The sequence below is a fragment of the Palaemon carinicauda genome, chromosome 13 (assembly GCF_036898095.1).
Source record: "Palaemon carinicauda isolate YSFRI2023 chromosome 13, ASM3689809v2, whole genome shotgun sequence".
NCBI lineage: Eukaryota > Metazoa > Arthropoda > Malacostraca > Decapoda > Palaemonidae > Palaemon > Palaemon carinicauda.
The window spans coordinates 16,894,522-16,996,757 of NC_090737.1; the positions used below are offsets into that span (position 1 = coordinate 16,894,522).

General features: G+C 40.2%; 1 protein-coding gene across 3 annotated transcripts; it reads right to left on the reverse strand.

The window, feature by feature from the left end:
• Positions 1-4,696: 4,696 nt before the first annotated feature.
• LOC137652190 (SWI/SNF-related matrix-associated actin-dependent regulator of chromatin subfamily A containing DEAD/H box 1 homolog) lies at positions 4,697-101,150 on the reverse strand. 3 transcript variants are annotated; one of them, XM_068385406.1, is made up of 23 exons: positions 101,114-101,150; positions 96,374-96,508; positions 76,169-76,267; positions 75,208-75,480; positions 74,423-74,775; positions 73,742-73,924; positions 61,319-61,613; positions 50,481-50,565; positions 43,233-43,404; positions 37,777-37,979; positions 36,576-36,769; positions 35,822-35,963; positions 26,442-26,577; positions 21,828-21,965; positions 21,481-21,588; positions 20,363-20,473; positions 19,706-19,875; positions 18,582-18,726; positions 17,686-17,779; positions 10,956-11,073; positions 10,561-10,743; positions 8,295-8,401; positions 4,697-8,177 (listed from the first exon to the last, which is right to left on the reverse strand). In XM_068385406.1, exons 2-23 carry the CDS (start codon positions 96,495-96,497, stop codon positions 8,002-8,004), a joined length of 3,609 nt encoding a protein of 1,202 aa, XP_068241507.1. In that variant the 5' UTR covers positions 96,498-96,508; positions 101,114-101,150; the 3' UTR covers positions 4,697-8,001. The 3 variants fall into 3 exon arrangements, with proteins under 3 accessions (XP_068241507.1, XP_068241505.1, XP_068241506.1); XM_068385404.1 differs by lacking the exon at positions 101,114-101,150 and adding an exon at positions 100,894-101,020; XM_068385405.1 differs by lacking the exon at positions 101,114-101,150 and adding an exon at positions 100,551-100,768.
• Between the last annotated feature and the right edge of the window lie 1,086 nt (positions 101,151-102,236).

A 102,236-nucleotide genomic window follows, 5' to 3' on the forward strand; every position in this document is an offset into this window, starting at 1 on the left:
CACGGGTGTATGTGTGAGAGAGAGAGAGAGAGAGAGAGAGAGAGAGAGAGAGAGAGAGAGAGAGAGAGAGAGAGAGAGAGAGATCCATAAAAAAAGAATGTTCATACATGCTTTTAACTAAATTCCATGCAAGCATATTTTCATATAAATAATTGAATGGTTTACTAAGAAATTTCTATGAATTTCCGATTAAATTTCAATTCAACACAGAAAACGGTTAAAAATCCAAATGAAACTGACAAAAGAAAACGTAAAAGGTGTTCTATTAAATGGTAAACTTAGCCAATATTATGTAATGTAAACTTTTCTATAATTTTCTTCTTTTTTATATTTTTCCATGTGGTGCACTTGGCACAACCACATAAATAAGAGAGAGAGAGAGAGAGAGAGAGAGAGAGAGAGAGAGAGAGAGAGAGAGAGAGAGAGAGAGAGATCATAAATAGATTCACCAAGCTTACCTGAAGGCAAAATTAAGGTGAAAATTGCCGGCAGCCTGATGCTTAACCGAGCTTTTCGTGGAAATAAACTTTACACACAAAATAATGAAATATATATCGTAAAAGTTTAAAAACCTCCGAGAATAAAAGCAAACGCCTTTGTATAGGAGTTCAGTTTGCTCATTGACACTATTTACATAGCAACAAAGTAATAAGTTATCTGTAGAGATTTCAATCTTTGTCAACTCATGATACACCAGCCTTATCGAACAGTTAGAATCATACAAATTAGTTGACAATGTTGCTTGTGCAACAATTTTGATAAGGCATACATTGGACATAGTTTTATCTTAAGTGATGGAATGAATAACATTGTATCGGGTATTAATGTGTGCAATATTTCTCTGGTGCAAAATCTTATAACTTTTAAATTATTTTACGAAAACAAGCATTTCTAAAGAAAATAAGAATAGGAAAGCAATAACATTTCTCTCATTGGGTAATTATTGATGACATTACAAAGAAATGATGTTCTCAATATTTGCTGTGGTCATGGCAATCAACGTTTATTAGACTGTGTTTGTTGATTGCCTTGTAAATCTATAAAATAGGATGCACGTAAACATCAATATCATAATGTGCTCATTGATTGAAAATACTATAATCATTAAGGATGAATCTCCTTGGTTGATAGGGAGACGACGACGACAAAAAAAAAAAAAGTAATAAAAAAGTAAAAGAAAATGCAGTCTGTTAAAAGCAAAGTACATGGGTGAAACACAAAACTGAAAGTGTCAATATAGGTCTACTCATTAAAGAAGAAAAAGATTGACTAGGCCTACTATAAATACATCCAGGAATCAGCAACTGACATGGTATAGTTATATCATATAACAAATGGTGTAATGGCAAATGTAAATGAAAAAAAAAATGCTCCTGGATGGCTAGTAAATTTCCCGAATTCTTTCAAAACAAAATAGTAAATATAACTGGGTCATTTACTGATATTCCATACCAGTGCTGTACCAGATATATAGAAATGATTAATGAAATTTAGGCATAACTCATAACTAACACTCAAGTCATTAGGATTATTAAAGGAGCCAAGAAAATTGATCCATTGCCAATATCCAAAGTTATTGAAATAGAAAACTTCTTCAGGCTTACCATCATAATTACAACAGTTAATACTAGTATTGACAATTTTAAGCTTACTAAATTTGGGAAAGTGAAAAGTTACAACAGTTTTGAGAAATGATCTAGATCATCAGATGTTAAGTTCATACAGACCTTTTTCATACCTATCCTTTACTTCGAATGTTAAAAAGTAATTCTTGAACAACTTTATTTAGAAAGGATCGAAACATTACCAGACTGCCAGTTAGCACACACATAATTATATTTTACGAGACTGGTATATGCTAGAAATGAATGTCGAGAAATGGGGTATCTTATTATCACTGAATTTTAGTGCAGCTTTTGATGCAGTTGTGCATAAACTGCTATTTAATGATTTACAGTTGGATGGTACTGAAGATCAAGTTTATGGATATCTAAAAGATTAAGTGGTTGACAGAAACTGCCCTGTACAAACTGGAAACTTCCTCATCATATGAACCATTAAGCAGAAGGGTACCCCCAGGGGAAATGTCAAGGCCCAATCTTATTTCGTAGGTAGTAGGTTGGCCAAGGCACCAGCCACCCATTGAGATACTACCGCTAGACAGTTTAATTGGCCAGATAGTACTACATTGGATCCCTCTCTCGTTTTGGCCATTTTCCCTTTGCCTAGATACACAGAACAGTCTGGCCTACTCTTCACACATTACCTTTCCTTTGCACCTAAAAGGAAAAGTTAAGACAATTGAAAAATTCCTTCTCACTCAAGGAGTTAACTACTGCTCTATAATTGTTCAGTGGCTACTTTCTGCATGATAAGGGTAGAAAACTCTTTAGCTATGGTAGCCAGCTCTTATAGGACACTCCAAAATCAAACCACTGGTTTCTAGTCTTGGGTAACACCATAGCTATGTACAATGGTCTTCCACTGTCTTGTGACAGTTCACTTGTTTGAGGGTATACTTAGGCACACTATTCACTTTCCTTTCCTCACTGGGCTATTTTCCATTGGGAGTCCTTGTTCAAGGTTTGCAGCTTAGCTAGAAATAATAATAACAACATGAACTGTCTTTCAGAATTACTGCAGACATAATGTAAAGTTTAAAATATTTGCAGATACAGAAATTTACCGCTGAAACTTTAAATCACGTTCTTACTAGTGTTAGAGATTTGGAACAGTTGCACAACTACCATTAAATCAAAATAAAACTTCGAGTTTATGGTAGCAAGAAGGAAAAACAGCTTCAGAAACTTTGTGGACATCCTAACAAATATTAATATAACCTGGTCCCAGTATCTAGTGGAGTTCATGACCTTAGTGTATCACTTGACTAATGTCTATCAATGCTCAAATAATGTAGCAAGCATCGTTGGATATCACCTTAGAAACATTTCTTTTGTATACCTCTGCCATTGCCTGGTCATCCTTGGTCCTACCTTGGGTGGAGAGGGGGCTTGGGCACTGATCATACACATACACGGTCAGTCTTTAGGCCACTGTCCTACTCGATAGGGCAATGTCACTTTCCCTTGCCCCTGCTAATCATGAACAGCCTTTAAACAGAATGCTAGGCTGTCGGTGTTTGTTCCAGATGGGAGACGTGAAGAAGAAAGTAGTTTATATGTATATAATAAACAGGATGGTAAAGAGAAGCAACTACTGTACGTAAATGGTGGACCCACCCAATAATAATACTGTAATAATAATCATTATTATTTCAATAACAATCACCATCCTTTCTTTTAACATGACAGTATCATCACAAAACACTGATCGATTCTCTCTCTCTCTCTTGGTCACTATTAATGATTGGTTAGAGTTTACCTTACGCAACATATAAAAAAAGAAAACCACTTTTATAATCATGATCTTATTTCATTTAGTGTACCTTTAGTACAGTGTATGATGATGATAAAAATAATAATAATAATGAAACAATTCATATTAATCATATAGATTAGCAGTGCATGCGGTTTTGAAATTACTACCGTCCGGTTATTCTGCCACACGGTTACCTTCCGTAGCGTGTGAAGGGTCTCATTGAGCTACACTGATTTCTAAACCGCACGGTTTCAAACTGTACAAGGGCACACTTACCAAATAAATAAGAAAATATGCACTTGAAACAGCTAAGTTGCCAAGATAAAAAAAAAAAAAAAAAAAAAAAAAAACACCAACAACCACCAGGTATCTTTAGAAATACATGCTATTGGAACTAGGACAGGATATAGCTACATTATTGACAAAAAATTTCTTCTGAGACCCCATTTGGAAAGGATTTACTTCATACTGTAGCCTGTTCCCAGGGTTAATATTGGAACTAGGGACTACTGTTCTAGAATTGGAATGAAGGTATCTTACTGTTACAAACAGCTTACCTTGTACTGTAGATGAATTTGTCTCAGGTGATAAATAAAATTCCTAATGGTTAGCAGTCATGGGTTCCCAGAAGGATTGTCCTAGGAAAGGAGAGAATTGGCAGCACTACAATTCACTGCAGTAACTCTAAGTTTTCCACCACTATGAGGAATACCTAACCGACCCTGGCAAAAATGAAAGCGAGACATCTCAGGATAACACTCCAAGGGCTATAGAAATCTTCTTTGGACGGGAAATTAATCTTAAAATCTTATAGAAACTTCTCACTCTTTACTCACGTATGGTGAATAGACGTTTAGTACCCTAGGGAGGTTTACTCGAATTGCAATACTTCTCGTATTGGTGGGAAAGTCTGATGAATGCTGTTGCTTGAAGGTGGGGAAAGAAGAGGGATAAGATACCACTTCTCATGAAGAATCAGCAACTCATGATTAATGGATTTGTGCATGAAAAAAAAAAAAAAATTTCCTTAAGTAAAAATTGGCTCATCAAATTTATTAAATTTGGATTTGTAGAGGCTTTCTCTGTCCCAAACATTAGCACATCCTAGACTATGCCTAAATACTTTTCTTGATACTCGTTACCGGAAACCAAAAAGCTCAGAAGAATCTGCAAATTTCTGCTGCAGTCAGTTCTGAAGCCTCCAACATGCAAAAATGGAAAAGCTTAATCGTGTATTCTGAATATTTAGATTTTTCCAGTACAGTACTCTATTGGTAGAAGATATTGTATTCAAAGAGAGCTAGAGCAATACATTGACTGGGATTACTTATTTTATTAAAAATAAAATTTCATTGGCTTACATCACACATACTGATACAAGTGAAGATACACATTTTATGAGTATATATTTATATTGAATAAAAAACAATGTGTACAGTATTTGGTTTAAATGATCACCCTACACTTCTAAATGGAAACTCCCTGACCAGAAACTGGCTACAGTGAAATATTTACAACTTTTAGCATCCACATAAATTTTGCTCATAATTTCATTCAATTCTAATCTAAGCTTCCTCCCATGACCATTTTACTGTAAATTTTCATATGGATAGATACTGTACTCAAAAACATAACAAAATTGTGATAATGAAGACAAAAGATACAACGCAGCTTACATAACACTTTCTTATTTTTCATTACAATAACTAAAGCAACATAGATTTATTGTTGTTTTTCCTGGCCAATAAATAAATATATCACATAAAAATGATTTGTACTTCATATTTCAAGTTATGTACATTACCTCAAGTCTATGTATCCAAATTACCTATTTCTTTTTCTCAATTCATTTAAGATAAACCAAAAAAAGTGGCGAGCTTTGCCATACGCAAAAATAGATGAGATTAAAAAAAAGTAGTATATCAACCTATGCTTCAGTAAAAATGTAAATTTCCTTTAATACAAACCAAGTTCCAAAGAATGAGAACCTCATGTAAGAGTTCCAAGGTTAAGTTCCTGACTCTGAAGGAAACTTGGCATGCAATGAGGCAATACCTTAGGACCAACCCTTTGCCTAATGCCGTAAAAATAACTATGAAAATACCTGTGAACAAACATCCCGTGCATTGTGCTCTGTTCTTTCCAACTAATGGTTACGTAACACTAATAATCTTAATCTTGCCGCAAAACCAATGCTTGGCAAGAAGTACATTTTGTTTTTATATTAAAACATATTTGTTATTTACAAAACATCAACTTGCCATACAGTATAATACAGTAATGTACAAAAACTAACATAATGCTCTGGTTGCTAGCAGAAAAAAACTGAACTTTAGATGAGAGAAATTGACATTTAAGTGAAACTTGAGCATTCGTCATGAGAGATCAGCAGATATTGATGACATAAAAGGCATATTATTCTTGTAAATGTTATCAATATAAAATATCTGTAGCCTCCATAATAATTATCAATTCCAATATGCTTAATTGTGAATAATCTAAAAAAAAAAAAAGAGTATATGATTTGGTCTAAGAATTTACATACTAAGTGCTTTAATTGTGCAGCATTATAAACAAATAAATACCTTCTGCAGACTTTACTTCAGTAACAGAAACAATGAAATCCATAAATTTAAAAACAGTTTTTCAATGTAAAATTCAAATACAAAATTAAAAGGGAAAACTTATCTCATTAACACCTGTTCTGGAATTTGTAATTATGTGGAAAACCACTGACAAAAGAAAGCTTAATTAATCAATTAATACTTGTAGGGCAAATTGCAAAGATATAGCAAAACATAAATTTCCAAAATAATCCAGGTCCCTTTCATCATTGAATAATAAATTAGTTAAAATTAGAGAATTGGATAAATATTGTGGAATATTTTCATAACACTGTAAAAATTTAAATTTTGGCAAACAAATCATTAATACAACCAAAACAATATATACAGTAAAGCCTCCTTATCCGCTGACATTATGTTCCAAATGGCCGCCCATCCTTTAAGGTTGCATTCTTCTGTGGATAATATTACCTCTTAAGAATGTTTCCTCCCCTCACTTGCAATTAATTTGTAAGAAATGTTATTGTAATTTGCAAGAAATATTTTACTTTAAAAGTATAATACACTACAGATATTGATATACTGTACTGAAATTATATAATACAGTACTATAAACTTAAATCTCTTATTGGCAATACTATATTAATAGCCACACCTCTATCTCTCTCAAATTAAGTACTGTACTACGAGACTTTTGATATGCTGTACTACACTGAATTGCAGAGTATAACAATTATAAATGCTGCATACTATATATTACTGTAGCAATAACATGATACTGTCCTATATGATAATAATAATAGTATAACAGTGATAAAAAACATATGCAATTACTTCATCACCAACACATGCTAACTATTTGGCGTTCATGTCATATAATATCCATTCTATAAACATTTTACTTTTCAAAAATCCTAATACGGCTTTAAAACATATTATAGCTCTGTGTAAAATTATTTAATATTTTATGGTATGAATTGCATGAGAGAAATTATTTTAATATATGATCAGTGATATGAAAAGATTCAGATATTCTGAGGGTGAAACTAATTTTCACTTTTTTAAGGTAAAAGAAATCTAAATATAAGTACACAGAAAATTCATCTACTTAAAATATACAATAAATCAAAATAATGTAGAGAATATAGTTGGAAATACTGAATAAAATGGAAAAAGGATAATAGGGTATAAGAAATGGAATAAGGGTAAGGATAATATGGAATGTGAATAATGTAGAATAAGGAACAAACCATATTGAAATTAAAAGTAAAAATGCAAGAATAACAAAATTGAAAATATAATACAAAAGCGGTAAGAATAGTAGGAACCTTTTAGCTTTTATTTGAAACAACTTTATAGCAGCTTTCTCTGAGTGGTGATGCAATGGTGTACGATTTAAAAGTTTTGTCAGGTGTTTCCAGTTTAGCGGATGTGGTTAAGTGAATTTTCAGAATTTTTTACAATTGTATCAGTCGTTCAACAGTGGATAGTCAAAACCAGGGTATGGGGAATCAGCAGATAAGGAGGTTTTACAATATATCTCATTTCTACCTGATGGTGCGTCAAGCTTAAAATATTACCAATAATACTAAGGAATCGATAAACAGTCAAGTTCTTGTTTCCACTAGATAAACCAAAGGATTCGTGATAAATTATTGTCCTCTTAAAATAAAAATCACCCTTTCTGCTGTTTTTGAGGAATACAAGTGACAAAATACTGTACACCACTATTGCTTTATATCATATTCCTGTTTTAAAATCTTTTTAACTACAAAATAGTAGCACCTCTCTCTCTTTTGCAAATGCAAAGTAACAATAATCCAGGTGACATATACTACTGACATAAAACAAATATAATTTCTTAAAACATCATTAAATACCTAGCACATAAACACAGTATTAGTCCACACTGATGTTGAGACCAAAAAGTAACTCATATTTCATCTATAAAGAATTCTGGACCTGAAGTGATGTACATAACTAACATCAAAGCTGAAGACATACTATACATCCATTTTTTACCATTCATGATCAATACAATGAGTAAAATTAAGGCACTTCACTCTCCACTTTCGGGTTCGTCCTGTTCGCTATCCTCCACACACTCCTTTGCACTGTTTCCAGACTGATTGTGTTCATCATCTTCATTCTTTGTACTCCCAGAAGCTTCAACCTTTCCTATACCTAATGCAGCCTTTAAAAGAGATACCAGATCGCCTTTCTTTTGTTGCTCCTCTGGAAAACAAGGAAATTGAAACATAAATCAGAACATAATAGGAGTGTATAATTTGTAAGAAATATATCATTCAAAATCATATAAAAAATGCACATAATAAATAAATACACCCTTACCTCCCTGACCCGTAACATCTCGTTCCAACTGCAATTTATCTTGAGCAATCTGCAACATTCCTTCTTCTATAGTACCTTTACTCACCAATCTAATAACTTCAACTGGCCTGAAAAGTTCAACTAGCTTTAGTAAAGGAGCCTCTTCATGAACAACATTTAATTATCATCAAATAAAACAATATCTACTGCCACAAACCATTAATCAGTGCAATACCCTGCTGCATATTATTAACTATCCTAAATTTCAGCTTATGCTATTCCATGTATCATCGATATGTGGTGGTTAATGCTTATGTCTGGTTTAGCAAATCATATAAACAGGCCCCCTTAACAAAGAGAAATGTTCAATATAATCACTTATCAAAAGAAATTCCAAATCTGATACAAGAAATATTTCCTCCTCTTTGGGTAAAGCATATCGGTCTTACTATCTAATTATGAGATAATTAAGTGTTTGACTGTTGGTTTTCTTCCTTCAAATTACCATCTTAATACATTCCCCACAATCTTTGCTTTTTAGCTCAAGGGATAAATACAGTACGGCTTATAAAGAAACAAATCATACATAACTAGGGTAAAGAAAGCCAACATAAACTTCTCCCTTCATTCTTAAAGGAATTAGCTACTTATACAGGCATACATGATTAGCAAAAAATTCTGCCCGGATGTGGGTCTGCATATCTGTGGCCTTTGTTTGTTATGTAATAATTACTTATCGTTTACAAACAATTAAAACTACATAAAAATGCAAAGTTGTTTATTGAAACCTTCCAATACTAAGATAAGAAAATACATTCGTATATTACATCAATTCTGGCCCTCAAAGATGGGTTAGGAAATGTAAAATTAATACATGTCCCTGAAATTTTGGTGAATTATAGAGATCTAAGTGAGGCAAGGATTCAACAGACTAGGTAAGGTTAGGTTTTCAATTTAAATAAAAGAGCACTATTGATATTGAATTCAGGTTCTAGGGAATGTGTTAGTAAGCAAGGAGGCATTTACTCATAATTTCAAGAGCTAGCCAGATAAATTTCTAAGACACCAGTCTAAGAGATGGTCTTGGATGAAAAAATGGCAAGCATGTCTCAATAAAGTGCAATCTACAAAGACTCAAGATATTGCCCACCTTCCTCAACTGCTACAACTGGTGCTAAAGTATACCCCAAAAGAAAATTGTATTCTCATTCATACTGGAATGGTATGAGCTCTCTGAAGCCACCCATCCAATTTTTTGTCTCCAACAGAATTGGGAACATTCTTAAAATGCTCAACAAGGAAACCAATTTTAGTCCTACAGTCAGTGCTATAACTGATCCCAAGATCTTTCTTTTTTATTTTCATCCATTTGCTGGATGCTCTCTCTTGACCGGAGAGATATCAAAAGCTTAAGGGCTTGAATTAGGATCGTATTGCTCTTTACTCGACTTAGATGGTTCCATACATAAGACCTTCATCCTTAGGAATACAAATGGTCATTGCCCTTGGATAAGTATTTGGAGATTTCTTCTTTTAACCTAACTGCAAGCCAATCCTTAAATAAAGAGGAATTAACCAGTCAGGTTTTGGAATGACACTCGTGTATAACTATTGGTTTAAAGCTTTGCAGATTAAAGCTAGACATTTTTGGAGACATCAAAAAAGGTCTAACTTGTCTTTTCAAACAAAGCCCAGCTTAAATAGAACAGCATTTTCCCTCAGAAATAGCTACTTGTCCCAGGTCTTCATCCTTACCCTTTGGCAGAAATAGTCATTGGTCAAGAAGTGCTGCAACTATTCTTCAGCAATACAAGCATATCCAAGGTTTTTAAAGATTCCCTCTTCACAGAGATAGTCATGGCAGGTCATAACAAAAATTAGTCTCCTGGGCAAAGAGAGCAGACAATGTAGATACCTAGTAAATGTATTTTGAGGGGTTAAGATGATCATAACCTGTTACTTCCAAAATGTAGGAAGAACCATAGACTTCAGACTAATAAAATCCTAAGATTTGAAAGTTGATTGGATCTGCCATTATTTTCACAGAAGACCTTGTGGGTTAAGCCTCCCCAGATTACATAATACAGCTCTTCTGATGTTGCTAGATAATGATTATTTCCTCTGTCTAGTACCTCTGGCAAAATACACATATACTTAGATTTCTTGTAGATGAGAGATTGACTGGCACCGAGAGATATCAACATTCATTCTTACCAACCTAATTTTTAAAAGATATATATATTCAATTTAAGCACGGACAGAAGAAAATAGCTACAATATAACTTACTTTGTTTGACCAACCCTGTGACAACGATCCTCTGCTTGTTTGTCATTGTACGGATTGAAGTCTATGTCATGGAGGATAACAGTGTTCGCGGCAGTTAAGTTGATGCCGAGACCACCCGCACGTGTTGACAGAAGAAATACGAAGAGATGATCATTGTCAGAGAATAAATCAATGAGCATTTGCCTGGTGAAAATGGAGAAAGTGAATTAGCACTGTAGCACCTCAATAATGCAAGCTATTTCAGATATTAATCAGAATTCTTCCTAAATATCTTTTAGGTAAAAATACCTCTCAGTAACTATCACTATGGCTTCATGCTTTAAGAAAGAAAAACATTCATTCAAATGCTAAAGATGTTTACAAATACATCATCCAATTATTATTAAATATCTTACCTGTCCGACACCTGTGTAGAACCATCTATTCTCACAAATTTATGTCCACGAATTTTGAGATATAGCTCTAAAATATCCAGAACTATCACAAATTGAGAAAATATTAAAACACGGCTACCTGCAATAGATTAAACCTACTATTAAATTGACTTGAAACGACAAACAACATTTAAATAAAAAATTACAAAAAATGTTATTTTTATTAATAAAATAAATTTTTGAATATACTTACCCGGTGATTATATAAGCTGCAGCTCTGCTGCCCGACAGAAAAACTCTACGTTCAAAATACGCCAGCGATCGCTATGCAGGTAGGGGGTGTACATCAACAGCGCCATCTGTCGAGCAGGTACTCAGTACTCAATGTAAACACAGAACCAATTTTCTCCTCGGTCCACTGGGTCTCTATTGGGGAGGAAGGGAGGGTCCTTTAATATATAATCACCGGGTAAGTATATTCAAAAATTTATTTTATTAATAAAAATAAAATTTTTCAATATTAAACTTAGCCGGTGATTATATAACCTGATTCACACCCAGGGGGGTGGGTAGAGAACAGCATTACTTGTTTACATTATTATGAGCTAAGTATTTTGTATTTCATTTTAGCAGTTATTCAAAATAACAAACATAAAATAAATAAGTACCTGGTAAGGAAGTCGACTTGAACAATTACTCTGCCTTTTTAAGTACGTCTTCCTTACGGAGCCTCGCGATCCTCTTAGGATGCTGAGCGACCCCTAGGATCTGAAGTATCAAGGGTTGCAACCCATACAACAGGACCTCATCAAAACCTCTAATCTAGGCGCTTCTCAAGAAATGACTTTGACCACCCGCCAAATCAAGTAGGATGCGAAAGGCTTCTTAGCCTTCCGGACAACCCAAAAATAATAATAAAACATTTCAAGAGAAAGATTAAAAAGGTTATGGAATTAGGGAATTGTAGTGGTTGAGCCCTCACCCACTACTGCACTCGTTGCTACGAATGGTCCCAGAGTGTAGCAGTTCTCGTAAAGAGACTGGACATTCTTAAGATAAAAAGACGCGAACACTGACTTGCTTTTCCAATAGGTTGCGTCGATTATACTTTGCAGAGATCTATTTTGTTTGAAGGCCACGGAAGTTGCGACAGCTCTAACTTCGTGTGTCCTTACCTTCAGCAAAGCTTGGTCTTCCTCATTCAGATGGGAATGAGCTTCTCGTATTAACAGTCTGATAAAATAGGATAAAGCATTCTTTGACATAGGCAAAGATGGTTTCTTAACTGAACACCATAAAGCTTCAGACGGGCCTCGTAAAGGTTTAGTTCGTTTTAAATAGAACTTAAGAGCTCTTACAGGGCATAAGACTCTTTCTAGTTCATTTCCAACCATACGATAAGTTTGGAATATCGAACGATATTGGCCAAGGCCGAGAAGGCAGCTCGTTTTTGGCTAGAAAGCCAAGTTGTAGAACATGTAGCCGTTTCGGATGAGAATCCGATGTTCTTGCTGAAGGCATGAATCTCACTGACTCTTTTAGCTGTGGCTAAGCATACCAGGAAAAGAGTCTTTAAGGTGAGATCTTTCAGGGAGGCTGATTGTAGCGGTTCGAACCTGTCTGACATAAGGAATCTTAGTACCACGTCTAAATTCCAACCAGGTGTAACCAAACGACGCTCCTTCGTGGTCTCAAAAGACTTAAGGAGGTCCTGTAGATCTTTATTGTTGGAAAGATCTAAGCCTCTGTGACGGAAGACTGATGCCAACATGCTTCTGTAACCCTTGATAGTGGGAGCTGAAAGAGATCGTTCTTTCCTCAGATAAAAGAGGAAGTCAGCTATTTGAGTTACAGAGGTACTGGTCGAGGATACGGATACTGACTTGCACCAGTTTCGGAAGATTTCCCACTTCGATTGGTAGACTCTAAGGGTGGATGTTCTCCTTGCTCTAGCAATCGCTCTGGCTGCCTCCTTCGAAAAGCCTCTAGCTCTCGAGAGTCTTCCGATAGTCTGAAGGCAGTCAGACGAAGAGCGTGGAGGCCTTGGTGTACCTTCTTTACGCGTGGCTGACGTAGAAGGTCCACCCTTAGGGGAAGTGTTCTGGGAACGTCTACTAGCCATCGAAGTACCTCGGTGAACCATTCTCTCGCGGGCCAGAGGGAAGCAACTAGCGTCAACCTTGTCCCTTCGTGAGAGGCGAACTTCTGCAGTACCTTGTTGACAATCTTGAACGGAGGGAATGCATATAGATCTAGGTGTGACCAATCTAGTAGAAAGGCATCTATATGAACTGCTGCTGGGTCCGGGATTGGTGAGCAAAATATTGGGAGCCTCTTGGTCATCGAGGTTGCGAAGAGATCTATGGTTGGCTGGCCCCAGGTGGCCCAAAGTCTCTTGCATACATCCTTGTGGAGGGTCCATTCTGTTGGAATTATTTGTCCCTTCCGACTGAGACAATCTGCCATGACATTCAAGTTGCCTTGGATGAACCTCGTTACTAGTGATATGTCTAGACCTTTTGACCAGGTGAGGAGGTCCCTTGCGATCTCGTACAACGTCAGAGAGTAGGTCCCTCCTTGCTTGGAGATGTACGCCAAAGCCGTGGTGTTGTCCGAGTTCGCCTCCACCACTTTGCCTTGAAGGAGAGACCTGAAGCTTTTCCAGGCCAGACGTACTGCCAGTAGCTCCTTGCAGTTGAAATGCATTGTCCTTTGACTCGAGTTCCATAATCCCGAGCATTCCCGACCGTCTAATGTCGCACCCCAGCCTACGTCCGATGCGTCCGAGAAGAGAACGTGGTTGGGAGTCTGAACAGTCAGGGGAAGACCCTCTCTAAGGTTGATATAGTCCTTTCACTAAGTCAGACAAGACTTTATCTTTCCGGAAACCGGGATCGAGACCGCTTCTAGCGTCTTGTCCTTTTTCCAGTGAAAAGCTAGATGGTATAGAAGAGGACGGAGGTGTAGTCTTCCTAGTGACACAAATTGATCCACGGATGACAGTGTCCCTACCAGACTCATCCACAACCTGACTGAGCAGCGTTCCTTCTTCAGCATCTTCTGAATGGATAGCAGGGCTGGGGGCTGATCGTCTTGTTCAGCAACGTCCTCAACAGAGGGTTCCTCATCCGAAACTGATGAGGAAACGGCAACGGAGTGGGCAACGTCTGACTCGCTGAATCCGGTCGCACTGGTGGATGCGTGACGGAGCCGGACGCAAAATCATGGAACTGCTGCACAGTCTGTGAACTGTCAACAACCATGGGTGCGCGAGGAAGTACAGCGTCAACCCGAAACTGTCTAGACCGTCTGGGTTGTGCAGTCAACACCCTACCGGGTTGCTGAGGTTGACGCACTGCGTCACAACAAGTCACCTCTGCTGGTTGTTGAACGTCCTGAACGTCAACAACCACCTCCGAGCGTCGCTTAACGTCAACGTGCGACTGGCAACCAACACTGGGTCGCATCGGTGGAGGAACCACCTCAACTGGCAGACGCGAGTAGGTTACCTCAGCGTCAACAGGGCGCACAACCGACCGGTTGGAAGGTTGTTGGCCAGAAGAAGGAACCACCTCAACTGGCAGACGCGAGTAGGTTACCTCAGCGTCAACAGGGCGCACAACCGACCGGTTGGAAGGTTGTTGGCCAGAAGGTTCTTCTCCGCATTTAAGTCCTCTATCAAGGACGCAAGCTTGGACTGCATGGCTTGCAGCAAAGCCCATTTAGGGTCTACGGGAGCAGGTGTGGCAACAGACGGGGTTAGCGACTGAGGCGGAACCGTTTACCATCCCTGAAAGCCTTGTTATGTGTTAATAGTACAGCAAAACTTCAAAGGCTTGACAAAAGCTGAGAAGTTGACCTGTAAACAACTTGGAGCGTCTCCTGGCTAGGCGCCAGGGAGAGTCTACCAGAATTGAGAAGTCTATCTGGGCAGAGGCATGAACTCCCAAGCCGAGAACTTCTCTCGTGTCATATCAGACTCTCGCTCTATAAGCCAGTTTAAAAGAAGGGAAATCAAAGGCTGTATCCCTAAAAATTCCTCCTGGTGCAAAAACCAGTCACCTAGCCAACGTAGCGCTCTCTAGGAGAGCGAGAGAGCACTAGCTTAAAAACAACGGCTTCGAAGTAGCTAGGCCTAGTGTAAGTTCTGACGTTTAGGCGAACGAGGAGCAGCAGTTACAAGATCCGGACGAAGATCCTTAAAAAAAATCATCATGATTTAATTAAAGTCCATAGGAGGCTAAGCAGCTTAAGGCTCCTCTCCATCTGACAGAGTCCTCAAGGGAATATCAGTAGGAGGGAGAACAGCAACTTCCTCATCTACAGGAACCTTGTCCGATAAAAGCTAGGTTACCTCAGTGAGTCTCTCACTGGAGCATTAGTAGCAGACCAGAAGGCAACGTCATGTAACTGCTTGACAGTCTGTGAACTGTCAACAACTGAACTGTCAACCACAACAGGTGCGTGAGGACGTACAGTGTCCACTCGAGACTGCTTTGACTGTCTAGACTGAGCAGTCAAAACAACTCTAGAATGCGGAGGTTGACGCACCGCGTCAAAACAAAACAACTTAGACTGTTGTTGTACCTCGCGAACGTCAACGGAAGGTTCCGTGCGTTGCTGAACGTCAACATGCGGCTGGCAGGGTACACTGGAACGCATGGGTGGCGGGACTCTCTCAGCTGGAGTGCGGCAGAAGGTCGCCTCAGCGTCCACAGGATGCACAACCGTGGTTGGTTGTAGGCTAGAGGTTGGTGTCAACCTTCTCCGCACGAAAGTCCTGCATCAATGACGTTAACTGAGACTGCATGGTCTGCAGCAAAGACCACTTAGGGTCTACAAGAGCAGGTGCGGCAACAGACGGTGTGACTGCCTGATGCGGTACCGCTTTGCCTCTCTTAGGAGGTGAGCAGTCGTCGGAAGACTGCAGCGAGTCCGAACTGACCCAGTGGCTACAACTGGGCCGTTGGACTTGCGAGGAAGGGACCGACTTGCGCTTAATAAGCCGCGAGACCTAGGTCCATGGTTTCTTACGAGAAACCTCTTCCGCAGACGAGAAATAAATGGGCTCTCTCGTCTTTGTGTGGGTGGGGCGATCTTGGGTAGATACGCCCGAAACCACGGAGGGAAACGTCTGTTCGTTGATCAAGGCCTCTCGAACCCATAAGTCGTTCGACATTACTTCTCCCCTGGGCTTGGGAGCTTGCAAGAGGTCCCGGACTAGGTGAACGACAGGCACGAACAGACGAACCCTCGGACGCAACACTGTAACACTTTGCGCATATCACTTTATCGATTTTCTGTTTTGCACTTATTTCACTGAAATCGAAACTTTTACTGATTTCGACCTGAAACACGCAATTCTACCCTTCATTAAAAGGTAGTAATTGCGAAATCAGTCGTATAATGCAGCTCATTAATACTAGCAAAAAACAGAAAACATATATAAAGATAAAAAATTCAGTGGCTGGGAAAGAGACTAAACACTAGTTCAAATAAACTACGTTTACAATCTCTCACCGCACATAGCCTGGGGACAAGAATAAAACCCTAGAAACGTTTTACCTTCTTCCCCGTACAGAGACTAGGGACGAGAGTAACACGAGAACAACGTTACCCGCTTGAACGGAACGTTTTCTCTCCTCTCTCTCCCTCCGTCTCTATCTCTCTCTCTCTTTCTCTCTTGATTTCGCACCTAAGAGAAGAGCCCAATTATATATCGTAAAAAAAAAACATGTTATTTGACTAAAGGAAAAAACTGAAAGGTTTTTCAAATAAAAAGTTCCTTTAAATTAGAATTTAAAACATTTAAGCTAAGAAAGAATGAACAAAACGTCAGAATCGATTTACTCTTACTGCAAAGTGAAACCGTGATACACTCTCTCTCTATCGTAACGATAGAGCGCATGTTGAACGTCCTGAACGTCAACAACTGCGTAGTCTAAAAAACTAAACGTTAGTTCATCTTTGAAAACAGTACGAAGACTATCAAAGAAATTCTTTCATAAAACATTAAATTTAAAAAGTTTTAAATTCTTTAAAGGCTAAATACGATATAACGGGCTCAACGTTGATTAACTTCGGTTCCAAGTTAGGACCGCCTACTATCAGGAAAGGTCGCATATAACAAAACATAAAAATTTATTTTTATATGTTTATAATAAATGGAAAGTTAATCGAAGAGGCCTAATAAAGGCGGAGAGATATAAAATATATAGATCTATAACGTGTTAAGCAAAATTACTAAAAACCTAAACACACTTCCGTCTAAGGGAAGGGTCGGCCATTTAAAAGTGAAAGAGAGTCCATACTCTCCTTGTCACCATAATTAAATCTATCCAAAACGAGTTCAAGTTTTGAGATGAAGATAAAACACCTGCATAGCGAAAGCTCAAAACTAGAAATGTGTACTTCACCAAAATATGTGAAAACCAATCCAGTAAGCAATAGCGAATTTAGTAGGTCTTGCCGGTGGCACGACAGAGAGAAAATTGTTTCTGTGTTTACATTGAGTACTGAGTACCTGCTCGACAGATGGCGCTGTTGATGTACACCCCCTACCTGCATAGCGATCGCTGGCGTATTTTGAACGTAGAGTTTTTCTGTCGGGCAGCAGAGCTGCAGCTTATACAATCACCGGCTAAGTTTAATATTGAAAATTATAGTTATATTCCCAATCAAAAAATATTTTCAAAACCTATTCTATATATGGGCAGTATTGAAGTTCAACATATAAGCTGTACAGTCTTACCCTTTTCTTTAAGTTTGGGTAATTGGACGTCAAGCTCTTCAAACTTCCCTGAATGAAGGATCTGCTCATCCTTTAAACTGTAGTCCTTGATTGGCTATTAAAAGATATTTAAAAATGATTAAATTCTCCAAGCATCAAATCGAGGAGACATAAACTAAACAGTAAAATTATTCAAGTCCAAGGATAAAATCAAATATTATAGATTTATTGCAATAAAAACGAACAGAAAAATGCATGCGGAACAAAAAATTAAGAGCAAAGAGGATAACAATTATTACAAAATAATGAGAAGTAGAGTATAGAAACTGGTATTGGTTCAAGGCCTCCATTCAGCTCCCCCTCACTACACACAGAATTCCAACACATTTGTCATCCTTTACGTAGGCAAAAATGAGCAAAATAGTAAATGCAGGCAATGATAAATTTAAAGGTGAGAGACAGATGTATCAACATTTCTCTAGAATATACTGAAAATAAGGCAAAATCTACACTTTGCAGGATGCCCTATATGATGAAATGAGAAAAATAAAACTCTTAATTCATAAGTGCCTAAAAAAATTCCCATTTCCAGAACAACAGAAGAGAACTAGAACTCAATATATATTTTGTAATTTCTATAACAGAAACAGAATTCTTAACAAAATTTGCAGTCTCTATTAAATCATATCAGAAAGAGACCTACAAAATTTGCAATTTCTATTAAGTCATAATAGAAACAGAAATCTACAAAATTTGCAACTGTCAACAAGTCAATAAGGGAATACAACTACCAGCATATAAAATCTGACAATTCCAAACCTAAACAGAAATAAAATAGTTACAAAATTTGCCAAATCTACAAAAGCAGACGTTTAAAAAAAAAAAAAGTACAAATCGATATCTGCAATCATACTTACATAATACATTAAGCAGGTTTTATGAATTTGGAAGTCTGACATCACACTTAAATCTTCAACAATGTACTCTTCAACAGAGTCTCTATGAGTGGACTTTTTCAATATTTTAGCTATTGCTTTTATCTTTTTCATATCATAGTGAGATCTGTAAATACAAAAATCATATCAATCACAAAATGTCAAAAGCAAATTAATGATGATTTAAGTAAATACATAAGAGATAACAATAAACTATCACTCAGAATTATATATGAGAGAGAGAGAGAGAGAGAGAGAGAGAGAGAGAGAGAGAGAGAGAGAGAGAGAGAGAGAGAGAGAGAGAGAGAGAGAGAGAGAGAGAGAGAGAGAGAGAGAGAGAGAGAGAGAGAGAGAGAGAGAGAGAGAGAGAGGAGAGAGAGAGGAGAGAGAGAGAGAGAGAGAGAGAGAGAGAGAGAGAGAGAGAGAGAGAGAGAGAGAGAGAGAGAGAGAGAGAGAGAGAGAGGAGAGAGAGAGAGAGAGAGAGAGAGAGAGAGAGAGGAGAGAGAGAGAGAGAGAGAGAGAGGAGAGAGAGAGAGAGAGAGAGAGAGAGAGAGAGAGAGAGAGAGAGAGAGAGAGAGAGAGAGAGAGTGTGTTTCCAGTCTTTCTTATTTCATAGGACCGTTAACTAATTAGCCTTTGAAGACAGTCTCTCGCACTTTTATAAAACATGAACAGCAGCACTTTTCTGTAAATGAACAAATGCTTTTATCTATTTTTAACAATTACCCAAGTCTTTTTAAAAATATTTTTAGTATAGTTTAGCCTTAATACTTAGCCTATGGAATCTATAGCAACAAATCTTATATTGCAAATTTTGTTAAAAGGGTTTCATACATTGGTTTATTACCTTAATCTTTTGATTTTGAGAAACACCCGAAAAATTTTCAAAAGGGTTTCCTATGCATCAAAATTTTATCAAATACTGTACATGTTTAAGTTTATTATCAGTAGCTGAATCTATTTTCTAAATATTTACAAATGAATTGACATACAAACTTTATTAAAAAGGCAATACAAAAATATTTCAGAAGTCTATTCTATCAAAATCTATTATCATTTAGGTAAAGAAATTACAAAGGTTTTCAAGATAGCCAGGGCAAACAGACCTTACAAGTAAAGGATGGTTTGCAATCTTACGAAGTGTCATGACCATGTTACTACTGGTATCGGATTCAACTTGTTTGCCATCTTTCTTTCCTTTCCCTGAGAAATTGGCTGTGGCTTCCAGCTCTTCAATTTCCGTCAGTTTTTGTAGGTTTATTTCTTCTAGGTTTATCTAAAAAGATATATTGAATTAGCATAATAAAAAAGTAAAAGGTGGAAAACTTAAACAAAAAAAGATATATTGAATTAGCATAATAAAAAAGTAAAAGGTGGAAAAAAACAAAAATATGTCAAAATGACATTCTTAATTTAAATCTTTTTATAGTCGATCACATTATTTACAATTGTCAGAACCTTTGCAAGAATTGAAAAATGACTTGACTAAATTTACCAACGATTCAGGTGCAAATGAATTAGTATCCTCCCCCCAAAAATCAGGAAGCTTGGAGCTAGATAGATATTACATAAAATTTAGAAATATAAGGCGAGTGTTGTTACACTCCAAAAATATTCTTTGAAAAAGAGACAAGGAAAAGTAATGTTGCAAACATGGATAACTACCTCTACAGTACTTCATGAATGTCCCTTATCCATATTTTCAAGTTTAAAAAATCTACTTTCATGTATAATCAGTATTGAAAAAGCTATTGCATACCCACCTTATTTTGCTGAGCTTTCCTACTTAGAATATCCACTGTCTCAGAGTAAAGCTTCTGTTGCCTTTCCGCCATTGGAGCATTAATGATTCTATCGTGTTTCGGAGGGAGATCCTATTTAAGAAATTTAATTTGCATTAAGTTATATAAAAGATTCAAGTCATAAAAGGGAATTTTCTTTTATTTCAGGCAAAAAGCCTGGGAAGACTAGGCTACATGATTAATGTAGACATGAGGTTGCTGATGCCACCAAATGAATAAGGATACTCGTATATAAAGATTATGATTCATAAACCTGGCAAGACTATTAGGCGATTATAGTGTAAAGAAGAAGGAAAATTGCTGCTCGGGGGTCCACACCAGTTCCAAGGAAACTCTATTTAAATCTATTTTTTCTGAACAGACAAGAAAGTCTGATCTCGATGTAAGGCAATCTACACCAGCATACCATTTAACTATGGCCCAGTAAAAACTCTAGTAAACAAATGAAAATAAAAGTTGTACTTCTATTTCCGGCTAAGATAACACGGAGATTGACAACAACATGAAACCTAATGATAGTATAATTTTCTTACTTCTACAGACCTTAAGAGCAATAACTATAACAAAGTACATAGCCTTACATACAACAATAGAATGAACGATAAAAGAAAAATATATTAAGGTATTGTGTAAACATTAAATATGTACACAATGTTGCCACGTGATCAAAGTAAAACTATACATAAAATAAGTAAAATCCAATCATCAAAAAAACCACATTCCAAATATTAAGTTGAAGAATATCAGAGGAAACAGAGAAATCTATTATATGACTAGTATGATTAAATACAACTAAACACATGATCAAAGAAAATAAACATTAGTCTTCTCAAAGAGAAAGAAGGAATCAAGCATTGCAAGACGTCTTATCTATTATTAACTATCACTATGATTATTTGTGATTGATGATTCCTCTCCAAGTAACATGTAATTGATCAGGTGTAACGGCAGTAGTAAAACTAATATAAATGAAACCATACGCAGTAAATAAAAAAAAAATACACGAGAAAGCATTTACATTCATTAACTTTACTATTTCATAAATATACCAATTCATAATAAAATAACATAACTATTACCTTTAAGACATCATTCTTCAATCGTCGTAAGAAGAATGGTTTCATAATCCTCTTGGCCTGCTCAATCCTCTCACGCTCAAATTTGTTTTTAGACGATTCTTCTCCTTTCTGATAATTAAAGAAACTTTCATTGTCAGATTCTAAAATAAATATCATTTGCTCAACAGCATTTCTGGATCAAACTATCTTTTGACACGTATGAAAAGTTCTCAAAAGAGTATTCCTTCAAAATAAGGTCTGTATTCATAGATAAGTACAAGGAATGACAAGCATAAATCCCTTGATTTTCCTAAGTGAAACAAGTTTTGCAATACTGTACAGGCTATTTCCAATTTTGTCAAACTTACCGGGAACATGGCAAACACTCTTTTCAGCTCATCTCGTTTGCTGTCAAAGAGCTGGGGCATGACAAATATCAATAGGGACATCAACTCTACCAAGTTATTCTGAAGCGGAGTTCCAGTTAATAGGACACGTCTTTCTCCCTGTTGAGTAAGAGCTCAAATTAACAAAGAAAGATTCCTATGCCTCTAACAATAAAAAGAATACTGTACATCAAAATCTACAATATGGAAAATTTCAAAGATATCCCATGAAATTTTCACAAGCCATATAGCATATGAAAAAACCAAAAATTTTAGTCATTTGTATTACAGTACTTCTGTGAATCTCTCCTTATGTTCTCATTGCTTCTCCAGAATTCAAAACTTTTCCTATAATCTTTCACTTCGACATAATTCATGCCCTTAACCTCTTCATTACAATGACATACGCTGAACATTAAAAATACTCCAGGTACAATAGTGTATGATGTACTGGACACATTTACAAATATATATATCATATGATAGTTAAACACTTTCATTTATCTTAACAACGAGTACAATACATGGTCGTATATCACATCTACGGATATTTTACTAAAAAAAAACCTCCTTTCTTCAGCCAACCAATGAAGACTTTGGGATTCCACCCTTTATTCCTGATTGTGTAAAGGTTATTTTGGTTGCATTTATGTTCCCATGCAGAATCACACCTACGCGAGGCATTACTCCCCCTATAGACACCGGTCAGCTTAAGAGATGTAGCTTTCCTAACATCTCACCACATCACACTTACGATTCTAGTCTTTATTCACGATTATGTAAGGGCTATTTTAGCGTATTTCTATGTTGGCATACATGATCAAATTGTCCCCCCAAAGGCTATCCCTTTTGCCACCCAGAACACTACGCCAGCACTGCAAATTGCCGAGAGCTGCTGTTTTAGTCAAATCCATTAAAAAATGATATATAAAATCTTATACTCTTGAATAATTACTCAAAACATGTCTCAATATATGTAAAGCTTCCATTTATTTTGTTACAGTTTTCTGAATTCCACCATCATCTACTTGCATTTCACATATCTTGTGAAATTTCCTCAATATCTATAACATTGATCACATTTGTAACCCTGATAGCTGTAAACACAATGACAAACAAAAAGATTTACTTTTTTGTTTCCTTCCTTATCATATCTACATAATAATACTTTCATTTCTAATATATATATATATATATATATATATATATATATATATATATATATATATATATATATTATATATATATATATATATATATATATATATATATATATATATATATATATATATATTTCAAGTTAGTACTGTATTGTCTTTTTTGAGTGAAAATAAGTTAGCCCACTATTCAATTCCATTTAGGTATACTGTACTGTATTGGCATTAGAAATAGCTGTTCCTTTTCTCATCTGAAGATCAGATGAGAAAATTATACAGAATACAGTAGTAGACTTCTTGTGTCAAAGGAAACAACAATATTTTCTTTTACATTTCTGTATAACAGCCATCTATGGAGGAATTATTACACAATCGCATAATCACTTCAATTTGAATAGAAAGCCGTTTTACTCATAGAATCACAGTGCTTTATTGAACTATTATTTAGAGTAAAACACTAGAAAATAAATTTCTTAAAAAAAATTATATAATCAATTTACAATGAATAGAAAGATTTTTTGAAGGTAGATTGTCTTTTCTACACCACTGCCTTCAACACCTGGCCCAAGGCACCAGTCACCTGTTGAGATACTACCGCTAGTGTGTTATTGGGTCCTTTGATTGGCCAGACAATACTAGATATATAGTAGGTAAATTAACAGACAGATAGATTTTGTTTTCTAATAGTGGTTTTAAGATTGTTTGAATAATTTAAGAAACAAATTAGCTTCTAGAGTTGAGTACCATTTGATGAAAATTTCAGTAAGTACGCAACGACAAAAGTGCTATTATCCACACAAACAAAGTTGAAATTACTTAGCCTTCATTTTTCCTGCTTTCTTTCCGTTTGTCTCAATCACAAATTCACAAGTTAACCGTTCTTCTTTGTGACTAATGGTGATTCAAGTTTCCAAAAATATCCGTATTTAGCCCATTATGGTTACGGGAATTTTACGTAAAACAGGAAGAGAGAAATTTGTACATTATGGCTACGTTCACGTATTTGACAGATGTAGTAATTTATTTATTTACTGCATATAACCATAAATAATTTCTTTCATTTCGAAGAATAAGGTATTTATGTGTAAAGTTTGATGGAGAAATAAATTGGAATTTTAAAAATTTTCTTGTTATTTATTTACTTTATATAAGCATAAATAATTTCTTTGATTTAAAACATCCGTGCCAAAAAGTCCCATTCCCGTAATTGTTCAGTGGCTACTTTCCTTCTAATAAGGGTAGAAGAGACTCTCGCTATGATATACAGCTCTTCCGGGAGAAAGACACTGCTCTCAAGTCTTAAGTAGTGCCTTAGCCTTTGTAGCAGGGTCTTCCACTGTCTTGGGGTAGAATTGTCTTGCCTGAGCACTCGGGCACATTATTCTATCTTATTTCTTTTCCTCTTGTTTTTTCAAGATTTTATAGTTAAAATATGAAAGATTTATTTCAATGTTGTTACCATTTTTAAAATATTTTATTTCAATTGTTCATTACATCTCTTGCAGTTTATTTAATTCCTCGTTTCCTCTCCCCACTGGGCTGTTATTCCCTGTTGGAGCTCTTGGGCTAATAGAATACTGAAGCATTCTTCCTAAACGCTAAAGTTAACCCAACCCTACGTATTTTGTGAGTTCTAATACTGGGAGGGGCGCTCTGCCCCACTCATGTACGCTTTTACCGATTTTTCGTAGAAATCTTTCTTTGAAAAGTTTCTAGAAGCAGCTCAATGGCATACAAAATATGTGTGCAAAACATTATCTTAACAACCTAATCTACAGTACACTACTGTATTTTTACTTACCCTAGTAAACAATCTGGAATTCCGTACTTCATACTGAAGTTAAAACAGTTTATCAAAGTATTCTAGACAAGTAAATAGACCAGGTTAGTAACCCATAACCTAGTTGCATTACTTGTACTTGAAATTATCTCTCACTTTCCTTCAGTTGCACCCCACCTACAATAGCGTGTAGGAGTTAGAAATACAAACATCACTGAAGATTTATAGAAATAAAAATAAAATTTAATAAAAAAAATTCTCATCTCTATACTTACCTCATGTTCATATACATGCTCAAACTCCTCCCCCACTGACTGATTTCACAAAGAGGATGGATAACACCGACTTTGAGACAGAAGACTGGATTAACAGCAGCTTTCCACCCTTACCACTAGACAGTTCCATTCATGTGTTAAAGGCATGTATTCGTTGAAACTTTAAAATTTTCCAAACAAATATTGATTAAACAACGCTTCTGGAGAAGCAATATAAACATCAGGTGGGTATAAAAATAAGAAATTTTATTAAAATTAAGTTTTTATGATAAAACAGTTTTATGAATACTTACCTGGCAGTTATATATATATATATATATATATTATATATATATATATATATATATATATATATATATATATATATATATATATATATATGTATATATACATATATATATATATATATATATATATATATATATATAATATATATATATATTTAAAGCTATATATATATAACTGCCAGGTAAGTTCTATTCGTAAAAATTCTGTTTTTTCCTAAATATAAAAACCTGGGTCCTTTTAAATATGAGCTCCGTTAACCAAGCTGGGAGTAAAACAATGCAGGGGGATTAGCCAATTCTCCAACAGCTCAAATTGCAATTCTGAAGGACCCAGGTAAGTTGAGGTAGGCAGTAAACCTTACAAGGACTAAGGTTTGCATATTAAGAAAAATAAAAATTGCTAAAATTTACGATATGTTCCAATACGAATACAAACCCTTGTCGTTTTAAAAAGGAAACTCACGCTTTAGGAGGGGGGAAGACCCTACCACAAACAGGACTCAAGAAGGAACACTTCTTGAATCATACGATGGAAGCGAAAATCAGATGTCTCATCATACATACACTTTCCCTCGTAGGGGAAAACCTGACAAGAGGGTACCATCCCTAAGAGGAGTCGACAAATCCACAGAAAAACTCTCCAATTCTCTATGCAATGCCCCTGGTAAACTTCCTACATTCTGGCCACATGGAAAAGAAAGAACACTGTTGGCCTTTGCAAGGAGAGCAGGTCGAGTGGGGGTCAACGTCATTGCGTCTCATATAAGTGCCACAACCTTGGTTGTTATAGCCCGGGCACTTCCAAATCTCGCGGGATAGCTCCGTGATAGAACTTCAAAGTTAAAACTGCAAAAAAGCAAACATGAACACAAAAAGAGAAAGCGCAGAAGAAAACATCACAAAAGTCAACTTGAAATGCTGGTAGTGGCCTGACCAGTCAAGGCCACGGCTGGGACTAGAAAGGGGTTTTGGGCCTTGCTCTCCCACACATTATAAGCTGTTTTGCCCCCAGCCGGGTCAGCAGAGCTGATCGTACAGCTATTGAGTTTATAATCGAATTGGAACAAGATCTGTATTCACTAAAGGGTTATCCATACCTTAATTTTCATTAGTTGCTCGTAGCGCTGTGAAGCCATGTTTTTCAACATGTGAGCCTCATCTAAAATTACTATATTAAATCGAAGCTTCTTGAAGAGCCCTCGGTCTTCAGCACTACTTGTAACCATATTGTACCTGAAAACATTAAATTCAAAATTAACATCATACAATGCATCTCCACTTAAAACTAGGATAAATCAAACCATTACGTTAAAATAAAGAACAAAGAGTAATAATGATGACGATGATAGACAATTTGTTAAGGTCTTCAACACTAAGAAGTTGAGCTGGGTTAGATTTTAGTTTAAGGGAAGGTCTGTATATCATATTTTTTTTAAGTAAATGTATTTTTCCAAGCTATACAAACTTGAGTCCATTAAGTAGGGAACATGTTTTCAGTGTGAGCTGGACGGCCGTTGAATCGTTTAAAGAATAGTTAGGCAACAAGTGGGAGAGAGTGCGAGGAGCCCCGCCTCTGTTCCTGCCGAAATCGCTTCACCTATGACCTTTTGCCTCAGGACTGAGAGGGGTGGTTGAGAAAGGTGTTGAGGAGGGAATTTTGACCTAAATGACTCGGGTTTGAATAGCTAGGAAAAAATCAAAATTCTTTAAAAGTAATTTGTATTTTTCCTAACTATGTAAAGGTAAAGAGAATGTAATGGGTGTTGAGGGTCTTGGCAAAGTTGCAAATGAAAATTGGGCACACTTTATAAGATTTTATTTAACAAATAATCTAGTTATTGGAGGTACTCTTTTCCAGCACAAGGACATCCACAAAAATATGTGGACTTCACCTTTATTCATAGCCATGAATAAAGAGAGAAGGAAGACTCTGAGAAATGTAAGAAGCTATAGAGGTGGAGATATTGGCAGTGATCATCAGCTCCTCATTGCCAGACTGGAATTAAAACTGAAAACCGCCAACAGAAATGTAGATACTGTAAAATACCTAGGTTTGATACAACTACGCTTCTAAAAGATGAGCATAGAGAAACCTTTGCTATTGAATGTAGGAATTGATTTGCAGTCAAAGACTAAGAGATGAAGACCAGACCAATAATGAAGAACGGTGTGATATTAAGAACATATATCAGTCAGTTGGTGGTGAAGTTTCCTGATATGAAGTTACAAAGAGAAAACCATGGATATCAAATGATACTTAGGATACTATAAAAAGGAGACAAAGACAGAAATTGATTGTTGAAAGTTGTAATGAAAATTACAAGGTAGAGCAGGCTAGGTATTCCAGTATTGATAGAGAAGTCAAAAGAAAGGCCAAGAATGACTGGAGAGAATAATAGACCATAAGTTCCTGTCCAACAAATTAAGAGAATCAGCAGCTGAATACCAGACAGGAGAACAATACTCGAAACAAGGTAGAATGAAAGAATCAAAACACTTCTTCAGAATAGAATGATCACTAAAAATCTAAAAAGAATTTCCAAATAAGCCAATTATTTGTGCAATTAAAGAAGATACAGACCTATTGTGCTCCTCAAAAGTAAATTTGCTGTCAAGAATCCCACCTAATATTTTAAAATAGTCATGCAAAGTTAAAAAAACATCATCAATGCTGAGGTCCGGATGTTGAGGAGCCACTGTCCTTGACCTAATTACAACCATACTTTGAGTTTTGTAAGGATTCAACTTCATACCCCATTATTTGCACCATGCACTAATTTTAGCTAGATCTCTATTAAGAGATTCAGCAACCCCAGATCTTCATTCAGGAGATGGAATTGATGCAAAGAATATAGCATCATCTACATATGCAACAAGCTTGTTTTTTAGGCCAAACCACATGTCATGTGTATATAGTATGAAAAGTAATGGGCCATAACACTACCCTGAGGAACACCAGATATCACATTCCTATACTCACAATGGTGTCCACCAACAACAACTCTTAGTGATCTATTAATTAAAAATTCAATAATGATGCGAAGAAACGACCCACCCACTCCCAACTGCTTGAGTTTGAAAATAAGGGCCTCAGGATTAACAAGGTCATAGGCAGCACTAAAATCAAGGCCACTCATACAAACTTCCTGACCACAATCAAGAGATTTCTGTACAGCATTGGAGAATGTAAAGCTGAAGCAAACGTCTCCAGAAACTTCTGAGCTGAAGAAGCACCATTTATAACCAGGCCCGGCCATAACACACAACAATCCAGTCCCTTGCGAGTCATCAAAGGTTACGTCAGCGAGAGAACCTTGGGCGAGAGCTGGACAGGGGAGGGGGCTATTACCTTTGCTAGAGGAAAGTAATACTGCTGTGATAATCAAACAACTCCCTAAGGGAAGGGCAGGGGTTTCCTCCTTTTTCCCTCCACTGAAGAACACTGCTCCGGATGGAGAAAACAAAGAGCGTGCTGCAGCCTTCAAACCTGAAGAAGGGAGAAAGAAGCCTCAGAGCTTCTTGGGGATCAGTTTGTGGGTACCCAGAACTGATTCCAAAGAATCCCTCTTCAACTTCTAAGGTTCTTCGTGAACTCAGCCCATTGCACCAAAAGACACTCCCCTATACTCAGGACAGGGGAATTTCTACAAACAGGAATGTCCCCAGCAGCAGCTATACAGATCATGTACTAGGCCTAGCCTTAACCAGGTTTGCCAGAACACAGCTGCATGTCTAACCACGGAGCCGACATCACGATGACAATCATAAACACACAAACAAGAAGAAAAATGTTATTTTTATAATAAAATAAATTTTTGAATATACTTACCCGGTGATTATATAAGCTGCAACTCTGTTGCTCGACAGAAAACTCTACGTAAAAAATCCGCCAGCGATCGCTATGCAGGTAGGGGGTGTACTTCAACAGCGCCATCTGTCGTGCAGGTACTCAGTACTCAATGTAAACACAGAACTCAATTTTCTCCTCGGTCCACTGGGTCTCTATTGGGGAGGAAGGGAGGGTCCTTTAATACATAATCACCGGGTAAGTATATTCAAAAATTTATTTTATTATAAAAATAACATTTTTCAATATTAAACTTAGCCGGTGATTATATAAGCTGAATCACACCCAGGGGGGTGGGTAGAGACCAGCAATAATTGTTTACATTATTATGAGCTAAGGATTTTTTATTTCATTTTAGCAGTTATTCAAAATAACAAACATAAAATAAATAAGTACCTGGTAAGGAAGTCGACTTAAACAATTACTCTGCCTTTTTAAGTACGTCTTCCTTACGGAACCTCGCGATCCTCTTAGGATGCTGAGCGACCCCTAGGAGCTGAAGTATCAAGGGTTGCAACCCATACAACAGGACCTCATCAAAACCTCTAATCTAGGCGCTTCTCAAGAAATGACTTTGACCACCCGCCAAATCAAGTAGGATGCGAAAGGCTTCTTAGCCTTCCGGACAACCCAAAAACAATAATAAAACATTTCAAGAGAAAGATTAAAAAGGTTATGGAATTAGGGAATTGTAGTGGTTGAGCCCTCACCCACTACTGCACTCGTTGCTACGAATGGTCCCAGAGTGTAGCAGTTCTCGTAAAGAGACTGGACATTCTTAAGATAAAAAAGACGCGAACACTGACTTGCTTTTCCAATAGGTTGCGTCGATTATACTTTGCAGAGATCTATTTTGTTTAAAGGCCACGGAAGTTGCGACAGCTCTAACTTCGTGTGTCCTTACCTTCAGCAAAGCTTGGTCTTCCTCATTCAGATGGGAATGAGCTTCTCGTATTAACAGTCTGATAAAATAGGATAAAGCATTCTTTGACATAGGCAAAGATGGTTTCTTAACTGAACACCATAAAGCTTCAGACGGGCCTCGTAAAGGTTTAGTTCGTTTTAAATAGAACTTAAGAGCTCTTACAGGGCATAAGACTCTTTCTAGTTCATTTCCAACCATACGATAAGTTTGGAATACCGAACGATATTGGCCAAGGCCGAGAAGGCAGCTCGTTTTTGGCTAGAAAACTAAGTTGTAGAACATGTAGCCGTTTCGGATGAGAATCCGATGTTCTTGCTGAAGGCATGAATCTCACTGACTCTTTTAGCTGTGGCTAAGCATACCAGGAAAAGTGTCTTTAAAGTGAGATCTTTCAGGGAGGCTGATTGTAGCGGTTCGAACCTGTCTGACATAAGGAATCTTAGTACCACGTCTAAATTCCAACCAGGTGTAACCAAACGACGCTCCTTCGTGGTCTCAAAAGACTTAAGGAGGTCCTGTAGATCTTTATTGTTGGAAAGATCTAAGCCTCTGTGACGGAAGACTGATGCCAACATGCTTCTGTAACCCTTGATAGTGGGAGCTGAAAGAGATCGTTCTTTCCTCAGATATAAGAGGAAGTCAGCTATTTGAGTTACAGAGGTACTGGTCGAGGAAACGGATACTGACTTGCACCAGTTTCGGAAGATTTCCCACTTCGATTGGTAGACTCTAAGGGTGGATGTTCTCCTTGCTCTAGCAATCGCTCTGGCTGCCTCCTTCGAAAAGCCTCTAGCTCTCGAGAGTCTTTCGATAGTCTGAAGGCAGTCAGACGAAGAGCGTGGAGGCCTTGGTGTACCTTCTTTACGTGTGGCTGACGTAGAAGGTCCACCCTTAGGGGAAGTGTTCTGGGAACGTCTACTAGCCATCGAAGTACCTCGGTGAACCATTCTCTCGCGGGCCAGAGGGAAGCAACTAGCGTCAACCTTGTCCCTTCGTGAGAGGCGAACTTCTGCAGTACCTTGTTGACAATCTTGAACGGAGGGAATGCATATAGATCTAGATGTGACCAATCTAGGAGAAAGGCATCTATATGAACTGCTGCTGGGTCCGGGATTGGTGAGCAAAATATTGGGAGCCTCTTGGTCATCGAGGTTGCGAAGAGATCTAAGGTTGGCTGGCCTCAGGTGGCCCAAAGTCTCTTGCATACATCCTTGTGGAGGGTCCATTCTGTTGGAATTATTTGTCCCTTCCGACTGAGACAATCTGCCATGACATTCAAGTTGCCTTGGATGAACCTCGTTACTAGTGATATGTCTAGACCTTTTGACCAGGTGAGGAGGTCCCTTGCGATCTCGTACAACGTCAGAGAGTAGGTCCCTCCTTGCTTGGAGATGTACGCCAAAGCCGTGGTGTTGTCCAAGTTCACCTCCACCACTTTGCCTTGAAGGAGAGACCTGAAGCTTTTCCAGGTCAGACGTACTGCCAGTAGCTCCTTGCAGTTGAAATGCATTGTCCTTTGACTCGAGTTCCATAATCCCGAGCATTCCCGACCGTCTAATGTCGCACCCCAGCCTACATCCGATGCGTCCGAGAAGAGAACGTGGTTGGGAGTCTGAACAGTCAGGGGAAGACCCTCTCTTTGGTTGATATAGTCCTTTCACCAAGTCAGACAAGACTTTATCTTTTCGGAAACCGGGATCGAGACCGCTTCTAGCGTCTTGTCCTTTTCCAGTGAAAAGCTAGATGGTATAGAAGAGGACGGAGGTGTAGTCTTCCTAGTGACACAAATTGATCCACGGATGACAGCGTCCCTACCAGACTCATCCACAGCCTGACTGAGCAGCGTTCCTTCTTCAGCATCTTCTGGATGGATAGCAGGGCTGGGGGCTGATCGTCTTGTTCAGCAACGTCCTCATCAGAGGGTTCCTCATCCGAAACTGATGAGGAAACGGCAACGGAGTGGGCAACGTCTGACTCGCTGAATCCCATCGCACTGGTGGATGCGTGACGGAGCCGGACGCAATATCATGGAACTGCTGCACAGTCTGTGAACTGTCAACAACCATGGGTGCGCGAGGAAGTACAGCGTCAACCCGAAACTGTCTAGACCGTCTGGGTTGTGCAGTCAACACCCTACCGGGTTGCTGAGGTTGACGCACTGCGTCACAACAAGTCACCTCTGCTGGTTGTTGAACGTCCTGAACGTCAACAACCACCTCCGAGCGTCGCTTAACGTCAACGTGCGGCTGGCAACCCACACTGGGTCGCATCGGTGGAGGAACCACCTCAACTGGCAGACGCGAGTAGGTTACCTCAGCGTCAACAGGGCGCACAACCGACCGGTTGGAAGGTTGTTGGCCAGAAGGAGGAACCACCTCAACTGGCAGACGCGAGTAGGTTACCTCAGCGTCAACAGGGCGCACAACCGACCGGTTGGAAGGTTGTTGGCCAGAAGGTTCTTCTCCGCATTTAAGTCCTCTATCAAGGACGCAAGCTTGGACTGCATGTCTTGCAGCAAAGCCCATTTAGGGTCTACGGGAGCAGGTGTGGCAACAGACGGGGTTAGCGACTGAGGCGGAACCGTTTACCATCCCTGAAAGCCTTGTTATGTGTGACATAATAGTACAGCAAAACTTCAAAGGCTCGACAAAAGCTGAGAAGTTGACCTGTAAACAACTTGGAGCGTCTCCTGGCTAGGCGCCAGGGAGAGTCTACCAGAATTGAGAAGTCTATCTGGGCAGAGGCATGAACTCCCAAGCCGAGAACTTCTCTTGTGTCATATCAGACTCTCGCTCTATAAGCCAGTTTAAAAGAAGGGAAATCAAAGGCTGTATCCCCAAAACTCCTCCTGGTGAAAAAACCAGTCGCCTAGCCAACGTAACGCTCTCTAGGAGAGCGAGAGAGCACTAGCTTAAAAACAACGGCTTCGAAGTAGCTAGGCCTAGTGTAAGTTCTGACGTTTAGGCGAACGAGGAGCAGCAGTTACAAGATCCGGACGAAGATCCTTAAAAAAATCATCATGATTTAATTAAAGTCCATAGGAGGCTAAGCAGCTTAAGGCTCCTCTCCATCTGACAGAGTCCTCAAGGGAATATCAGTAGGAGGGAGAACAGCAACTTCCTCATCTACAGGAACCTTGTCCGATAAAAGCTGAGTCTCTCACTGGTGCATTAGTAGCGGACCAGAACGCAACGTCATGTAACTGCTTGACAGTCTGTGAACTGTCAACAACTGAACTGTCAACCACAACAGGTGCGTGAGGACGTACAGTGTCCACTCGAGACTGCTTTGACTGTCTAGACTGAGCAGTCAAAACAACTCTAGAATGCGGAGGTTGACGCACCGCGTCAAAACAAAACAACTTAGACTGTTGTTGTACCTCGCGAACGTCAACGGAAGGTTCCGTGCGTCGCTGAACGTCAACATGCGGCTGGCAGGGTACACTGGAACGCATGGGTGGCGGGACTCTCTCAGCTGGAGTGCGGCAGAAGGTCGCCTCAGCGTCCACAGGACGCACAACCGTGGTTGGTTGTAGGCTAGAGGTTGGTGCAGTGTCAACCTTCTCCGCACGAAAGTCCTGCATCAATGACGTTAACTGAGACTGCATGGTCTGCAGCAAAGACCACTTAGGGTCTACAGGAGCAGGTGCGGCAACAGACGGTGTGACTGCCTGATGCGGTACCGCTTTGCCTCTCTTAGGAGGTGAGCAGTCGTTGGAAGACTGCAGCGAGTCCGAACTGACCCAGTGGCTACAACTGGGCCGTTGGACTTGCGCGGAAGGGACCGACTTGCGCTTAATAAGCCGCGAGACCTTGGTCCATGGTTTCTTACGAGAAACCTCTTCCGCAGACGAGGAATAAATGGGCTCTCTCGTCTTTGTGTGGGTGGGGCGATCTTGGGTAGATACGCCCGAAACCACGGAGGGAAACGTCTGTTCGTTGATCAAGGCCTCTCGAACCCATAAGTCGTTCGACATTACTTCTCCCCTGGGCTTGGGAGCTTGCAAGAGGTCCCGGACTAGGTGAACGACAGGCACGAACAGACGAACCCTCGGACGCAACACTGTAACACTTTGCGCATATCACTTTATCGATTTTCTGTTTTGCACTTATTTCACTGAAATCGAAACTTTTACTGATTTCTACCTGAAACACGCAATTCTACCCTTCATTAAAAGGTAGTAATTGCGAAATCAGTCGTATAATGCAGCTCATTAATACCAGCAAAAAACAGAAAACATATATTAAGATAAAAAATTCAGTGGCTGGGAAAGAGACTAAACACTAGTTCATATAAACTACGTTTTCAATCTCTCACCGCACATAGCCTGGGGACGAGGATAAAAACCTAAAAACATTTTACCTTCCTCCCCGTACAGAGACTAGGGACGAGAGTAACACGAGAACAACGTTACCCGCTTGAACGGAACGTTTTCTCTCCTCTCTCTCCCTCCGTCTCTATCTCTCTCTCTCTTTCTCTCTTGATTTCGCACCTAAGAGAAGAGCCCAATTATATATCGTCAAAAAAACATGTTATTTGACTAAAGGAAAAAACTGAAAGGTTTTTCAAATAAAAAGTTCCTTTAAATTAGAATTTAAAACATTTAAGCTAAGAAAGAATGAACCAAACGTCAGAATCGATTTACTCTTACTGCAAAGTGAAACCGTGATACACTCTCTCTCTATCGTAACGATAGAGCGCATGTTGAACGTCCTGAACGTCAACTGCGTAGCCTAAAAAACTAAACGTTAGTTCATCTTTGAAAACAGTACGAAGACTATCAAAGAAATTCTTTCATAAAACATTACATTTAAAAAGTTTTAAATTCTTTAAAGGCTAAATACGATATAACGGGCTCAACGTTGATTAACTTCGGTTCCAAGTTAGGACCGCCTACTATCAGGAAAGGTCGCATATAAACAAAACATTAAAATTTATTCTTATATGTTTATAATAAATGGAAAGTTAATCGAAGAGGCCTAATAAAGGCGGAGAGATATAAAATATATAGATCTATAACGTGATAAGAAAAATTACTAAAAACCTAAACACACTTCCGTCTAAGGGAAGGGTCGGCCATTTAAAAGTGAAAGAGAGTCCATACTCTCTTTGTCACCATAATTAAATCTATCCAAAACGAGTTCAAGTTTTGAGATGAAGATAAAACACCTGCATAGCGAAAGCTCAAAACTAGAATAGTGTACTTCACCAAATAGTTGTGAAAACAAATCCGGTTAGTAACAGCGAATTAGTAGGTCTTGCCGGTAGCCCGACAGAGAGAAAATTGAGTTCTGTGTTTACATTGAGTACTGAGTACCTGCACGACAGATGGCGCTGTTGAAGTACACCCCCTACCTGCATAGCGATCGCTGGCGGATTTTTTACGTAGAGTTTTCTGTCGAGCAACAGAGTTGCAGCTTATATAATCACCGGCTAAGTTTAATATTGAAAAAGAAGAATTTTTAGAAATTTCAGCCAAGGGTCAAAAATTACATCTATGCAGCAGCCAAAGTCAAAGAGGTGAGCAATACCTGTTGGGTGGGCGGGACCTCCCCACCTCCCGAAAGCCAGTTGTATCTACCCCATTAAAAGATCTACAGCCCATTCCATCTACACTGAAATTTTACTCCCATTAAAGATCAAAGGTTTGCTTTTCATTTAAGAACAAACAATTTCTAATTACAGTAACCAGTAAAATTCCTTACGTAGTGAGAATCACATCTGGTACTTCTTCCAGGTCGTCATTGACTATGGCAATACGCATGCATCTTCTTTCTTCCTGAGATCCGTGGTACTGAAGTACAACTAGTGATGGACACCACAATTCCAATTCCCTGGCCCAGTTCTCTGTGAAAGTTGTGAATTTATACTGAAGTAACTGACAAAATATCAACATATTTGTATAACGAATATTTACTTAATCAGATTCTTCCAGGGTTCTGCTTTTCTGTAATTTAATAATAAATAGCTATAATGTTTCCCTAAGGTGAATGTTTAAAGAAGTACTACATGTATCATTACAATTTAAAAATCATGAAAGAAAAGCAGAATTTTAATAAAATTCACCATTTCAATACTTACCTTGTAATCACCATGCTTAGATTATGGATTTTAACATGATGAATACAAGGTAAAATTCAATGAAATAATGAATAGATACAAAATAAAAGAAATGTTCTCTCTCTCTCTGTCTCTCTTTAAATGAATAGAATATGAATGATTATTAATTTAGGAAATATCAAAATACAACAATGATTAATGAAGAGCTCTCTAATTTTTTAATGAACAGTTCTCTCTATCTCTCTCTCTAATTACTTAATAAACAGTTCTCTCTCTCTCGCTAATTTCTTAAGGAACAGTTCTCTCTACTCTAATTTATTAATGAACAGTTTTCTCTCTCTATATATATATAATTTATTCATGAACACCTCTCTCGCTCTGAATCATGATAAAACTCACCTAAGGTAGAGGAAGGAACAATAATGAGGCTAAGTTTTTCTGGCTCCTCAGTTTCCTTTATGTATGAAAGGAAGGATATCGCTTGCACGGTCTTCCCAAGGCCCATCTCGTCTGCTAGCACTCCATTCAAACCTTGTTCATGCATCAAGACTAGCCAATTCAGACCTATCAACTGATAACTCTTTAGCTTCATCCTGGGAAAACAGAATTCAATTGTGAATTCACTTACACAAAAATGAGAGGATATAGAGCAATAAGGTTTGAAGAAAATTTCAAATCTATCACTACTGTACACATATCTGTTGATTGTTAAGACAATTTATTTGATTAAAATTATGAAAAAATATATTTGAAGCACGTAAATAACCAAAAGAGAGTAACAATCCTCCAAGAAGTTAGTATAGAAATATAAGTCTAGAGATTTTCTAATGCAAGAAGCCTGAACTTAGTGCAGACACTAAACTTTTTATTACTTAGATTTAAATAAAAAAGGCAAAAAAAAAAAAAAAACCAAGTATTGTAGTCTATAATGCAATCAAATTTGGCTACCAATACCTTTGAAATTGGAAATTTTTGAGATTTTCCTTTTCTTTGTAGATATATTATACTAAACTACTATTTCTAGATGTGCAAGATATTTGTGCCCCAAAAACTTCAGAACATATCAGTAACAGAGCTTACAATTTTTACATTAGAATAAAACCCCTATGCTCAGGACTTATCAAAATACTACATAATAGTAAATCATGGCAAGGAGTAGCATTAAAGAATTGCACAGTTAGGAAGGAGTTAGACTTACTATTTCAAAAGGTTTTAACACAGTAAAAAAAAAAAAATTAGAAATGAAAGATTACTTGAGTGCCATATGTGGATGAGATCATGGTGAGGGGTATGCTCTTCGCACTCCCCAAGAAGGACTAGTTCACCAAACTTTTACTGGGCTCCACAGGCCACTAGAAGAGTTGGAAGACCCATGCCTACATAGCTGAGGACTATGAAGCGTAAGGTAGGATATGACGAATAGAGAAGTATTGATTTAAAAGCTCAAGACAGATGACTGGTGAAATCTAATCGAGGCCCTTTGTATCAATAAGCGTAAGAGATGATGATGATGATGAAAAAAAAAGGACATATTCAAACATCTTAAAATTAAATAACTAATGTAATTTACTGCATAGAAAAATGATAATGAATGACTTACTCAGGATTTAGAGATTCTGGTTGTTCACTGATTCCTGCATCTTCTTCACCACTAACTATTCTGGAAACTATACTCTGCATATCTTTGGCAATCTTCTCACACTTTTTCATTAACTGCTGAACAGTTCTTCTTACATGTAATACACTTTTAGCCTGATTTAAAAGATCAGTAGATACAGACTTCATGCACTGAAACTTGTAGACCTATAAAGAAATAAGTTTTATAGAGTGCAACAATATTTACAATCATGTATGCATTCAAAAGCAAAGTAGTACCTTCAATTACAAAATGGACTATTGCAACAGTAATTTGGAATCATAGTTCAATTACACTCATTAAGATGGTATGAAAAAAATACATAACTGCATTTATATATCAAATCATTCTAATGTGAACCAACAATGCAGATGTGAAATTAGCCTGTATTCTTGTTATTGCAACAAAAATTTCACATTCTAACAATCAACCAACTTCCTCAATTCAAACTTCAGTATACCAAAACTAAGGAAACCTGTCAATCATTGAAATTTAAACTTTACAGAACTAACAAGTTATTATCATTATTATTATTACTAGCTAAGCTACAACCCTTCATAATAGAACAAAAGCACTATTTATTAGGAAAATGCTTTCATCTTTCTCATGTCACTTAGGATTTCAATCTCTTACATAATCATTGAAATGACTTCAGTGCAACCTTGTTTAATTTTTCTTTGAAATAATGGACTTTTAGTAACAATGCAAATAAAAACCATCATAAATGGATATGGGTAAGGGTAGAAATTAGAACTCATGAGGTTTTATAATAACAAGCTAAGCTATAACCCTAGTTGGAAAAGCAGAATGCAATAAAATCTGAAAATATAAAAAAAACCAAGAGGAAAAGAAATAAGATAGATTTGTGTGCCCCAGTGTACCCTCAATCAAGAGAACTCTACCCCAAGACAGTGGAAGACCATGTTACAGAGGCTATGGCTCCCCAAGACTTGGAAAAAATGGTTTGATTTTGGCATATCCGTCTCCTAGAAGAGCTGCTTACCATAGCTAGTCTCTCTTCTTCCCTTACTAAGAAATAAGTAGCCACTGAACAATTACAGTGCGGTAGTTAATCCTTGAGCGCAGAATTTTTTTTTTTTTGGTAATGTCAGTGTTGTCAAGTGTATGAAGACAGGGGAGAATGTGGAAAGAATAGGCCAGACTATGTGGTATATGTGTAGACAAAGAAATATGAGCCATAACCAGAGAGAGGGATTCAATGTAGTACTGTTTGGCCGGTCAAAGAACCCAATAACTCTTTAGCGGAAGTATCTCAATGGGTCGCTGGTGCTTGGCCAACCTACTCCCCATCAGATAATCTATATTAAAAAATCCAAGGACCAGTATATACTGTTGTCCCAAATTGAAAAAATAGAACTTTTGTCCTAACCGACAGTAGCTGTCAATATGAATCAAAGTATTCCTTTCCCTACCAAAACAATAACTTCCATTAACAATTAGTTATTAAAGGTAATGGTAAGGGTGTCTGGTTTCAGTTACAGGATCATCAAAATAGATTCTCACCAGAACGTCGGCCGGGGAAGCCCAACTGTGTTGCCCAACCACTGAAGTGGCCTCCCCAATAAACAATAAACAACCACCCTAACATTTCAGTATCAAACTATTACTGTATTTTGGTGGCAATTTTATATATTCTAATTCCTAATACAACCCTTCACCATACGAACTTCCACCAATACGAATGCGTGCAAATTAATAATAAAAACTTTAAAATAAAATATTCCCAAATTTTCAAATGATTTATATTTCATCTATACAAATCCTAATAAATTCAATATTTTTACCTTTACCTTCTTTATCTGATGTCAGCTTGCCAATACAAAAAACTATTATAACACTAGATACATACAAATCAATATAGACAAGAGAGCGCACCCATCATCAATATAGTTCAAACACCATTAATCCAATGAGCTGACTACTCCTCTGACAATCTCCCTCACTAAAATCATGTGACCTGATGTCAATGTGACGTCACATAAACAACTCATTTCTTCACTATTTATCACTATATTGCCTATTTAGTTATTATAAACAATGTTTTTCTCACAATCTTCATTATAGATCTACATATCAACCTTTTCTAATAATACTGTACTTCTTCACTTAATACCCTTTAAACTATCATAATGTACTATTTTAAATTCTCTTACTTAGAATAAAGCATCAAAATAAATCCTCTAACTAATTAAACCTGAGTCCTTTTAATTAATATTATTAATATCATTATTATTAGCTGTGATGTGATGTGGGTGATAGGAGGATAGATGTGAGAGAGGCAAGAGAGCTCGCTAGACATAGGAATGAATGGCGAGCGATTGTGATGCAGTTCTGGTAGGCTCTGCTGCTTCCTCTGGTGCCTTGGAAGACCGCGGAGGTAGAAACAGTAGGGGATTCAGCGTTATGAAGCTTCATCTGTGGTGGATAACGGAGGAGGGTGGGATGTGGCACTCCTAGCAGTACCAGACGAACTTGGTTGAGTCCCTTGTCAGGCTGGGAGGACGTAGAGAGGAGAGGTCCCCTTTTCTGTTTCATTTGTTTGATGTTGGCTAACCCCCAAAATTGGGGGAAGTGCCTAGGTATATGTATATATGTATTATTAGCTAGGCAGGTGGAGAGTAAGCCCCAGCCACTTGACAGTTAGCTGGTTGAGGCAAGAAATGTTAACTTAAATGACTCAGATTTGTTTACAGTAGTCAGAAAAAATACAGATTACTTTTCAAATTTGTGATTTTTCCTAGACGAATGCAAACCATCATCCTTTAATTAGACTTTTATCTTTAGGAGGGAGGGAACTCCCTGTAAACTAAACTATCTGGTTTAGCTTTCCCAGAAAATGTCAAGAGCCCCTGACCCTGTATAGGAGTGGAGATGATAACTCTCCACAACCTCTTGACAGCCTGAGCATGATGTTACAGGTGTTCGGGTAGGCCCTTACCCATTAACTGGTAGACGGTCATAGAAGAACCTATATCTGTGTGATGGATATATACACAGTATACTGCTTAACCAAACTTGTCTGGAAAGAAAAGTTGCTCAATTATGAGGCTTACCTGCATCTGATGTCCAGTCTAGCACTTAATTGAACAACTATTGCACCACCAATGGAGGCAAAAAATTAAAGGGGAAGGCCAGGCAACCTATCTCTCATTCTCAACTTATGTAGGGACCACTACTTTGGACGACATATTTCTTGTACCATGCGCAAGTTAGGTTTGATACAAAATCTGTTGAGCAGCTACCACCGGAAAAAGGGTAAAGTATCCAAGGACCTGTTAGTAGGCTACACTCCCGAAGGTAGAGGCCGATAAAGGTTTCCTGGCACTTCCAGACTCCTACCTTCAAGATTTTCAATACTGACAGGTTCCTCCTGAATGCTAAGGTACAATTAATACCATTAACTTCATAAGCCCATGCCCAGGAGTAGACATGTCTGATGGTCTAACAAAGCCATAAGAAAACAGTGCTCTTGGGTACCTTTTCTTCACCCTTCAAGTGCTGAAACGTCTCTCTGGTGCACCAGCCCAAAGTTCCGAGTTCTCTTTATGCAGCGCCATATTGCCCTCACATGGCAGAGAAGCAAGTCATCCAAATACTCTCTAGTTACTTCTTGTAGAAAAGAGATGGAGGAGGATTCTAAAATAGAGTCATGGGCAACTGAATTCTGGTTCTTGGCCATAAACTCCAGAACAAAGGTGGAGGAGAATTTAAGATAACTCATGGCATATGAAATGCCATGAAGTTCACCTTCTCATCACTTGGCTGTGAGAGAAGACTGATTGCTTCGTGACCAGATACACTGAGACTGCTCAAGCAGTGATGGACCATCATGTGAGTGGTTCCTTATGTAGATGATCATGTTCATGGAGTTCATGCACGTGGAAGCTCATGTGCGTGGGCTATTGTGGGATTATAAGATCGTGCGAGTGGATGGAATATCACATTTGTGAAGCTCGTGCATATGGAAAATTGTGCGCATAACCACAGTGGATGATGATGGTCTCAAAGACAATCATGTGTGGGGATGATAGTGTTTGTGAAGCCTGAAGCAGCAAAGATTATACAACTGAAAAGGGAATTCGTGGAAAGCTGTCTCATGGGATAAGCATTTTCAGATGTTACCGATGTGACATCCAAATGACCAAGTGAAGGAGGGGAACAAGGGCGGCAGTCCATGTCCCAAACAGTAAAGGTCGTGCACAGTCCTGTCTGAATGAGTCGAGGATGTACTAAGTTTGCCTTCCCAAGTAAACATATTCCTAATACGTAACGTTCCTCCCACATGTAGGAAGGGAGAGGTCTGGGGAGGTTCTCGTCGCTAGTTGAGCAATTGAAACAATCCAAAGACTTCTTAACATCTGGTAGATTCCTTAAGCGGTAGCTTCGTTCATCATGTGCAAAGTGGATAAAATATTAGGAGTGTATACTGAAATCTCTTAGGCACACACCGCTTCTCTCTTTCTCCCAAAAGGCACGAGACCGAGCAGAAGTGACTCCTTCGTGTCAGCTTAGACAGGAAGCCAACCCAGGCAGAAACAAAATCACTCTCCTGATATGCCCCACAAACCAAAACCTCCAAGAGTCAGTCCTTCGAAGGGAAACCCAAAAATTCCAAGGACCTCCACAAAAGACACAGTGTGTCTTGAGTTACAGACTCCCCAAAGGAAGAAGACTTCGCTATCTCAATAGGGGAAATGGTTAGACTTTCCTGGCCCGAAGGTTGTCAGAGGGTTACGCAGCCAACGCTCTTGCTTGATTGCCCCCTCGAGGTGGCAGAGCAAGAAGAGGCAGAGGGGAGGGTACCATAAGAGAAAGAGAGAAGTTGGGACCTCTTTGACTTCAAAAAAAGACCCCAAAGGCGAAGAATCCCTTTTGGATTTCTTCTTCTTTCTCCTGTCATATCGCTCCCTCTGTGGAGAGGGCCACTCCCTAAACTTGTCCCATGGAGAAGCCTGCATGTAGAGTGTCCTTTGCACATAGGGGAAGGTCAGTGAGGATCCGTCTCTCACTTAGACGTGAACGTGCCGCAAGAGAGGCCCGGCATGCACGGATAACACAGCATGCTGCGCATTCCTCAAAGCACGCACACCGAACACATCTGAAAAGGAAACATGCAAAAAGTTTAAATTTTTGACAATTCCAGTAAAGAGCATGGAACAGATAAGTTCACTCTCAACCAAGGCTAAAATAAAAATGGAGTTGGGGTGAGTGAGGGGGGGAGAGGGGGTGCTTCCCCTTACCCACTGGTAACATCCAATGCAGTTGTTCACACTTCATTAAAAGTTTTTTTAGACGTTTTCCAGCTTATGCTGTTGTCTCCTATGTAAAGAACGAGGGTTTGTATTTGTGTAGGAACAAATAAATTTATAACTAAGTACAGTACTGTACATTGTACTTACTATGTCTTGCCAATCATCAAATGGGCGATTCTGTACAATGAGTTCTGCTTTCTTCTTGTTACATCCACTGATGGCAGACAGCTCCCCAACAGTGGCATCATTAAAGAAGCTCATTACAAGAGCCCGGTCCGGAGTTAAAGTCATGTCAGGCTCGGTATCCGAATCTTCTTCACTATTAAATACAAAATAAAACATTCATGCACAAACACGTAGTTCATTTTGGTCACTTAAACAGACAGTCAAAAATTCATGCACATACACGTAGTTCATTTTGGTCATTTCAACAGACAGTCAAACATTCACGCACATACATGTAGTTCATTTTTGTCATTTTCAAGACAGTCAAAATGATCTTAGACTGGCAAACTCTTAAAAGCTCCCATGTATCTTAAATTCACACAACACCCAAAGAGATATCCAAAACTCTTGTAAATATTATAATATAAATAGGAAAGATTATCATAGTCTTATAATAATCTAATCAGAGAACCAAATTTCTACCTTCATGGGGCTGACCAAAAGGATTCATTCTAGAAAATGTGTATAGAATATTTTGATAAATGACAATAAAAATGATATTTTAATTATAAAATAAATTTTTGAATATACTTACCCGGTGAATATATAATAGCTGCAACTCTGCGGCTCGACAGACAACATACTTAAAAAACTCGCGAGCGATCGCTATGCAGGTTGCGGGTGTGCCCACCAGCGCCAACTGTCGGCCAGATACCACTCTCGGATGTAAACAAAACCTTCAATTCTTCACGTCCCGCTGCGTCTCTATTGGGGAGGAAGGGAGGGTCATTTAATTTATATATTCACCGGGTAAGTATATTCAAAAATTTATTTTATAATTAAAATATTATTTTTAAATATTAAACTTAGCCGGTGAATATATAATAGCTGATTCACACCCAAGGAGGTGGGTAGAGACCAGAGTTAATATGTTTACAGCGTATAAGCTAAGAGTTTTTTCATTTTGACAGTTATCAATATAACAAAACCAAAATAAATAGGTACCTGGTAAGGAAGTCGACTTAGACGATTACTCTGCCTTTTAAGTCTGTCTTCCTCACGGAGCCCAGCGATCCTCTTAGGATGCTGACAGACTCCCAGGAGCTGAAGTATCAAGGGCTGAAACCCATACAACAGGACCTCATCAAACCCCTAATCTGGGCGCTCTCAAGAAATGACTTTGACCACCCGCCAAATCAACCAGGATGCGAAAGGCTTCTTAGCCTTCCGTACAACCCAAAAAAAAAAATTAAAAACATTTCAAGAGACAGATTAAAAGGATATGGAATTAGGGAAGTGTAGTGGTTGAGCCCTCACCCACTACTGCATTTGCTGCTACGAATGGACCCAGTGTGTAGCAGTCCTCGTAAAGAGTCTGGACATCTTTCAAGTAAAATGACGCGAACACTGACTTGCTTCTCCAAAAGGTTGCGTCCATGATACTTTGCAGAGATCTATTTTGCTTAAAGGCCACGGAAGTTGCTATAGCTCTAATCTCGTGCGTCTTAACCTTAAGCAAAGATCGGTCTTCCTCACTCAAGTGTGAATGAGCTTCTTGTATTAACAATCTGATAAAATATGACAAAGCATTCTTTGACATAGGTAAGGATGGTTTCTTAACCGAACACCATAACGCTCCAGATTTACCTCTTAAAGGCTTAGTATGAGCTAAATAGAACTTAAGAGCTCTAACGGGGCATAATGCTCTCTCTAACTCGTTGCCCACGATCTTTGATAAGCTAGGAATATCAAAAGATTTAGGCCAAGGACGAGAAGGCAGTTCATTCTTGGCTAGGAAACCAAGTTGAAGAGAACAAGAGGCTTTTTCTGTCGAAAAACCGATGTTCTTGCTGAAGGCATGAATCTCACTGACTCTTTTAGCTGAGGCCAAGCACACCAGGAAAAGAGTCTTAAGAGTGAGATCCTTCAGGGAGGCTGAATGTAAAGGCTCGAACCTGTCTGACATGAGGAATCTTAGGACCACGTCTACATTCCATCCAGGTGTAGCCAAACGACGTTCCTTAGAGGTCTCAAAAGACTTAAGGAGATCTTGTAGATCTTTATTGTTGGAAAGATCTAAGCCTCTATGCCGGAAGACCGAAGCCAACATGCTCCTGTAGCCCTTGATCGTGGGAGCTGAAAGGGAGCGAACTCTTCTCAGGTATAAGAGAAAGTCCGCGATTTGGGCTACAGAGGTACTGAACGAGGATACAGATACTGACTTGCACCAGTCTCGGAAGATTTCCCACTTCGATTGGTAAACTCTAATGGTAGAAGCTCTCCTCGCTCTTGCAATCGCACTGGCTGCCTCCTTCGAAAAGCCTCTAGCTCTCGAGAGTCTTTCGATAGTCTGAAGGCAGTCAGACGAAGAGCGTGGAGGCTTTGGTGTACCTTCTTTACGTGTGGCTGACGTAATAGGTCTACTCTTAGAGGAAGACTTCTTGGGAAGTCTACCAGCCATCGAAGTACCTCGGTGAACCATTCTCTCGCAGGCCAGAGGGGAGCAACTAACGTCAACCTTGTCCCTTCGTGAGAAGCGAACTTCTGCAGTACCTTGTTGACAATCTTGAATGGTGGGAATGCGTAAAGGTCTAGGTGAGACCAGTCTAGGAGAAAGGCATCTATATGTATTGCTGCTGGGTCTGGGACTTGAGAGCAATAGATTGGAAGCCTCTTAGTCATCGAGGTTGCAAAGAGATCTATGGTGGGTTGACCCCAAGTCGCCCAAAGTCTCTTGCACACATCCTTGTGGAGGGTCCATTCGGTTGGAATTACTTGACCTTTCCGACTGAGACAATCTGCTAGAACGTTCAAGTCGCCCTGGATGAATCTCGTAACTAGGGATATGCCTCGATCTCTTGACCAGATGAGCAGGTCCCTTGCGATCTCGTACAGAGTCAGTGAGTGGGTACCTCCCTGTTTGGAAATGTACGCCAAGGCCGTGGTGTTGTCCGAGTTGACCTCCACCACCTTGCCTCGAAGGAGACTCTCGAAGCTCATCAAGGCCAGGTGAACTGCCAAAAGCTCCTTGCTGTTGATATGCATGCTCCTCTGACTCGAGTTCCACAGACCTGAGCATTCCCGACCGTCCAGCGTCGCGCCCCAGCCCAAGCCCGATGCGTCTGAGAAGAGAACGTGGTTGGGTTTCTGAACTGCTAGGGGAAGACCTTCTCGAAGACTGATATTGTCTTTCCACCAAGTCAGACAAGTCTTTATCTTTTCGGAAATCGGGATCGAGACCGCCTCTAGCGTCTTGTCCTTTTTCCAGTGAAAAGCTAGATGGAATTGTAGAGGTCGGAGGTGTAGCCTTCCTAGCGAGACAAATTGCTCCAGGGATGATAGCGTTCCTACCAGGCTCATCCAATTCCTGACTGAGCAATGTTCTCTCTTCAACATCTTCTGGATGACGAGCAGGGCTTGATCTATTCTGGGAGCCGACGGAAAAGCCCGAAAAACTGGACTGCGAATCTCCATCCCTAAATACAGAATAGTTTGGGATGGGATCAGCTGGGACTTTTCCAAGTTGACTAGGAGTCCCAATTCCTTGGTCAGATCTAGAGTCCAATTGAGATCCTTCAGACAGCGATGACTGGAAGAGGCTCTGAGAAGCCAGTCGTCCAAATAAAGGGAGGCTCGGATGTCCGATAAATGGAGGAATTTTGCCACATTCCTCATAAGCCTCGTAAATACGAGAGGAGCCCTGCTTAGGCCAAAGCACAGGGCCCGAAACTGGTACACCACATCGTCGAAGACGAATCTCAGAAAAGGTTGGGAATCTGAGTGAATGGGGATGTGGAAGTAGGCGTCCCTTAGGTCGAGAGAGACCATCCAGTCTCCCTTTCTGACCGCTGCTAAGACTGACTTTGTGGTCTCCATAGTGAACTTCGTCTTTGTGACAAAGACATTCAGAGCACTGACGTCTAGCACCGGTCTCCAACCTCCTGTCTTCTTTGGTACTAGGAAGAGACGGTTGTAAAACCCCGGTGATTGAAGGTCCGAGACTTTGACCACCGCTCCCTTCTCTAGTAAAAGAGACACTTCCAGTTTCAGGGCTTGTCTCTTTGCTTCCTCTCGGTACCTGGGAGAGAGATCGATGGGGGACGTCGCTAGAGGAGGTCTGCGTACAAAAGGGATTTTGTACCCCTCTCTGAGCAACCTCACAGATTGTTGATCTGCGCCTCTCTTCTCCCAGGCTTGCCAGAAGTTCTTGAGTCTGGCACCTACTGCTGTCTGAAGTTGCGGGCAGTCAGACTCTGCCCCGCGAGGACTTGGATCCTTTCCTCTTTCCTCTCTTCCCTTCGGCACGAGCACCTCCCCTGCTGGGGGCTCTGCCATGAAAGGGCGGAATAAACCTGGACGCTGGAGTGTCTATCCTAGGTCTAGCAGACAAGGCAGGCAAAGGGGGAACTTTGCGAGCCGAGGACGCAACCAAATCGTGGGTGTCCTTCTGCACTAAAGACAAGGCTATTTCCTTAACTAAGAGTTCAGGAAACAAGAACTTAGACAAAGGCGCAAAGAGTAGCTCAGATCTTTGACAGGGCGTCACTCCTGCTGATAGAAAAGAGCACAGAGACTCTCGTTTCTTTAGGACTCCTGACGTGAATGAGGCGGCAAGCTCGTTGGATCCATCGCGGACGGCCTTGTCCATGCAGGACATGATGAGTAAGGAGACATCCCTATCGGCTGATGAGATTTTCATACTCAGGGCTCCCAAACACCAGTCTAGGAAGTTAAAAACTTCAAAAGCCCTAAAGATGCCTTTAAGTAGATGGTCCAGGTCTGAGGATGACCAACTAATCTTCGAGCGTCTCATGGCAAGGCGACGGGGAGAGTCTACAAGACTTGAGAAGTCGCCCTGGGCAGAGGCAGGAACTCCCAAGCCGAGAACTTCTCCCGTGGCATACCAGACGCTCGATCTAGACAAGAGTTTAGATGGGGGGAAGGCAAAGGCCGTCTTCCCTAAACTCCTTTTGGTTACCAACCAATCGCCTAACAGCCGTAAAGCTCTCTTGGATGAGCGAGAGAGAACGAGTTTTGTAAAGGCTGGTGTGGCAGCAGGAACGCCTAAAATAGACGGCGGCGAACGAGGAGCTACAGAGATAAAGTGTTCAGGGAACAACTCTTTAAAAACAAGCATGACTTTTTTAAAGTCCATAGATGGTGGAACTGCTCTAGGCTCATCTAAATCTGAAGGCTGATCCGCGTCAAAACAAGTCAACTTTGATGGTTGGTGAACGTCCTGAACGTCACCAGTCGCATCAGTGAGTTGCCTAACGTCAACGTGCGGCTGGAAATCCACCCGGGACCGCATCGTGGGAGGTACAACCCCAACTGGTTGACGCGAGAAAGCTACATCAACGTCAACAGGACGCACAACAGAACGCTTGGATGGCTGACGGCCAGGGTCTCCATGAGAAAAACGGCTAGGTTCAATGGAAACCTTCTCTGCGTTGTAGTCTTCCATAAGGGACGCAAGCTTAGACTGCATGTCCTGCAGTATACTGTAACCCATTTAGGGTCTACGGAAACGGGTGCGGTAACAGACGGGGTTAGCGACTGAGACGGCACAACTTTGCCTTTCTTAGGCGGCGAGCAGTCATCAGATGACGGCAACGGGTCCGAACTGTCCCAGTGACTACATCCGGGACGTTGGACTTGTCCTGAAGGGACCGACTTGCGTTTCAAAGGTCTAGAGACCTTGCTCCATGGTTTCTTACGTGAAACGGCTTCGGACGACGAGGTAAAAATGGGCTCTCTCGTCTTATGGTAGGGGCGATCTTGACGAGATACGCCTGATACCAAAGAGGGAACGTCTGTTCGCTGATCAAGGCCTCTCGAACCCATAAGTCGTACGACATTGCTTCTCCCCTGGGCTTGGGAGCTTGCAAGAGGTCCCGGACTAGGTGAACGACAGGCACGAACAGATGAACCCTCGGTCGCAACACTGTTCACAACACTTTGCGTAACACTAAGCACTTTCCCACTTTCCGCCGTGGCACTTTGGCACTTGAGTTCCTTTATGTCAGCCATGAGTTGATTACGGTCACTTGCTAAAGCCTCAACTCTCTCCCCCAAGGCATGAATAGCACGCAACATGTCTTGCATAGACGGCTCCTGAGTGCTAGGAGGGGGGTTAGGAACAACCACTACAGGGGAAGGATTAGGTTCAGGGGCATGTGGAGAGGAAAAATCTACGGACCTAGATGAACTTCTCCTTACCCTATCTCTCTCTAGTCTGCGTGTATATTTATCAAATTCGATCCAATCGAATTCCGAAAGGCCCACGCATTCCTCACACCGATCTCCCAATTGACAGGTTTTACCCCGACAATTGGAACAAACAGTATGAGGGTCGAGAGAAGCCTTTGGAAGACGCCTATTACAGTCCCTAGCATTACACTTTCGAAACTTAGGAACTTGAGAAGGGTCAGCCATTTTGAATTAGTCAAAGAAAATTCCAAAAACGATCTAAGTCATCAACAAATAATCCGATTCAAAAAAGAGTTCAAGAGTTTACGTTGAAGAAAACACCTGTACTGCGAAAGCTCAAACCAAATTAAAGTACTTCACCAAATATGATGGGAAAACTCCAGGTTCTACAGCGAGTAAAAGTACGTCTTGTCGTCAACGTCGACAGAGAAGAATTGAAGGTTTTGTTTACATCCGAGAGTGGTATCTGGCCGACAGTTGGCGCTGGTGGGCACACCCGCAACCTGCATAGCGATCGCTCGCGAGTTTTTTAAGTATGTTGTCTGTCGAGCCGCAGAGTTGCAGCTATTATATATTCACCGGCTAAGTTTAATATTTAAAAACTAAATTTAAAATATTAAAGTACCTGACCTAATTTGATTTCATAATTTTTCATTTATCAATAGTTAATACCTTGAGTTACCTTAAAGCTTACCTGGACATTTTGCTTTGTTTTCTACATTACTATATTTACAACGTATTTTTCAGATAAGTTCATGCAGTAATGTATATAATAAATTCTTCTACAATTCTTTCATTTCTTCTGTCTGGCCAGTTGCAGTTCTTACAACTTTCAATTTCAATCAATTTCTACTAGCATCTTCTAAATTAGTTGTTCAAATTCTTTAATTTTTTACCACTCATTTATGAAAAACAATTTTTTGGAAAAATTTTAAAAGGCTATAAATGTGACTCAGCAGTCTAAAACCACTTATGTTAATCAAGAGTACAAGTGATAAATAAATCCCACTTCAGTCTCACCTCTCATAAACCTTGGAAGAGCCAAAATTGTATTCGTCTTCATCTTCTTCAACATCCTGAACTTCACGTTTCATTAGAGCTTTGGCTGCAAGAAAAATGAAACAAAAAATGATAATAGCAATGTCTAGTCTTAAATGAATATCCATATTTTCATTTACCTCTAATAAAATAAAATATACAGTTAACAATAAAATTCAATAATAAATATTACCCAGATAATAAAAACAGCTCAATGCATTAACACATACCAGAAACTTGAGAAAAATTTTATCAACTACTATACAGTACAGTAAACACTTAAAATAATTTTCAATAAAAGATCATGATATAAAAAAAATAAAAAACAGCCAAATTCAAGTCTTCAAAGTCTAGAAATTGGATAGCATTTTGAAAACTTTCACCAATCAAACGACAGGGTACTACTGAATAGAAGTTGAAAATGTATTGAAACTTATCATAAAAACAATACCTTAAAAATCTTTCCTACCTATTAAAAGTTCTTCTTTCAAGCTCAAACTTACATACAAACAAACTCAATCAAGGGATACTTGACCCTAGGGTAAACGAGACCCTCAGATGGACAATTATAGAAACCACAATTCCAAAGCTTGGAAATGAAAATACCAAATCACCAGTTCAAGAAAGTAGGATAGAATATTTCAACATTTCTATTTATCATGAGCTTAGGTCTAGCATTCATTATACTTGAGAGTGAAAGGTATGTACAGACCTAACTCAGAGTGCTCATCATCAAAGGGAATCTGTGAACAGTTGTAATGAATTTGAATTCACGAATGAAGCAAAATATTATATGGTAAAAACTATAAAAATCAGCAGTAATATGAGTCTACATAAGTCTGAGAATGGTGAGGATACTTGACATTATCAATGGACAGGTATCCTTTTTATTTTTATTATTATTATCATTACTTGCTAAGCTACAACCCTAGTTAGAAAAGCATGATGCTATAAGCCCAGGGGCCCCAACAGGGAAAAAATAGCACAGTGAGAAGAGGAAACCAAGGAAAAATAAAATATTTTAAGAATAATAACATTACTAAAATAAATATTTCCTATATAAACTATAAAAACTTTAACAAAACAAGAAGAAGAAAAATTAGAATAGTGTGCTCGAGAGTACCCTCAAGCAAGAGAACTCTACCCCAAGACAGTGGGAGACCATGGCACATAGGCTATGGCACTACCCAAGACTAAAGAACAATGGTTTGATTTTGGAATGTCCTTTTCCTAGAAGTGCTGCTTACCACAGCTAAAGAGTCTCTTCTACACTTACCAAGAGGAAGTAACCACTGAACAATTACAGTGCAATTGTTAACCCCTTGGGTGAAGAAGAACTGTTTGGTAAGCTCAGTGTTATCAGGTGTATGAGGACAGAGGAGAATCTGTAGAGAATAGGCCTGACTATTAGGTGTATGTGTAGGCAAAGGGAAAGTGAACTGTAACCAGAGAGAAGGATCAAATGTAGTACTGTCTGGCCAGTCAAAGGGCCCCATAACTCTTTGGTGGTAGTATTTCAACAGGTGGCTGGTGCCTTGGCCAACCTACTACTATATTCAATTGCAACGAACCAAACATTATCATTTATGTCACAAATGTAACCAAGTACATCGGGTTTAACATACCCCTCGGCTGCACAGTGTCATTGTTTCATAATTTCTAAGAATATATATAGTACACAGGATTATGTAATGTATTACATATCTGACTAAGATGCTTACATTGCATAATCATCAAACTTATTATATATATAAAAAAAAAAGCTAATTTGCATAACTATTCCAATCTATTCAGTAAAGGTCATTGCAATGGGCAGTGGTTTAACAATACAACTACCCAACAGAGAATAGTCTTTAGGATTTAAATAATTAAAGTATAAAAAAATTCCCAATGGTAATAGCAAAATATGGAGGAACAACAAACTTTCTTGCATTAATAGAGATTATGGATGATGGACAAACAGTAATATCTACAATGATGTAAATCATAATCATCACTTGCTAGGAAAGTTATGACTGTGGGTTGATGCTGAATTCCAAATAATCAAACAACACAGCAATACCATTATCTAATAAATAATCAATTTTGCACTAAAACTCTAACATGAACTATAAGAGGTGAGGATGCATAAAAAGTTGGACTATAGCTCAATGGAGGCGATAGATCTTACTGAAAGATTAGACTACAGTCAGCCCTCCTTATTTGCGGGGATTAGGTTGGAGACCTTGGTGCCCTAGGGTGGGTTAACCCTGGATAGGTACGGTCCTCGGACACCCCTTTAAGGGTATACTCGGACGCGAACGACCCCGACGCCAAAAAAAATTCTTGAAAAATCAGTTTTTGCAGTAACCTCCTTTTTTCTTTTGCCAAAAAAAACTTAAATGAATGCTTAAAACAACTGTATAGATAAATACTACTCATCTGCAGAAAAACTATTTATTATAAATATTTTAAAAAATTAAGTAGAAAAAAAAAAAGACCTGACATAAAAATTCATAAAAAAAAAGTTTATACATATATACACAAATCCTTTTAGGAATTGATTCTTGAATGTTTAGGACACATCTTGATGTATTTTGGATGAAGTCAGACCCATGGAGGTGAACATCTGAAATGAGAAAAAAAGGGTAACTTTTTTTGGCCAAAAAAATTTGTCCAAATTTCATGAATTTTTTTGGGTACCCAAATGAAATAGGAAGTGGCTAATTTTTTTAGGGAATAAACATATGTTATCCTAAAATAGAAATATGTAAAAAAATCTTCATTATTTTGTAAATTACATTTATATCAGGGGCCATATCTAAAGGTAATTTTTTGAGTACTTAGAAATTCCGTAAAAAAACACATATATTTAATATATAATATGATATTTATGCAGGTAAAAATATACCAAAATATCACAAATTCTATAGGGAACAAGAATATATATAGATAGGGCAGCTTACGCTTCGGATATGTCCACAAAATGGCCGCCAACCACACTGACTCAGACTCCCTAATCTGCCACTTGAAATGTAGGAAGGGTATGTCAATTTCAAGGTGTTATTTACTAATCTAATTATTATTGGATATGCATAAAAATTGTATGGTGGGTTGCTGGATAATTGTCGATTATTTTACGACTATAAAATTAAAATTCTGACCCAAAAAAATTTTTTTGAATGGAAATATAATCGAAAAAAAAAATGTAAAACAATATTTTAGCTAAAAAAATTTGATGATATTCAATCAAAAAAAAAGTAAACAAAATTTTCCGACAAATAAACATCTAGAGGAATCATTACTCTGTGATAGTTCCTTAGTACGTAGTAATTTTGAAAGAATTGGGAAAAAACGAAAAAATGGCAATCACCGGAAAATCGAACACATACCTATATATACGCCATATCTGGCTAAAAAAAAGATAGGCATGGGTAGCCAGATCATCTAGAAACACTTTCCAACACTATAAAAATATAAGTTTTGCGACACTACTTGCCAATTCCTTACGGTAACATGACTAAGCAAAAAAATGCAAAACAAATAAAAAGGGGCACTCGAGGAAAAATGGCTAACATTCTAATATACGGCATTTCAGAAAAAAAAAATTCAGCCACGTGCTAGGCAAACCATCAAGGCACATTTTCCGACAAATAAACATCTAAATGAATAATTACTCTGTGATAGTTCCTTAGTACGTAGTAATTTTGAAAGAAATGGGAAAAAACGAAAAAATGGCAATCACAGGAAAATCGAACACATACCTATATATACGCCATATCTGGCTAAAAAAAGAAGATAGGCATGGGTAGCCAGATCATCTAGAAACACTTTCCAACACTATAAAATTATAAGTTTTGCGACACTACTTGCCAATTCCTTACAGTAACATGACTAAGCAAAAAAATGCAAAACAAATAAAAAGGGGCACTCGTGGAAAAATGGCCATTCTAATATACGGCATTTCAGAAAAAAAAATTTCAGCCACGTGCTAGGCAAACCATCAAGGCATATTTTCCGACAAATAAACATATAAATGAAATATTACTCTGTGATAGTTCCTTAGTACGTAGTAATTTTGAAAGAAAAGGGAAAAAACGAAAAAATGGCAATCACAGGAAAATCGAACACATACTTATATATACGCCATATCTGGCTAAAAAAAAAATAGGCATGGGTAGCCAGATCATCTAGAAACACTTTCCAACACTATAAAAATATAAGTTTTGCGACACTACTTGCCAATTCCTTACGGTAACATGACTAAGCAAAAAAATGCAAAACAAATAATAAGGGGCACTCGCGGAAAAATGCCCAACATTCTAATATACGGCATCTCAGATAAAAAAAAAGACATGCACGTGTTAGCCCAACCATCAAGGCACACTTTCTAACACATAAACATGAAAAAAAAATCAATAATATACGGCAATTCCTTACTACGTAGTAAATTTTTACAAATATTGAAAAAAAACAGAAATTGGCAACCGCAGTTAAATACCCAATATACCAATAACTACGTCGTATCTGACAAAAACAAAATCACGCATGGGTAGCCAGATCATCTAGACACACTTTCCAACACTAAAAAAGCAAAAGTTTTACGACACTATTTCGCAATATCTTACGGAAAAATGACTTGGCAAAAAAATGAAAAAAAATGAAAAAGGGACACTCGCGGTAAAATGCCCGACATTCTAATATACGACATCTCAGATAAAAAAAAAGACATGCACGTGTTAGCCCAACCATCAAGGCACACTTTCTAACACATAAACATGAAAAAAAAATGAATAATATACGGCAATTCCTTACTACGTAGTAATTTTTACAAATATTGAAAAAAAACAGAAATTGGTAACCGCAGTTAAATACCCAATATACCAATAACTACGTCGATTCTGACAAAAACAAAGTCATGCATGGGTAGCCAGATCATCTAGACACACTTTCCAACACTAAACAAGCAAAAGTTTTACGACACTATTTGGCAATATCTTACGGAAAAATGACTTGGCAAAAAAATGAAAAAAAATGAAAAAGGGGCACTCGCGGTAAAATGGTCCTCGTGGTGATGAACGACATTTTAACTAAAAAAAAAAACATGCACATGGTAGCCAAACAATCCACCAAGACTTTCCACAACTGATAACCTATACAAGTTGCACCATTCTACGACAATTTCATAATACGTAATAACTTTGATAATTATGCAAACTACCCTAGAAGGGTAAACTCGGACGCGAACGACCCCGACGCGTCTCAGAAATCGGGGAAGGAGTACAGCTACAGCAATGCACATCTGGACACTACTAGAGCGTGTAGGGGAGACACCTCCTGCAGGTCGATCACCCACAAATTCAGTCACGGGGGTGAGTCACGTGAGAAAAACCTGTTTTTTTTTGACGCTCGGGGTCGCAAACGACCCACCGTACCTATCCAGGGTTAACTTCTAACCTAACAACTCCCAGACCATTGGCTTTGCACGGTCGAATAATATACAAAGTAACCCACTGTACTACCTGATAACTAGTTTCTATCACAGTATAAGTACCATAATACAGTATGAACACATTTCAGAAAGACTAGAGTACATGTACACTCGTGTATGTAAGACTGCGGTACAAATAACACTAGTCATCACCATAATTATAGGTAAATAATGTAGTGACAACAAAACACTGTTAATCCGGTAAAATTATAGAATGGTGCAATAACCAGTTTGTAGAAATTATATAAGACTGGTTTTAAAGGTATTTTGCGGTGGTTCGAATGTTTTTGATAATGATTCCTTGAGGAAATCCATAGGTATGGAGTTATGGGGGTTGACTACTACAACTGAAAAGCTATGGCTTTGTGCTAGGTATCGTTATCAATTAAGTTCAAAACACCTTAAGATAAAGTGGACTTGTTTAATTACGTTATTTAAAGGTTTGTTTGCCGTGATTTCCGGATGCATATTTTCTATGGGGTTGTTCGTAGCAGTGTTGTGATCAATATCAGAAATACCTCGTTACTTCACTGAGCTAATGATTTATTGGTTTTTGCTCTGCCATATGCTCGCGAATAAACGTTATCTCACTGCTCCTATGTTCTACGCACTTTAACCCCGCGAGCTGGTATTTTGCCGTTAATTATCATTTATACAAACTTAAAGGAGTGAATAAAAACATGTAAAATAGGCGAGGTGTTGCTTTGCGCTCCAGCCTTTGTTCAAACATGGACTTGGGTTCCTAACGATCAGACTAAATATATCAAACACAAGTTTCTACCCTAACTTTTTATTATTAACATGATCATTAAAATAAGAGCTATGATTATATTGCCTATTCTGCAAATAAATAACAAAGAGGTTTAAAATTTAAAACATTGGGCCCTTTCTTCTGTTCGAACAAGTAACTTATGGCAGAAGCACCACCTACCAGTGTTTTTCTGAACTGCCGGCTGGAAGGAGACTTCTATGATGTGCTATGACTAAAGGAGCAACACAGTTACTTTTTATTAAAATCTGTAATTTTGTTAACAAAGGTTTCCGCCAGTAGTATTTGGTATTCAAAATAGAGTATTTGCAAAGATCTATTCATTCATATGAGTTTTCGATGCCCTAACTAATATTGCACCATTCTATAATTGAACTTTATTCCTAACATAACACTTGCCGATACTTTAGTGTACAGTATATAACTGTAACATATGTACAATATTATCTCTATACAGCACTGTACAGTAATTAATATAACAGTAACCCTATAGTATTAAACAATGCATACACTAATAAAATAAAAATTAAAAGAAAAGTAGCAGTACAACCACACTGACTGTTTATGTATGATGTTCTGCATATACAGTTTATAGCATGATGTAACTTTTTGAGCCCTCGACTGTTTGGCACATGGGGTAGCATATCATATGTATATCACTATAAGCACACTGGATATGTACAGATTTTTTACATTAAAACATGACCCTGCACAAGAATGACTGAAGTGGAAGATGCACTCACGAGGAGAGACAATGAAAGAGTGAGGCCAAGTGAGCGAGAGATGGGGTGTTGTGCTGTGGGGAGAGGGAAATTGCGGATGCAAAGGAGCGCAGTCAGTCCGAAATCATTGGGCTATGAGAGTACCTATTGCGAAACCACAAGTACATAATTATTTATTTAATAGGTTATACGTTCTCTGCATTACGAATGACCGAAAATTCACAGAGCCAGTGAAGACCGATGCCTGACAGTATAACTATCATCATATCAAGATGAATATTTTAAACTTGACAGTAAAAGGAAAAACACAAAAATAAAAAACAAGAAAAGTAAAGTATTCCTGATATAGGATCAATATGGCATGAGGCTTCATCAGAAGTCAGCAAACTGAGATGGATGAATAAGTATGCTACCCAAAAGTAGCTGCTTTTTCACGTTATAAATCTTACTTTCTTAAAAGCCCATTATAATCAACTAAACAATGACATCTCTCTCCCTTTCCACATTTTTTTTACATAAAACATTCATGGTCAACAACAATAAAATCAGTTTTAAAAACATTATTAAATACGATACAGTAATCTAATTCACATGGAAGCTTAATAATGAAGGTATCTACTGTGCAGTATTTTAATTCTCATGAAAGCTTAATAATGTAGGTATCTACTGTACAGTAATTTAATTCACACGGAAGCTTAATAATGAAGGTACAGTAGGGTCCCGAATTATGCGAGAATTTGGTCGATTAATGACCTCGTATAAATGGAAAATCGCATATTTCGAAACACACAACTAACAGAAATAATTCCATTGTGGCCATGGCAACCAGCAATTTGCCTATTCAAATGTGTTTACTACCCATTTCCAATACTTTCTTTGTACTATACTGTATTTCTTTATAATATCAAATTGTTCTTGTAAATAAATCAAACATTTAATATACTTTAAAGTTCTAATAACTTGAAAAATGGTTAAAATTACAACCAGGATAGGTGTAAACACCATATATTTCCCGTTATAACACGACCCAAAATACAGACAAATTTTAATGTTTGTCATATCTATTGCATAAGACAACTGGTGAATAGCAAAACCATCACTCTATAGACTAGCTTTTGTTGTATGATTGAAAATCCAGAATTATCAAAATAAAGGCGATTTTATATCATGCGTTTCCTAAACACGCCAAAAAGCACAATAAAAAACAACCAATGTTTTGTTTCCGTTTATCTCTGATCATAACGAAGAAAGAGACGCACTTACTCATCTGTTAGTTTTTGCATCGACAGCAATCTTATCAGTATTGATTATATGTTGAATTTGTTATTACCAATGTTCTAATTATTTTTTATTTGAACTTTCAAATAAATGAAATGAATGTCATTTATGTAATGTTTTTCTTTATGATGCCGCCTGAAACGGAAACCTTCCATTTGTTTACGCTCCATCTTCGATCATAATAAACAAACGAATGCATTAAACACACATGATCTAAGTCATAACTAATGATATTACAAACATTTAGTAAACATTATGTTATTACAAATATTTTACTTACCGTATCCATATAAATTCCTAAATTCGTAGCAAAGCTGGAAATTTTTTTTCCTTATGCGTTTAATCCACAATAGCAAACTGCCGCTAATGACAGAGTGATAACTTACGATAATTCTAAACTGTTACGAAAGATAATTGTCCTTTCCACATCCAAAATACTTTTCCTAACTTCAGTTATAAGTCAACTTGTACCCACCTCAATTATGGATCCATATGCAAAAAAAGGTAAAAGAAGAAAGTACTAGGCCTATTTTTAAAGTCATCGAACAATTAGGTTACCGCTATAACGTTCGATGTGACAGAGAGAGAGAGAGAGAGAGAGAGAGAGAGAGAGAGAGAGAGAGAGAGAGAGAGGAGAGAGAGAGAGAGAGAGAGATGGTTTTAAAGTACTAAACAATAAGTATGATAGGTTATAACACATTGGTGTTTATGTAATATTAACTGTATAGATGGTTTGAATAAGTTAAGAAATGGTGTAAACAATTCTTTGTTATTGTATTCGCGCGGAAGCTAGACATCAGCTGATGTGATCACAGCCAAAAGTAAAACAAAAATAAGTTAGCAATACTCGATTTTTAAAACACAACCGAAATTTAACAGCATAAGTACGTTTTATTATAGCGCAATTGACATTTAAAGAGTAAAAATTTTCTGGAATAGAATGGTGTTTCCTAAAAAATAGTGGTTTGCGGACGAAATCAGTTACCGTATTTTAAGCTATGATTGAAATGGATGTATACACGGTATAATTTTTTCGTTTTGTATTTAATTGACACTTCAAGAAAACCGATTTTGGTTTCTTCATCTATTTGTAAGTAAGTACAGTATTGTATAACGAGAGAGAGAGAGAGAGAGAGAGAGAGAGAGAGAGAGAGAATCAGCTGTTGTAATTGAATGCCGTGTTTTTGTTTCGTGTACCCCCTGAAGCGAGGAATTGATCGCCACAACTAACAATATTCATGTAAATTTCATTCTTAAACTCAAGTTGCCATATGTGAACTATGGTTTTATTTCTTACGGAGAGAGAGAGAGAGAGAGAGAGAGAGAGAGAGAGAGAGAGAGAGAGAGAGAGAGAGAGAGATTTCTGCCATCAAATCTCTCTCTCTCTCTCTCTCTCTCTCTCTCTCTCTCTCTCTCTCTCTCTCTCTCTCTCTCTCTCTCTAGATTTTATTTTACCGTCTACTCTACTCAAATCTCTCTCTCTCTCTCTCTCTCTCTCTCTCTCTCTCTCTCTCTCTCTCTCTCTCTCTCTCTCTCTCTCTAGATTTTATTTTACTGTCTACTCTACAAAACCAATGTTTGCAAATCAAATATATACTGTTTAAAATATGACAAAATATTGACGACTCGTTACCGAAGTTTAGGCTATTCACTGCCGATAAACACAAAATATTGACGACTCGTTACCGAAGTTTAGGCTATTCACTGCCGATAAACGAACCCAGTCTACTCGTGAAAACCTTGAACGCCCAGAGGGAAAAATAAGGCTTTTAAATATACTGTACTAAACAAAAATAGTGCTTTAATATACCATCATTAACACTACCATTACAATTATCGTAAGGTTGGAGAAAGATAAAGATTGCCGAGAACGTAACCACATTTTTGTTTACATTTTGTCAGCTGGACTCGCACAGTTAACAGTTGATTTCATTGTTGATGTGGAATTTTATCCTTAAATAGGCTATTCATTATGAAATTATGTTAATGAAATGTAATGTTAATATTGTTTTGTAACATTATAAATCACCATATTTAGGGCTACCAATATACTTAAAAAGACAATAGATTTGATACATTTTGTAGTGCTTGACTCGCGAACTTTGAACAGCCTTGCAGATACAAAAAATTTATTTTTGAAAAATAGCGATCGCGGAAAAGGGGAATCGTGTAATTCGAACACGCATAATTCGGGACCCTACTGTATCTACTGTGCAATAATTTAATTCTCATGAAAGCTTAATAATGTAGGTATCTACTGTACAGTAATTTAATTTCCATGGAAGCTTACTGATGCAGGTATCTTGTTTTACAAAATGATATCAGGTTGTGATTACTTTATCATGTTCAGTACATGTATAGGGACCCTATAAGTTAAAATATGGATCGAAACACTGACCTACGTAAAAAATAGAGTTACGACAGGTCTCTTGGAACCAATTAACTATATAGGGCAGGGTCATATTGTACCCAAAATACTTCAAACAGAATTATGGGCTCAACCAATAAAATATAAACTTCTCATACTAAAAATAATTCATAAACTTCGCAAACAAAAAAACATTCAACACGGAAAACCTACCTTTAAGTATTGCTTTCTGAGTCCTTAGCTTCTCCCTTTGGGCTGCTCGCTCTGCGGACTCCATTTGCTTTACCGCCTCTCTCTGTTTCTTAAGTTCTTCTTTCTTCTCTGTGAGTTCCCGTTTCCTCATCAATCTCTCTTCTTTCTTCTTTTCTGCAATTTCTCTCTTTCTAGAAAGCATTTCTTCTAAGTTCTTTAATTTGCTCTGAGTTTTTCTTTGGGTATTAAGTTTGCCTAAAGCCAACATTGTTTCCTTAACTTCCCAGTTGTGATTCTTAAAAGTATCCATCGCTTCCTAAAGAAAAAACAAGATAATTATAAAAATACATTGACAATGAAGAATGATGTTAGTAATAGTAAATTCTAAAATCAAAATATTTTTTTTCTAACTATAGAAACAAACCTACCTTTTAAAATATGGATATGTCTTAAGCTATGCTGGAGGGACCATTGTACTAATAACAAGACAGTTGGTTATCAACAGGTGGCTTAAAGGGAAAGGCCAATCCATTTGCATGTCACAGAATAGCCAATTTGGTCCTTAGGTCTAGGACTGCAAGGGGGTGATTGACATGAAAAATTTAATTTAAAGGACTGAGGTTTGTACTGCATAACTTAGGAAAAATACAAATTATGGTTTTAATAGAAATATAAATATTTCAACCTTTAAAACAACACTTATTGGTGGGAGAAAGTCCCCTAAAACCAAACTGGTGTAACAGTGGTAACTGTTACACCCATACATTCACACTCGCTGGACTGACCACGAAGGTACCAGTTAGCAGGTAGGTATAGACACTCTCTCGCGAAGGAGGACAGCGATCACTGTAAGTCCCAAGACAGTTTTCATGGACGGCCTTACTATACAACTATCTGCTTTGTTGACATATCCTCGTGGAAGAAATATCTCCTACGGGAATGGAGGAGAGAGAAGAAATTGCTAAAGGAGGAAGAGAGGGGTGAGTTCTCCTTCACCTTGACAACAATTCTTCCATGCTGTCAGAGATGAGTCATGGTTTGACCAACCAATAATGACTGCTCTCCATCTGAGGAGGAAGCAAAAAGATATTCCTCCAATACAAAATAAACCTCTATGCTGGGATTTTTGTCATGAAATGAGCACTGGGAACACTCACTGACACCTGCAGTGTAATGTCAGTACTGTGTGTGTACCTATCGGTCACGTAGGTATAACCAATGCTCAGTCTCAATTGGGTAACTTCCTTCCAATGTAGAGTAACCATTATGAACCGAGATGAATTACACTCTGAGTTCAGTATCTTCCTGATCGGAGGATCAATAACAACTCTCCACAGGAGGAAGGGGTGGGGCTGCTTAAAGTCACCCTTTCACAAAGGTAGACAGTACATGGAGTTTCAAAGGTTGTTATCCCCAGGATAAAAATCCCTTTACCCTCATGTTTTCCATTCAGTACACCTGCTTAAAAGCAAGTGTGTTCACAATAACAATTATAAACTAATCCACCTGTCATGGTCCAACTACCTTGTTCACAATTCAATTGTAGTTTTGCAGCATTGAAGACATATCGTTATTTTAAAGATGATAGGTTTGTATGTGCAGGAAAAAGCCACATACATATACCAAGGCACTTCCCCCAATTTTGGGGGGTAGCCGACATCAAACAAATGAAACAAAAAAGGGAACCTCTCCTCTCTACGTTCCTCCCAGCCTGACAAGGGACTCAACCGAGTTCGACTGGTACTGCTAGGGTGCCACAGCCCATCCTCTCCCGTTATCCACCACAGATGAAGCTTCATAACACTGAATCCCCTACTGCTGCTACCCCCGCAGTCATCTAAGGCACCGGAGGAAGCAGCAGGGCCTACCGGAACTGCGTCACAATCGCTCGCCATTCATTCCTATTTCTAGCACGCTCTCCTACCTCTCTCACATCTATCCCCCTATCACCCAGAGCTTTCTTTACTCCATCCATCCACCCAAACCTTGGCCTTCCTCTTGTACTTCTCCCACCAACTCTTGCATTCATCACCTTCTTTAGCAGACAGCCATTTTCCATTCTCTCAACATGGCCAAACCACCTCAACACATTCATATCCACTCTAGCTGCTAACTCATTTCTTACACCCGTTCTCACCCTCACTACTTCGTTCCTAACCCTATCCACTCGAGATACATCAGCCATACTCCTTAGACACTTCATCTCAAACACATTCAATTTCTGTCTCTCCATCACTTTCATTCCCCACAACTCCGATCCATATATCACAGTTGGTACAATCACTTTCTCATACAGAACTCTCTTTACACTCATGCCCAACCCTCTATTATTTACTACCCCCTTAACTGCCCCCAACACTTTGCAGCCTTCATTCAGTCTCTGACGTACATCTGCTTCCACTCCACCATTTGCTACAACAACAGACCCCAAGTACTTAAACTGATCCACCTCCTCATGTAACTCTCCATTCAACATGACATTCAACCTCGCACCACCTTCCCTTCTCGTACATCTCATAACCTTACTCTTACCCACATTAACTCTCAACTTCCTTCTCTCACACACTCTTCCAAATTCTGTAACTAATCAGCCAAGCTTCTCTTCCACGTCTGCAACCAGTACAGTATCATCCGCAAACAACAACTGATTTACCTCCCATTCATGGTCATTCTTGTCTACCAGTTTCAATCCTCATCCAAGAACTCGAGCATTCACCTCTCTCACCACTCTATCAACATACAAGTTAAACAACCACGGCGACATCACACATCCGTGTCTCAGCCCCACTCTCACCGGAAACCAATCGCTCACTTCATTTCCTATCCTAACACATGCTTTACTACCTTTGTAGAAACTTTTCACTGCTTGCAACAACCTTCCACCAACTCCATATAACCTCATCACATTCCACATTACTTCCCTATCAACTCTATCATACGCTTTCTCCAGATCCATAAACGCAACATACACCTCCTTACCTTTGGCTAAATATGTCTCACATATCTGCCTAACTGTAAAAATCTGATTCATACAACCCCTACCTCTTCTAAAACCACCCTGTACTTCTAACATAGCATTCTCTGTTTTATCCTTAATCCTATTAATCAATACTCTACCATACACTTTTCCAACTACACTCAACAAACTAATACCCCTTGAATTACAACACTCAGCATATCTCCCTTACCCTTATATAGCGGTACAATACATGCACAAACCCAATCTACTGGTACCATTGACAACACAAAACACATATTAAACAATCTCACCAAACATTCAAGTACAGTCACAACCCCTTCCTTCAACATCTCAGCTCTCACACCATCCATACCAGATGCTTTTCCTACTCTCGTTTCATCTAGTGCTCTCCTCACTTCCTCTATGGTAATCTCTCTCTCATTCTCATCTCCCATCACCAGCACCTCAACACCTGCAACAGCAATTATATCTGCCTCCCTATTTTCCTCAACATTCAGTAAACTTTCAAAATATTCGGCCCACCTTTTGCTTGCAAGAGCACCTGGTCATGTATAGGAGCAAAAAGATGACTAATGTCAACAGTCTGTGCACGGGGATGCTACAAACATTACGATAGAGCCATACTCAGAATAAATAGAACTTGGTCACGAGAGAACCCCTATATCCTCATACAGAATATAATGCCGGAATGTATCCATAGGAACAAGTACTCACCATAAAAGGTTTAATTCTATCTTAAGTCACGTAATCTTTACTCTTATTCCATAAACATGATATTTTGATTATAAAATAAATTTTTGAATATACTTACCCGGTGAATATATAATAGCTGACGTCTCAGACGGCTCGACAGAATTCAAAAACTCGCGAGCGATCGCCATGAAGGTAGCGGGTGTGCCCACCAGCGCCAACTATCGGCCAGATACCGCATATACATGTAAACAGCTCCAGTTCTTCTCATCCCACTGTGTCTCTATCGGGGAGGAAGGGGGGGCCTTTAATTTATATATTCACCGGGTAAGTATATTCAAAAATTTATTTTATAATCAAAATATCATTTTTAAATATTAAACTTAGCCGGTGAATATATAATAGCTGATTCACACCCATGGTGGTGGGTAGAGACCAGTATTAATACAGTTTACGGCGTATATGCTTAGAGTTTTTGACAGTTATATCATAACAAAACACAAATAAATATAGGTACCTGGTAAGGAAGCTGACTCTAACAATTACTCTGCCTTGTTAGTCCGCTTTCCTCACGAAGCCCAGCCATCCTCTTAGGATGCTGAAAGACTCCCAGGAGCTGAAGTATCTAGGGCGACAAACCATACAACAGGACCTCATCAAAACCCTTAATCTGGGCGCTCTCAAGAAATGACATTTGACCCCCCGCCAAATCAAAAAGGATGCGAAAGGCTTCTTAGCCTTCCGTACAACCCAATTAAAAACATTTCAAGAGAAGATTAAAAGGATATTTGAATTAAGGGAATATAGTGGTAGAACCCTTACCCACTACTGCACTCGCTGCAACGAATGGACCCAGTGTGTAGCAGTCCTCATAAAGAGTCTGGACATCTTTTAAGTAAAATGAAGCGAATACCGACTTGCTTCTCCAAACGGTCGCGTCCACAATACTTTGCAGAGATCTGTTTTGCTTAAAGGCCACAGAAGTTGCTATAGCTCTTACTTCGTGCGTCTTAACCTTAAGCAAGCAACGATCTTTTTCACTCAAGTGAGAATGAGCCTCTCGGATTAAAAATCTAATAAAATATGACAAATCAATCTTTGACATAGGCAATGAAGGCTTCTTAACTGAGCACCACAAAGCCTCAGATCCACCTCGTAAGGATTTAGTCCGAGCTAAATAAAACTTCAGAGCTCTAACTGGACACAGCACTCTTTCAAGCTCGTTGCCTACGATCTCTGACAGGCAAGGTATATCAAATGACTTAGGCCAAGGACAAGAAGGCAGTTCATTTTTGGCCAAGAAAACCAAGCTGAAGTGAACATGTGGCTTTATCTGTAGAAAAGCCGATGTTCCTACTGAAGGCATGGATCTCACTGACCCTTTTAGCCGAAGCCAAGCACACTAAGAAAAGCGTCTTGAGGGTGAGATCCTTCAGGGAGGCTGAATGTAATGGCTCAAACCTGTCGGACATTAGGAACCTTAGGACCACGTCTAAGTTCCATCCAGGAGTTGCCATACGACGCTCCTTAGAGGTCTCGAAGGACTTAAGGAGATCTTGGAGATCTTTATTATTGGACAGATCTAAGCCTCTATGTCTGAACACAGACGCCAACATGCTCCTGTAGCCCTTAATAGTGGGCGCTGAGAGGGAGCGAACATTTCTCAGATGTAGGAGAAAGTCTGCAATTTGGGCTACAGAGGTACTGGAAGAGGAAATGGATGATGACTTGCACCAGTCTCTAAAGACTTCCCACTTCGACTGATAGACCTTGATGGTAGATGCTCTCCTAGCTCTCGCAATCGTTCTGGCTGCCCCCTTCGAAAATCCTCTAGCTCTTGAGAGTCTTTCGATAGTCTGAAGGCAGTCAGACGAAGCGCGGGTAGGCTTTGATGAAGACTCCTTACGTGGCTGCCGTAAGAGATCCATCCTTAAAGGTAGACTCCTTGGAACTTATACCAGCCATTGAAGTACCTCTGTTACTCACTCTCTCGCGGGCCAGAGTGGAGCAACCAATGTCAACCTGGTCCCTTCGTGAGAGGTGAACTCCTGCAGCACCTTGTCTAGGATCTTGAAAGATGGAAAGGCATAAACGTCCAGGTGAGACCAGTCCAGCAGGAAAGCGTCTATGTGAGCTGCCTCTGGATCTGGAACTGGAAAGCAGTAAGTCGAGAGCCTCTTTGTCAGAGAGAGTAGCAAAAAGATCTATGGTGGGTAGACCCCATGTCATCCATAGCTTCTCGCACACAGTCTTATGCAACGTCCACTCCATGGAGAAGACTTGTCCTCTTCTGCTGAGGCCGTCCGCCAAGACATTCATTTCTGCACAAATCTCGCCAAAGGAGAGATGTTACAGCCTTAAAAGGAGTTCCTTCTGATCCGTGGATCAAAGAACCGAGCCTTCCAGACTGTCCAGTGGAGCTCCCTAACCCAAATCCGCTGCATCTGAAAACAACACATGGTTTGGGTTCTTGATCGCAAGAGAAAGACCTTCTCGAAGTCTGATGTTGCTGTCCCACCAAGTCAGACATGTCTAGACTGAGTTGGAGATTGGGAAAGAGATACTCACTAAGCCCTTCTCCTTGTTCCAATGTTTAGGTGAAATAGGAAAGGGCATAGGTTGAGTCTCCCCAGAGAGATAAACTACTCCAGCGATGAAAGAGTTCCCACGAGGCTAGTTCAAACTCTTACAGAGCAACTGTTTTTCTCTTGCAAGTGAAGGACTTTTAACAGAGCTTGTTCCATTCCTGCGGGAGACGAAAAGGGTCGAAAAATCAAACACTGTATCTCCATTCCCAAAAAAAGAATAGTCTGGGATGGGATACTGTAAGTTACGACTTCTCTACGTTCACTATGAGACCTAGCTCCTTGGTTAGGTCTAATGTCCATTAGAGGCTCTCCAGACAGCGATATAATGACGAACGCCTTGATTAGCCAGTCGTCAAAATAAAGGGAGGCTCTGAATCCTCAAAAAATGTAGAAAGCTTGCTACATTTTGCAAGGGCCTTGTAAAAACAAGAGGAGCAGGAATGAGATCGGAGTACAGTGCTCTACAGTGGTACATTACTTTCCCGTCCACAAACCTCAGATGTAGTTGAAAGTTTGGATGAATCGGGATGTGGAAGTATGCATCCTGAAGGTCGAGAGAGACCATCCAGTCGCCTTCCATTAATGCTGTCAAGACAGCTTGGTAGACTTCATCGTGAAGTTTGTCTTGACAATGAACACATTGAGCGCACTTGCATCTTACGTACTCCTGCAGTGAACGTGGCTGCCAGATCATTGGAGCCATCCCTGATAGTCTTGTTCCTGCAGAGAACGTGGCTGTCAGATCATTGGAGCCATCCCTGATAGCCTTGTTTATGCATGACATAATTGTACAGCAAAACTTCAAACGCTCGAAAAAAAACTCCTAACAGGAGATGGTCTAGCTCTGAAGCCGATCATAAAATCTTGGAGCGTCTCATGGCCAGGCGCCAGGGAGAGTCTATGAGGCTTGAGAAGTCTATCTGGGCAGAGGCAGGAACTCCCAAGCCGAGAACTTCTCCCGTTTCCTACCAGACGCTCGCTCTATAAGCCAGTTCAAAAGGAGGGAAAGCAAAGGCTGTCTCCCCCAAACTCCTCCTGGTGATCAACCAGTCGCCTAGCAAACGTAAAGCTCTCTTAGAAGAGCGAGAGAGCACTAGCTTAGAAAACAACGGCTTCGAAGTAGCTAGGCCTAGTGTAAACTCTGACGTTTAGGCGAACGAGGAGCAGCAGTTACAAAATGGTCCGGACAAAGATCCTTAAAAATCAGCATGATTTATTTAAAGTCCATAGAGGGCTGAGCAGCTTTAGGCTCCTCTCCGTCTGACAGAGTCCCCAAGGGAATATCAGTAGGAGGGGGATCAGCAACTTCCTCATCTGAAGGAACCTCGTCCGACAATTGCCGAGTCTCAAGCAAGGGAGAGACCTGCTGTGGTGGCAATGCTTGACAAGCAGAGTCCACACGCAAAGGAGCATCAGTAGCAGTCAAGGACGCTACGTCATGTAACTGCTTAAAGGACTGACCAGCAACAACAACAGGTGCGGGAGGACGCTCGACGTCAAGTCGAGACTGCCTTGACTGCCTAGATAGAGCAGTTAAAACAACTCTTGACTGCGGTGCTTGACGTTCAACGTCAAAACAAGGCAACTGAGCTGGTTGGCGAGCGTCCTGAACGTCAACACGAGACTGCGGCAGCGGCTGAACGTCAACACGAGGCTGCGGTAGCGGCTGAAAGTCAACACGGGACTGCAGCGAGTAAGGATCCAAGTCACGTGACTGACGTGACAAACTCCCGACATCACGTTTCATAACGTCAAACGGACGAGTAAATGCTCATTTGGGCGGCTGACGGCCAGAGTCTCGTTTAGTGTAACGGCGACTCGAAAGCGAAGGTTCATCGTGAACCTGCTCAATGTCATACTTCTCCATAAGGGAGGCAAGCTTAGTCTGCATGTCCTGCAGGACAACCCATTTAGGATCAACAGGAGTCGGGACGGGCCGAGACGACGGTAACGTCTGTGTTGGCAAAACATTGCCTTTACCGCGACCCTCGGACCCCGTGTTACGCTTGCGTTTAATAAACGAATCGTCTTCCGACGACTGCAAAGGGTCAGAGCTGTCCCCATGGCTACAGCCAGGACGCTGGACCTGTCCTGAATGGACTGACTTCCGCTTTAAGGGTCTAGAAACTTTGCTCCAAGATTTCTTTTGCGAGAAGCCTTCGGATGACGAGGAGAAAAACAGCCTCGCTCGTCTTATGGTAGGGGCGATCTTGCTAGACACGCCCGATACCATAGAGGGAACGTTTGTTCGTTGGTTAAAGCCTCTCGTCCCCATAAGTCCTACGACATTACTTCTCCCTGGTAGCATGGGAGCCTGAAAGAGGTATCGGACTAGGTGAACGACAAGCACGAACAGACGAACCCTCGGTCGCAACACTAAAAAACACTTTGCGCAATTATCACTTTATCACTACGATTTTCTGTTTTTGCACTTACTTCACTGAAATCGAATTTTTCAATAATTTCACATTAGGCATGAATAAAAACTGATTTCTACCTGAAGCACGCAATTCTCCCCTACATCAAAAGGTTATAATTGCGAAATAAGTCGTATAATGTAAGCACATTAATACAAGCAAAAAAACAGTAAACATATATATCGAATAAAACGGAAATCTATAAAGTTAAAAAGATCAGTGACTGGGGAGGAGACTAGTTCATTAAAAACTACGTTTTCAATCTCTCACCGTACAGTGCCTTGGGACGAGAATAAAAACTAAAAACGTTTTATCCTTTCTCCCCGTACAGAGACTTGGGACGAGAGTAAAAAACTGACTCGAGAACAACGTTACTCGCTTGGGACGAGAATAAAGATCGGAACGTTCTCTCTTCCTCTCTCTCTCTCTCCGTCTCTCTCTCTCTCTCTCTCTCTTGATTTCACACACAAGAGAAAAGCCCACTTACCCTTCGTCAATAAACAGGTTATTTGACCAAAGGAAAAAACTGAAAGGACTAAGAAATTGAAAATTAACAAGTTCCTTTAAACTAGTATTTAAAACATTTCAGTTTGAAAGAAGAATGAACAAAACGTCAAAATCGATTTACTCTTTCTGCAAAGTGAAACCGTGATTCTCTCTTTCTCTATCGTAATGATAGAGCGCAAACTGCGTAGCATAAATAAACCAAACGTTAGTTCATCTTTGAAACAGCACGAAGACTATTCAAAGAAAATCTTTCATAAAATATCTACTAAAAAATATTCATTTAATAACTCTTACAGAGCAAATGATTTAAACTTAACGAAAATAAAAGTTGAATGGGCTCAACGTTGTTTAACTTCGGTTTCCAAGTTAGGACCGCCTACTCTCGGATTAGGGGAGGAATAGGTAAGGCCGCATATAAACAAATCATTAAAATTTATCTTGATGTTTAGTATAAATGGAAAGCTAATCGAAGAGGCCTAATAAAGGCGGGTGAGATATAAAATATATAGAGGAAAATCTATAATTAACAACAACAATTTATAACGTGATAAGATAATTGCTAAAAGCCTAAAATACACTTCCGTACACTAAGGGAAGGGTCGGCCATTTTTACTCTATGGAAAAATCAGAGATAAAAGCAAGGGCAAAACACTTTTACTCTCCTTTCAAAAGCATTTCTTTTGAGGATAGTATTGAATAATCCAACACGGCGTAAGCAATAAAACCAAAACCAAGTACTTCACCAATTCGGTAGAAAACTCGAGGTCATAATAGCGAGTGGAATCGACTTGTCGATGAAACTGACAGAGAAGAACTGGAGCTGTTTACATGTATATGCGGTATCTGGCCGATAGTTGGCGCTGGTGGGCACACCCGCTACCTTCATGGCGATCGCTCGCGAGTTTTTGAATTCTGTCGAGCCGTCGGAGACGTCAGCTATTATATATTCACCGGCTAAGTTTAATATTTAAAAACACTGTTTCATTCATGAGATAGCCACTATAATGATATTATTTTCCTTATACAATACATGTACTGTGCACAATTTTCTAATTCACATAAAACTATCATTATCACAATTAGTGCCGTAAAGCCTCAACATGCTGATATGCAGATGAGAGTTATCTTATTTCCATACAACAGATGCAACTAGTTGCTCAGAGTGCATGCCCCACCATCTACTTGATGTATCCAAAAACAGAATCATCTCTGGAGGAAAGGAACTCTACAGAACTCCAATTATGAGGTTCCTGTTATTGAGTCAATGAGCCAAGTTGTTTCCCACTTCAAGGCTAAGGGTCACGAGAATTAAGGTTGGATCCATAGAGGCTGATCACTACAAGATTCTCTAGACACAGCTGGTGACCAAGGACAACATACCAAAGACGACCTGGCTGTTCCTGACAAGACGGGCACTGTGATGTCACCTCCCTGAACTGGCTGAAGCAAGAATCTGATGCAGAAATTCTTCCTGCTGCTGTATACATCAGCATGCCCACTTATTTTGTACTCTGCTTAAAGGTGAGATCTGACTTCTCCAAACTTATAACAATCTCTATATTATGGGAAAACTGTACCTGTACAGAAACCAGGACCAGTCAAATATCAAGATACCTCATGAACAGGATTTCAAACTAAAATACCACAAATATCAAAAATTTTAAATAATTTTTATTTTTCCTAACATACTCACCGAGAACTACTTTTCTTGGAGTCACTTGTGATCTCTCAATCTCGACCAAGGTTTTTCCCGCTGTTACCCCCCCTACTCCGTTCTATATAGGTTTACCCCCGCCGCCAGAGAATGCGCCCTGAGGGCAGGATTAGGGCAGGTCACTGCATCTCTGGGTCAGCCTCGCCATTAAGTTCCTTGGTCGTGAGCTGTACACAGCTCACTCTTCTCGCTCTCTCGATCCTTTGGCACGTTTGTGTTCCACGTGTTTCCAGTGTGGGGACTTGTGTTTTTTTGCGTAGTGCGTTATTCGCAAGTGTTACAGTGCGTTCTCCCTGTGTATATCCCAGTGTACTTATAACTCGCATAATTTTCATTTATCCTAACTATACAATTCAGAGGCCTTTAATAGGAGTATGACTTTAGCAAAGTTGGAACAGCCATTAAAACTTAACAAGGTGCTGGGGAAACCCTCCCCAGCTGTCATTCATCAAGACTTGTACTTCTGACCATTGCACCTTGGACTTGGGGGGATGATTGAGGCAGAGAAGAGTAACTTACTTGCATTAAGGTTGTATAGTTAAGAAAACTAGCAATTACTTTTAACATTTGTGACTTGTACCTACAGAAATACAAACCACCCACCTTTAATAGGATACTCACCCTGGGAATTGCAAGAGCACCTGGTCATGTATAGGAGCAAAAGTGATGACTAATGTCAACAGTCTGCATGGGGATGCTACAAACATTACGATAGAGCCATACTCAGATTAAATAGAACTTGGTCACGAGGGAACCCCTGTATCCTCATACAGAATATAATGACGGAATGTATCCATAGATCTGAAATAGGATCGAATACATTCCATCCATCATCCCCCTCACCTGGGATAGAGATAATTCTTGACAGATCCTGACAGTATAAAAAGGTTGCAAGGTTATAAAGCTCAACTGCAAGTTAAGGCAAGCAAGTCAGATCTCATCATACTATTAAAGGCTCGCATGGAGCAAGCCCAAGAAACTTGAAAACTAGGGTCATATCCCACTCTGGGGTATGTCCAAGGTAAGGAAGACTTTTTTTATAGGCGTACACTCCAACGATGAGGAGAGACCTAGTACTTTCCATCATAAAAAGCCTTTCGTTCAGAGGAGATACTGTATAGTCTCCAACTGAGAAGTGCAAAAGACTGCGTGGTACCTCTGAAGGTGTGCCTGACAGATAAGTGTATTCCATTAATGTAGTTCTCTTGGGATATCGAATAACATTGAACAGATCAGGATAACAATCAGCTTGTGTCCATTTAGGAGCCACCAGGGTCATCCTGAGACCTGGAGTGATCAACACTCAATTGATCAGTCGGCAAATCAGGTTGAACATGCAATATGAGCATCTGATACATGGCCTGTATTCTAAGTACATTGTAAGTAATCAACTTTCTTTGCCTTTAAGAAATAAAACTTCACAAATACTGTAATACTGTCATATACTGTATTACTTTTTCAGATTACGTAATTTCTTTATGAGAATATTTTCCAAATATTTCATGTTAAAACTAATTTCTTTGAAATCAAAACAGAACTAAAACTTACCATTCTATCAATGTGTGGGTAAACTGTTCCCCACATCTCAATGAACTTTTGGATCGTTTCATCGTCAGGCATTTCATCACCTTCGTCTGATGAACCGCTATGCCCATTGGCGTGAACTCTTTTAGAGGGGGGATCAGAATCATTATCCTCATCAGAGTCTATGACGCGTGCCCGTTTCGGAACCTGATTAAATATTAAAATGTAACATTTATATATTTCATTGTTGTAAATATCTCCTTTCACTTAAGCTCAACATCTTTATTAATAACAACAACAATGATAATATAATAAATAATAATAACAAGGAATAAAATTTATCAAGTGCTCGGACCACCAGCCCCTAGTGTATGTGATTAAATTGTGTGAATGCAAGGGTTGCAAGGACAATAGAGTATAATGAAACTAAAGCCAATATGGTAGTACACCTGATGAATACGTTGCTAGGCAATTGAGTAGGGCTTCAAGTGGCATCTGATGTATATAGAAATCATCAAAATAAAGCGCGCGCACATGCACACACACACACAGAGAGAGAGAGAGAGAGAGAGAGAGAGAGAGAGAGAGAGAGAGAGAGAGAGAGAGAGAGAGAGAGAGAGAGAGAGAGAGAGAGAGAGAGAGAGAGAGAGAGAGATTGTTTGTTCTGTACCATGATGTACTTAAAATCAAGAGACACAAGCATACCCTTGCTTGAAAAACTGGACTGTCCTGACTATCTTGCTCTGTATCTGTGCATGATGACTTCCTGAAGGATGAATATTCTATAAGCGATTTCATTGAAGCACCACCCAGAGGATTCTGTGCGTTATCTTCTTTGCCACTATTACTGTCCTCGGGGTCAGATGAAGGTGGTTTAACATACAACAGCTTTGACGGCATCCGATACGATGACAGCTTCACTTTAATACTGCTTCCTCTGGAATTTCCTGTGTGCAAACTGGAAGGGTGATCACTCGAATCTTCGGCATCGCCGTTTAAAATGTTTTCTCTATCACGTGGCCTTCTTTGGAATACTGGACTATGTGTTTCTTCAGATTCTGGAATAATTATCACTGGTTACACAAGTAAAACTGAGGTACACTATTATAACCTGACACATTGGCAATATTAGCAAAAGGTTATGGAGATTTTCTTATTGAAAATTTTACATTTTTGTCTGGAAATAAAATATTGAATACAGTAAGAGTAATTTAATTGATATTCATTATTTCTAAACGCACTCCACAAAATTATAAAAGCCACCAAGTTTTGACCATGAAGAAAAATTATTTTTGTAAGTTTAATCTAACGACAAAACACATAAAGCCTCCTAAATATAGCTAAATTTTCCTAAGACACACATATAATGACTCTAAACAAAAAAGTAGAATCAAATGTTTGCCAATTCATCAAATGGTTGGTGATGCCTCTACCACAAAATATCCCTCAAAAGATCAGAAACAAAATTTAAAATATTTAAATATATTTACCTGTATTATTACAACTAGTTTCAATACTCTGTTGACTGCAAATAGTTTCACCATCACTGTCGGCCATATTGGATTGAGATGAATTATTTCTTACAACTTCAGCCGGAGATTCGACAACAGTGTGACGATATGAGATCGTAGAAGATGGCTTGTTTACTAGTGTGGTAGTAGTAGTTAACGTGGGACTTGTTTTATCAGCCTTGACCGACGGCTTTTCTTCAACGTCCGCTCTTACTTTGTTATGTACAGAGACTGAAGTGACATTATCAGTGTCTGGAAACAAAAACAAAAATTCCTTGAATTTTCATAATATTTTATTGATTAAAGTTGATGTAATTTAAAATGAAGTTGCAAAAAATTCTTCAGAGCATGGAAAGTGCATCCCTTTAAAGAACCTCCCTTTAGACATTACCATTTTTATTTTTGGAAATTATTTGTACTTTCCGTAGAGCATACTTAAAATCTTTTTACGATTCCTCTTTTACTGATGTACTCAAAATAAATTGCAAGACCTTGAATCTAGAATCAATTTCAGCATTGTATATCACCAACATAGTAAGTTTGGGAAGTTGAAATTGAATAGAATGGACAGTCTATAAACTTAGCATATATAGTACATAAAACCATAATTTTTGACAATGTAACACACTGCTATGATTAGTGGATTCCAATTCAGTCAGAACTTTCAATCTTCCTTTTATTGGTTTTAATGAAGATGTCATAAGAAACATAGGCAACTATACAATAAATTTGATTTCATACAAGTCACAAAACTTTTACTGACATTCATATGACCTATATACAACAGTGAAGAATAATTTCAATATGCACAATACACTATAAAATAAATTGAAAATAATACTAAATTTAACTTGTAAAACTTGACTTTAATAAAAATTTCATGCACTCAAACAAGATTGCTTATTTCAATGTTGCTAAAAATCAAAATGACAGCACGTACCATTAGTGGGGCTATTGTCTTCTTTCAACTGCTCTGGAACTTTGTCGCATTGTTTCCCAGATTTTCTTGGCTCTGAGCGAAAGTACCTCAACAGTGATACTGAAATAAGGAAAAACATTTACTGTACAGTACTTTATCTCAAGTACAGCATGATACACATTTTACTATGGTATACGTTGTTTTCTAGTCAAATCATATTGAAAGGGAAAAATGGAATTTCAATAACAAAATTATTACTTCTATACTCACCAGAGATTCTTATAGCTTCGTGCTCGCAAATAGCCAATTGTTGACGTGCCTCATAAAGTGACAAATTTAAAAGTAATTTGTATTTTCCCTAATGAAAAAAGTCTGTAGCTGTATATAGGGATATTACTTTCGGCGAAGCTGGAAGTCTAACCATAAGACTAGCAAAGTATAACCACCCACACGCTTGTTAACCGGGGGGGTGTTACCCCGCTTACACACACACACACACACCTGTGTTGCATCGTCACTTTTTACTGCAGGCAGGACTTATCGGGGAAGAGGTGACGGTGGACCAAATTGTATTAATAGCTACAGGTTTGTATCATTAGGAAAAATGACAAACTTATAACAGAGTTTGTATTTTTCCTAACATACAAACCCGAATTATTTACTATAGGATATATTCTAGCGCGAGCTGAAAAATACGGCAGAAAAACCTTAACAAGGTCGTTAACGACCGGGCAGGTAATTACCCACCTGTTAGTGGTGGGGGGGCCCGCCGTTCGGTAGCTGCTGTTTACCTTCAATTGGATTCTAGCTAGGACTATCCTAGGGGGCGGTGATGGAGGGAAGATTTGAGTAAAGAATTCGGGTTTGTATGTTATGAAAAATACAAAAGCTGTTATAAGTTTGTCATTTGTTCCTACACTTGATACAAATACAAATTCTTTACTATAGGAGACTTAGTCTTGAGGCCAGGGTGGCCAAGTTCCCTATTCCTAGGGAAGATAGTCCTCAGACTAGACTCTTTTGAAGTAACAATCTTCCGTAATCCTTTCTTTGTAGATCCCCATAATCTCAGCACGACTGAAGGTTTGTAGCTTCGAGGAAACAAATGTTTCAGGATGAAGTGGGTAAAGAACATTCGACTCAGACCCCTTCAAACTTAGGATCCCCCCGACCTTGCAAAGGAGAAAACTCGTGACCACGAGTATAACTTATACCCTGTGAGACGAATCAGATGAGTATCATACCTTATTTCCATTGAAAGGTCTGGTGCGCTTCCGATATTTCTCTAGCGCCCTGACTGGGCATAGTAACGACTGGTCTGTATCCTGTGTTACCTTATTGAGGCTGGAAAACTGAAATTCTCGATACCTCTCATTGGTAGATGAAGGATTATGAGTCTAGCCACCAAGCCCAGTACGAAGTTGCGAGACATTCCCCCCCCGCCCCCCATCCCTTAGAACGGGTGACGACATAAGACAGACCACGTAGCTCACTGACCCTTTTAGCCGAGGACAGAGGTACAGTACGAGGAAGATGGTCTTAAGGTTCAGAAAGTAGCCTGAGGCCCTTAAGGGCTCATAGGGCAGACCCTCGGGGAACGTAAGACACGTCTCACGGTGATGGTCTAATCTCAACTGGGGGACAAGATCACTCAAAACCCCGAATTAACCAAGGTGGTGTCTTCTGAGGCGGAGAGGTTAACCCCTTCTCAGTCTACAGCTGAGGCTCAAGGCTGAGCGATAGCCCTTAATCGCCGAGACTGAGAGGATCTTTTCCTCACTGAGGTACAAAAGGAAATCTGGGAACTACCGATTCCTTCCTTTTGAGAACCCAATTGCTCCACATGGTCGCTGTTGTAGCAGTTAAGAAGTCCATTGTCTTAGCCGCAGCAGTTAGGACTTCCTGCAGGGACTGCCTGGAGTCTTGGTTTGACAAGTCCTCGTGGCTCGCAACGTAGCCGACTGTACCAGACCACGTGTCAAGCCAGAAGGGACATTGAAGTCACTTCCATTGCCGAGGCTTCTGTGACTGAGAAGAGCCTGGAGGAGTAGAGTGTCTCTTCGAGGATTAGCCCAGTGTGAGACTCGCCGTGAGGGAATCCGAGATCAGAGGAGAAGGGTTGACGTCTCTGATCTCGGAGAACAGACCAGGTTTAAAGGTCTAAAGGTCGCTCAAGAATGGCAGAGACAAGGGACAGTGACATTGCACTAGCAGTTAGGACAATGCCCTAAAGACTGACCATATATTATATGGTCAACAACCAAGCCTCCTCTCCATTCCAGCTAGAACCAGGGAGGATCAGGCTGTGACTGCTGATGACACAGCAGAAAGACCTATAGGCTCCCCCAAACCCCCCAACCTCAGCTCACAAGGATGGTAAGGTTACAGGCACTAATGGCACTAAGGAGTCTGAGGGGGACTCAAACCCCAGACTGTCAAACACCTGTCAGAGACATTACCAATCAGGCCACAGCCAGATGATCAATTCTGTCTAAGGCTGGAGCGTCAAGAGGTCGGGGAGACAGATGCAAATCGCCGAGGCATGAGATATTACAAGTAGTCCTTAGAGTCCTTAAATAGGAGGATTCTACGTCCCTCAACAGCAGCTCTCCCGAGGAATCCTCAGGCTGCGCTAACTCCTCGCATGTTATTACAGGTAAAGTGGAGACGCGAGTAACAGACAAACATATGTCTTACCCCTCGCATCTTTCTTATCAAAAGGGGAAGAACGGTAGAAGTCGGAGTGTCTGGAGGTAATGGCAAAGATCGTTGACAAGAATCGAAAGACTCTCTGTCATAAGAGTAAAACTCTTGATGACGATGGTTGCGCGCATAGCGCTAATTGCGTGTGTGCGCGGACACGCTGTGCTAATTGTTACGAGAGCCCGACGACTCAGCGTAACTGAAACTCGAAGGTTCCAAGTCGTTTGAACTCGAAAGTCCAGCGCGACAGAACTAAGGTCATGAGAACCCGTAGGATCAACATGACGAGAGTTCAAAGGCTCCCGATCACGCCCGCCGAAAGGGTGATTGTCACGAGACCCCGAGGGGTCAACGTGAGGAGAACCAGTAGGTTTAAAAAGGCGTTTCCTTACAGCACGAGGGGGGAGAACGTCAGGGATGAAGATAACTCCTCCGCAGGGTAGATTTGTTCTCCCAAAGGAGAACGTCGCTTAAGACAAGGCTCTCGCTCCGCCCCTGGAGGAGAACCAAAAGCGTAAGGGGGAGCAGCTTGGATCAGCAAACTCCTACAAGTTTTCTCTCGTGAATGGGAGGAAGGTTCTCCCGAAGGAGATCGCCTAAAACAAGCTTTCTCCCTGCTATATGGGGAAAAGCGTAGGCGTAATAACCTCTCTCTCGCAAACGAGGGAGAAGTCCTCCCGAAGGAGGATATTACCTAAGGCAAGATTTCTCCCCGTTCTATGGGAAAAAGTGTAGGGAGGCAGGCAAGGAAGAGAGGAAGAGTCTGAAGGGAGAGATCGAGAGGCCAAAGAAGAGGTCTGTGACTACTTACCTTAGACGGCGATCCTTGAGGTAATGAGTCCTTCTAGGACTTCCTACACTACCTTTCTCGAACTTCTCCCACTGAGAGGGCAACCACTTCTACATACTTGGCAGGGGGAGCCTTCAGAACACCTATGACCTCTGTACCCAGGGCATAGGGAAAGAGGATCCACCTCCAGCGGCGACATAAAGGTGCCCGGAACACTTCCTCATAATAGAGGACATCACATCTAACAAAGAAAAAGAAAAAGGATTAATCAAAAAACCAAAAAAGAAAGGCTAGTCTGCCAGTCAAATAAAAGCAGGAGCAGCGGTGTTACCACTGCGACGGCTATAATTCAATTGGAGGTAAACAACAGCTACCGAGCAGCAGTCCCCCCACCACTAACAGGTGGGTAATTACCTGCCCGGTCGTTAACGACCTTATTTTTTTTCTGCCGTATTTTCCAGCTCGCGATAGAATATCTCCTATAGTAAAGAATGGATTTTCATTATAAAATTAAATTTTATTGCATACTTACCGAACAATTATATAGCTGTAGGTTCCCTACGACGGCAGACAATAGATTCAAAACTACTGCAGTGGTGCCGCCATCGCCGATGTAGGTGACGTCATCTCCCTCCACTCGAGGGAGCTACAGGTACAACTGTCCAGGTAACATCAATTCGTTCTGCCCAGCCATCCACTAGTGGGGAGGAGGGAGGGCTTTAATTAATAATTGTTCGGTAAGTATGCAATAAAATTTAATTTTATAATGAAAATCCATTTTTATTGCAGTGTCTTACCGAAGTCCCTTGTCAGGCTGGGAGGAAAGTAGAGAGTAGAGGTCCCCTTTTTGTTTTGTTTCATTTGTTGATGTCAGCTAACCCCCAAAATTGGGGGAAGTGCCTTGGTATATGTATGTATGTATGTGTCTTACCGAACAATTATATAGCTGATTACCCATTGCATGGAATGGGGGCTGTGGATGTAAGTTTTACTTCAACAATCGTATACGATTCTTGTAAATAAAGTATACCCAAAAGCACTGTTAGTGCCTGTTGTACCTTATCTTGTAAGAGAGCTACTGCAGGAGAATACTGCCTCTGGTCGGTGCTCATCTTACATAGTAGAAAGCTTGGAATATGACCAATGGGTGCCTCTACATGGAGTGGAAGATCCTCGTAGTCATGGTGTTCACCGCTGACTGAACGAAGATACAAGAAAATATCGCCCTTGCCCTGGGCTAAGACCAGAAATAACCAACATGAAAAAACCGTCACCTACACCGAAATAAAAACCTTTACCCACCAAAACTAACACTAAAATGATTGGTGAGTACTCCAGGTACATTGTACCCCTAGACTTCCCTTTAACTTGCCAACCTTGGTACACGGCGAAACATAGGCCAACAGAGGGAGCAACCCCCTATGTCGTTCCTCCCAACACCACGCGGACCGAGAAACTTACAATCTTCAAACACTGTTTCGATTTCTTTCAAATAATGCGTAGCAAACACATATTTAGACCTCCCAAAGGGTACTTTGTAGGATAGTGGATAGCGACTACTTGTGTCGAAAAGCGAGAGAAGTCGCTACCGCTCGAACTTTGTGTGCTTTCACTCTCAATAAAGGAAACACTGAGTCGTTAGCTAGAGAAAGTGCTTCTACAATCAACTCTCTCAGAACACTCTGTTCTGCGGAGATAATATCTTAATGCCCGCACGGGACATAGGAGTTGTTCTTCCTCTTCCTGGCCTATCAAGTCTGTCAGGTTTTTGAGAACAAATTTTCATGGCCACGGATTAGAAAAGTTGCGCAAATAATGTATGGGCGACGAATTGCAACATTATTGCCGAAAGAATTTTGATCGTTGATTAACTGTAATATTTTCTTGAAAGAAAGTGAACATGTTCTCAAACTAAATATACAGTTAAAGAGGCGATCATTTCACCCTTGGTTTACCCCTCCTCTGTATGTGAGGGGCTAGCCAGTGTTCATTACACAGAAAACGAATGTCTGGTTACCTGTGGGCGGAGTTTGAAACGTTCGTAAACGTAATGAAAAGTTGCCCACGCTGTTGCTATCGTTCTTTTAACTTCAGCTAACAACGTTCCTTCGGGACTAATTATTCAAAACAATAACCCTGTAAGGATAGAATAAAAGGTCTCGGAAGCCTATCGTGTAAAAAGCAAGTCGTTATACCCAGGGTACAATGACGCAGGAGGCTGCCTCCATCAAACGGTAGAACCAAGTTTAAGACAGTAACCTAGCGATTTTGTCTTGGCTACAGCGCATACTCCAGGACGGCCTACGGCCTTCATGAATTTTAAACAACACCCATTGAAGTTCTGTAAACACTTCTCAGGAACGAGTCTCCCAAAAAGGGTGAAGTCTCGTATGTGGGAGTTTGCTTCAAGAATGCCAGAAATAATTGCCATTGACCGCTTACCCGAAGGGGTTGCCATCGAACGCTTTCTCGCTATTGAGAAAAACTACTTTTACTTTTATTTTTTAGTGGTTTATTTCTCGCCCTCCATCAGACACTAAGAGTCTGTTCAGGCGGGCCTTGATGTGTGAAAATAATTTCTTTCCAGTTTATATTTCGCTCTGTATCTTTTCAGTTATTCGCTAGCATTTGTATTCAGGCTCAATAGTCTTCAGATCACTATTTTCCAAAGAGATAAGTTTTCAGGTTTTTCTTGAAAGTTGCTACTGTCTAAATCAGGCAAAGCCTGCCAGGGAAATGAACTGGAATGTGATGAATTTTTTATTCCTCGCTCATTTCCGTCTGCTAACCAAACCACTCGAAGTGGGAAGGTGAAGGACAAAAATGACGGTGGTTCGTTCGAAAACGAAAGGATCGGTGCTGGCGAAACCAGACTAGCTGATAGAGTAATCAGCTGGGAGCGTAGAGTGACGTAACAAGTCACACCTTTGGAAAGCCCATCCCGTAGAGGGGGGGAGGTCAATCATTGAGTTTTCAGAAACCTCTGGATCGCAGAAACCAAGAGATTTGGACGAGAACCTAGGGGTTCAGAATCTATTTGTGAATACCTTTCTCACGACCTTAAGGAATGTTATGCCGAGAACCCACAGGAACTCTGTCGCTAATTCCTGACGGAATTTTCAGGAATCGTGTTACGTGACCAGGACCCAAAGGAACTGTGTCATAGTTACCTGTAAAGATTCGTCAACCCTTAGGCAGCATGCATCCCTCTGTCATCAGAGTAAAACTCTTGATGACGATGGCCGCGAGCGAACAATTCAAGGAATGAGAGTTCGAAAACTCTGTCATAAGAGTAAAACTCTTGTGCACTCATGAACACTTCGCGCAACGAGAGTTTGAACAACTCTGTCATAAGAGTTGTTCGCGCACTTCAACTGATTGCGTGCACCTAGTTGTTCGTGCAAGCCAATATGGTCCTGTGCGCCACATATCCATTCTAATGACAGTACTTGAAGAAAGCGGCTTAGTCCGTTCGCCAACACATTAATTTTCCCTTGAACAAATCGAGGGATCAGCGTAACCTGACCAGGTATAAACACTTTCCCAGAGGAGTTAACGCTCGTGTAAATACTTGCGGTGCTGTCGAGAGGCCAAAGCAAAGAACTCGAAACTGGTAGGTCTTGCCCATGAACACAAACTGAAGGTATTTCCTGGAGTCCTGGTGAATTAGAATGTAGAAGTATGCATCCTGCATATCAAGGAATACCATCCAGTCCCCTTGACGAAGAGATTCCAACACTGAACGAGTCGTTTCCTTATTGAATTTGGTCTCCAGGGCTCTGCCCCTCTGCAACTCCATTCCTCCCAAAAAAGGCTCAATCTTCCCCATATCGGAGCATGAAGGATTGAAAAATAACTTGGATGATTTCGTGTCAGGTTTGGTAAAGGACTTGGTTGGGTGTCGTAAATTTGATGGAGGCCTGACACACGATCTAGACCTACCCCCTCGAAAGGGTTTCTTCTGCAAGGGTGATTCCGAGGCGGTAGTCATCACAGTCGAGGGTTTAACCCGCTTAGAAGACTGGGCAAACAAGTCATTAGTAGACTTCTTCTCCAGTGCGGACAGAATCTTGGCCACCATTTCTTCGGGAAACAGATGGTCCTTGTCGAGAGGAGAAAACATAAGTGCGGACTTCTGAGGCGAAGCGACTCCTTTCGAAACAAAAGAACACCTGAGTGTCTTTTCTTGAGAGTCCCGAATGCAAAGAGAGAGGCCAGCTCATCGCACCCATCCCAAACTGATTTGAAGGCACATGACAAAACCCCAAGCCAGTCCAATGCCAGTCTTCCTGAAGAGTAGGGCAATCCTCTATTTTCATAGAGAGGGCTCCAATCATCCAGTCCAAGAAACTCATAATTTTTAAAATCTTGAAAATATTCTTTACCAAATGGTCCAACTCAGGCGATGTAAAGAATATATTAGCTGTTGCAAACGCCGATCTTCTAGTTGCATCCACCAAGCCAAAGAAGTCCCCCTGGGAGGAGGCAGAAACTCCCATAGGTTCCTGGTTCCTTATTGCTCACCCTGTAAAATAAGTTTGCAGGCACTCTATCACTTTATAGATAGGTGCAAAGCTTCTAAGCTTATTCTTATCATTGTTATTAAGTTTAGATTACCGTAGAACCTATACCTCTTCTTAATAAGCTTCGACAGAGGATAGGCGAAAGTTGTTTCCCGAGTTCTCTCTTGACCTTCAACCAATCTACTATATCACGAAGCGAATGTTTAGCAGCCTTGGAAAGAACGAGCTTCGGGAGAAGAGGATCAAAATTCTTCCTTCTCATCAGAGAGATGGAAGCAGCTGGGAGCGGCTGCTACGAGGTAATCCGGGTACATGTCGAGAAGGTAGCGTAAAAGTTTCGAATAACACGAGAGAGGGATAGTGTCTGCTTCTAAGTCCTCCTTGTCATCCGAAGAGATAGACGACAGAGACGGTTCTTGATTTGACTCATTATTCTTCGTACATTGTTTGTTTTCTTTTATCCAGCTCATCAGCTCTTGCAACTGTGGACGTAACGGAATTAAATTCTCGTCTTTTAGAGTTGAAGTCGACATAACTGGGGTCGTGGATTTCAACACGATCGCCACCGGACGTCTCGCGCCAGTCGAATTATCTGTCGCATGCGAAGTCGAAGGAAAAGTTTCGACAGCTTGATGAGTCGAAGATCTCGACAAACTCCGAATCGGTCGCTCCACAACCGAGTCGAAGGCAGCTGTCGCTGTCATAAGAATACGAGGTGAAGTCCATGTAGCTACATTACACGACGGGTGAGAGATATCTACTTCTCTGTACCCCTTCACAGGGGGCGGAGATAGCACCTCTTCAGTCAAAGGTCTCTTCAACGGGCGTCGTGAGATTGAAGAATCACGCCACTTACGACGTTTAACCGGCGCTCGACTCTGTCGATAACTGATTACCTAACTGCACACCTTTCCAATGGTGTTTAGTCGAATCCTGCTGTCACACCACAGGATCAACGGAGGATGTGACTGTCTGTGGGCAAACCCCGATAGTCTCCCTTGGACCTCCGGTATGTCTTCTCCCCAAGGCGGGGGAGCGGGACAGTGACCTTCGTCTAGGAGAATTATCGGGACAAACAGCCACCCCCTCAGATAGCACTGCACTGACACTTTTCACTTTACTAGAAGTCTTTCCTATGAAAGACTTTACAGATAAACCTAACTGCATCACCATATTAGCTAACACATCAAATTTCTCTTCAAATCTAGACTCGAGGCTGGCAATGGTGTCAGGAGAAATTCTACGGGAAGTTGGCAAAGGAGTTACAGGAGCAGGAGTAGGAGGACTCAAGATCGAAGACATAATAAGAGGAGAAGGAGAAGGAATAGGAGCAGGAGCTTCGATAGAAGAAGCCGAAGAAGCTAAACTAGTCTTATTTTCAGCTCTGAGAGCCACCTTCCTCTTCCTATCCTTAATTATCTTCCCCGAGTGAGAAACAAAAACTTTCCACTGTTGTTCACTACGATCCTTGCATTCATCACAAGTAGATTCTCTAGAGCACTCACAACCCTTACACTTAATTCACTTAGTGTGCGAATCATAAATTAATCTAACTAACCTAGTTTTGCACCTACTGGCGCAGGGTTGCCAGTTTGGTCTTTTTTTTTCAGGCCAGACCACCTCAATTTGGCCTTTTTTTTTTTTAAATTGGTTGGCCGTTAGCAATATGAAAAAAGGTGAGACAAATAATACTGTATATTTGGCTTTTTCTACTAATGGATTGGCCCTTTAAAGCTTCTGTTGATTAGAAGTTGGCCTTTCCTTTAGAAAACCTGGCAACTCTGTACCGGCGCAAAACCTAACTACTGAAGGAATAGAGTCCGACATGATGGTATGACCACAAAATTGTAGAAAAGAAAATTCAGCTTCAATCCTACAACACAGAGTTTGAATACTTCACTGATATTGGAGAGATAATATTTCCTAACAAATGAAGAAAAAAGTCTGCACCGACCACCGATGTTCACCAAAAGCCGGCAGAGAACAAATTGATGTTACCTGGACAGTTGTACCTGTAGCTCCCTCGAGTGGAGGGAGATGACGTCACCTACATCAGCGATGGCGGCACCACCGCGGTAGTTTTGAATCTATTGTCTGCCGTCGTAGGGAACCTACAGCTATATAATTGTTCGGTAAGACACTGCAATAAAAATGAGGGTTTGTATCAAGTGTAGGAACAAATACAAATCATTCTAAATTTGTCATTTATTCCAGCACTAATATAAACCTTCGTTACTTATTAGGATTGACATACCCCTTAGGAGGGTGGAAGTCTGAACACACTGGCTTTTCTTCGACCCGTGTTTTTCCTGTATGTGCTCCTCACGTAACAGAGAAACCCTGACACCTTGCTAAACAACTCGAGCAAAGCACAGTCAGTGGCCTGAGCAATCTGTGTGATCGTGTGATACTAGCAGTGTGTCTAGTCTAGGTAAGAATTCTCAGAAACGCAGAAATCTTAGAATCAACCATAGACATTACCAAATCACACCTTGCCTGAGGTATAGGGACCAGGTTACACAAGGGAAATGGTTCTACTTGCAGACAGCAGAGGCCAGCTTTGCAGAGTACCATAGGTGCTGTTATGCCACAGGGAGGAAGCTGAAAGAAAGAAAGAGCCAGTCATTCTTTGTCATTCATCCCAGACTTAATCATGGTTAAAACTCTGTCCTCCCCCCTCTGCTACTTGTCCATCAAGGAGCTTGAGGTGTTTAAACCTTGAATTATGTAGATACCACAGGGTCAACGGAGAACACCTCCATGTCCCTGTGGGTCACCTCTTACAGGAAGTGGGCGGTTAAGGTCATTTGATGCTTCCACACGCCCGCTAACAATGTCTTTGTCACAGAGAAGTTTTCATATAACGCTACGGTGTACTCCTGCCCCCTAACGTTATAAGCTCTCAGTTTCCTTTACGAGGAGAAGGAACAGGATTTAACGCTCAGTCCATGACCTCCTGACTCAAAGCCGAGAACGTGTTCTAGGCGATCCTTCTCTTGACCTCCCCCGAGCTGACGAAGGGTGCTGACACTGGGGGCGAGCTCCTGTAGTCTCCTTGAGGTAGTGCCTACAGTTTCTCCCTGGCATAGTAGCCATTAATCTAGATCATTGGTCAGGCTATGAAGGAATCCCAATCTGAAGGGCTTGAATTCTGGGATCCAAGCTGCCAGGAACGAAGTCGGAGTATTACCTAGCCCATCGCCATGAATGAAAGACTTTGAGGGCGGCCCATGGAGTTAATTGACTCTCTTTATTGGAGCCAACACGAGAGGGAGATCTGTCATCGAGGTCAAGTGAAAATCTGCTTGCTTGGAGTCATGGGTTGTAGGGGGGCACCCTTTGGAGACCGATGGACATGACCTATGCCCCATGGAGGAGATTTCCCTTCCGACTGAGAGTTGGTAGACTTGAAACTCCCTATGAAGAGAGCTGATGCCGACGTAGAGGAAAGGTTAATTCCTTTCAGTCTGAAGGCGAGGCTCAAAGACAAGCGGTGGCCTTTCATAGCCAAGACCAAGAGAACCTTTCCTCCTGAAGGTAAAACGAGAAACTCCGCTATTGCTGGAATAGTGGCATCGAGGGGAAAGATACCCCTTCCACGATACCAACTACAGTCCACTTGGCCTGGTAGACTGAAGACGAAGACCTACGCAGGTATCCAGACATCCTCTTCACATGTAGTTGCGGAAAGGACTCTCTGAGAGAGGAGGAGCTGGAGAGTCTCCAGGCGAGAAGTTGCGAACAAGATATGTTCACATGTGGCTGTGAAAGTAGATCGTGCCGCGGAGGAAGTTCTCTCAGGATCTTGGTTGGGCGCTGCAGACGAGTCAGGTGGGCATGACGAGTCTTCCTGTTCTCCCTCACTTCAATAGCCTTAACCCTGTATGGCAATGATTGAAGCTTAGGTATAACATTTTTAGTTTACAAAGTCAAAACTTATTCAGCTATCTCTTCACATCACAAATCAGTGGGGAGGTGGGGGATATGAACCTCATATGAGTATGTATAGAAACAACTGATTTTACTGAATTATCAAAATTAAATTTTTATGAATCTCTCTTGAGGTTCACATAGCTGACTTCCACTTTCTGAAGGAGGATAAATAAGGGAAAGAGACTAATCAAACATTACACCTTAATCCAAATATATGAACCAACCACAACCAGTCGAGACTTGTCTCCAATTACAAGAAGCTTAACAGTAACCCCAAAAATTTAGACTGACTCGCGCAATATCACATGAATTCAGATTGAGAAAAATGTTATTTTGATTATAAAATAAATTTTTGAATATACTTACCCGGTGATTATATAGCTGCAACTCTGTTGCTCGACAGACAACTCTACGGTAAAAACTCGCCAGCGATCGCTACACAGGTTGCGGGTGTGCCCAACAGCGCCATCTGTCGACCAGATACCCAGTTCTCAATGTAAACAAAGACTCAATTTTCTCCTCGTCCCACTGCGTCTCTATTGGGGAGGAAGGGAGGGTCATTTAATTTATAATCACCGGGTAAGTATATTCAAAAATTTATTTTATAATCAAAATAACATTTTTCAATATTTAACTTAGCCGGTGATTATATAGCTGATTCACACCCAGGGGGGTGGGTAGAGACCAGCAATATATGTTTACACTTTTATGAGCTAAGAGTTTTTATTTCATTTTAGAAGTTATCAAAATAACAAAAACAAAATAAATAGGTACCTGGTAAGGAAGTCAACTTGAACAATTACTCTGCCTTTTAAGTACGTCTTCCTTACGGAGCCTCGCGATCCTCTTAGGATGCTGATCGACCCCTAGGATCTGAAGTATCAAGGGTTGCAACCCATACAACAGGACCTCATCAAAACCCCTAATCTAGGCGCTCTCAAGAAATGACTTTGACCACCCGCCTAATCAACCATGATGCGAAAGGCTTCTTAGCCTTCCGGACAACCCAAAAAACAACAATAAAAACATTTCAAGAGAAAGATTAAAAGGGTATGGAATTAGGGAATTGTAGTGGTTGAGCCCTCACCCACTACTGCACTCGCTGCTACGAATGGTCCCAGTGTGTAGCAGTCCTCGTAAAGAGACTGGACATCCTTTAGATAAAAAGACGCAAACACTGACTTGCTTCTCCAATAGGTTGCGTCCATTATACTTCGCAGAGATCTATTTTGCTTAAAGGCCACGGAAGTTGCGACAGCTCTAACTTCGTGTGTCCTCACCTTAAGCAATGCTTGGTCTTCCTCACTCAGATGTGAATGAGCTTCTCGTATTAACAGTCTGATAAAGTAGGATAAAGCATTCTTTGACATAGGCAAAGATGGTTTCTTAACTGAACACCATAAAGCTTCAGATTGGCCTCGTAAAGGTTTAGTTCGCTTTAAATAGAACTTAAGAGCTCTCACAGGGCATAATACTCTTTCTAGTTCATTGCCTACCATATTCGATAAGCTGGGAATATCGAACGATTTCGGCCAAGGTCGAGAAGGCAGCTCATTTTTGGCTAGAAAACCAAGTTGTAGCGAACATGTAGCTTTTTCTGACGAAAATCCGATGTTCTTGCTGAAGGCATGAATCTCACTGACTCTTTTAGCTGTGGCTAAGCATACCAGGAAAAGTGTCTTTAAAGTGAGATCTTTCAGGGAGGCTGATTGTAGCGGCTCAAACCTGTCTGACATGAGGAATCTTAGTACCACGTCTAAATTCCAACCAGGTGTAACCAAACGACGCTCCTTCGTGGTCTCAAAAGACTTAAGGAGGTCCTGAAGATCTTTATTGTTGGAAAGATCTAAGCCTCTATGCCGGAAGACCGATGCCAACATGCTTCTGTAGCCCTTGATAGTGGGAGCTGAAAGTGATCGTCCTTTTCTCAGGTATAAGAGAAAGTCAGCTATTTGAGCTACAGAGGTACTGGTCGAGGATACAGATACTGACTTGCACCAGTTTCGGAAGACTTCCCACTTCGATTGGTAGACTCTAAGGGTGGATGTTCTCCTTGCTCTAGCAATCGCACTGGCTGCCTCCTTCGAAAAGCCTCTAGCTCTCGAGAGTCTTTCGATAGTCTGAAGGCAGTCAGACGAAGAGCGTGGAGGCTTTGGTGTACCTTCTTTACGTGTGGCTGACGTAGAAGGTCCACCCTTAGAGGAAGACTTCTGGGAATGTCTACTAGCCATCGAAGTACCTCGGTGAACCATTCTCTCGCGGGCCAGAGGGGAGCAACTAGCGTCAACCTTGTCCCTTCGTGAGAGGCGAACTTCTGCAGTACCTTGTTGACAAACTTGAACGGTGGGAATGCGTATAGATCTAGATGCGACCAATCTAGGAGAAAGGCATCTATATGTATTGCTGCTGGGTCCGGGACTGGTGAGCAATATATTGGGAGCCTCTTGGTCATCGAGGTTGCAAAGAGATCTATGGTTGGTTGGCCCCAAGTGGCCCAAAGTCTCTTGCATACATCCTTGTGGAGGGTCCATTCTGTTGGAATTACTTGCCCTTTCCGACTGAGACAATCTGCCATGACATTCAAGTTGCCTTGGATGAACCTCGTAACTAGTGATATGTTTTGACCTTTTGACCAGATGAGCAGGTCCCTTGCGATCTCGTACAACGTCAGTGAGTGGGTCCCTCCTTGCTTGGAGATGTACGCCAAGGCAGTGGTGTTGTCCGAGTTCACTTCCACCACTTTGCCTCGAAGGAGAGACCTGAAGCTTTTCAAGGCCAGATGTACTGCCAGTAGCTCCTTGCAGTTGATATGCATGATCCTTTGACTCGAGTTCCACAGTCCCGAACATTCCCGACCGTCTAATGTCGCGCCCCAGCCTACGTCCGATGCGTCCGAGAAGAGAACGTGGTTGGGAGTCTGAACAGCCAGGGGAAGACCCTCTCTTAGGTTGATACTGTCCTTCCACCAAGTCAGGCAAGACTTCATCTTTTCGGAAATGGGGATCGAGACCGCTTCTAGCGTCTTGTCCTTTTTCCAGTGAAAAGCTAGATGGTATTGAAGAGGACGGAGGTGTAGTCTTCCTAATGACACAAATTGTTCCAGGGATGATAGCGTCCCTACCAGACTCATCCACTTCCTGACTGAGCATTGTTCCTTCTTCAGCATGTTCTGGATGCATAACTGGGCTTGGCTTATTCTGGGGGCCGACGGAAAAGCCCGAAAAGCTAGACTGTGAATCTCCATCCCTAAATACACAATAGTTTGGGATGGGACCAGTTGTGACTTTTCCATATTGACAAGGAGACCCAATTCCTTGGTCAGATCTAGAGTCCACTTTAAATCCTTCAGACAGCGACGACTGGAAGAAGCTCTGAGAAGCCAGTCGTCCAAATAGAGGGAGGCTCGGATGTCCGATAAATGAAGGAATTTGGCTACATTCCTCATCAGCCTCGTAAACACAAGAGGAGCTGTGCTTAGGCCAAAGCACAGGGCTTGAAACTGGTAGACAACCTTTTCGAAAACGAATCTCAGAAAAGGTTGGGAGTCCGGGTGGATGGGGACGTGGAAGTAGGCGTCCCTTAGGTCTAAAGAGACCATCCAGTCTTCCCTTCTGACCGCTGCTAAGACTGACTTTGTGGTCTCCATGGAGAACGTCTGCTTTGTGACAAAGACATTCAGAGCACTGACGTCTAGCACCGGCCTCCACCCTCCTGTCTTCTTTGACACCAAGAAGAGTCGGTTGTAGAATCCCGGAGATTGAAGGTCCGAGACTTTGACCACCGCTCCCTTCTCTAGTAAAAGAGACACTTCCCGTTTCAAGGCTCGTCTCTTGTCTTCCTCTCTGTACCTGGGAGAGAGATCGATGGGAGACGTTGCTAGAGGGGGTTTCCGTACAAAAGGGATCTTGTACCCCTCTCTGAGCAACTTCACAGATTGTGCATCTGCGCCTCTCTTCTCCCAGGTCTGCCAGAAGTTCTTGAGTCTGGCTCCCACTGCTGTCTGAAGATGCGGGCAGTCAGACTCTGCCCTTATAGGACTTGGATCCTTTCTTCTTTCCTCGTTTCCCTTCGGCACGAGCACCTCCTCTGCTGGAGGCTCTGCCACGAAAGGGCGGAATAAAACGGGACGCTGGAGTGTCCATCCTTGGTCTAGCTGACAAGGTAGGCAAAGGGGGAGCTTTGCGAGCGGAGGACGCAACAAGATCGTGAGTGTCCTTCTGCACCAATGAAGCGGCTATTTCCTTAATCAGGGCTTCTGGAAAAAGGCACTTGGAAAGAGGAGCAAAGAGAAGCTCAGATCTCTGGCACTGTGTAACTCCAGCTGAAAGGAATGAGCATAGGTTTTCACGCTTTTTAAGGACTCCGGACACAAATGATGCAGCAAGCTCATTAGACCCATCACGTACGGCCTTGTCCATGCAGGACATAATGAGCAAGGAAGTCTCTTTCTCTGTCGGAGAGATCTTTCTGCTTAGGGCTCCTAGACACCAGTCTAAGAAGTTAAAAACTTCGAAGGCCCTAAAGATACCTTTCAAAAGGTGGTCCAGGTCCGAAGATGACCAACATATCTTTGAGCGTCTCATGGCAAGGCGGCGGGGAGAGTCTACAAGACTTGAGAAGTCGCCCTGGGCAGAGGCAGGAACTCCCAAGCCGAGAACTTCTCCCGTGGCATACCAGACGCTCGATCTAGAAGAGAGTCTAGCAGGGGGAAACGCAAAGGCTGTCTTCGCTAAACTCTTCTTGGACTGCAACCATTCTCCTATCACCCGCAAAGCTCTCTTGGACGAGCGTGCGAGGACGAGTCTAGTAAAGGCAGGAGTGGTAGACGGCATGCCTAACACAAACTCTGACGGCGAAGAACGAGGAGCCACAGAAACAAACTGGTCCGGAAACAACTCTTTGAAGATGGCCAAAACTTTTCTAAAGTCCAAAGAGGGTTGAGTAGACTTAGGCTCGTCCAAATCTGATTGTGGTTCATCTATGTGTGCAGCAACATCATCATCAGAAAGTTCCTCATCCGACAACTGATGAGGAAACGGCAACGGAGTGGGTAACGGCTGGTTCGCTGAGTCCGGTCGCACGGGTGCATACGTGACTGAGCCGGACGCAACGTCATGGAACTGCTGCCCAGTCTGTGAGCTGGCAACAACCATGGCAGCGCGGGGACGCACAGCGTCTACTCCAGACTGTCTGGACTGATGTGGGTGCACAGTGGAAACCACACTGGGTTGCGGAGGTTGACGCACCGCGTCAAAACAAAGCAACTCTGACGGTTGTTGAACCTCCTGAACGTCAACGGCAACCTCCGTGCGTCTCTTAACGTCAACATGCGGCTGGCAGATCACACTGGAACGCATGGGTGGAGGAACTCTCTCAACTGGTGTGCGTGAGAAGGTTACCTCAGCGTCCACAGGACGCACAACCGATGGTGTGGAAGGTTGTAGGCTAGGTACTGCACTAGCTGGTGCGGCAGCAACCTTCTCCGCACGAAAGTCCTGCATTAGAGACGTCAGTTTAGACTGCATGTCTTGCAGTAGAGACCACTTAGGGTCTACGGTAGCAGGTGCGGCGACAGACGGGGTTACTGTCCGAAGCGGTACCGCTTTGCCTCTCTTAGGCGGTGAGCAGTCATCGGATGACGGCAGCGAGTCCGAACTGACCCAGTGACTACAACCGGGCCGTTGGACTTGCGCTGAAGGGACCGACTTGCGTTTTAACGGTCGTGAGACCTTGGTCCAAGGTTTCTTGCGAGAAACACCTTCCGAAGACGAGGTATAAATGGGCTCTCTCGTCTTAGTTAGGTAGGAGCGATCTTGGGTAGATACGCCCGATACCACGGAGGGAACGTCTGTTCGCTGATTAAAGCCTCTCGAACCCATTTGTCGTACGACATTGCTTCTCCCCTGAACTTGGGAGCTTGCAAGAGGTCCCGGACTAGGAGGACGACCGGCACGAACAGACGAACCCTCAAGCGCAACACTATCCACAACACTATCACTCGGCACTTTAACACTTCCCACTGCACTTTTGCACTTAAGCTCCTTCACATCCGCCATGAGCTGATTACGGTCACTAGCAAGGGACTCAACTCTCTCACCCAGAGCCTGGATGGCACGCATCATATCAGCCATCGATGGTTCCTGAGTGCCAGGAGGGGGGTTAGGAGCAGGAAGGAATAGGTTGTGGGGCATGGGGAGAGGATATATCAATAGAACGAGAAGAACTTCTCCTAACTCTATCTCTCTCTAGCCTACGTGTATACTTTTGAAATTCGATAAAATCGAATTCCGAAAGGCCAAAACACTCCTCACACCGATCTTCCAATTGACAGGTTTTATCCCGACAATTGGAACAAACAGTGTGAGGGTCGATAGAAGCCTTCGGAAGACGCCTTGAACAGTCCCTAGCATTGCACTTCCTAAATTTGGGGACTTGTGAAGGGTCAGCCATTTTGAATTGGTCAAAGGGAAATTCAAAAAACTATCAAAAAGTCATCAACAAAGAATCCGTTATCAAAAAGAGTTCAAGGATTTGTGTGAAGAGAAACCCTGCACAGCGAAAGCTCAAAACTAGAATAAAGTACTTCACCAATTAGATGTGAAAAAACTCCAGTTTAGCAACAGCGAGTAAGTACGTCTTGTCGACACCTCGACAGAGAGAAAATTGAGTCTTTGTTTACATTGAGAACTGGGTATCTGGTCGACAGATGGCGCTGTTGGGCACACCCGCAACCTGTGTAGCGATCGCTGGCGAGTTTTTACCGTAGAGTTGTCTGTCGAGCAACAGAGTTGCAGCTATATAATCACCGGCTAAGTTAAATATTGAAAAATTGAACAATAAATAGTAATGAGGGCCTACAAACCAATAAAAATTCTAAGGATTTTCATCAATCCAAATTGCCCCCCAAATTATATACAGTACACACCACAAATACAATTCACACTAAAACAATACTTGTACAGTAGCTACCACAGGACACAGTGCTAACTAACTCTTATAAAATCTGAGTTTCCTTAGGGAAACGGTGATTGGCAAAAACTTATTTAGTTTACCTCTTAGCTGCTGTAACAATTCTTTCCAAATAAAGATTCCTAAAGAAATCAAGGGAAGTAGTATAAGTACTCTTAATATCAAGACCCAGAACCTTCGAGTCCTTCACCTGACCAGAATCCCATTCCTACTGAGCTTTTGTCACTAAACACAGCATTCTTGGAAAAATGAAGTCTTGCCCACCTGCCTGTCACAGAAGAATCACTTTTGTCCTTAGGCCAAAGACACAGAGGGGCTCTAAAGAGCTAACAAGACCCACCCCCAAAGACATCAATGGGCAGAAGCTCCAAACCGAGAAGCAGGTTAAGGGTGAGGAACAATCTTCACCTATCTTGTCAGGAATCAGGAAAGCAACAGCACCCAGTCTTTACCCTAGCCTCTGTACACAGTTATACTTGACCAACCCATAAGGTACCAGTTTGTGGGAGAGTATTATCACTTCCTCCCAAAGGAGAAGAGTGATCACTGAATCCAAAGGAACTAAGTGAAAAGCCTTCCTACACAACTATCCCCTTTATCAACAGCTTCCTCTAGGCAAGCACGCAAAGAATGTAAAGGTGGGGGAGAAAATCATGGCCCTCCCCAAGATTCACACTCATAGGCACATCAAGCATGCCTGGTGGACAACAAAGATCACTATTGGACATGAAGGAAAGAGCAAACAAAAAAGCTATAGCAAAATATTCCCAATTGAAGAAGAAAGAGTCTAAGGACACCAAATAACCATGTGATCTTTTCAGCATCACAACCTCTTCAGTAGGGAAACTGTTGCATTCTACCTTTCAGGAGAACTAAAAACAGTCCCACCCTTCAAGAAAGAAACTGCACATAGTCCCACTCTTCAGATGGGGAACTGCATAAAGGCCCGCCCTTCACAAGATACATGACACATGGGATGGAAGGATTGTATCTTTGAAGCAACAAATTTCACTATATCACATGATTACCTTACATACACTTCTGCTGTTAGCTAAAAGCACTCACAAAAGACAAACTACAACAAACACTTATCACAAGCAAAGTAAGAAAAGTCCCAACAGCAAAAAGAGCAGCAGTGAGTACTTGTACATCCATACTATTTGCAGTCTGACAAAAGTGACGTGGTACAGTCTGGCAGTTTTCTCATCTAGCCCCCAGCACCATTCCAGCTCAAGCTGAAGATAAACTCCTATTGAAAAAAAAAAAATCTATGTCCACCAATCAAGTAAACAATAGAATAACACTTACTTTGACCCTTGGTGGCAGACTCTTTATCCATGCGAAAATTCCGAAGACCTTTGCCTAATGGAGCCTTCGATTGCGGCCCTGAAGAAATATTACTGGTGCTTGATACCCCATTGCCATTTTCCATATCTTGAATATCTGAAAAAGAAATATGTTTATAGGAAAATGTGATCAGAATTAACTCCAATAAGTTGGTTTCCATTCAAAAACTAGAATAACATGCACACTCAACAGATGGATGGATAGATTTATGTAAAATATAACTAAGTACTTAATTGAAATTTGTCTTTTTCCTTGATATATAAATGTTAGTCCTTTAAAATAGGGCTATTTCGTCATCGGGCTAGGAGGGATATTGAACCATTAACAAGGCAGCTGGTTAAAGATAAGTGAAGTAAGGGGGAACCCCCACCCATCTGCCTGTCACAGAATACACACTGCTGTTTTTAGGCCTAGAACTGACAGAGGAGAGATAATTGAATTAAAGAACTAAGTTCGTATAGCTAGGAAAAATACAAAGCACTTAAAATCTTTTATTTTACATACTCGCATATAAAACTTCCATCCTTTCAAATAGGGAGACTCATTCATTGGTGGAAGTCCCATAGAAAAACCTGAAAGGTTCTTTCCTTCCCTGGACATGTCATCCTTCCTGGTCCCGCACAAGAGCAAAGAAGGTGACTCCAACAATCTTTGAACACCTAATAATAGGGATATCGAAGTTATTATGGCCTCGGCCAGTACTGACTTAAAAGGAAGCTGGTACTATGATACAGAAAACCTAGAAGGGGATGCATAGGCAGTGTCATACTAGGCACATCAATAGAAATGTTTGGTAAGATACTGAACCATTCTCCCAATTGTCAGAGGAATAAAGGAGTTGCTACTTGAAAGATTTGCTGCAAGAAGTGCGCTCCTTTTGGGTAACTCATCAGCATCAGGCATCGGACCAGCGTGTAACAGCTGTGACTGCTGCATTCAAGTCAAGCAAGCCACTTTCCCCGAAAGTGAGGTGGTGCTATGAAGAGTCATAAAGGACCTTTAACAACTAGCATTTATAGAGTTATTTACTCAAGAAGAATCAGCAATATCAGAAAAGGAAGGGAAAGAGAAGGATGTCTCCACACAACTCGGTATTCTTACCCTCAATAGAAACTTTCACCTGTAACTAATGATTCAGCATTACTGTCACCTGTAACTGATGAATTAGCAGTGCTGTCACACAAGGTCATGATTGCTAACCAACCTCCAAGATAGTAGTCGATGCATGGCCTTCATATCAGCAAGAGGATATAGCGTGAGAGATACCCCATTAACCTACTGTACAGTGCTAGAAACCAATCCAATTATGACTATTCACCAACAACTGATGAAGCAGCAGTGGCTGTCACCCCAGGTTCTTTCCCATCGTTATCTCTACATTAAGGAGTTGGTTGTCTCATGTGCCCTCTCCAATGCCTTCTATATAAGGCATCCTCTCCCATGAAACCTCTTCTCTCCAGATTATCCTTCACCTTGACTCGCCATCTAACTCTCTGCCTACCTCTTGATCATCCCCCTCTTAGCAGGCTCCTACATCACTCCCTCCCCACCATCCATCCTCAATAAGTGTCCATACCATCTCAATCTGCTATTCTTCTTTTATAATCATTTTCCAATTTTCTAGCATATATTCCTATAATCCACTTCAGTATTCTCTTTTCTCTTAGGCTTTGCTCACTATTTTCGTCTTAGACACCCTGTCTCCGATCCATACTTTAACACTGGTATTATGAGTATGATGTAGATCTTCACTTTTAGCTTGATTAGTATTTTCTTACCAACCAGCATTCCCACTACCTCCCTCCACTTCCCCATGGCTGCTTTTATACTCCTGTATTTTCAACTTGAGCTTCACATCCTCCCTCTTAACTTAAGAGTATATTTCAAGTACTGTGTCTAAATTGTTCCACCAGTTTTATAACCAAGCTCTACTTTCATGTATGGTTACCCTATCTCTACCTTCCTTGCTACTCATCATAATCTTAGTCTTATCCATATTTACCCTCAAGCCACCCCTCTTCAAAGACTCCTACCACTCTACAACAATTATCTTAAAGTCTTCCTCATTTTCAGCAGTAGTGTAATCACCAAATCATCTGCATATAGCAACTCCCACAATTCTTCAGTTCTGTTCTTTTCACTTAACACATCCATGAACAGCAAAAATAAAAACAGGCTTGGGAAAGAATCCCTAGCACTGAACATGACAGAGGTAGGAGGAGTACTCTTACTCTTCCCTCTTCTGTAGGGAATGGAGAGATGGTCAATGGCCCCATGACTCCAGACCCTACGCCCCACACAAAGCTCAATGATAGCTTTGAATGGTGCCATCCTCTCAACATGCTCTACCGATGTATAGCAGGAGTTCAATGTACAAGCAGTAGGGGCCAAAAAGTGTACAGGGCCGTAAACTCTTATCCCTTCGGCTACTGGAATAGCAGGGGAACCTGATCCATGACCCAGGGGGGCCACGGAGGGGCATGACATGGGGTCACCGCTCCAGCCCAGTGTCTGCAACCTCACCCTTGGGGGTTAGGGAGGGGGGTAAGGAGAGCCTACAGGTGTATCTGTTGGGCTATCAGCAGCCATTGCCTGGCCCTTCCTTGTCCTAACTTGATGGAGAGGGGGGGCTTGGCCACTGATTATATGTATATATGGCCAGTCTCTACGACACTGTCCTGTCCCTTGCCTCAGCCATTCATGAGCACCCCTTAAACCTTGAAACTGTAGGCAAAGTGACACAGCAGAACAAAGACCAATTGAGATAAGCATATAAATACAGTAATTAGTTAACTGAAATCACGCGAATAAAAGAAAGGGGCCATGCGGGAAACCCTGGTGGAAATGAGTGAAGTCTATCCCTTACCACGGATAAATGTCAAATTACAAGCAAAGAGAGCCACAATGAAACAGACATAAATATTAACCTGAAAGTAATCAATCAGATAATTAATGTAACAAAAAATAACATGGGGTGTGTGTATGATGACAGCCCCACCCCATAACTCCCTTATTTTCAACCCTATCGTTAAGAATATGGCAGTCTAAAGGGAATCACAGGAAAGCTAAATATAAGAACAAGGCTTGTGGGTTAGGTTAGGTGGGAAAGCTCAAGTTACGTTGTGTGCTATGAACACGAGAGGTCCTGTCCATCAATATAAAAAGGCTCTAATGACATAATTGAAGTAATGCAGAAAGAGGCTACATAACATGCTTAACTAAGTGTGGGTGATAATGGACATAGAAAGAACTCCCTAGAAAATAGGATGGAATTCCCATTTTCTATGTGAGCAGCGGCTTAGTCTGCCGATGTACAAGGGCTCAAAAAATATCTAAAGAAATATTGGCATGAGATGAAGTTGCACGAGTCTTTTTATAGTTTATATGTGAAATATCTGTTTTAATATTGTTATTATAAAATATTTTATTTCAATTGTTCATTACTTCTTATATCGCTTATTTATTTCCTTATTGCCTTTCCTCACTGGGCTATTTTTCCCTGTTGGAGCCCTAGGCTTATTGCGTCTTGCTTTTCCAACTAGGGTTGCAGCTTAGCTAAATAATAATAACAACAACAATAATAAGGGGTGTATGTATGATAGCGGCCATCTGTATATATGATGACGGCTGACTAAGAACACAAGAGCATAAAGGGGGCTTAGCTAAGTACGTAAGGACACGGCTTGTAGGTTAGGTTGGGGGGGGGGGGAATTTAGTTTAGTTGGTGACCATATCTTATGATCGCTGGAGGAACTGGCCGCTGATATACAAAGGCACCAATAATAATAATTATAATCATATTTACCTAGTGGTCTTTCAGACTCAACTTCTTTTGTTTCAATTGTACTTTAAAACTTGAAAATAAAGGTTTTAGAGTTATTATTGACCGGAAAATTGTTCCAAGACATATCAGTATTACTTTAAATAAGATTACCAGTGGGCCAGATTAAAACACGGTAAACCTACAGGAAATAAAGAGCAATCAAAACAATAAGTAACCTAATAATACCTTACTGGCCAAAATATAAATATGGTATGAGACCTATTAAAAGTTTATGAATAATGACCAACTTCCGGAATAACCCTAAAAATTTCCCGTTATTAATAATTAACATCTACACAAGGAGGGAAAACTCACTTTGACACCGCCATTACCAATAAGCAAGTAAGAACACAAGACACGACTGCGCAATCTCTAATCACTGCTTTCACAAGCGATAACCTGCTGGCACGTCTGCTTGAGAGGCACAAGGTCACAGGCAATTGCAAATTGAAAATTCCTAAATAAAGGCAAAACAAGAAACACTTGCAATGCAATTCTCCATGACAGTCAATGACACCGGACGCTGCTGAGTGGATCGCTCTACAAAAAAACCCAAAAATTATATGATTTACGTAAATAAAATTATATATTTATGGAATTATAACTGCCTAAACTATCGATAAACCCCAATGTGCGTTTAAATTGTATTTATACGAACCTATGGTGATAATTGGGTGAAATCAATATGAAATGTGGTAACCGCGAACCTTCGCACAGAAAAAAGTAAACAAAGACGACGTTCGGTAATCCGGGCCATGAGTCTTTGCCACTCACATGGAGGAATAAAATTATTAAATAAATAATAAATGTAATTCTAATGTTATTTCTTGCTTTATATGATACATATATTAAAATCACCTTTAGATTTAAATATTCACCTCAAAATTTATTTAGAAAGCGATAACTTGGAGCTTTAAACAGTCGTGATAAATGTTTGCTAGAACCACACAATATCTGTGATTAAATCTCATTTCCATTAATATCTATATAAGAGAAATTTTAGTTATCGCGGGATTAGACATACATTTAATTTTAATTTATCTTACCATTGTAATGCTTATTTTCTGAAATGCTATAACATTAAATTCTACTAAAACGTCCGCTTTTATATATTAAAAAAATACATTTTCACCGAAATATTAATCTTTGAACAGTGCGGTGATGTAAGAGTATCAGCCTTTCAAATGACCTTACATTTTTTTTTCTTTACAACTGATTTTACCATTATATTTTTAGATCAAGATGAAATAAAGTATATGTTATAAGATTTATGTATATTTATTACATTTAGATTATCATGATCAAGCTATTGTAGATCTGCCAGTTGCATGAGGCTTTGAATCGGCTCCCCAGCATTCATTTGCCTCACTATAGACCTAATTATTGAAAATGTTCTATTTTGGTTTTATATAAAGACATGATAGTTTGGTAAAAGTTATTAATAAACTAATGGAAAGACAAATAAAAGTGCACAAAGCCTATCTTTACATAAGGTGTACAGTGATAAAACGTATTTTTTTTTTAAATAAGTCATTAAAGTTGCTAATAATGCCTTGATAGAAATAGTACAATCATTGATCATATGAAAAAATATATACCATGAAATTTGGGCCCAAAACAGTTTGTATTGCTTTTAAAACATCGTTAATACTGCTAAACTGTTACAAATGGTAAAATAGTATATGTTTAAATTCTACAATATGTAAAAGAGTTAAATGTTCTGGGAAATGTGGAAATCATAAATTTATAATTCCTTAAAGACGTATTAGTTTGTGAAGAGCCTCGCGTGCTTTGAAGATTACCTAATTTCGTAATTATTCTTGAGAGTAACCCCGTTTATCTTTCATATCAATCTTCTTCATCTTCCCCGCCGTTATCCCAACATTAAGGGGTCGGTTGCCTGATGTGCCCTCTCCAGTGCCTTCGATCAAAGGCAATGTGGGTGGCTGCCAACTTCTCACAGCTGATTTATGTAAACAATAATACTAATGATAACAATAA

Bases quoted from the DNA above. Each gene is read 5' to 3' on its own strand.
- LOC137652190 (XM_068385406.1), bottom strand. From the start codon at position 96,497: ATGGAAAATGGCAATGGGGTATCAAGCACCAGTAATATTTCTTCAGGG. The intron at 76,268-96,373 runs GTAAGTGTTATT...TCCTTATTTCAG, and splicing joins GTCTGCCACCAAGGGTCAAA to TATCACTGTTGAGGTACTTT. The intron at 35,964-36,575 runs GTGAGTTTTATC...CAACTTTCACAG, and splicing joins TGTTCCTTCCTCTACCTTAG to AGAACTGGGCCAGGGAATTG.